Below are 144,179 nucleotides of genomic sequence, written 5' to 3' on the forward strand. Positions count from 1 at the left end.
CCCACCAACCGAGGCTCATCAGCTGGGCAGGTATCAAGGGGACCCCTCTGCTGGAGTTGCAGACAGTATGGCCATATCGCCAGAGAGTGTAAGGGGGAGGTGGAACCCGAGCCGGCTTTAAACTCCCGACCGCCGCAGTAACGGGGCGTCCTGTGGCGGTTCACCAACAATCAAGCCCCGTACATGATGAATGCGACCTATATGCTAGCAGCCCCGTTATGGAAGCTGAGCTGGAGGGCCAGAAGGTACGCTGCTTAGTTGATACTGGATCGGAGTGCACCCTGATGCCCCTGGAGTTCTTCGAGAGACACTTCGGACATATGATGGAGCCAGAGGATGGAAGTGTCATCCGGTTGATAGCTGCCAACAATGGTGCGATGGACGTACAAGGGATCGTCTGGATGCGGGTCCGGCTGTTTGGGCAAGACATTGGCAAAAAGGGGATCGTGCTGATAGACCATCCGTCCAGGAGAGGACTCGATGTGACGCTGGGCATGAACGTGCTGAGAGACCTAGATCATCACCTTTATGCAAAGGAAGGACCTAAATACTGGCAGCGGGCCACCACACACCGGCCGACTCAGAAGGTCCTACAGCAGATGGTGAGGAGCTGTAGTTTGCAGAAGAGCACCATGGCAGGGCGCTCCATTGGATACGTGAAGGTGCCGCTGAGTGCCCCAATGAAGATTCCACCGCGACAGGAAAATATTGTGATGCTTCCGGTGGGGGCTGGACGACCATTAAATGGACTAGAGGTCTTGATAGAGCCTGCCCTGCAGGGAGAAACGCAGACCCGCCCTCTGGTAGCCCGAGCACTTGCCACTGTGAAGGATGGGTGTGTGCCTATACGCTGTCTCAACGTACTGGACAGTGAGTTGTTCGTGCCTGGGAATACCCTGCTGGCTGAAGTTCATGTGCCCGGGGGTGACATCCTTCGCCGGAAGAGCTTCACGTTGCAGCCTGATGGGAGGTCGTCTTGGACCTATGCTGTGAAGGTCCAGCAAAGGCAGCCTCCAACGACAGAGTGGAATGGCCAAGTGATCATGTCTCTGATGGGAGTAGATCGCCGGTCTCTGACCCCGGGACAACAGAAGCTTCTGGAGGACACTCTGTGGGAATTCCAGGAGGCGTTTTCAAGACACGATGAAGACTTCGGGTGTGCTACCGCCATTGAACACGAAATCCCCACTGGCGATGCTGCGCCTATTCGGGAGCGGTATAGGCAGATTCCCCCCAAGATGTATCAGGAGGTGAAAGAAATGGTGGCTAGCATGCTGGAGAATCAAGTGATCCAGGAGAGTAAGAGCCCATGGGCTGCTCCGGTGGTCTTGGTGCGGAAGAAAGACGGAAGTCTCCGTTTCTGCGTAGATTACCGGAAACTAAATGCTAAGACCGTCCGTGATGCATACCCCCTTCCACGGATTGAAGAGTCACTATCCTCCCTCGGTCATGCCAAGTATTTCTCAACGCTTGACTTGGCCAGTGGATATTGGCAAGTGCCAGTGGCCGAGAAGGACAAGGCCAAGACAGCGTTTATCTTACCCATGGGACTCTATGAGTTTAACAGAATGCCTTTCGGTCTGTCCAATGCCCCAGGGACATTTCAGCGGTTGATGGAGCTCTGTTTGGGTGACCTAAACTTTGAGTCGGTATTGATATATTTGGATGACGTTGTAGTGTTTGGGTCCTCATTTGAAGAACATCTCGAAAAGCTGCGGCAGGTCCTAGGGCGATTGCGTGATCATGGGCTAAAAATCAAGCCCAAGAAGTGTCAACTATTCCAGCAGCGAATAGAGTACTTGGGACATGTAGTCACTCCGGAAGGGGTACAACCTGCGCCCAGCAAGGTGGAGGCCGTCCAGAAGTGGCCCCAACCAAGAACCCTGCGTGAAGTACAAGCCTTTCTAGGGTTGGCCGGTTATTACAGGAGATTCATACCCAAGTTCTCTCATCGGGCTGGCCCCCTAAATGAACTACTGAGAGGCACAGCTGGTGGACCCAAGAATCGCCCCATTGAGTGGGGGCCACGACAGCAAGAAGCCTTTGAGGGGTTAAAGAAAGCTCTGACCAGTACCCCGATCCTGGCCTATGCACAGTTTGATAAGCCATTCCTGTTGTACACCGATGGAAGTCTACATGGTCTGGGAGCTGTGCTATCTCAAGTTCAAGATGGACGTGAGAGGGTGATTGCCTATGGCAGCCGGTCCTTAAGGGAGTCAGAGCGTAACCCCGACAACTACAGCTCCTTTAAGTTGGAGCTTTTGGCACTTGTATGGGCCATGACTGAAAGATTCACAGAGTATCTGACGGGTGCAGAAGTGATTGTGATGACGGACAATAACCCTTTAGCACACTTAGAGAACGCTAAGTTAGGTGCCCTTGAGCAGAGGTGGATGTCCCGCCTTTCCAAGTATCAATACCGTATCCAGTTCCGATCAGGGAGAGAGAATGGCAACGCTGATGCCCTCTCCCGAGTCCCTGTGGGGTTGCCAACCAAGAGTGGAGAGGAAGGGCTAGAAGACAGTGAAATCCCACACCTCGGCAGAATACCGCCATTCCAGAACATAACCCATTCAAGTGGGGTGGCTTCAGGGATGCCGATGGTGCTGGGGAAGACATTGGAAGATTGGGAAAGGGTTCAAAATAGCTGTCCGGACCTATGTAAAGTGAAAGAGTGGATCCGGACTAAGATCTGGCCACGGCCGAATGAGCGGGCTAGCTTAACCCAAGAGGGTCAGAAGTTACTGAGACAGTGGGATAAGCTGGTTGTCATCCAAGGACTCCTATGTCGGACCATATACATACAGTCAGAGCTGCAGCACCGGCAACAGATTGTCATCCCGATGTCATTGGGACCAGTAGCCGCTCAGGAAGCCCATGAGAGTGGGGCCCATTTTGGGAGTGCCAAAACGTACCAATGGCTCCAACGATTTGTGTATTGTCCAGATTTGGGAAAGATGGTGACCAAGGCATGTCTTCAATGTCGGTCCTGCGGGCTGAGTAAAAGTCCCGAACAACGTGCCCCTGTACAAACTATTCAAACATCTGCCCCCCTGCAAATTCTAATGATTGATTATGTACAGATTGGGTACTCTACCTCAGGACATTCTTACTGTTTGGTTATGACGGACCATTTTACAAAGTATGCAGTAGCTGTACCCACCAGAGATCAGACGGCTGAATCCGCTGCCGAAGCAGTCTGCAAACACTTTATACAAGTGTTTGGGTGTCCACAGAAAATCCATTCAGATCAGGGGGCGTGCTTTCAGGGGGCTTTGATGAGTGAATTGTATCAACTCTATGGGATCGAACGTTCTCGCACGACCCCATATCATCCACAGGGGAACGGGGCATGCGAGCGGTTCAACCGCACCTTGATACAGATGTTGCGGACGCTAGAGGATAGTCAAAAAGCTCGGTGGCCAGAGTATCTACCTGAACTGATGTGGGCCTATAACAATAGAGTACACAACACCACTGGTTACTCTCCACACATGTTGATGTTTGGGAGGGCAGGTCAAGAGATTGAGGATCTCCACATGCCAGATCCAATGCAGCCTCCTCCAAGGAGCACTACCGCATGGGCGCAAGAACACCGTCGCCGACTGAGAGCAGTACATAAGGTTGTGGGCGAACGCATGAGACAAATAGTACACCCCAACCCAGGGCCGGTGCAGAGGGATGAATACGCCCCAGGTGATCGTGTGATTGTCAGGGCCAAGAGGCCAACGGGAAAATTGGATGGGCGGTGGGAGGCGGTACCATATGTTGTGAAGCGAAAGGTAGACCCTGATATTCCAGTGTATGAGGTACAGCCAGTAGGGACTGGAGGACCCTCAAGGAACCTTCACCGTAACATGTTAAGACGCTGCAATTTTGAACACTCGGTGGCCGACGAGGTGGTACAGGCTCCTAGCATTGCTACCAGGGAAACCCCCTTAGACGATGAGTGGTGGGTTGTCCCTGCCCCAGCCGATCCAGGGAACCAAGTCGAGTCTAGTTTGCCGCCCAGGGAGGGAGTTGTACAACCTGCAGAACAGCCATCATTGGGTGTGCCGGGTGCCCCTGATTCTGTGACTCTGCGTAGGACAGCCAGGTCCAATGCTGGGGTACCCCCACAGCGCTATGCACAAGATGAGTTTATATGGGAAAGGTTGCCAGGGACGTCAACCTCTAGTGGGGTGGCATGTAAGAGGGTGAAACAGCCCCTGTGTAGTGAATGTGCAATGTGTAATTGAGTTGGTGTTTTCATAACCTGACATTTTGTTGTTTGACCACAAGAGGTCGCTGTTGCGAGATAACAAGTAAAAGGAAAAAGGCTGCATGCCCCTGGAAGATTGATGTGGAGACCCTGATCGTTGGAGGAAGGTTCTAGGAGCCATTTTGAGTCAGAGTGTGCTAGACTCTAGAGGAGAAGAGAGAGCTGTGGAGACATCACTGTGCAGAGAGAGTCCTTGGAGGGAGAAGCCACAGCAAGAATAGCTGAGGATTTGAGACTTTCAGAGTCTGTCCAGACACCATCCTAAGGAGAAGATTACTGTCAGAGACTTGGCTGAGAAGTGAGACTGTCAGTGAGACCGCATGCTGTCCGAGGAGCTCCTCTTCACCCTGATGCTAACAGAGACTAAAAGGTACCCAACAGAAGTAAGCGTGCACGCACCACACTGCAAGTTTTGCACCATATTGCTGGGACTGAGTAAAAAGCCTGTAGTTAGTTAGTTAGGTATAATCATCACCCCAGGCTGCAATACTGGTGAACTATCTACCTGTCTGGTAAAAGGACTAAGTCACAGAGGATTTCTACAGAGTTATATCTCCCAGAGAGGGACTTTTAAGGAAGTCTGGGAGCAACATTTAGTTTAACTTTACACTGTTTGGCTTGCAAGCTAACTAACCATTATACTTGCTTAGTTGTACTTGGTTTGGGGGGAATTTAGTAGTATTGTGATAAGATTGTAAACCCTGGTGTTACACCGCCGGATGCCTGTGTCACACACACTGAATTGTTCCTGTGTAATAGGGTAATAACAGGTAACAGGCAGCTGCATAGGCGCAGCTTGCAGGTAGGTAAAAGCTTGGAGTATATTGAAGGCCACACTAGTGGGCACCGTGCTGTATAACACCAGGGTCCCAGCCTCTAGGCTGTGTAAATGTAATACCTGGGAGTGTTCTTTTGGACAAAAGAGGTTATCTAAACTAAGTAAAACCCTATCTTGGTTAAATTGAATTGGACTCACTTCCTTTGTTCGTGACTTCGCTGTATCCTGGGGAGCCCACCTCGGTACACGGCTTACAACTGCACCAACTTGTCAAATTCAGCATCAAAATCCACATGGGCCACTCACTATTTTCTGCCTCCTATTCAGTTCCATGGGCATTATCAGGCAGAAGATAGCGAGTAATGCTTGTTTTTACGCTACATGAAAAAATCAGCTAAAAGAAAAATCCGCTACAGGCAAAAATCAGCGAGCCTCCCAATGAAATGAGTGGAGGCAGGTTATAGGTGGAATTTGGGGCTGAATTTGAGATAAAATCCTCCTCAAATTCGGTGCCAAATTCCTCTGTTAACATACCCTCAGACCTAGAAATTGGTTACCTAGAGTCCTAGGAGCCTTGACAGTGCCATTCACTATGTCTTAAGTCCATTTAAGCGCTGGTTCATAGCAAACTTATTTGGCCCATGAAAATCTTTAAACCAAACCATTCAAACCTGAAACTAAAAAAATCTTCAGAGGTTTGGCCATCTCTAGTGAAAAGTGAATAACAATGTAAAAAATGTGAAAAAATGTATTAGTTTGGTGTATTTACTAAGCAAAAGTCTTTTTTTTTTTTTTGTGGATGTAAAACAAAATTAAAAAAAAATCCATAAATAGCATCTGTCACACTTGTTTGTGTCATAAAATAGTCATGAGAAAATGAATGTAATTGGCCACATTAAAGCCACAGATCAAAAGAGTCAATGTAAATAGCACTTCAATGGTCAGAATATAGATTAATGTTAATTATTATACATTACTGAATTACATTCTCTTTGTGTCGTGTACATGTTGGTAAAATCAGGTGAACATTTTTCTTCTTTAGCCCCGGCTATCTTCTCTGCTATAATTATGTATCTTCCTCTTTAATACTCTAAAATAAGTAATCCTCTCTTTCTGCTTTATTACCAGCTCTGTTTTTATATTGAGCAATAAATTGTATTATATAGAGTTCACTTTATTCAGAGTATTTATTAAGCACATAACTAAACATTTATATAACCCTAGGAATACCACAGAGAGGAGGGTGACAAGAAATCATTATCAACAAACTCCAGTTGCTTTATACGCTAAGATTCAAAACATATACCGCAAGGTCCAGTTCTTACCAGACACTGTTAAATATGTAATATCATAGTTTTTGATACACATAGTATGATGGTTCCCAAGACTAATATTTGCATTGACAGCTCTCTTCTCTTCTGCAATTCTGCTAGCTTCCTAACAGCTGTACCTAATTGACCCTATATAAGGAACTAAAATCTTAAACCTATCTTCCTTGCTCCTACCCCTGCTCCTTCCTCTCCGATGCACTATGGAATAAACTGGATTACACCCACGATCATTTCTTGTACACTTTCTTTTCTTAGGATCACAGAAACATGGTTGACTACCTCAAACACTCCTTTCCATGCTGTGTACTCCTAGAATTCTCCAGCTCTCACATACTCCCCGACCCAACAACCAACCTGGTTGAGGTGCTGGCCTTTTTCTGTTTGACAGCTACTCCTTCACCCTAATCCAAACTCTACCTGCTCTTACCTTCCCTTCTTTTGAAGTGCACTCCGTCCACATTTACTCATCCTCCAACTTCCAGGTGTCCATTATATAGTGGCCACCAGAACATACCAGCTCCTTCATCGACTATTTCACCACCTGTCTCATGCACTTCCAATCCACTGATACCCCCCATCATTATGGATGAGTTCAATAAAAGTAAAACAAATACAGGTATTTGAAGTGTAAAGAAGCAAGAACTCCATAAACAGCGGGCACATGTATATGTGACATACAAGGGGAGAAAGCAGAGCAAAATAGGGACAAAAAACCAGAAGGTAACTTTTCAAGCTCCTGGCCCCCATTTAAAATCTTTAATAGATTAATAAAATATTTCCATGCAGTATGTATAATACTAGTATTTTTTTATGTGATAGAAGAATTTTTGGTCCTAGCCTCATTAGGCATCAGCATGGAGTATTACTGTATCCTCTATACGTTTGATAACTACAGCCCTGAGAGTGGGTTCACATCTGTGCCCGGTCTCCGATTTAGCCAATCCTTCCGGTATCTGTGTTGTGCCCCACAAAACTGAACAGGAGACGGAAATCAGGCGGTCAGCTTTCAAACTCATTCACTCAAATGAGTTTGCAGAGGTCACCATCCGTGTGCGTCTTCTGCTTGTCCGCGGGGAAACCGTTTTTTTTTTTAGCCAGACACAAAGTCGGACATGCAGGACTTTGTGTACGATTAAAAATAAACGGTTTCCTCACAGAAGACGGGGCAAGGGAGGTCATCTCTGCAAACTCAATTAAGTGAATCGATTTGAAAGCTGACCGCCAGGTTTCCATCTCCTGTCCAGTTTCATGGGGCAGAAGATGGAAACTGGACGGATTGGCTAAACTGGAGACCGGGCGCAGATGTGAACCCGTCCTGACTCTGCCTACTGTAACATCTGAGCTCTCTGATTTCAGCAAAACCGCAGAATTCTGAATTCTGTTCTATCTGTATATGGAGGTGCAAACAGAACTCAACATACTATATAGTCAGTTCAAAATAATTAAAGTAGGGCTTTAATATTTTATCTAGAATTGCAGTATAATTTTTGTTGAAACATCGAGTGTTCCATTAATTTTTTGACTTAGTCTTCATTGGCACCAACCCTTAAATTCTTGGTGATAAATGATACTACACTTTTACGTCAAGTTAACAGTTGCTGAATAACCTATAAGTATGCAGGGAAGCAAAGTCTAGTAATTACAGCCCATGCACGATGCGTTGTTATGTGAGCCAAATACCCGCTTATCCAGGGTGTATTTATTTTCTTGGCACTATTTTATGGCATGGATTTATTTCTTATATTTGCTGCTATTTCAGTAGACTCCTGAATTGTATTTCCCATCAGGTTTATATCTAAAAATTAACCTTTGGAGTTATTAAAGACCTGTGACTGGTGAGTTACCAGCACATTTTATGCACCAATGAATAGATACAAGTTTATGTTATAACAAAATTTCAAGCCACCATCTAGATAATTGTCAGGCCATATGTTTGTCCTGTTACATCTGTTACTTCTGCTGAACTTTGATTCAAATACACAACCAAGAGGACGGCTAAACCAGTTTTTTCTTGCTCCATTTAAACTCCATTTCATTTTCACTACTATGCTATTAGGCTTAATGTGGAACATGAGGTTAGAAATATCATCCCGCATGCCCCTTGGCAACTTGTATTAATGCCTACAGCCAGCAACATTTAGGCATTAAATGTTCTCTTACACCGATGCATGCTGTAATCTGTAAACGGATCTCCAAAATACAATTTAGAAAGGATCCAAGAAAAAAAGACACATTGCTTTTTTTTAGCAGGAACCATAAACATTATCATGGCTTTACAAGATATCTTGTAATATTTTACAAAAGCAAATTTATCGCTGGAGAATTTTTCAAATTTGATATCAATGGGACAAATGTAAAAAATGTCAATGAGAAACAGAATAGTGCGAAGCTTTAGAATTGTGCCTCTTGAGCTGAACGAGATCAATAAATGATGAGAGCAGGATAAAAAAGAAAAAAAAAACGTGAAACAGACTAGATAATCGGCATTCAGCAAATTCTTTCTCAATGTGAGCCCAATGAAGCATAGCACTAATTGAATAAAAGGTTAACCATCAAAATAGCTTAAAGTGGAAAAAATGGGTGATTTCCTGAACACAAGTTATTCATTTAGGGCAAGAAAAACATTATGCGTATAAAAATACAATAACCTTTTCAAAAATTCCAGGGAGGGGGGTCATTTATGTCATGTGTGATATGCAAAAAGGCCTAAGAACGCAGACATGGTGCTTACCACTCTATGCACCTGACATCAAATGCCATTCACTTTGTGCACTGCACTATAGTATATTCCTAATAAATATAATAACTCAAGCATTAAGACAACCAAGTCTGCATTACTAAGATAGAGGAAAAATTGCATAAGCAGCAAATTAAACAGTAAAGACAGATGACAACCTAAAATTGAAGTGACTGATGAAATTCCATCAAAAATGTTATCATCTGCTATACATATGGACGATACAAATTTGGTATCGAATTAGAAAATAGAATTTATAGATAATTTGTATAACTTATAATTATAGTTTATGCTCAAATATATAAAACACTACTGTAGTCTTGTAAAAAGATAAACAGTGATAGAAAATGATCTTGTCACAATATCTACTGTATGTGGTTAGAAAGTTTGAAAATGATAACTTCTAGTAGGTTTTTGCACAAAAAAAGTGACTTTTACTCTATTTCCACTGTTCTCGTAAGGAAAGTGGTGAGAGAAAGGGGTCTTTACTGGCTGACAATTCTACCATTATTTGCACCACAAAACTTGTATAAATAAAACCTAGGAAAGCTAGGGGACAGTGAAGATTTCAGCATCTGACATGGGATTCACCAAAGATGAGCTACAATTATTATAATCCACAGTCTTGGCCATAAGTGGCAGCCCTGAAATTTTTCCAGAAAATGAAGTATTTCTCCGAAAAAAAATTACCTGTATATACTCGAGTATAAGCCGACCCGAATATAAGCCGAGGCCCTTAATTTTACCTCAAAAAACTGGGAAAACTTATTAACTCAAGTATAAGCCGAGGGGGGGAAATGCAACAGCCACTGGAAAATTTCAAAAATTAAAATGGTCGGAGTTTTTGGGTGCAGTAGATGCTGGGTGCAGGGGATGGGGAGGGGGTGTTTTGGTTGTCTGTCTGCCCCTTCCCTGAGCTTGAGGACTGGGTTTTTTCCCCTCACTTGGAATTCAGCCTGGCTGAATATAGGGTATCTGCGGTGCTCCTATTAACCCCTTCCCAACGGAATAGGAGCACTGCACATACCCTATATTCAGCCTGGCTGTAGTCAGGCTGAATTCCAAGTGGGGGAAAAAAAAACAATCTCAGGGAAGGGGAAGTTGGACAACTTTTTTTCCCGCTACCGCGTTTACCGTACAGGAAAAATATTTTTATAGATTTGTAGAGCTGGTGTTTTCGGACACAGGGATACCTAATGTGTATGTGTTTCACAGTATTAACAGTATTAGATATTCATTATATGTGTTTTAGGGAAAGGGGTAGGATTTTAATTTTTAATACTTTATTTTTTTATTTTTTACTTTTTTTTGGAATTCATTAGACCCTCTAGGGGTCTTGAACCCCAGGGTCTGATCACTAATGCAATGCCAAAATCGTCATTTCTCATGTCCAGGGCCACTATGGCACATAATACCATGTGCAGGGGCCGCTATGAGGCATAATACTGTGTACAGAGCCACTATGGAACATAATACTGTGAGCAGGGGCCACTATGGGATAAAATACTGTGTACAGGAGCCACTATGGGGCGTAATACTGTGTGCAGGTGCCACTATGGGACATAATACTGTGTGCAGGTGCCACTATGGGACATAATACCATGTGCAGGTGCCTCTATGGGACATAATACCATGTGCAGGTGCCTCTATGGGACATAATACCATGTGCAGGTGCCTCTATGGGACATAATACCATGTGCAGGGGCTGCTATTGGACATTATACTGTGTACAGGGGCAGCTATGGGACATAATACTGTGTGCAGGGGCCACTATGGGGTATAATACTGTGTGCAGGGGCCACTATGGGGCAAAATACTGTGTACAGGAGCCACTATGGGGCATAATACTGTGTGCAGGGGCCACTATGGGACATAATACTGTGTGCAGGTGCCTCTATGAGACATAATTCCATGTGCAGGGGCTGCTATTGGATATTATACTGTGTACAGGTGCAGCTATGGGACATAATACTGTGTGCAGGTGCCTCTATGAAACATAATACCATGTGCAGGGGCTGCTATTGGACAGTATACTGCGTACAGGGGCAGCTATGGGACATAATACTGTGTGCAGAGTCCACCATGGGACATAATAATGTGTGCAGGGTACACTATTGGACATTATACTGAGTAAAGGGGCAGCTTTGGGACATAATATTGTGTGCAGGGTCCACTATGAGGCATAATACTGTGTGCAGGGGCCACTATGGGACATAATACCATGTGCAGGGGTCACTAGAGGACATAATACCGTGTGCAGGGGCTGCTATTGGACAAAATACTGTGTGCTGGGGCCACTATGGGGACATAATACCGTGTGCAGGGGCCTCTATGAGACATAATACCATGTGCAGGGGCTGCTATTGGATATTATACTGTGTACAGGGGCAGCTATGGGACATAATTCTGTGTGCGGGGTCCACTATGGGACAAAACACTGTGTACAGGGGCCACTATGGGGCATAATACTGTGTGCAGGGGCCACTAAGGGGCATAATAGTGCAATTTTTCAATTTTTGTGTAAAATTATGTACAATGCCATTTTTTCCTCAGGTTTTTTTTTTTGCGCTGTTCCAATACTCACAATGGAAATAAACATGTGTAATTGCAATAGTTTTCTGGGAGAAATACTTCATTTTCTGGAAAAATTTTAGGAGTGCCCACACTTACAGCCATGACTGCAGATATATACATATATGTATGTTTAAATTCTAGACATAGGGACTTGTGAAATAGCAGCTTAGCTATGCTGTATATCTTCCTTATGGGAAAGTTATAACCAGGGCAATATTTCTCATTTTAATTATTATTCTGAGTTGTAATATAATTTAGTAGATGATAAAAACAGCCTTCCCAAACAATTGATGCACATTGAAGTTTTACTGTTTTCTGCAGTGAATCATGGCTTTGTGCTTTGATCTACAGAACTTGCGGAAGGGACTGCACAGGTTACATAACCCCATGTGTGCAGGTACTATTGAAAGACTTACAGAAATAAGATCATAAGGCCAAATCTGTGCAGGCCCTCAAGCAAATGAGAAGAGTAGAAAGGAGGCAAAGTGTAAGCTGTTGGGTAAGTATGAAGGCTTTGGTTTGGATTCTGTATTGCTTTCTATGATCTATAGCATAACGTTGGCAGATGGAACTACATTTTCAATGTGACAGTTTTCACTGGCTGAAAATGCTACCGATGTTAAAAATGAGAACACTGCCTCTCTTCATTAATTTTCCTTCAGTCAGCAACCAAAATCAAACCACTGTAATGGAAGTTATCAAGAGGTTTCCATGGTAAAACATAGATAATTTAGTAATATAAGCACTTGACTGCTGTTGGCAAGATGGAGATTGATTTTGTAATGCTGCAACGCTATTTATCTCCTCCAAGCAATATCTAGAAGACTACAAGTAGTCTGCCATTTGATACTTTGATGATCCTGTCCCTGGATAGAATTTGATCCCCATGGTCATACTAACAGGATGCTATTTATGAAGTGTGTGGCACTGGAAGCAGGGGAATTAAAATACCGAATCCACATAAAACCGGAGCACGGTAAAGGGATGTTTGAAATACTCTTGAAGAATGACTAAATAGACCGCTCATGAATGTTTCAGTAATCTACAATGCTAAACATTGCTATTTTCTCTCAAATTGTCTCTTTCAAGTAAGTCGGCACTCTTTCTGTTTCTGTAGTTTTATTTTGAAACTGCATATGTATGTGCATATTTTACACATAAAATAACTATTATGCATGCCTCCTTTCAAATGTATTTCATCAGCATAGAAACAAAGCGTGTCTGTTGCAAGGCCAGAGATGTGCTGTGGTTGCAGAATGTGTACAGACAAGAGTTAGAAGCCTCTAAGGAGTCGTAATTTCTAATGCCAGAGACTATGGCATTAACCCTTCATGCACATTTGAACCAGCCGCCGACACCGCTAAGGTTTGGGTCATTATGTATGTAGGAAATCTTACTGCTTCTCTAGACATCACCTTAATTATGTTTGCGCCAAACTTCGAAGAGATGTTATGTCAATCAATCTGCAATATCTTATCTGTAAAAGTCATGTATGCTGAAGATGTCAAAGATCCATGCTGTTTGGGCATCCATAAAAAAGCATTGCATAAATATTAACTTCAAGACAGTCTGTTCTTTTGTTCTCAAATTCACAAAGATAATCATAAAACTTGTTGAATTCATTTGTTTCTAGATCATCAAAAGATTCCAGGATGCTGAAGGTGACCGTATTGAACTGGTTATTTACTCAGTAAAAAGCTTTAAGTTTATTTTATAGTTTGGCTTCCATATTCACGTATTTTACAACTATGGCTATTATACCTTGTTGCTGTTGTTGTATTATTAGATATATAAGTGTATATATGGTCTATGTGCGGAAGTTATATTAAATTTCCTTTGTGGACTATCTGCTTCTATTATACCTTTATACTTACTTATACCAGGTATAAATGACATGCTGCGATTGGGAAAAACTCTTGCGTTTTGGAAATCGCAGCATTTCCACTGTGGATTTTTTTTTTCTGCAATGTAGATTAGGCAGAATCCCATCCACTTAGCAGATACTGCGTTTTCGCAACGTGGGGCCCTGGCCTGTTCTTCAAAATAGAGTTGTAACTTGAACCACCTTGGTCTCAATGGAGAATCTTTAATGGGGCCCCTGCTTTATGCCATTTAAAATAGTCATATATATTATGTGGCACAGGGACTTTCGGGCCCCCCTCAAGTTCCAGGGCCTGGTAGATACCGCTACCTCTGTACCCCCTACAGCTGTGACCCTGCTTCAAAATCCTCATCCCTGATGAAAAGGAAACCCAATGTCTAGACAAATATTCATAGCCTTAATCTTTGCCATATCTGTCTAAGAACAGCATATTATTTATTGGAACACTTTTGCGCTCTGACTGTGCCATGTTAAAAAAAAAATAACATTAAAAACAGGACTTTAAGATTCCTTTTTGTGAACCATATTTTCCAAGAAAACTGATCTACTATATTTTATTGTTGGGAGTAATCCTATTGGCAGTAATCCTAAAGTCTATTCATACATGGAATTACATATGTACCAGTTGCTCACTACCAATAGACATAAGTATATGTGTATGGATTTATCATAAATGTTATGTTCTGTACAAAAGGAAATAGAAGTATCACATGGAGATGTAAAAGAAATGAAGTGAAATAACTTGATAAGGTAAAATTATACATTAATTCTACAGATATAACCACTCTAGAAATATTCATGTGGATTGTGAGAAATCATTAGATTATGATATTGTGAATTCATTATTCACTAAGTGGTTGTGAAGATTTCATTATCAAATACGGATCATTCAGTTCAAATGTCTAAACAATCCGGTGTCAGCATTAATCAAAATGTATGAGCGGAATTTGCCTGTAATGTTAAGTGGATAAAAAGATCAACACAAAGCAAATGTCCTGACATTTTACATGTCAAACAGCATTAAATATTGATATCCATGTATATTTAATATTCTGCACAGCAGGTAGAACGTTCTCAAGGATATATAGTGCACTGATTAAAAAGTCTACTTATGAATGTAAAATAGCAGATTGAATAGTAGTTAGATAAATTGAGATATCAGATTCTGGACAAACAGACAAATAGGTAGCAGACAGTTAGGAGTATTATAAAATGCCCCTTCCTCCAGCACCATTGTGCTCTATCGTCAGTAAATATACTATACATGTAAGAAAGTCAGCTCTATGTGTGACGCTTTACCATAAAATGGGGTCCCACATGATGGTGTAGTGAAGGCACATGGCAGGAAAGTTGGATTTAACTTTACCCCAACAGATAGTTTAGCATGTACTTGATAATATACTTGTCCTTGTGTAAAGACATTGAGAGGGATTTAATAGGAGACCAGCATTTGTCATGCCGGTTTTCATCTATTCCCTGCTGGCATCATATCTATCAAAATTAAGAGGCACATGCTTCAAAATAATTTTCTTGGCTGGTCATTGTGCCAGAAGCTGAAATCTAAATTTAGGGTGAGGCCCCATGTTACGAAACAGCATTTTACAGTACCAACAAAGTTAAGGAAATTTCATTAATCTCCTCCACACATCATGAAAAAAATAGAGCTGAAGAAAAAAAATTTGTACGTGAGCCCTAATCCAGATTTCAGCTATTACTTGAGACAGTTTTCTGGTGCAAATTAACTTAAAGAGGACCTTTCATGTCCTCATCGATGTGTGGTATTATATACCACTAGAAAGACAACAGTGCGTTGAATTCGGTGTACTGTCAGATTTCCCAGTACGCGCCCCAGTGCTGGAGATATCAGTGCCATTAACTTCAGGCACTGATCTCTTCCCATTGTCAGAAGGGCAGGCATTATAGCTCAGTGTCATGGCTGGGTTGTGAGGAACAACCCACTTCCCCCCAACAGTACTCTTCCATAGACTTGGACTTGTTCCTCATAGCCCAACAATGACACTAGGCTGTAAGGCCAGTCCTTCTTACAGTAGGGAGATATTAATGGCACTGATATCTCCAGGATCAGGGTGCACAACAGAAAAGTCGACATTGCAAGGAATTCAGCACACTGTTGGCGTTCTAGAGGTATACAATACTACACATTGATGAGCATGTTAAAGGCCCTCCTTAAATGCCACAAGTGTGGAGTAAATACAGCCATGCACTAAAAATTGCCACTTTTGTCATGCATCATGAGCAAAATGTATCATAGATTCCTTGCCTGACTAGAGAAAGGGCTGGTATTAGAGACATGTATCATGAGTAGAGATGAGCGAGTAGTATTCGATCGAGTAGGTATTCGATCGAATACTACGGTATTCGAAATACTCGTACTCGATCGAGTACCACTCGCTATTCGAATGGAAAAGTTCAATGCAGAACCAGCATTGATTGGCCGAATGCTATACAGTCGGCCAATCAACGCTGGTTCTTCTCCTACCTTTAGAAGTCTTCTCCATGCAGCTTCCCCGTGGCGTCTTCCGACTCTGAATTCACTCTGCCAGGCATCGGGCCTGGGCAGAGCCGACTGCGCATGTCCACTTGTAGTGCGGGCATGCGCAGTCGGCTCTGCCCAGTCCCGATGCCTGGCAGAGTGAATTCAGAGCCGGAAAATGCCGTGGGGACGCTGCATGGAGAAGACTTCTCAGAGGATATTCGATATTTGATTTGAGTAGTCGAATATTGAGGGGCTACTCGAAACAAATATCGAATCTCTAACATTTTACTGTTTGCTCATCTCTAATCATGAGCCAAAACTGTTTTGATCACCATTTTGTAGCAACAAAATATTTCCCTTCTTTGCTATAGTTAAATTCACTGTGTTATCGGCATGGATAATTTAAGGTTATACAAGGTACATATTGTGGGAAAAGACTGAACAGTGACCTGGCGGTGGTACTAGTGACATCAACTTGGGTAATACAGTCATGGTCATAAGTGTTGGCACTACTGAAATATTTCTAGAAAATGAAGTATTTCTCCCAGACAGTTATTGCAATTACACATATTTTGTGTTACAGATTTTTATCTTTGTGTGTATTGGAATAATACAGAAGAACAGGGAAAAAAAGCAAATTGGACATGATTTCACACAAAACTCCAAAAATGGGCCAGACAAAATAGTTGCCACTTTTTCAAAACTTTGTGTAAGTAACTTTGTTTCAGGCATGCAATGCTCATTCAAACTAAATCCTTCTGGTACAATGTCTTGTGGATAGATGAGACCAAGATTAGAGCTTTTTGGTAAAGCATATCATTCTACCAAATGAGGCCTACAATGAAGTGAATACAGTACCAAAAGTCAAATATGGTGGAGGTTCAAAGATGCTTTGGGCTTGTTTTGCTTCCTTTGGCACTGTGTGCCTTGACTGTGTACATGGTATCATGAAATCTGAAGATTATCAAACAGTTTAGTGTCTCAATGTAGGGCCCAATATTAGAAAGCTGTGTTTGAATCCTAACTCATGGATATTCCAGCAAGATAATGACCCCAAACATACTTCAAAAGCCCCCAGAAATGGATGGACACAAAGCACTATAGAATTCTGAAGTGTCCAATAATAAGTCCGTATCTAAATCCCATTGTACACCTGTGGAGAGATCTTAAAATTGATATGGAAGAAGGCACCCTTCAAATATCAGAGACTTGGAACAGTTTATAAAAGTAGAATGATCTAAAATTCCAATTGACAAGTGTTGGATGTTGTTGATGGTTATAGAAAGCGATTTATTACAGTTATTTTTTCCAAAAGTTATGTAACCAAGTATTAAAGAAGTTGTACAGGCTAAATAACATTTTCTCATTAGGATGGGGAAAGTGAAAAAAATAAAAAAATACTCACCGGTCCCCGATGCCCCAGTATCCTTCCATGGTGGTCTGATCTGGTCGACTGCCTTCTTGTTCATGAAATTCTCACCAACTGTGACGTTCCAGGTTCCCTCCCACTGAGGCTGCTGATTGGCCTTAGTGGTCATGTGACTGCTGAAGCCAATCCGCAACCTCAGTGGCCCAGGAAGGGAACATGGGACATCATAGGTACTAATGTCCACGGTTTCCTTCTTGAGGCCACTGATTAGCCTCAGTGGTCACATGGGACGGATACTTCTAATGGAAGACAACAATGGAACTGCAGGACCAGACCGTGCGGGGAGGCAAGAGAGCAGCGAGGACAGGTTAGTATGGTTTTATATTATTTTTTTCAACTTCCCTGGCCTAATTAATAAAACTAATTTTAGGCCGGACAACCCCTTTAAGTTTAAGGAGCTAATATTTTTTTCCAGCCATTTTTGGAGTTTTGAGTGAATTCAGAATATAATATAATTACTTTTGGCTTTTTTCTAAATTTTTTAGTTTTGTTCCAATACATGCAATGGAAATAAACATGTGTATAACAAAACACATCCAATGGCAATAATTTTCTTGGAGAAATACTTCATTTTCTGCAAAATTTCAGGGGTGCAAACACTTACGGCCATGACTGTATATCCCTGCAGTTACTTGTTTTGAAAGTGGATTTCAATTAGATTTGCACAGCACTCTGACATAACCATGGTTGTATTGCACAGAGGACTCCAGGTTCACATATAATAGATCAATGTCCCTGTCATGCCTCACGTTGTTCTTCCACTTTACACAATATGTCAATAATTTGACTGTAAGGTTTAATTTGGGATACAATACCTTGATTTGCCTTAACTATGGTAATTTCTATGATTCTTTATATAAGTGAAGGAACTAAGAGAGGAAAACTACTAATGCATTTGAAGTTTGATGTTAAAAACTTTTGAGATTATTGATGATGATGAAATAGATCATAAATGAAATGAGTTGTCCTTTCAAGACAATCTCTGTCCATATGTCCATATTTTGGGGGGCCCAAAGTCACATGTTAATTCCTGTCTCCTTGTAGGACAAGGTGCAGAAAGAATAATAAGTGCTTTAAAACAAGTATATCATTTTTGGGAGGCAAGTTGGACTAGAACGCTAGTGCATATTCAATCGTAAATCTGCCTCGGTATGTTTATGTGACTTGGTCACATAAATATTATTATTATTATATTTATTTATATAGCACCATTAATCCCATGGTGCTTCACATTTGGGGGTTTACATACAATACACAAAATATAAAGGTAGATATAATACTAACAATGACCGACTAGCACAGTGGGGTAGAGGGCCCTGCCCGCGAGGGCTTACAATCTATGAGGGAAGGGGGTAGAGACAGAAGGAGAGGGGGAGACAGTTCAGATGGTGGTGTGGTAATAGTGTTATTGGAGGTTGTAGGCCTTCCTGAATAGGTGAGTCTTCAGGGCCTTCTTGAAGCCTGTGATTGTGGGGGTCAGTCTTATGTGTCTTGGTAAGGAGTTCCAGAGTATGGGGGATGCACGGGAGAAATCTTGGAGATTGGTGATGGGGCCACACGGTGGCTCAGTGGTTAGCACTGCAGCCTTGCAGCGCTGGAGTCCTGGTGTTCAAATCCCGCCATGGGCAAAAAAACATCTGCAAGGAGTTTGTATGTTCTCCCCGTGTTTGCATGGATTTCCATCCCATATTCCAAAAAAAGACATACTGTTAGGGAAAAATGTACATTGTGAGCTCTATGTGGGGCTCACAATCTACATTTAAAAAAAAAAAAAAAAAAAAATCTTGGAGATGGTTGTGTGAGGAGTGGATGAGAGCAGAGCAGAGTAGGAGGTCATTGGAGGACCTGAGGTTGCGTGTGGGCAGGTAGCGGGAGATTAGTTCGGAGATATATGGAGGGGACAGGTTGTGGATCGCTTTGAATGTTAACGTTAGTAGCTTGAACCCAATTCACTGGGCTATGGGTAGCCAGTGGAGGGACTGGCAAAGGGGAGCAGCCGATGAAGATTGGGGGGTGAGGTGGATTAAATGAGCAGTGCAGTTTAAGGTGGACTGGAGGGGGCGAGGGTGCTAGCTGGCAACCATGGAGAAGGGTGTTGCAGTAATCTAAACGGAAGATTATGAGGGCCTGGATGAGCATCTTAGTGGTTTCAGGGGTGAGGAAGGAGAGGATTCGATGGATGTTCTTCAGTTGGAGGCGGCAGGAAGTGTTGAGGGTTTGAACGTGTGACTTGAAGGATAGGTCGAAATCCAGGGTTACCCCAAGGCAAGCATGATGTTCTGTTTTCTTCATCTTTATCTTGTTTCTCCACCGTCACTGATGAAAAACTCTCCACCCTAATTTCAAAGTCCTACTTCACCTCCGGCGCGCTTGATCCATCCAGTTCCATCTCATCCCCAAACTCACTGAAGTCTTTACTCCTACCCTAAACCATCTCTTCAATCTATCCTTAACCAGAGGATCCTTTCCTTTTGCCTTCAAACACGCTACCATCAACACCTATACTTAAGAAACCATCCCTCGACCCGTCCTCTCCAGCCATCTATCACCCCACCTCACTGCTCCTGTATGTCTCAAAATTTCTCGAAATGCCCACTTCAAACTATCATCCTATCTCTCGTCCATTGTACTCTTTGACAGGCTTCAGTCAGGCTTCAGACAGGCCAATTGGTCACTGATAGTTTTGTATTTGTTTTGTGTATTTTGTGTATTGTAAGTAAACCCTAAAATATACAGCAACATTGAATTAATGGTGATATATATATGTGGCTGTTTACGTGAAAAGGGCCCAGATCGTCGATACTAATTATAGAGAAAATAGTCCAAAACATATTTGGGTAAAAAAATCACAATTTTGTTTTATGGAAAAATTTTATTTAAAAAATATGTCAATTGTGCTTTCAATAAAAATTTTTTTGCTGTTTCGGACAATGTTACACCATAACCGTTACAATGATACCAAGAACTCCATATCGACAATGTGGGCCCTTTCCACATAAACAGCCACATATATATATATATATATATATATATATATATATATATATATATATATATATGTGAATAAAAAATATTTAGCATGATACAGAAAGGAAAGCCAGATTTCATATGTAACTCATCTCCACTTGAAGCTTGATTCATAACTAGTAGAGATGAGCGAACACTAAAATGTTCGAGGTTCGAAATTCGATTCGAACAGCCGCTCAATGTTCGTGTGTTCGAACGGGTTTCGAACCCCATTATAGTCTATGGGGAACAGATACTCGTTAAGGGGGAAACCCAAATCCGTGTCTGGAGGGTCACCAAGTCCACTATGACACCCCAGGAAATGATGCCAACACCTCTGGAATCACACTGGGACAGCAGGGGAAGCATGTCTGGGGGCATCTAACACACCAAAGACCCTCTATTACCCCAACATCACAGCCTAACAACTACACACTTTACACACTCAATACCACCTCTCTGACAGTAGGAAAACACCTTGAAACATGTGTATTTGGCACTTGCAGTGAGGAGAGCTTGTCACCAGCAGTGAATTTGGCCCTTGTAGTAAGTTGAGGTTGGCACCAACATTTGTTTTGAAAATCAGGGTGGATTGAGCCTCTAACCAGCAGAGTTTGGGCAAATTCATGGTGGAGGGAGCCTCTAAAAACCCCAGTTTGGACCAATTCATGGTGGAGGGAGACTCTAAAAACCCCAGTTTGGACCAATTCATGGTGGAGGGAGCCTCTAAAAACCCCAGTTTGGACCAATTCATGGTGGAGGGAGCCTCTAACCAGCCCAGTTTGGGCAAATTCATGGTGGAGGGAGCCTCTAACCAGCCCAGTTTGGACCAATTAATGGTGGAGGGAGCCTCTAACCAGCCCAGTTTGGACCAATTAATGGTGGAGGGAGCCTCTAACCACCCCAGTTTGGACCAATTCATGGTGGAGGGAGCCTCTAACCAGCCCAGTTTGGACCAATTCATGGTGGAGGGAGCCTCTAAAAAACCCAGTTTGGACCAATTCATGGTGGAGGGAGCCTCTAAACAGCCCAGTTTGGGCAAATTCATGGTGGAGGGAGCCTCTAACCACCCCAGTTTGGACCAATTCATGGTGGAGGGAGCCTCTAAACAGCCAAGTTTGGACCAATTCATGGTGAAGGGAGCCTCTAAAAACCCGTTTGGACCAATTCATGGTGGAGGGAGCCTCTAACCAGCCCAGTTTGGGCAAATTCATGGTGGAGGGAGCCTCTAAACAGCCCAGTTTGGGCAAATTCATGGTGGAGGGAGCCTCTAACCAGCCCAGTTTGGACCAATTCATGGTGGAGGGAGCCTCTAACCAGCCCAGTTTGGGCAAATTCATGGTGGAGGGAGCCTCTAAACAGCCCAGTTTGGGCAAATTCATGGTGGAGGGAGCCTCTAACCAGCCCAGTTTGGACCAATTCATGGTGGAGGGAGCCTCTAACCAGCCCAGTTTGGGCAAATTCATGGTGGAGGGAGCCTCTAAACAGCCCAGTTTGGGCAAATTCATGGTGGAGGGAGCCTCTAACCAGCCCAGTTTGGACCAATTAATGGTGGAGGGAGCCTCCAAATAGCCAAGTTTTGGGAAATTCATGGTGGAGGGAGCCTCTAACCAGCCCAGTTTGGACCAATTCATGGTGGAGGGAGCCTCTAACCAGCCCAGTTTGGACCAATTCATGGTGGAGGGAGCCTCTAAACAGCCCAGTTTGGGCAAATTCATGGTGGAGGGAGCCTCTAAAAAACCCAGTTTGGACCAATTCATGGTGGAGGGAGCCTCTAATTAGCCCAGTTTGGACCAATTAATTGTGGAGGGAGCCTCTAACCAGCCCAGTTTGGACCAATTAATGGTGGAGGGAGCCTCTAACCACCCCAGTTTGGGCAAATTCATGGTGGAGGGAGCCTCTAACCAGCCCAGTTTGGACCAATTAATGGTGGAGGGAGCCTCTAAACAGCCAAGTTTTGGGAAATTCATGGTGGAGGGAGCCTCTAACCAGCCCAGTTTGGACCAATTCATGGTGGAGGGAGCCTCTAAACAGCCCAGTTTGGGCAAATTCATGGTGGAGGGAGCCTCTAACCAGCCAAGTTTGGACCAATTCATGGTGAAGGGAGCCTCTAAAAACCCGTTTGGACCAATTCATGGTGGAGGGAGCCTCTAACCAGCCCAGTTTGGGCAAATTCATGGTGGAGGGAGCCTCTAAACAGCCCAGTTTGGGCAAATTCATGGTGGAGGGAGCCTCTAACCAGCCCAGTTTGGACCAATTCATGGTGGAGGGAGCCTCTAACCAGCCCAGTTTGGGCAAATTCATGGTGGAGGGAGCCTCTAAACAGCCCAGTTTGGGCAAATTCATGGTGGAGGGAGCCTCTAACCAGCCCAGTTTGGACCAATTAATGGTGGAGGGAGCCTCTAACCAGCCCAGTTTGGGCAAATTCATGGTGGAGGGAGCCTCTAAACAGCCCAGTTTGGGCAAATTCATGGTGGAGGGAGCCTCTAACCAGCCCAGTTTGGACCAATTCATGGTGGAGGGAGCCTCTAACCAGCCCAGTTTGGGCAAATTCATGGTGGAGGGAGCCTCTAAACAGCCCAGTTTGGGCAAATTCATGGTGGAGGGAGCCTCTAACCAGCCCAGTTTGGACCAATTAATGGTGGAGGGAGCCTCTAAACAGCCAAGTTTTGGGAAATTCATGGTGGAGGGAGCCTCTAACCAGCCCAGTTTGGACCAATTCATGGTGGAGGGAGCCTCTAAACAGCCCAGTTTGGGCAAATTCATGGTGGAGGGAGCCTCTAAACAGCCAAGTTTGGACCAATTCATGGTGAAGGGAGCCTCTAAAAACCCGTTTGGACCAATTCATGGTGGAGGGAGCCTCTAACCAGCCCAGTTTGGGCAAATTCATGGTGGAGGGAGCCTCTAAACAGCCCAGTTTGGGCAAATTCATGGTGGAGGGAGCCTCTAACCAGCCCAGTTTGGACCAATTCATGGTGGAGGGAGCCTCTAACCAGCCCAGTTTGGGCAAATTCATGGTGGAGGGAGCCTCTAAACAGCCCAGTTTGGGCAAATTCATGGTGGAGGGAGCCTCTAACCAGCCCAGTTTGGACCAATTAATGGTGGAGGGAGCCTCTAAACAGCCAAGTTTTGGGAAATTCATGGTGGAGGGAGCCTCTAACCAGCCCAGTTTGGACCAATTCATGGTGGAGGGAGCCTCTAACCAGCCCAGTTTGGACCAATTCATGGTGGAGGGAGCCTCTAAACAGCCCAGTTTGGGCAAATTCATGGTGGAGGGAGCCTCTAAAAAACCCAGTTTGGACCAATTCATGGTGGAGGGAGCCTCTAATTAGCCCAGTTTGGACCAATTAATTGTGGAGGGAGCCTCTAACCAGCCCAGTTTGGACCAATTAATGGTGGAGGGAGCCTCTAACCACCCCAGTTTGGGCAAATTCATGGTGGAGGGAGCCTCTAACCAGCCCAGTTTGGACCAATTAATGGTGGATGGAGCCTCTAAACAGCCAAGTTTTGGGAAATTCATGGTGGAGGGAGCCTCTAACCAGCCCAGTTTGGACCAATTCATGGTGGAGGGAGCCTCTAAACAGCCCAGTTTGGGCAAATTCATGGTGGAGGGAGCCTCTAAAAAACCCAGTTTGGACCAATTCATGGTGGAGGGAGCCTCTAATTAGCCCAGTTTGGACCAATTAATTGTGGAGGGAGCCTCTAACCAGCCCAGTTTGGACCAATTCATGGTGGAGGGAGCCTCTAAACAGCCCAGTTTGGGCAAATTCATGGTGGAGGGAGCCTCTAACCAGCCCAGTTTGGACCAATTCATGGTGGAGGGAGCCTCTAACCAGCCCAGTTTGGGCAAATTCATGGTGGAGGGAGCCTCTAACCAGCCCAGTTTGGACCAATTAATGGTGGAGGGAGCCTCTAAACAGCCAAGTTTTGGGAAATTCATGGTGGAGGGAGCCTCTAACCAGCCCAGTTTGGACCAATTCATGGTGGAGGGAGCCTCTAAACAGCCCAGTTTGGGCAAATTCATGGTGGAGGGAGCCTCTAAACAGCCAAGTTTGGACCAATTCATGGTGAAGGGAGCCTCTAAAAACCCGTTTGGACCAATTCATGGTGGAGGGAGCCTCTAACCAGCCCAGTTTGGGCAAATTCATGGTGGAGGGAGCCTCTAAACAGCCCAGTTTGGGCAAATTCATGGTGGAGGGAGCCTCTAACCAGCCCAGTTTGGACCAATTCATGGTGGAGGGAGCCTCTAACCAGCCCAGTTTGGGCAAATTCATGGTGGAGGGAGCCTCTAAACAGCCCAGTTTGGGCAAATTCATGGTGGAGGGAGCCTCTAACCAGCCCAGTTTGGACCAATTAATGGTGGAGGGAGCCTCTAAACAGCCAAGTTTTGGGAAATTCATGGTGGAGGGAGCCTCTAACCAGCCCAGTTTGGACCAATTCATGGTGGAGGGAGCCTCTAACCAGCCCAGTTTGGACCAATTCATGGTGGAGGGAGCCTCTAAACAGCCCAGTTTGGGCAAATTCATGGTGGAGGGAGCCTCTAAAAAACCCAGTTTGGACCAATTCATGGTGGAGGGAGCCTCTAATTAGCCCAGTTTGGACCAATTAATTGTGGAGGGAGCCTCTAACCAGCCCAGTTTGGACCAATTAATGGTGGAGGGAGCCTCTAACCACCCCAGTTTGGGCAAATTCATGGTGGAGGGAGCCTCTAACCAGCCCAGTTTGGACCAATTAATGGTGGAGGGAGCCTCTAAACAGCCAAGTTTTGGGAAATTCATGGTGGAGGGAGCCTCTAACCAGCCCAGTTTGGACCAATTCATGGTGGAGGGAGCCTCTAAACAGCCCAGTTTGGGCAAATTCATGGTGGAGGGAGCCTCTAAAAAACCCAGTTTGGACCAATTCATGGTGGAGGGAGCCTCTAATTAGCCCAGTTTGGACCAATTAATTGTGGAGGGAGCCTCTAACCAGCCCAGTTTGGGCAAATTCATGGTGGAGGGAGCCTCTAACCAGCCCAGTTTGGACCAATTCATGGTGGAGGGAGCCTCTAACCAGCCCAGTTTGGACCAATTCATGGTGGAGGGAGCCTCTAAAAAACCCAGTTTGGACCAATTCATGGTGGAGGGAGCCTCTAAACAGCCCAGTTTGGGCAAATTCATGGTGGAAGGAGCCTCTAACCAGCAGAGTTGTGGGAAAGCAGGGTGGAGGGAGCCTCTAACCAGCAGAGTTGGTGGAAATCAGGGTGGAGGGAGCCTCTAACCAGCAGAGTTGGGGGAAATCATGTTGGAGGGAGCCTAGTATTAGCAGAATTGTGCAACGCTTATGGTGGATGAGTATGAGGATGCGGAGGAATTGGAGAGGTTGAGTACAGACATGGAGTTTCATGTTGGGGTGCTTTACACAGGTGGGCACAAAAATGAAGGCTCTATCCAGTGGTGGTTCATTTTTATCAAAGTGAGCCGGTCGGCACTCTCAGCTGACAGACGGGTGCGCTTGTCAGTGATGATGCCACCGGCTGCACTGAACACCCTCTCAGATAGGACGCTGGCGGCAGGACAGGACAGCACCTCCAAGGCATATAGGGCAAGTTCAAGCCACAGGTCCAACTTCGACACCCAATACGTGTAGGGCGCAGAGGGGTCGGAGAGGACAGGGCTGTGGTCGGAAAGGTATTCCCGCAACATGCGCCTATACTTCTCACGCCTGGTGACACTAGGACCCTCCGTGGCGGCACTTTGGCGAGGGGGTGCCATCAAGGTGTCCCAGACCTTAGACAGTGTGCCCCTCGTTTGTGTGGACCGGTGAGAACTTGGTTGCCTACTGGAGGAACTGCCCTCCCTGCCGCCAACGTCACATGCTGGAAACATCTCCATCATATTCTGCACCAATTGCCTGTGGCAAGCATTGATGCGATTGGCCCTCCCCTCTACCGGAATAAAAGACGAGATGTTGTTTTTATACCGGGGGTCAAGGATAGCAAAGATCCAGTACTGGTTGTCCTCCATGATTTTGACAATACGCTTGTCGGTTGTAAAGCACCCCAACATGAACTCAGCCATGTCTGCCACAGTGTTAGTTGGCATGACTCCTCTGGCCCCACCGGAAAGTTCAATCTCCATTTCCTCCTCATCCTCCATGTCTACCCATCCGCGCTGCAACAATGGGACGATTCGAAGTTGCCCGGAAGCCTCCTGTATCACCATCACATCATCGGACAACTCTTCTTCCTCCTCCTCCTCCTCCTCCTCCTCCATTAAACGCAGTGAAGCGGACAGATGTGTGGACCTACTCTCCAGCTGTGACGGATCGGATGCTATCCCTAACTCCTCTGTGTGATCTGAGTTATCCCTGATGTCAATCAGGGATTCTCTCAGAACACACAAGAGCGGGATTGTAAGGCTCACCATCGCATCCTCAGAGCTCACCCTCCTTGTGGACTCCTCAAAGACCCGTAGGATGTCACAAAGGTCTCTCATCCATGGCCACTCATGGATGTGAAACTGAGGCAGCTGACTTTGTGGCACCCTAGGGTTTTGTAGCTGGTATTCCATCAAAGGTCTCTGCTGCTCAACCACTCTATTCAACATCTGAAACGTTGAGTTCCAGCGTGTGGGGACGTCGCACAAAAGCCGGTGTTGTGGCACATGCAGGCGTTGCTGGAGAGATTTTAAGCTAGCAGCGGCTACTGTCGACTTGCGAAAGTGGGCGCACATGCGCCGCACTTTCACCAGTAGCTCTGGAACATTGGGGTAGCTCTTTAGGAAACGTTGCACCACTAGGTTGAAGACGTGGGCCAGGCATGGAACATGTTGGAGTCCGGCAAGCTCCAGAGCTGCTACCAGGTTCCGGCCGTTATCACAAACGACCATGCCTGGGCCCAGGTGCAGCGGCTCAAACCATATTGCCGTCTCATCGAGGAGGGCATCCCTCACCTCGGAGGCAGTGTGCTGTCTGTCCCCCAAGCTGATCAGCTTCAGCACAGCCTGCTGACGTCTACCAACGCCAGTGCTGCAACGTTTCCAACTCGTAGCTGGGGTCAATCTAACAGCGGAGGAGGAGGCGGTGGCGGAGGAGGAGGCGGTGGCGGAGGAGGAGGCGGTAGAGGAGGAGGAGGAGGGGGGTGTTCTTCTCGTGTCCCTGCCAGGAATGTTAGGCGGGGAGACGAGGTACACCGGGCCAGTTTGGGAAGCAGTCCCAGCCTCAACTACATTCACCCAGTGTGCCGTCAGTGAAATGTAGCGTCCCTGTCCGCATGCACTTGTCCACGCGTCGGTGGTCAAGTGGACCTTTGTGCAAAGCGCGGAACTAAGGGCCCGCCTGATGTTGAGTGACACGTGCTGGTGCAAGGCGGGGACGGCACACCGGGAGAAGTAGTGACGGCTAGGGACGGCATAGCGAGGTGCCGCAGTTGCCATCAGGTCCAGGAAGGCGGGAGTTTCAACAAGCCGGAACGCCAACATCTCCTGGGCCAGCAGTTTAGCGATGTTGGCGTTCAAGGCTTGCGCGTGTGGGTGGTTAGCAGTGTATTTCTGCCGCCGCTCCAATGTCTGAGAGATGGTGGGTTGTTGTAAAGAAACGCCTGATGGTGCCTTTGATGGTGCAGGAGAAGGAGATAAGACAGGACCAGGGGAGGATGAGGTAGAAGTCAACAAAGTGGCGGAGGCAGATGAAGTGGTGTCCTGGCTCGTCCTCTGGAGTGCATCGCCAGCACAGTCAGCAGTGGCAGTGGCAGAGGCAGAGGCAGTGGCAGTGGCGTGAACGGCAGGCGGCCTTTGTCCTGCCGTTGCTGCCTGCCACTGATTCCAGTGCTTGGATTCCAAATGACGGCGCATTGAAGTGGTGGACAGGTTGCTCTTCTCAGAGCCCCTAATCAATTTCGAGAGGCAAATTGTGCAGACAACACTATATCTGTCCTCGGCGCATTCCTTGAAAAAACTCCACACCTTCGAGAAACGTGCCCTCGAGGTGGGAGTTTTTCGGGGCTGGGTACGAACTGGAACATCTTGGGAGATTCCGGGTGTGGCCTGGCTTCGCCTAAGCTGCTGACCTCTGCCTCTGCCTCTAGCTACCCTTTTTGGTGCTGCACCTGCCTCAACATCCACACTACTTTCCCCGCTTGACATCCCCCCTGTCCAGGTCGGGTCAGTGTCCTCATCATCCACCACTTCCTCTTCCAACTCCTGTCTCATCTCCTCCTCCCGCACAATGCGCCGGTCAACTGGATGCCCTGACGGCAACTGCGTCACATCATCGTCGATGAGGGTGGGTTGCTGGTCATCCACCACCAAATCGAACGGAGATGGAGGAGACTCTAGTGTTTGAGCATCTGGACACAGATGCTCCTCTGTTAGGTTCGTGGAATCGTGACGTGGAGAGGCAGGTTGAGGGACAATGAAAGGAGCGGAGAACAGCTCTGGGGAGCAGGGACAGTTTGGGTTATTGTTCTGTAAAGCTTCGGAATTTTGGGAGGAAGGAAGACAAGACTGTTGGGTAATAGGAGGAGAGGAGGCAGAGTCTGACTGGCTGCTGGACAATGTGCTGTAAGCGTTCTCTGACAGCCATTGCAAGACCTGTTCCTGGTTCTCGGGCCTACTAAGGTTTGTACCCTGCAGTTTAGTTAATGTGGCAAGCAACCCTGGCACTGTGGAGTGGCGCAATGCTTGCTGCCCCACAGGAGTAGGCACGGGACGCCCTGTGGCTTCACTGCTACCTTGCTCCCCAGAACCATTCCCCCGACCTCGCCCACGGCCTCGTCCACGTCCCTTTCCGGGAGCCTTGCGCATTTTGAATTCCTAGTTAGAAATTGGCACTGTATACCAGTAGTAAAAATTGTGGGTGCACGTAACCCCAATATATTCTTTGAATTCCCAGTCAGAAACTGGCACTATATGGCAGTAGCAAGAAATGAGGGTATTTGTATTCCCAATATACTCTTTGAATTCCCAGTCAGACAATGGCACTGTATACCAGTAGTAAAAATTGTGGGTGCACGTAACCCCAATATATTCTTTGAATTCCCAGTCAGAAACTGGCACTATATGGCAGTAGCAAGAAATGAGGGTATTTGTATTCCCAATATACTCTTTGAATTCCCAGTCAGACAATGGCACTGTATACCAGTAGTAAAAATTGTGGGTGCACGTAACCCCAATATATTCTTTGAATTCCCAGTCAGAAACTGGCACTATATGGCAGTAGCAAGAAATGAGGGTATTTGTATTCCCAATATACTCTTTGAATTCCCAGTCAGACAATGGCACTGTATACCAGTAGTAAAAATTGTGGGTGCACGTAACCCCAATATATTCTTTGAATTCCCAGTCAGAAACTGGCACTATATGGCAGTAGCAAGAAATGAGGGTATTTGTATTCCCAATATACTCTTTGAATTCCCAGTCAGACAATGGCACTGTATACCAGTAGTAAAAATTGTGGGTGCACGTAACCCCAATATATTCTTTGAATTCCCAGTCAGAAACTGGCACTATATGGCAGTAGCAAGAAATGAGGGTATTTGTATTCCCAATATACTCTTTGAATTCCCAGTCAGACAATGGCACTGTATACCAGTAGTAAAAATTGTGGGTGCACGTAACCCCAATATATTCTTTGAATTCCCAGTCAGAAACTGGCACTATATGGCAGTAGCAAGAAATGAGGGTATTTGTATTCCCAATATACTCTTTGAATTCCCAGTCAGACAATGGCACTGTATACCAGTAGTAAAAATTGTGGGTGCACGTAACCCCAATATATTCTTTGAATTCCCAGTCAGAAACTGGCACTATATGGCAGTAGCAAGAAATGAGGGTATTTGTATTCCCAATATACTCTTTGAATTCCCAGTCAGACAATGGCACTGTATACCAGTAGTAAAAATTGTGGGTGCACGTAACCCCAATATATTCTTTGAATTCCCAGTCAGAAACTGGCACTATATGGCAGTAGCAAGAAATGAGGGTATTTGTATTCCCAATATACTCTTTGAATTCCCAGTCAGACAATGGCACTGTATACCAGTAGTAAAAATTGTGGGTGCACGTAACCCCAATATATTCTTTGAATTCCCAGTCAGAAACTGGCACTATATGGCAGTAGCAAGAAATGAGGGTATTTGTATTCCCAATATACTCTTTGAATTCCCAGTCAGACAATGGCACTGTATACCAGTAGTAAAAATTGTGGGTGCACGTAACCCCAATATATTCTTTGAATTCCCAGTCAGAAACTGGCACTATATGGCAGTAGCAAGAAATGAGGGTATTTGTATTCCCAATATACTCTTTGAATTCCCAGTCAGACAATGGCACTGTATACCAGTAGTAAAAATTGTGGGTGCACGTAACCCCAATATATTCTTTGAATTCCCAGTCAGAAACTGGCACTATATGGCAGTAGCAAGAAATGAGGGTATTTGTATTCCCAATATACTCTTTGAATTCCCAGTCAGACAATGGCACTGTATACCAGTAGTAAAAATTGTGGGTGCACGTAACCCCAATATATTCTTTGAATTCCCAGTCAGAAACTGGCACTATATGGCAGTAGCAAGAAATGAGGGTATTTGTATTCCCAATATACTCTTTGAATTCCCAGTCAGACAATGGCACTGTATACCAGTAGTAAAAATTGTGGGTGCACGTAACCCCAATATATTCTTTGAATTCCCAGTCAGAAACTGGCACTATATGGCAGTAGCAAGAAATGAGGGTATTTGTATTCCCAATATACTCTTTGAATTCCCAGTCAGACAATGGCACTGTATACCAGTAGTAAAAATTGTGGGTGCACGTAACCCCAATATATTCTTTGAATTCCCAGTCAGAAACTGGCACTATATGGCAGTAGCAAGAAATGAGGGTATTTGTATTCCCAATATACTCTTTGAATTCCCAGTCAGACAATGGCACTGTATACCAGTAGTAAAAATTGTGGGTGCACGTAACCCCAATATATTCTTTGAATTCCCAGTCAGAAACTGGCACTATATGGCAGTAGCAAGAAATGAGGGTATTTGTATTCCCAATATACTCTTTGAATTCCCAGTCAGACAATGGCACTGTATACCAGTAGTAAAAATTGTGGGTGCACGTAACCCCAATATATTCTTTGAATTCCCAGTCAGAAACTGGCACTATATGGCAGTAGCAAGAAATGAGGGTATTTGTATTCCCAATATACTCTTTGAATTCCCAGTCAGACAATGGCACTGTATACCAGTAGTAAAAATTGTGGGTGCACGTAACCCCAATATATTCTTTGAATTCCCAGTCAGAAACTGGCACTATATGGCAGTAGCAAGAAATGAGGGTATTTGTATTCCCAATATACTCTTTGAATTCCCAGTCAGACAATGGCACTGTATACCAGTAGTAAAAATTGTGGGTGCACGTAACCCCAATATATTCTTTGAATTCCCAGTCAGAAACTGGCACTATATGGCAGTAGCAAGAAATGAGGGTATTTGTATTCCCAATATACTCTTTGAATTCCCAGTCAGACAATGGCACTGTATACCAGTAGTAAAAATTGTGGGTGCACGTAACCCCAATATATTCTTTGAATTCCCAGTCAGAAACTGGCACTATATGGCAGTAGCAAGAAATGAGGGTATTTGTATTCCCAATATACTCTTTGAATTCCCAGTCAGACAATGGCACTGTATACCAGTAGTAAAAATTGTGGGTGCACGTAACCCCAATATATTCTTTGAATTCCCAGTCAGAAACTGGCACTATATGGCAGTAGCAAGAAATGAGGGTATTTGTATTCCCAATATACTCTTTGAATTCCCAGTCAGACAATGGCACTGTATACCAGTAGTAAAAATTGTGGGTGCACGTAACCCCAATATATTCTTTGAATTCCCAGTCAGAAACTGGCACTATATGGCAGTAGCAAGAAATGAGGGTATTTGTATTCCCAATATACTCTTTGAATTCCCAGTCAGACAATGGCACTGTATACCAGTAGTAAAAATTGTGGGTGCACGTAACCCCAATATATTCTTTGAATTCCCAGTCAGAAACTGGCACTATATGGCAGTAGCAAGAAATGAGGGTATTTGTATTCCCAATATACTCTTTGAATTCCCAGTCAGACAATGGCACTGTATACCAGTAGTAAAAATTGTGGGTGCACGTAACCCCAATATATTCTTTGAATTACCAGTCAGAAACTGGCACTATATGGCAGTAGCAAGAAATGAGGGTATTTATAACCCCAATATATTCTTTGAATTCCCAGTCAGACAATGGCACTGTATACCAGTAGTAAAAATTGTGGGTGCACGTAACCCCAATATATTCTTTGAATTCCCAGTCAGAAACTGGCACTATATGGCAGTAGCAAGAAATGAGGGTATTTGTATTCCCAATATACTCTTTGAATTCCCAGTCAGACAATGGCACTGTATACCAGTAGTAAAAATTGTGGGTGCACGTAACCCCAATATATTCTTTGAATTCCCAGTCAGAAACTGGCACTATATGGCAGTAGCAAGAAATGAGGGTATTTGTATTCCCAATATACTCTTTGAATTCCCAGTCAGACAATGGCACTGTATACCAGTAGTAAAAATTGTGGGTGCACGTAACCCCAATATATTCTTTGAATTCCCAGTCAGAAACTGGCACTATATGGCAGTAGCAAGAAATGAGGGTATTTGTATTCCCAATATACTCTTTGAATTCCCAGTCAGACAATGGCACTGTATACCAGTAGTAAAAATTGTGGGTGCACGTAACCCCAATATATTCTTTGAATTCCCAGTCAGAAACTGGCACTATATGGCAGTAGCAAGAAATGAGGGTATTTGTATTCCCAATATACTCTTTGAATTCCCAGTCAGACAATGGCACTGTATACCAGTAGTAAAAATTGTGGGTGCACGTAACCCCAATATATTCTTTGAATTCCCAGTCAGAAACTGGCACTATATGGCAGTAGCAAGAAATGAGGGTATTTGTATTCCCAATATACTCTTTGAATTCCCAGTCAGACAATGGCACTGTATACCAGTAGTAAAAATTGTGGGTGCACGTAACCCCAATATATTCTTTGAATTACCAGTCAGAAACTGGCACTATATGGCAGTAGCAAGAAATGAGGGTATTTATAACCCCAATATATTCTTTGAATTCCCAGTCAGACAATGGCACTGTATACCAGTAGTAAAAATTGTGGGTGCACGTAACCCCAATATATTCTTTGAATTCCCAGTCAGAAACTGGCACTATATGGCAGTAGCAAGAAATGAGGGTATTTGTATTCCCAATATACTCTTTGAATTCCCAGTCAGACAATGGCACTGTATACCAGTAGTAAAAATTGTGGGTGCACGTAACCCCAATATATTCTTTGAATTCCCAGTCAGAAACTGGCACTATATGGCAGTAGCAAGAAATGAGGGTATTTGTATTCCCAATATACTCTTTGAATTCCCAGTCAGACAATGGCACTGTATACCAGTAGTAAAAATTGTGGGTGCACGTAACCCCAATATATTCTTTGAATTACCAGTCAGAAACTGGCACTATATGGCAGTAGCAAGAAATGAGGGTATTTGTATTCCCAATATACTCTTTGAATTCCCAGTCAGACAATGGCACTGTATACCAGTAGTAAAAATTGTGGGTGCACGTAACCCCAATATATTCTTTGAATTCCCAGTCAGAAACTGGCACTATATGGCAGTAGCAAGAAATGAGGGTATTTGTATTCCCAATATACTCTTTGAATTCCCAGTCAGACAATGGCACTGTATACCAGTAGTAAAAATTGTGGGTGCACGTAACCCCAATATATTCTTTGAATTCCCAGTCAGAAACTGGCACTATATGGCAGTAGCAAGAAATGAGGGTATTTGTATTCCCAATATACTCTTTGAATTCCCAGTCAGACAATGGCACTGTATACCAGTAGTAAAAATTGTGGGTGCACGTAACCCCAATATATTCTTTGAATTACCAGTCAGAAACTGGCACTATATGGCAGTAGCAAGAAATGAGGGTATTTATAACCCCAATATATTCTTTGAATTCCCAGTCAGACAATGGCACTGTATACCAGTAGTAAAAATTGTGGGTGCACGTAACCCCAATATATTCTTTGAATTCCCAGTCAGAAACTGGCACTATATGGCAGTAGCAAGAAATGAGGGTATTTGTATTCCCAATATACTCTTTGAATTCCCAGTCAGACAATGGCACTGTATACCAGTAGTAAAAATTGTGGGTGCACGTAACCCCAATATATTCTTTGAATTCCCAGTCAGAAACTGGCACTATATGGCAGTAGCAAGAAATGAGGGTATTTGTATTCCCAATATACTCTTTGAATTCCCAGTCAGACAATGGCACTGTATACCAGTAGTAAAAATTGTGGGTGCACGTAACCCCAATATATTCTTTGAATTACCAGTCAGAAACTGGCACTATATGGCAGTAGCAAGAAATGAGGGTATTTGTATTCCCAATATACTCTTTGAATTCCCAGTCAGACAATGGCACTGTATACCAGTAGTAAAAATTGTGGGTGCACGTAACCCCAATATATTCTTTGAATTCCCAGTCAGAAACTGGCACTATATGGCAGTAGCAAGAAATGAGGGTATTTGTATTCCCAATATACTCTTTGAATTCCCAGTCAGACAATGGCACTGTATACCAGTAGTAAAAATTGTGGGTGCACGTAACCCCAATATATTCTTTGAATTCCCAGTCAGAAACTGGCACTATATGGCAGTAGCAAGAAATGAGGGTATTTGTATTCCCAATATACTCTTTGAATTCCCAGTCAGACAATGGCACTGTATACCAGTAGTAAAAATTGTGGGTGCACGTAACCCCAATATATTCTTTGAATTCCCAGTCAGAAACTGGCACTATATGGCAGTAGCAAGAAATGAGGGTATTTGTATTCCCAATATACTCTTTGAATTCCCAGTCAGACAATGGCACTGTATACCAGTAGTAAAAATTGTGGGTGCACGTAACCCCAATATATTCTTTGAATTACCAGTCAGAAACTGGCACTATATGGCAGTAGCAAGAAATGAGGGTATTTATAACCCCAATATATTCTTTGAATTCCCAGTCAGACAATGGCACTGTATACCAGTAGTAAAAATTGTGGGTGCACGTAACCCCAATATATTCTTTGAATTCCCAGTCAGACACTGGCACTATATGGCAGTAGCAAGAAATGAGGGTATTTGTATTCCCAATATACTCTTTGAATTCCCAGTCAGACAATGGCACTGTATACCAGTAGTAAAAATTGTGGGTGCACGTAACCCCAATATATTCTTTGAATTCCCAGTCAGAAACTGGCACTATATGGCAGTAGCAAGAAATGAGGGTATTTGTATTCCCAATATACTCTTTGAATTCCCAGTCAGACAATGGCACTGTATACCAGTAGTAAAAATTGTGGGTGCACGTAACCCCAATATATTCTTTGAATTACCAGTCAGAAACTGGCACTATATGGCAGTAGCAAGAAATGAGGGTATTTGTATTCCCAATATACTCTTTGAATTCCCAGTCAGACAATGGCACTGTATACCAGTAGTAAAAATTGTGGGTGCACGTAACCCCAATATATTCTTTGAATTCCCAGTCAGAAACTGGCACTATATGGCAGTAGCAAGAAATGAGGGTATTTGTATTCCCAATATACTCTTTGAATTCCCAGTCAGACAATGGCACTGTATACCAGTAGTAAAAATTGTGGGTGCACGTAACCCCAATATATTCTTTGAATTCCCAGTCAGAAACTGGCACTATATGGCAGTAGCAAGAAATGAGGGTATTTGTATTCCCAATATACTCTTTGAATTCCCAGTCAGACAATGGCACTGTATACCAGTAGTAAAAATTGTGGGTGCACGTAACCCCAATATATTCTTTGAATTCCCAGTCAGAAACTGGCACTATATGGCAGTAGCAAGAAATGAGGGTATTTGTATTCCCAATATACTCTTTGAATTCCCAGTCAGACAATGGCACTGTATACCAGTAGTAAAAATTGTGGGTGCACGTAACCCCAATATATTCTTTGAATTACCAGTCAGAAACTGGCACTATATGGCAGTAGCAAGAAATGAGGGTATTTATAACCCCAATATATTCTTTGAATTCCCAGTCAGACAATGGCACTGTATACCAGTAGTAAAAATTGTGGGTGCACGTAACCCCAATATATTCTTTGAATTCCCAGTCAGAAACTGGCACTATATGGCAGTAGCAAGAAATGAGGGTATTTGTATTCCCAATATACTCTTTGAATTCCCAGTCAGACAATGGCACTGTATACCAGTAGTAAAAATTGTGGGTGCACGTAACCCCAATATATTCTTTGAATTCCCAGTCAGACACTGGCACTATATGGCAGTAGCAAGAAATGAGGGTATTTGTATTCCCAATATATTCTTTGAATTCCCAGTCAGACAATGGCACTGTATACCAGTAGTAAAAATTGTGGGTGTATATAGCCCCAATTCTATTGCTAGGGGACTTGCAGGGTATTTCTGGGGTGAAGGTGGGGGGGCACACCGTTGGAACGGGTATCGGGGTATATATCGGGTATACGGGAATACACTGACAGTGTATTCCATTCAGGATCCTGGGAAAGCTGGGTTGCGGCGATTGAGCCCGTCAGTGCCACGTTACACTGACAAGCTTCTCCCTGGAATTTAGCTCTTACAAGAGCTGTTGGTTGTCTTCTCCTTCCTATCCTAGCCTGTCCCTGCCTACCCAGAATCTAAGCCCTAGCTAGCTGGACGGAAACCTCCGTCCTCGGTGAATTGCAAGCTCAGAATGACGCGAAGCTGGGCGTCGCTGTTCTTTTAAATTAGAGGTCACATGTTTTCGGCAGCCAATGGGTTTTGCCTACTTTTTTCAACGTCACCGGTGTCGTAGTTCCTGTCCCACCTACCCTGCGCTGTTATTGGAGCAAAAAAGGCGCCAGGGAAGGTGGGAGGGGAATCGAGTAATGGCGCACTTTACCACGCGGTGTTCGATTCGATTCGAACATGCCGAACAGCCTAATATCCGATCGAACATGAGTTCGATAGAACACTGTTCGCTCATCTCTAATAACTAGAGATGAGCGAACAGTGTTCTATCGAACACATGTTCGATCGGATATCAGGGTGTTCGCCATGTTCGAATCGAATCGAACACCGCGTGGTAAAGTGCGCCAAAATTCGATTCCCCTCCCACCTTCCCTGGCGCCTTTTTTGCACCAATAACAGCGCAGGGGAGGTGGGACAGGAACTACGACACCGGGGGAATTGAAAAAAATTGGAAAAAGTCATTGGCTGCCGAAATCAGGTGACCTCCATTTTAGACGAATAGTGGATTTCAAATCCGGGTCATATGAGAATGTGAACTTTGTGACTATGAGACAGGGATAGCTGTACAGGCAGGGATAGCTAGGGATAACCTTTATTTAGGGGGGGAGTGTTATTAAAAATAACTTTTTGGGGCTCTATCGGGTGTGTAATTGTGATTTTTGTGAGATAAACTTTTTCCCATAGGGATGCATTGGCCAGCGCTGATTGGCCGAATTCCGTACTTTGGCCAATCAGCGCTGGCTCTGCTGGAGGAGGCGGAGTCTAAGATCGCTCCACACCAGTCTCCATTCTGGTCCGACCATACACCGGTGGAGTAGTTGAGCTAAGCACACAGATTCAGCTCTGCTTCAATCAGCGCTGGCCAATGCATTCTATTAGCTTGATGAAGCAGAGTGTGCACAAGGGTTCAAGCGCACCCTTGGCTCTGATGTAGCAGAGCCGAGGCTGCACAAGGGTTCAAGCGCACCCTCGGCTCTGATGTAGCAGAGCCGAGGGTGCACAAGGGTTCAAGTGCACCCTCGGCTCTGCTACATCAGAGCCGAGGGTGCGCTTGAACCCTTGTGCACACTCTGCTTCATCAAGCTAATAGAATGCATTGGTCAGCGCTGATTGAAGCAGAGCTGAATCTGTGTGCTTAGCTCAACTACTCCACCGGTGTAGTTGAGCTAAACACACACATTCAGCACTGCTTCATCACGCCAATAGAATGCATTGGCCAGCACTGATTGGCCAGAGTACGGAATTCGGCCAATCAGCGCTGGCTCTGCTGGAGGAGGCGGAGTCTAAGGTCGGACCAGAATGGAGACTGGTGTGGAGCGATCTTAGACTCCGCCTCCTCCAGCAGAGCCAGCGCTGATTGGTCGAGTTCCGTACTCTGGCCAATCAGCGCTGGCCAATGCATTCTATTAGCGTGAACTGAGTTTGCACAGGGGTTCTAGTGCACCCTCGGCTCTGCTACATCAGATTGCTACATCTGATGTAGCAGTGCCGAGTGTGCATCAGATGTGTAGTTGAGCAGAACTGGCTCAGCACTGCTAAGTCTCTGCATTCGCATAGGAATGCATTGGCCAGCCTTCGGCCAATCAGCGCTGGCTCTGCCGGAGGAGGTGGAGTCTAAGGTCGGACCTGAATGGAGACTGGTGTGGAGCGATCTTAGACTCCGCCTCCTCCAGCAGAGCCAGCGCTGACTGGTCGAGTTCCGTACTCTGGCCAATCAGCACTGGCCAATGCATTTCTATGGGGAAAAGTTAGCTTGCGAAAATCGCAAACTGACAGGGATTTCCATGAAATAAAGTGACTTTTATGCCCCCAGACATGCTTCCCCTGCTGTCCCAGTGTCATTCCAGGGTGTTGGTATCATTTCCTGGGGTGTCATAGTGGACTTGGTGACCCTCCAGACACGGATTTGGGTTTCCCCCTTAACGAGTATATGTTCCCCATAGACTATAATGGGGTTCGAAACCCGTTCGAACACTCGAACAGTGAGCGGCTGTTCGAATCGAATTTCGAACCTCGAACATTTTAGTGTTCGCTCATCTCTATTCATAACATCTTGAGGTATGTGTATACAACATGTTCAGCTAGACACCTTATGGTCACATAAGTGGAAACCTGCCATCTGATCCCCCTCCTCCCTATCTACAAAGAGAGTTCCCTTCCTCTCCAACAACAAAGAGATTCTAGAGATGAGAAACCAACTATTGAATGAGATGTACAAGTGCCCACACTCATAGGTTTCTATAACTCCTTTGATTTCATTGAAGAGGTAGTTATTAATTCACCCTCAACTTTCTTTAGAAATATCTAGAATCATTATTACATGACATAGATTGACATAGACCTGCTGGACCTGCATCATTGTGACTCTTCATAGATTTCCCGGAAAATATGATATGTGAAACCACTAAATCCAATAACTTAAAAGACTACTAAGACAAATACAGAAAGACATCTCCATTGACTTAAAGAGGTTCTCTGGGCAAACAATTATTTTTAAAATAGGCCAAGGAAGGTGAAAAAATTAAATATATATTCTCCTGTCCTGGGTGCTCCAGGGTCCTCCTAGTAAGGTTTGATCCTGCAGCCCGGCTGCTTTCTTCTTCTGGAATTTCGGGAAGACTGTGATGTTTCAGTTCCCTCTCACTGAGGCAGCTGATTATTCTGGAAGACAACAATGTAGCTGCAGGACCAGACCCCACAGTGAGACGCCGAAGCACCGGGGAAAGGTATGTTTTGTTTTTGTTTTCTTACTGCCTCTGGCATTTTAAAATAATAATTTGGGTGTCCATTTTTGTCTGAACAACCCCTTTAAGTCAATTTTGGAATTGTCAAAGTATATATTCAGTATATCAAACTGGAATAAAAGATCTATGGATAAGTAGTAGAGATGAGCGAGTACTGTTCGGATCAGCCGATCCGAACAGCACGCACGCATTGAAATGAATGGAAGCACCTGGTACTTCTGCTTTGACGCCGTCCGGCCGCATAACCCCCCGCGTGCCGGCTACGTCCATTCATTTCAATGCGTGCGTGCTGTTCGGATTGGCTGATCCGAACAGTACTCGCTCATCTCTAATAAGTAGTAAACACCCTAACAGGCAAACACAGGTTGTGTTTTATTATTTTGGCTGAAGTCTAGCATATTACAAAATCTGTATGACTATTAGCACTAATGAGAAGAGAGATGAAATATTTTGCTGCAAGCGATTTGTAAAAAAAAAAAACATGATAATGGACGATTTAATTTAATCATTTTCTGGATATGTCTGACACATATGACAGTAATGAATAAAAACATGACATGTTTTGGAAATAGTAACATACTGTAGTGTTGACAGAGACGTCACTTACTGTCACCGAGTGTACAATGAGCACTACAGTACTACCAAGTACAAATTGGATTAATGAGAATTTAGTTTGAGTGATTAGTATAGCATAGTACTGAGACATTCTATGAAACAGTACCTTCACTTAAAATCATCAGAAAAATAGAGATGAAAATTGGACACATTGCTATAATGATATCTTTAATGACTTACTAATAAATACTAATGGTTTGCAAATCATTTTTCTACAAATTGAAATCTCTTTACCACTCCATTAAATCATTAGTTAATCTAAGGCATCTATGTATTGTTATGTTTGGATCTGTATACAGTGACCTACCTAGCTACTATAGAGATTGGATACATGAGTACAATGGGGCAGATGTGTAGCTTTGAGCTTCTGCGCCTCAATGTAATACTATATCTATAATAGCCACCACCTTCCATATGCCATTTATAATACTAGTGTTAAAGGGTGTTTGGAGCCCCCTCAGGCACAGGTTCCAGGTGTAACTACTATTTCTGTATACCTGCAATGTGGTCAATTGGAGCAGGGGGCAAGTACTAAATTGATTTATCAGTAAGAGTGTTCACTGTATACAGATTTAAAGAGCACCCACTGAATTCAAAACTCTTGGTATAAATCCATATACAATTATCTTCCCCTAGTAGTACGAAGTCATGATCATATACTTTATGAAGACAGAAAAATATGGCTCTCTAATGCTACTCTCAGTACCAAATAAATTAGCCAAGAAATTTAAAGCTGAAGTTAGAATGGTGGAAATCGAGGAACGTTTATGAACACTGGCAATTCCCATCAAGAGTTACTGTACATGCACCTCATTTATTAAAAGGTTTGTGTTCATTTCTATAAATATAATTTTATATATATATATATATATATATATATTAGCTGGTACCCGCGACTTCATCTGCGGTGATTGTAGAAGTGGGTATATACAAGCGCGGGTAAGGTTTTCGTAGTGTGTATAAGGTATGGGATATGAAATGTAAGTTTGTATCTTGTTTTTGCTGTAATTCAGAGAATACGTGAGACTTTTGTGTTGAAGTTAATTTGTATTTCAGCTGCTATACGGTGTTGTGAGAAACTTTACATAGTGACTTTGGGACAGAAGTATTTGAAGTTAACCCTTTCCCGCCGATGGCATTTTTTGATTTTCGTTTTTGACTCCCCTCCTTCTAAACCCCATAACTTTTTTATTTCTCCGCTACCAGAGTCATATGAGGTCTTAATTTTTCTTCATGATGCCACCATTATTTATTCTATATAATGTACTGGGAAGCAGGGAAAAAATTCGGAATGGGGTGGATTTGAAGAAAAAATGCAGTTCTGCGACTTTCTTACGGGCTTTGGTTTTACGGCGTTCACTGTGCAACCAAAATGACATGTCCCCTGTATTCTGCGTTTCGTTACGATGCCGGGGATACCAAATTTATATGGTTTTATTTACATTTTGACCCCTTAAAAAAAGGCAAAACTGTGTTAAAAATGTTTTTTTTGAAAAGTCGCCATATTCCGACAGCCGTAACTTTTTTATACCTGCGTGTACGGGGATGTATAGGGCGTCTTTTTTTGCGGGACCGGGTGTACTTTGTAGTTCTACCATTTTCGGGAAATGTTATTGCTTTGATCACTTTTTATTTAAATTTTTATCAGAATCAAAACAGTGAAAAAATGGCGGTTTGGCACTTTTGACCATTTTTCCCACTACGGCGTTTACTGAACAGGAAAAATATTTGTATAGCTTTGTAGAGCGGGCGATTTCGGACGCGGGGATACCTAACATGTATGTGTTTCACAGTTTTTAACTACTTTTATATGTGTTCTAGGGAAAGGGGGGTGATTTGAATTTTTAATCCTTTTTATTTGTTTTTATATTTTTTTTTACTTTTTTTTAAACTTTTTTTTTGCATTTATTAGACCTCCTAGGGGTATTGACATGGGTGGGTGGTGTCGCGGATTGTCAGAGCGGTGGGGGTCAGCAAACATGGCTGCTCCAGAGCGTTAAAGAGAGCCTCCTGGAGTATCGTTAAGGTGAGGGGCAAAGTGGTAAAGTATATGTATATGTGATTGTGTGGGGTTAGGGGCGAGGCTGTAGAGGGCAATATGAATTTTGTGGCTTGCTATGGTCCAAAGTGTGTGAGATTGCAGAGATGGTGATGTGAGTTTGGGTTTTGTGGGGGTCCTGGCACAAACGTATGTGCGCTATTGTGATGAAAAGTAGCCTATTGCGCAATCGGGTGTATTAACTATGTTTGTGGAAACTTTCAGCCAAATCGGTCGAGCGGGTTTTGCGTGATTGAGGAACAAATATCCAAACATCCAAACATCCAAACACACAAACTCACAAACTTTCACATTTATAATATTAATAGGATATATGGTTAAATAGTAAGTGCACAGAAAAAGAAAAAGAAATAAGTTGAATCTATTGTAGCTGTGAACTTCAGCTGAATTTCATTGACCAATTTGGCATAGAATGAATAGATTCTTTCCCAATCATTTCCTGGTCATCAGTCTGCATCAACTTTTTGATTTTCTACTGGTAAAAAATAGAGATGAGCGAACAGTGTTCTATCGAACTCATGTTCGATCGGATATTAGGCTGTTCGGCATGTTCGAATCGAATCGAACACCGCGTGGTAAAGTGCGCCATTACTCGATTACCCGAGTAATGGCGCACAATGGGACAGGAACTACGACACCGGTGACGTTGAGAAAAGTAGGCAAAACCCATTGGCTGCCGAAAACATGTGACCTCTAATTTAAAAGAACAGCGCCGCCCAGGTTCGCGTCATTCTGAGCTTGCAATTCACCGAGGACGGAGGTTTCCGTCCAGCTAGCTAGGGCTTAGATTCTGGGTAGGCAGGGACAGGCTAGGATAGGAAGGAGAAGACAACCACAACAGCTCTTGTAAGAGCTAAATTCCAGGGAGAAGCTTGTCAGTGTAACGTGGCACTGACGGGCTCAATCGCCGCAACCCAGCTTTCCCAGGATCCTGAATGGAATACACTGTCAGTGTATTCCCGTATACCCGATATATACCCCCGATACCCGTTCCAACGGTGTGCCCCCCCACCTTCACCCCAGAAATACCCTGCAAGTCCCCTAGCAATAGAATTGGGGCTATATACACCCACTATTTTTGCTACTGCCATATAGTGCCATTGTCTGACTGGGAATTCAAAGAATATATTGGGGTTACGTGCACCCACAATTTTTACTACTGGTATACAGTGCCAGTTTCTGACTGGGAATTCAAAGAATATATTGGGGTTATAAATACCCTCATTTCTTGCTACTGCCATATAGTGCCAGTTTCTGACTGGTAATTCAAAGAATATATTGGGGTTATAAATACCCTCATTTCTTGCTACTGGTATATAGTGCCATTGTCTGACTGGGAATTCAAAGAATATATTGGGGTTACGTGCACCCACAATTTTTACTACTGGTATACAGTGCCAGTTTCTGACTGGGAATTCAAAGAATATATTGGGGTTACAAATACCCTCATTTCTTGCTACTGCCATATAGTGCCAGTTTCTGACTGGTAATTCAAAGAATATATTGGGGTTATAAATACCCTCATTTCTTGCTACTGCCATATAGTGCCAGTTTCTGACTGGGAATTCAAAGAATATATTGGGGTTACGTGCACCCACAATTTTTACTACTGGTATACAGTGCCATTGTCTGACTGGGAATTCAAAGAATATATTGGGGTTATAAATACCCTCATTTCTTGCTACTGGTATATAGTGCCATTGTCTGACTGGGAATTCAAAGAATATATTGGGGTTACGTGCACCCACAATTTTTACTACTGGTATACAGTGCCAGTTTCTGACTGGGAATTCAAAGAATATATTGGGGTTACAAATACCCTCATTTCTTGCTACTGCCATATAGTGCCAGTTTCTGACTGGTAATTCAAAGAATATATTGGGGTTACGTGCACCCACAATTTTTACTACTGGTATACAGTGCCATTGTCTGACTGGGAATTCAAAGAATATATTGGGGTTATAAATACCCTCATTTCTTGCTACTGCCATATAGTGCCAGTTTCTGACTGGGAATTCAAAGAATATATTGGGGTTACGTGCACCCACAATTTTTACTACTGGTATACAGTGCCATTGTCTGACTGGGAATTCAAAGAATATATTGGGGTTATAAATACCCTCATTTCTTGCTACTGGTATATAGTGCCATTGTCTGACTGGGAATTCAAAGAATATATTGGGGTTACGTGCACCCACAATTTTTACTACTGGTATACAGTGCCAGTTTCTGACTGGGAATTCAAAGAATATATTGGGGTTACAAATACCCTCATTTCTTGCTACTGCCATATAGTGCCAGTTTCTGACTGGGAATTCAAAGAATATATTGGGGTTACGTGCACCCACAATTTTTACTACTGGTATACAGTGCCATTGTCTGACTGGGAATTCAAAGAATATATTGGGGTTATAAATACCCTCATTTCTTGCTACTGCCATATAGTGCCAGTTTCTGACTGGGAATTCAAAGAATATATTGGGGTTACGTGCACCCACAATTTTTACTACTGGTATACAGTGCCATTGTCTGACTGGGAATTCAAAGAATATATTGGGGTTATAAATACCCTCATTTCTTGCTACTGGTATATAGTGCCATTGTCTGACTGGGAATTCAAAGAATATATTGGGGTTACGTGCACCCACAATTTTTACTACTGGTATACAGTGCCAGTTTCTGACTGGGAATTCAAAGAATATATTGGGGTTACAAATACCCTCATTTCTTGCTACTGCCATATAGTGCCAGTTTCTGACTGGTAATTCAAAGAATATATTGGGGTTACGTGCACCCACAATTTTTACTACTGGTATACAGTGCCAGTTTCTGACTGGGAATTCAAAGAATATATTGGGGTTACAAATACCCTCATTTCTTGCTACTGCCATATAGTGCCAGTTTCTGACTGGTAATTCAAAGAATATATTGGGGTTATAAATACCCTCATTTCTTGCTACTGGTATATAGTGCCATTGTCTGACTGGGAATTCAAAGAATATATTGGGGTTACGTGCACCCACAATTTTTACTACTGGTATACAGTGCCAGTTTCTGACTGGGAATTCAAAGAATATATTGGGGTTACAAATACCCTCATTTCTTGCTACTGCCATATAGTGCCAGTTTCTGACTGGTAATTCAAAGAATATATTGGGGTTACAAATACCCTCATTTCTTGCTACTGCCATATAGTGCCAGTTTCTGACTGGTAATTCAAAGAATATATTGGGGTTACGTGCACCCACAATTTTTACTACTGGTATACAGTGCCATTGTCTGACTGGGAATTCAAAGAATATATTGGGGTTATAAATACCCTCATTTCTTGCTACTGGTATATAGTGCCATTGTCTGACTGGGAATTCAAAGAATATATTGGGGTTACGTGCACCCACAATTTTTACTACTGGTATACAGTGCCAGTTTCTGACTGGGAATTCAAAGAATATATTGGGGTTACAAATACCCTCATTTCTTGCTACTGCCATATAGTGCCAGTTTCTGACTGGTAATTCAAAGAATATATTGGGGTTACGTGCACCCACAATTTTTACTACTGGTATACAGTGCCATTGTCTGACTGGGAATTCAAAGAATATATTGGGGTTATAAATACCCTCATTTCTTGCTACTGCCATATAGTGCCAGTTTCTGACTGGTAATTCAAAGAATATATTGGGGTTATAAATACCCTCATTTCTTGCTACTGGTATATATAGTGCCATTGTCTGACTGGGAATTCAAAGAATATATTGGGGTTACGTGCACCCACAATTTTTACTACTGGTATACAGTGCCAGTTTCTGACTGGGAATTCAAAGAATATATTGGGGTTACAAATACCCTCATTTCTTGCTACTGCCATATAGTGCCAGTTTCTGACTGGTAATTCAAAGAATATATTGGGGATACGTGCACCCACAATTTTTACTACTGGTATACAGTGCCATTGTCTGACTGGGAATTCAAAGAATATATTGGGGTTATAAATACCCTCATTTCTTGCTACTGCCATATAGTGCCAGTTTCTGACTGGGAATTCAAAGAATATATTGGGGTTATAAATACCCTCATTTCTTGCTACTGGTATATAGTGCCATTGTCTGACTGGGAATTCAAAGAATATATTGGGGTTACGTGCACCCACAATTTTTGCTACTGGTATATAGTGCCAATTTCTAACTGGGAATTCAAAATGCGCAAGGCTCCCGGAAAGGGACGTGGACGAGGCCGTGGGCGAGGTCGGGGGAATGGTTCTGGGGAGCAAGGTAGCAGTGAAGCCACAGGGCGTCCCGTGCCTACTCCTGTGGGGCAGCAAGCATTGCGCCACTCCACAGTGCCAGGGTTGCTTGCCACATTAACTAAACTGCAGGGTACAAACCTTAGTAGGCCCGAGAACCAGGAACAGGTCTTGCAATGGCTGTCAGAGAACGCTTACAGCACATTGTCCAGCAGCCAGTCAGACTCTGCCTCCTCTCCTCCTATTACCCAACAGTCTTGTCCTCCTTCCTCCCAAAATTCCCAAGCTTCACAGAACAATAACCCCAACTGTCCCTGCTCCCCAGAGCTGTTCTCCGCTCCTTTCATTGTCCCTCAACCTGCCTCTCCACATCACGATTCCACGAACCTAACAGAGGAGCATCTGTGTCCAGATGCTCAAACACTAGAGTCTCCTCCATCTCCGTTCGATTTGGTGGTGGATGACCAGCAACCCACCCTCATCGACGATGATGTGACGCAGTTGCCGTCAGGGCATCCAGTTGACCGGTGCATTGTGCGGGAGGAGGAGATGAGACAGGAGTTGGAAGAGGAAGTGGTGGATGATGAGGACACTGACCCGACCTGGACAGGGGGGATGTCAAGCGGGGAAAGTAGTGTGGATGTTGAGGCAAGTGCAGCACCAAAAAGGGTAGCTAGAGGCAGAGGCAGAGGTCAGCAGCTTAGGCGAAGCCAGGCCACACCCGGAATCTCCCAAGATGTTCCAGTTCGTACCCAGCCCCGAAAAACTCCCACCTCGAGGGCACGTTTCTCGAAGGTGTGGAGTTTTTTCAAGGAATGCGCCGAGGACAGATATAGTGTTGTCTGCACAATTTGCCTCTCGAAATTGATTAGGGGCTCTGAGAAGAGCAACCTGTCCACCACTTCAATGCGCCGTCATTTGGAATCCAAGCACTGGAATCAGTGGCAGGCAGCAACGGCAGGACAAAGGCCGCCTGCCGTTCACGCCACTGCCACTGCCTCTGCCTCTGCCACTGCCACTGCTGACTGTGCTGGCGATGCACTCCAGAGGACGAGCCAGGACACCACTTCATCTGCCTCCGCCACTTTGTTGACTTCTCCCTCATCCTCCCCTGTTCCTGTCTTATCTCCTTCTCCTGCACCATCAAAGGCACCATCAGGCGCTTCTTTACAACAACCCACCATCTCTCAGACATTGGAGCGGCGGCAGAAATACACTGCTAACCACCCACACGCGCAAGCCTTGAACGCCAACATCGCTAAACTGCTGGCCCAGGAGATGTTGGCGTTCCGGCTTGTTGAAACTCCCGCCTTCCTGGACCTGATGGCAACTGCGGCACCTCGCTATGCCGTCCCTATCCGTCACTACTTCTCCCGGTGTGCCGTCCCCGCCTTGCACCAGCACGTGTCACTCAACATCAGGCGGGCCCTTAGTTCCGCGCTTTGCACAAAGGTCCACTTGACCACCGACGCGTGGACAAGTGCATGCGGACAGGGACGCTACATTTCACTGACGGCACACTGGGTGAATGTAGTTGAGGCTGGGACTGCTTCCCAAACTGGCCCGGTGTACCTCGTCTCCCCGCCTAACATTCCTGGCAGGGACACGAGAAGAACACCCCCCTCCTCCTCCTCCTCTACCGCCTCCTCCTCCGCCACCCGCCTCCTCCTCCGCCACCGCCTCCTCCTCCGCTGTTAGATTGACCCCAGCTACGAGTTGGAAACGTTGCAGCACTGGCGTTGGTAGACGTCAGCAGGCTGTGCTGAAGCTGATCAGCTTGGGGGACAGACAGCACACTGCCTCCGAGGTGAGGGATGCCCTCCTCGATGAGACGGCAATATGGTTTGAGCCGCTGCACCTGGGCCCAGGCATGGTCGTTTGTGATAACGGCCGGAACCTGGTAGCAGCTCTGGAGCTTGCCGGACTCCAACATGTTCCATGCCTGGCCCACGTCTTCAACCTAGTGGTGCAACGTTTCCTAAAGAGCTACCCCAATGTTCCAGAGCTACTGATGAAAGTGCGGCGCATGTGCGCCCACTTTCGCAAGTCGACAGTAGCCGCTGCTAGCTTAAAATCTCTCCAGCAACGCCTGCATGTGCCACAACACCGGCTTTTGTGCGACGTCCCCACACGCTGGAACTCAACGTTTCAGATGTTGAATAGAGTGGTTGAGCAGCAGAGACCTTTGATGGAATACCAGCTACAAAACCCTAGGGTGCCACAAAGTCAGCTGCCTCAGTTTCTCATCCATGAGTGGCCATGGATGAGAGACCTTTGTGACATCCTACGGGTGTTTGAGGAGTCCACAAGGAGGGTGAGCTCTGAGGATGCGATGGTGAGCCTTACAATCCCGCTCTTGTGTGTTCTGAGAGAATCCCTGATTGACATCAGGGATAACTCAGATCACACAGAGGAGTCAGGGATAGCATCCGATCCGTCACAGCTGGAGAGTAGGTCCACACATCTGTCCGCTTCATCGCGTTTAATGGAGGATGAGGAGGAGGAGGAGGAGGAGGAGGAAGAAGAGTTGTCCGATGATGTGATGGTGATACAGGAGGCTTCCGGGCAACTTCGAATCGTCCCATTGTTGCAGCGCGGATGGGTAGACATGGAGGATGAGGAGGAAATGGAGATTGAACTTTCCGGTGGGGCCAGAGGAGTCATGCCAACTAACACTGTGGCAGACATGGCTGAGTTCATGTTGGGGTGCTTTACAACCGACAAGCGTATTGTCAAAATCATGGAGGACAACCAGTACTGGATCTTTGCTATCCTTGACCCCCGGTATAAAAACAACATCTCGTCTTTTATTCCGGTAGAGGGGAGGGCCAATCGCATCAATGCTTGCCACAGGCAATTGGTGCAGAATATGATGGAGATGTTTCCAGCATGTGACGTTGGCGGCAGGGAGGACAGTTCCTCCAGTAGGCGACCAAGTTCTCACCGGTCCACACAAACGAGGGGCACACTGTCTAAGGTCTGGGACACCTTGATGGCACCCCCTCGCCAAAGTGCCGCCACAGAGGGTCCTAGTGTCACCAGGCGTGAGAAGTATAGGCGCATGTTGCGGGAATACCTTTCCGACCACAGCCCTGTCCTCTCCGACCCCTCTGCGCCCTACACGTATTGGGTGTCGAAGTTGGACCTGTGGCTTGAACTTGCCCTATATGCCTTGGAGGTGCTGTCCTGTCCTGCCGCCAGCGTCCTATCTGAGAGGGTGTTCAGTGCAGCCGGTGGCATCATCACTGACAAGCGCACCCGTCTGTCAGCTGAGAGTGCCGACCGGCTCACTTTGATAAAAATGAACCACCACTGGATAGAGCCTTCATTTTTGTGCCCACCTGTGTAAAGCACCCCAACATGAAACTCCATGTCTGTACTCAACCTCTCCAATTCCTCCGCATCCTCATACTCATCCACCATAAGCGTTGCACAATTCTGCTAATACTAGGCTCCCTCCAACATGATTTCCCCCAACTCTGCTGGTTAGAGGCTCCCTCCACCCTGATTTCCACCAACTCTGCTGGTTAGAGGCTCCCTCCACCCTGCTTTCCCACAACTCTGCTGGTTAGAGGCTCCCTCCACCATGAATTTGCCCAAACTGGGCTGGTTAGAGGCTCCCTCCACCATGAATTGGTCCAAACTGGGGTTTTTAGAGGCTCCCTCCACCATGAATTTGCCAAAACTGGGCTGTTTAGAGGCTCCCTCCACCATGAATTGGTCCAAATTGGGGGTTTTAGAGGCTCCCTCCACCATGAATTTGCCCAAACTGGGCTGGTTAGAGGCTCCCTCCACCATGAATTGGTCCAAACTGGGCTGGTTAGAGGCTCCCTCCACCATGAATTGGTCCAAATTGGGGTTTTTAGAGGCTCCCTCCACCATGAATTGGTCCAAACTGGGCTGTTTAGAGGCTCCCTCCACCATGAATTGGTCCAAACTGGGGTTTTTAGAGGCTCCCTCCACCATGAATTGGTCCAAACTGGGCTGGTTAGAGGCTCCCTCCACCATGAATTGGTCCAAACTGGGCTGGTTAGAGGCTCCCTCCACCATGAATTGGTCCAAACTGGGTTTTTTAGAGGCTCCCTCCACCATGAATTGGTCCAAACTGGGGTTTTTAGAGGCTCCCTCCACCATGAATTGGTCCAAACTGGGGTTTTTAGAGGCTCCCTCCACCATGAATTGGTCCAAACTGGGGTTTTTAGAGGCTCCCTCCACCATGAATTTGCCCAAACTGGGCTGTTTAGAGGCTCCCTCCACCATGAATTGGTCCAAACTGGGTTTTTTAGAGGCTCCCTCCACCATGAATTGGTCCAAACTGGGGTTTTTAGAGGCTCCCTCCACCATGAATTGGTCCAAACTGGGGTTTTTAGAGGCTCCCTCCACCATGAATTTGCCCAAACTGGGCTGTTTAGAGGCTCCCTCCACCATGAATTGGTCCAAACTGGGTTTTTTAGAGGCTCCCTCCACCATGAATTGGTCCAAACTGGGGTTTTTAGAGGCTCCCTCCACCATGAATTGGTCCAAACTGGGGTTTTTAGAGGCTCCCTCCACCATGAATTTGCCCAAACTGGGCTGTTTAGAGGCTCCCTCCACCATGAATTGGTCCAAATTGGGGTTTTTAGAGGCTCCCTCCACCATGAATTGGTCCAAACTGGGGTTTTTAGAAGCTCCCTCCACCATGAATTTGCCCAAACTGGGCTGTTTAGAGGCTCCCTCCAGCATGAATTGGTCCAAACTGGGGTTTTTAGAGGCTCCCTCCACCATGAATTGGTCCAAACTGGGGTTTTTAGAGGCTCCCTCCACCATGAATTGGTCCAAACTGGGGTTTTTAGAGGCTCCCTCCACCATGTATTGGTCCAAACTGGGCTGGTTAGAGGCTCCCTCCACCATGAATTTGCCCAAACTGGGCTGTTTAGAGGCTCCCTCCACCATGAATTGGTCCAAACTGGGCTGGTTAGAGGCTCCCTCCACCATGAATTGGTCCAAACTGGGTTTTTTAGAGGCTCCCTCCACCATGAATTGGTCCAAACTGGGGTTTTTAGAGGCTCCCTCCACCATGAATTGGTCCAAACTGGGGTTTTTAGAGGCTCCCTCCACCATGAATTTGCCCAAACTGGGCTGTTTAGAGGCTCCCTCCACCATGAATTGGTCCAAACTGGGTTTTTTAGAGGCTCCCTCCACCATGAATTGGTCCAAACTGGGGTTTTTAGAGGCTCCCTCCACCATGAATTGGTCCAAACTGGGCTGGTTAGAGGCTCCCTCCACCATGAATTGGTCCAAACTGGGCTGGTTAGAGGCTCCCTCCACCATGAATTGGTCCAAACTGGGTTTTTTAGAGGCTCCCTCCACCATGAATTGGTCCAAACTGGGGTTTTTAGAGGCTCCCTCCACCATGAATTGGTCCAAACTGGGGTTTTTAGAGGCTCCCTCCACCATGAATTGGTCCAAACTGGGGTTTTTAGAGGCTCCCTCCACCATGAATTTGCCCAAACTGGGCTGTTTAGAGGCTCCCTCCACCATGAATTGGTCCAAACTGGGTTTTTTAGAGGCTCCCTCCACCATGAATTGGTCCAAACTGGGGTTTTTAGAGGCTCCCTCCACCATGAATTGGTCCAAACTGGGGTTTTTAGAGGCTCCCTCCACCATGAATTTGCCCAAACTGGGCTGTTTAGAGGCTCCCTCCACCATGAATTGGTCCAAACTGGGTTTTTTAGAGGCTCCCTCCACCATGAATTGGTCCAAACTGGGGTTTTTAGAGGCTCCCTCCACCATGAATTGGTCCAAACTGGGGTTTTTAGAGGCTTCCTCCACCATGAATTTGCCCAAACTGGGCTGTTTAGAGGCTCCCTCCACCATGAATTGGTCCAAATTGGGGTTTTTAGAGGCTCCCTCCACCATGAATTGGTCCAAACTGGGGTTTTTAGAAGCTCCCTCCACCATGAATTTGCCCAAACTGGGCTGTTTAGAGGCTCCCTCCAGCATGAATTGGTCCAAACTGGGGTTTTTAGAGGCTCCCTCCACCATGAATTGGTCCAAACTGGGGTTTTTAGAGGCTCCCTCCACCATGAATTGGTCCAAACTGGGGTTTTTAGAGGCTCCCTCCACCATGTATTGGTCCAAACTGGGCTGGTTAGAGGCTCCCTCCACCATGAATTTGCCCAAACTGGGCTGTTTAGAGGCTCCCTCCACCATGAATTGGTCCAAACTGGGCTGGTTAGAGGCTCCCTCCACCATGAATTGGTCCAAACTGGGTTTTTTAGAGGCTCCCTCCACCATGAATTGGTCCAAACTGGGGTTTTTAGAGGCTCCCTCCACCATGAATTGGTCCAAACTGGGGTTTTTAGAGGCTCCCTCCACCATGAATTTGCCCAAACTGGGCTGTTTAGAGGCTCCCTCCACCATGAATTGGTCCAAACTGGGTTTTTTAGAGGCTCCCTCCACCATGAATTGGTCCAAACTGGGGTTTTTAGAGTCTCCCTCCACCATGAATTGGTCCAAACTGGGGTTTTTAGAGGCTCCCTCCACCATGAATTTGCCCAAACTGGGCTGTTTAGAGGCTCCCTCCACCATGAATTGGTCCAAACTGGGGTTTTTAGAGGCTCCCTCCACCATGAATTGGTCCAAACTGGGCTGGTTAGAGGCTCCCTCCACCATGAATTTGCCCAAACTGGGCTGTTTAGAGGCTCCCTCCACCATGAATTGGTCCAAACGGGGGTTTTTAGAGGCTCCCTCCACCATGAATTTGCCCAAACTGGGCTGGTTAGAGGCTCCCTCCACCATGAATTTGCCCAAACTGGGCTGTTTAGAGGCTCCCTCCACCATGAATTGGTCCAAACTGGGCTGTTTAGAGGCTCCCTCCACCATGAATTGGTCCAAACTGGGTTTTTTAGAGGCTCCCTCCACCATGAATTGGTCCAAACTGGGGTTTTTAGAGGCTCCCTCCACCATGAATTGGTCCAAACTGGGGTTTTTAGAGGCTCCCTCCACCATGAATTTGCCCAAACTCTGCTGGTTAGAGGCTCAATCCACCCTGATTTTCAAAACAAATGTTGGTGCCAACCTCAACTTACTACAAGGGCCAAATTCACTGCTGGTGACAAGCTCTCCTCACTGCAAGTGCCAAATACACATGTTTCAAGGTGTTTTCCTACTGTCAGAGAGGTGGTATTGAGTGTGTAAAGTGTGTAGTTGTTAGGCTGTGATGTTGGGGTAATAGAGGGTCTTTGGTGTGTTAGATGCCCCCAGACATGCTTCCCCTGCTGTCCCAGTGTCATTCCAGAGGTGTTGGCATCATTTCCTGTGGTGTCATAGTGGACTTGGTGACCCTCCAGACACGAATTTGGGTTTCCCCCTTAACGAGTATATGTTCCCCATAGACTATAATGGGGTTCGAAACCCGTTCGAACACACGAACAGTGAGCGGCTGTTCGATTCGATTTTCGAACCTCGAACATTTTAGTGTTCGCTCATCTCTAGTAAAAAACTGATAAATGTCTTATTTTCTCCAGTGCACTAGCAACATCAGCCTAACATTGCTTATATTTTGTTGGTACTAGTACTACAGAGCAGGGAGAGACCAATTACAAAAGGAAAATATGGTTAGCCCCCATTCACAAACAGTTAAATTAATACAGCTGTGTGATGGCTATTAAAAAAAGAACAGCCATCACACAACCGATATTCACTGTTATGTGAATATAGCATTACAAGTGTAGGGAAAGGATAGGGAGGAATTTAAAGAAGAATGTGTGGTGGTTGCAATGTCATTAACAGCAAGAATATTAATACACATTGCACCACTCACTGCCATTATAGAGTTGTTCATTACTCATGCCTGTGTTTTCAAGGTGGAACAAAACAAGCCTTTTGCAGTGCAATACAGCAAAAAATAGTGAATTCTCAGCCACTAATATTTGCAGTTATATTTTCTAACACCTTTTTAAAGGCCTTTATTATAAACTGTTCTTTCAAAGCATAACGGCCATTTTTCAGTACTAGTATGCCAAAGAAAACCGAATTCTTATCCAGTAATATCTGCAATCATCTTTTTAAAGGCATTTAGTAATGGGAAAATAAATCAGGTGCTTATTAGCAGCTTTGTTCAAAGTATACAATTACAGGCCATTTCTCAATACAGTAGTGGCAAAAATCAATAATTCTTAGCTACTACTCTCTGCCTTTATTACACTTTTTTTTAAAAAAAAAGGTGTTCATTAGTGGGGAAACAGATAAGGGACACATTAGCCATTGTGTTCAGAGTATACAATTACAGGCCATTTCTCAATACAGTAGTTGCAAAAATCAATAAATCTTAGCCACTGCATACAGTTCTTCAAAATAACATACAGTGTTGTCCAAAACTATTGGCACCCCTGCAATTCTGTCAGATAATACGGTTTCTTCCAGAAAAAGATTGCAAGCACAAACTCTTTGGTATTAATATCTTCATTTATTTTGCTTGCAATGAAAAAAAAGTCAAATCATTGATCATTTTACACAAAACTCCAAAAATGGGCCAGACAAAAGTATTGGCACCCTCAGCCTAATACTTGGTAGCACAACCTTTAGACAAAATAACTGCGAACAACAGCTTCCGGTAACCATCAATGAGTTTCTTACAATGCTCTGCTGGAATTTTAGACCATTCTTCTTTGGCAAACTGCTCCAGGTCCCTGAGATGTGAAGGGGACCTTCTCCAAACTGCCATTTTGAGATCTCTCCACAGGTGTTCTATGGGATTCAGGCCTGGACTCGTTGCTGGCCACTTTAGAAGTCTCCAGTGCTTTTTTCTCAAACCATTTTCTAGTGCTTTTTGAAGTGTGTTTTGGGTCATTGTCCTGCTGGAAGACCCATGACCTCTGAGGGAGACCCAGCTTTCTCACACTGGACCCTACATTATGCTGCAAAATTTGTTGGTAGTCTTCAGACTTCATAATACCATGCACACGGTCAAGCAGTTCAGTGCCAGAGGCAGCAAAGCAACCCCAAAACATCAGGGAACCTCCGCCATGTTTGACTGTAGGGACCGTGTTCTTTTCTTTGAAGGCCTCATTTTTTTTCCCTGTAAACTCTATGTTGATGCCTTTTCCCAAAAAGCTCTACTTTTGTCTCATCTGACCAGAGAACATTCTTCCAAAACGTTTTTAGCTTTCTCAGGTAAGTTTTGGCAAACTCCAGCCTGGCTTTTTTATGTCTCTGGGTAAGAAATTGGGTCTTCCTGGGTATCCTACCATGCAGTCCCTTTTCATTCAGACACCAACGGATAGTACGGTTTGACACTGTTGTACCATCGGACTGCAGGGCAGCTTGAACTTGTTTGGATGTTAGTCGAGGTTCTTTATCCACCATCCACACAATCTTGCGTTGAAATCTCTCATCAATTTTTCTTTTCCGTCCACATCTAGGGAGGTTAGCCACAGTGCCATGGGCTTTAAACGTCTTGATGACACTGCGCACAGTAGACACAGGAGCATTCGGGTCTTTGGAGATGGACTTGTAGCCTTGAGATTGCTCATGCTTCCTCACAATTTTGCTTCTCAAGTCCTCAGACAGTTCTTTGGTCTTCTTTCTTTTCTCCATGTTCAATGTGGTACACACAAGGACACAGGACAGAGGTTGAGTCAACTTTAATCCATTTCAACTGGCTGCAAGTGTGATTTAGTTATTGCCACCACCTGTTAGGTGCCTCAGGTAAGTAACAGGTGCTGTTAGTTACACAAATTAGAGAAGCATCACATGATTTTTCAAACAGTGCCAATACTTTTGTCCACCCCCCTTTTTATGTTTGCTGTGGAATTATATCCAATTTGGCTTTTTGACAATTCTTTTTGTGGTTTTCCATTGAAGACAAATTAAATGAAGATAATAATACCAAAGAATTTGTGATTGCAATCATTTTCTGACAGAATTCTGACAGAATTGCAGGGGTGCCAATACTTTTGGCCAACACTGTAAGTCATGAGAATAAGATTCAACTTAGAAACGGAAGTGGGAACAACAGTAGTGCATAGCCACAGTATAGGGGGGAATAGCGTGAGTAAAGGGGCTTAGAGGGATGGGGGGGATTCCACACAGAGGGTAAAGTACACTAAAGTACTATAAAGTTCTATGACAGAGAATTGAACTAATAACAATAAACAAGGAAAGAAAACTGATACATATACTATCCACTAATAAATTATATCATTGCAGCCCAAGAGCAATAGTAATGCTCCCAAATGAAAAAGATTTTAAAGATTCAAAATCTTCATCAGAGGTATTAATAAGTGCAACTGGATATAGGATATTCATCCACCCCCATAGTCCATTGACACCAGCGCCGCACCTCCCATGAGGCGACCTGAAGCGACCGCTTCAGGCGGTGCTATGCCGGGGCCCCGGGGGAGGGCGGCATTTTTGCTGACCTAAGCCAGTCCAGGACAAGCTGTGGATTGGGGCGGCCCTGTGGACGCAGCACTGCTCCAGCGGCCGCCCCTCACACTCAGGCAGAGAGCAGGTCCTCTCCCTGCCTGCTAACGACGCTCGCTCTGCCCCACTCCCTCGGCTCCTCCCCACCCCCTCCGCTCGGCCCTGCCCCCTCTGCTCGGCCCCGCCCCCTAGGTTCACCTCTGATTGACACTAGTGGCATAACTAAAGTCTTGTTGGCTTCGGTGCATTATTTTGTCCGGGGTCCCCTACCTCATCCATACAGGGAATTCTTGATAGTGATGATTATGGGTGCTAAAGAGTTTAAGTAAACTTAGTGTGGTTAGGTTAATATGTGGGTCTCCTTGGCTTATGGGCCAGATGGAAACTGCAATCTCAATACTGATGCCAGTGCTTATGGGCTTGCTAAGGCTCCTGGGCCCCGGAGTGAACGCACCCTCTGCATCCAATAAGTTACACCCCTGATCGTCATTAACCCTTTTGCTGCCAGGCACGTACACTGTACGTGCTCCCAAGGTGGCACTTCAGTAGCGGAGGATGTAGTTAGTATGTCCTCCCTACTAATGCCGATATCTCTGGACTGCATCAACATATCTTGATGCTTTAAAATGCATTTTAAAGAAGAGACTCTCATCTTTAAAATGATACCAGGGACTTGATGATTTTACTTACAATCTTGGAACGATTCACTGTTGAAAACACTATTTGGCATTGAGATCCAACTGCAGATCTCAATTCCCGACAGCGTTTCAAGAGTGAATTGCTCCAAAACTGTACATCCAATCATCGAGTTCTTAATATAATTTTAAAGATGTGATTCTCCTCTTTAAAATACAATTGAAAGCATCAAGATATGTTGATGCAGTCCAAAGATATAGAGCTCCAAAGTGTCCCACCCTCCTGTCTAAGCAAGCAATTTGCGATCTAACAAGAAAGGAAGAGGGACACGGAGCAGTGCAGCAGAGAGAGAGAGACAGTGAAACATACTGACTCTCTGCATAACTTGTTTGTGACAGCAGGAGGGGGGTGGCAGGGACTCTATTGTCCCTATTAACCCTTCTCCTGCCAATCAGAGCGTATACTATACATTTGTCTCTGATTGTCACATACAGTTATAATGTAATTCCCCCCTGAGCTTTACTAGTGGGGTATTCTTATGTTATACCTCCTGAACATAACCAGGAAGTTTGTTGGCGCTGTGACCCAGATGTTTACCATTGTCCAGGTCGCAGAGCCAAAAAAAAAAAAGTCGCACCAAACACTTACACAACATATACATAAAGTCACAAATAAAGTTTACATTTCACCCAATCCCTGTCCTGTCTATACCTGAGCTTTCTAGAGTAAAATACGTCTCTAGTGATATCCGTTACACGCTAAAATAATAGTAATAACGATTATCACTAGAGATGAACGCATAGATTACTAAAATTATTATAGGGGGATGGAAAATAACATTTTTATGTAAAGTCCTATTTAATTTGCATGCACAAAATGGGATGGCGCATTTCTGAGATTTTGGCGATTCTTTAACACCCGCCCCTGTAAATATATACATGTGTGGTATGTATGAACTCCTCACATATTGCAGTTTTATGGACAGTACATTATGTTTGCAGAAAGGGATTTCTTGAGCCGCACTTTAGTGGCAAATTTGAATTTTTGCGCAATTTTTGCTAGCAATCTCTGTTGAATGAAGGTGGTTGTATATATAAACTATTAAATTGTGTTTTTATATACGGTATGCTGTATACTCTGAAAAAAGTTAGATTTTGGTATCACAGTCACAGTTTGGTAGGTGCAGTATAGCTTTTTAACATATTAGTGAACAACAGCAAAAATCCTGCTTGTCTTCTGTATTCGTGTTTTTGGGAGTCCGAGCTCTTGTTGTAGTTGATGTTTGCGGTACATATAGTATATATACACATTGTATACACCATAAGCTATTATTTTAAAAGTATTTTGTATATGAATGTGAGATTGAACATGAGTTTTAGGTGCAAATATGTGTTTTAGCGTATTTTTTAAAAAAATTATTTGTGTTGGTCGCAAAGTTGCATGAAGGTGGATGTGGCTATCGATGACCCATTAAGACATTTGTAATCTTCAGGTTGTCTACTTTCAAAAAATATATAGGGTTTAGGGGTTCACTTACTTTTCATGGTGTGTAATCCCTACATTTTATTGGATGATACTTTTTTAACATTTCCAGCTTCAAAGCAGAATTTTGTTCCTTCCAGTTCTAGCGATTTTCTGAAGACACGTGCATGCGGGTTCAGGCCATAGTGATATGTATGAACTCTGCACATGTTGAACTCTTATTTTTAGGAGGTTTGGTGCATTTAATTTTTTGTTTGGTTTCCGCTTTTAACAACTAATATACATTTATTTGCATTTTTTCATAAAGCATTCACTTTAAATCAAAATTGCATGAAGGTGCCTGTTCATATACAGTACCAAGTGGCATTCTGACAATGCTGCAGGTGTCTACTTTAAGAAAATATATAGGTATGGGGGGGTTGGATGCTTTTTTAATGTTGCAATTTAGGTTTGATTTGTCCATCTCAAAACTGTGAAAATTGCTCTTGCTACTGGAGGTGCAAAATTTCCAGTGACCCTTGGCAGCGAAAAGGTTAATACATGGCCATGAAATGTAGGGGTTGAACACCAGATCACATCATCAGGAGAATGCCCAATCAAAAGGTGGCAAGTATCTGTGACACTGTGACACAGGGCAAGAAAAGTAATTTTTGGAGGTCTCACCATACACACACACACACACACACACACACACACACACACACACACACATATAAACAATGCCAGTTAAGGGTGGGGGCTGTTGGATTTCCCATTGCCTATGCCATCTGTGGTTGTCATGGGCAATGTGATTTAAAGGGGTGCATCCTAATGTTTCTTTAGCATAAAATTTGTGTTTCTGTCCATGCTAATGTAGAGAAAAGAAAGTTTCCAAGTATTTTTCCACTTTCATAGAGGTTCTATTGAGTTTGAAAAGTGTTTAGTTGATAGGCTGTGATAGTGGGGTAATACTGGGACTTGGCCATGTTAGATGCCCCCAGTCATGCTTCCCCTGCTGTCCCAGTTGCATTCCTGAGGTGTTGGCATCATTTCCTGGGGTGTCATTGTGGACTTGGTGACTCTCCTTAGTCGAATTGTGGTTTCCCCTGAAATGAGCATTTTTTCCCCATAGACTATAATGGGATTTGATATTCGGTCGAATAGTCGAATATTGAGGGTCTACTCTAAACGAATATCGAATATTTCACTACTCATCACTGTCATTATGGATGATTAGGAGTCCTGCATTGGCAGGCTAGGTTGCCCACCCTATTCATTCTATCAGTGTTTACCCTTCATCCTTATTGCCATTTATTAATCAAGTAATGGCTTATATAATCCTGTCATTATACAATTCCTTTTTTATAGTATCTGAGGATATTGTTCAACCATTGAATTCATTTGGAGTTTGAGAAAGAGCTTGTGGGTTGAAGGGCAGTGCTATCTTCCCTGCCTGTACCTCAGCTGCAAGAATCATCTCTTTGTGTTTATATCACTTTAGTGCACGGAGACATTTACAATAAGGATCTAGGAACTTTATTAGTCTTACTAATCCAACCTTCCAGCAAGGTGGGATAGTGCCATACTGTGCTCTCATTGCATAGTGGGTCTGAGATTAATTGCATCACCATCACCTCCTCCATGCTATGCCATATATCCTGTACTTCTGTTTGTTCGTGGTGTAGTATCAATGGTAGCAGGTTAACTAGTCCAGTCTGGAAGAGGACAGCAATAAATACACGTGTCTTACTAAGATCTGAAAGATTCTGCAATGTTCCTTTAATCCAGATGTAGGGGTTTTAAACCGTATAGAGGCCTTCTGGACAGGGCTCAGCAATTCAAGTTTAGCCCAAGTTGGCTATTGGTGGGTTGACTACATGTAATCACCTTTTTATCTGTATAGCATGATAGTATGTACAGACATCAGATAGTCCAAAACTTCAGAATTGCTTATGCATAACCACTCTATCATATGCTATTCTGTGGCATTTACCTCTCTATAGAAAATATAGAAAAAGTTAATGTACCCCCTTAAAGAAAGATCCAGGGAGGTCCAATAGACACTATCCAGACTTTTTCTTTAAAAAAAAAAAAAAAAAAAATTCAATAAAAGCTGCATCCAGATTACTAGCTGTTGTTAATTGGGAATAGTTTGCAACTAAACTTTTTTTTTTTTTCAACAGGTAAAGAACAGAAGAAAAGAAGGGATTTGGGGAATACAAATATTAGCAAAGTCACAGTCATATGATGGAATGACAAAATGCAGCATATTCACATTACATTGTACCATATGTGCTGATGCAGACTCAGGGGGTGTACTGTGAGAGAGGGCCAAGTCGGTTGCAAGGTGGGTCTCCCATTTGGGCTATATAATCAGACCTTAGCGCCCATTTAGAGTGAAAACTGGGGTACCTATGGCCTTTACATACCAGCATCTTTTCCAAAGTTTAGGTCATATTAACATGTTGTATGAGTTCTGCCACTGTCAAGCAGAGCACACTTTTCCATTGGCACATAATCATAGCTCTGGTGGCTAGAATGATTTGTCCCCGGACAACCTCCATGTCCCTTGAAAGAATAGCATCCAGAAGACAAAGTGCCTGATCTGGAGACAGCGGGATATTGACACCTGCCAAAGAAGTCATGAATCGAAAGGTGGCCATTCAAAAAGCAAGCACTGGGGAACAGTCTCAGCCCATATGCAAGAGAGTACCCAACTCACAACAATTCCTCCAACACAGGTAGAAGGGATCTTTATGGGATAGTTGAGTGGGAGTCCTATACCAATGAAGGGATATCTTACATGCTATCTCCCAGTGGGCAGCACCTCTCGAGATTCGCCTAATATATCCAATAGCCCTAACCACTCTGGGAGAGAAATATTCCTAGCGAGGTCAGATTCCCAGTACGTTAGGCAGAAGGGCTTAACTTGGTACAACAGGAGGGAAAGAAGTTTGTAAAAGGCCGAAGAGCCACCTTTAGTAGGAACCGATGGTCGCCATAGTCTGAGAGCCAGTCTAGGACAAATAGGGGCTAAGATATCTTGGGATTGAAGGAGGTGTCTGATCTGTAGGTATTTGCATAAGCTTTCCCGCAGAATCTGAAGTTCCTCCATCAATCTAGAGAAAGACTTTATTTGGCCCTCTGAGCACTGCTGATTAATCATTTGAAGACCAGAGTCTGACCACCTTCTCAAGTTTTACATGGGGCAATAATGAGGACAGGTAACAAACAGGGAGCTCTGATGTGGAGGCTAAGTCCTCCGTGGGGACATGTAGGAAAAGGTATCACCATAGCCAGACAGAAGCTTTCATACTCAACAGAGGAAGCTAGGAGTGGGGCAGGCATTGTGGCTTGCAGCATAAAAGGCTTATAGGCAAAATACCCATCGAGGACTCTTCAATTTCCCCCCAATGGTAACTAGTGGATCCATCCCACCAAATGCTTAATTGCTCCAGTATTGTTGCCATGTAGTACTTCTTTACATCCAGAGTACCAGCCCCTCCTCCAAACCAGTGTCTAGTCACAACCTGAAGGCGAACCCTCATCTCTTCCCTTCCCTGCAACTGAACTGTTTTTGTTCTTGTGTTGGCTCGTTTTTTCACTCTATTCTGTTAATTCCAAGCAGATACAAAGGCGTTTCCCTCCTGCAGTGGAAGTGCATACAATTAAGAGTTAATAAAGGAGAACAAGGAATGAGGAAACCAAGTTCTTTAGTACACAGGAGACAAGATAAAAACAGCTCCACACATTTCCATTGCTGAGGATACGTTTTTGCATTTCAAGATGCTATTTGCAATTGAACATGTACTGCATTATGAGGGCCAGTCTCTCCTCTTCCTGTACAAGACCACTGCTTTTAAATTGAAATAAAAATTAGAGATGAGCGAACACTAAAATGTTCGAGGTTCGAAATTCGATTCGAACAGCCGCTCAATGTTCGTGTGTTCGAATGGGTTTCGAACCCCATTATAGTCTATGGGGAACAGATACTCGTTAAGGGGGAAACCCAAATCCGTGTCTGGAGGGTCACCAAGTCCACTATGACACCCCAGGAAATGATGCCAACACCTCTGGAATGACACTGGGACAGCAGGGGAAGCATGTCTGGGGGCATCTAACACACCAAAGACCCTCTATTACCCCAACATCACAGCCTAACAACTACACACTTTACACACTCAATACCACATCTCTGACAGTAGGAAAACACCTTGAAACATGTGTATTTGGCACTTGCAGTGAGGAGAGCTTGTCACCAGCAGTGAATTTGGCCCTTGTAGTAAGTTGAGGTTGGCACCAACATTTGTTTTGAAAATCAGGGTGGATTGAGCCTCTAACCAGCAGAGTTTGGGCAAATTCATGGTGGAGGGAGCCTCTAAACACCCCAGTTTGGGCAAATTCATGGTGGAGGGAGCCTCTAAAAACCCCAGTTTGGACCAATTCATGGTGGAGGGAGCCTCTAACCAGCCCAGTGTGGGCAAATTCATGGTGGAGGGAGCCTCTAAAAACCCCAGTTTGGACCAATTCATGGTGGAGGGAGCCTCTAACCAGCCCAGTTTGGGCAAATTCATGGTGGAGGGAGCCTCTAACCAGCAGAGTTGTGGGAAAGCAGGGTGGAGGGAGCCTCTAACCAGCAGAGTTGGTGGAAATCAGGGTGGAGGGAGCCTCTAACCAGCAGAGTTGGGGGAAATCATGTTGGAGGGAGCCTAGTATTAGCAGAATTGTGCAACGCTTATGGTGGATGAGTATGAGGATGCGGAGGAATTGGAGAGGTTGAGTACAGACATGGAGTTTCATGTTGGGGTGCTTTACACAGGTGGGCACAAAAATGAAGGCTCTATCCAGTGGTGGTTCATTTTTATCAAAGTGAGCCGGTCGGCACTCTCAGCTGACAGACGGGTGCGCTTGTCAGTGATGATGCCACCGGCTGCACTGAACACCCTCTCAGATAGGACGCTGGCGGCAGGACAGGACAGCACCTCCAAGGCATATAGGGCAAGTTCAAGCCACAGGTCCAACTTCGACACCCAATACGTGTAGGGCGCAGAGGGGTCGGAGAGGACAGGGCTGTGGTCGGAAAGGTATTCCCGCAACATGCGCCTATACTTCTCACGCCTGGTGACACTAGGACCCTCCGTGGCGGCACTTTGGCGAGGGGGTGCCATCAAGGTGTCCCAGACCTTAGACAGTGTGCCCCTCGTTTGTGTGGACCGGTGAGAACTTGGTTGCCTACTGGAGGAACTGCCCTCCCTGCCGCCAACGTCACATGCTGGAAACATCTCCATCATATTCTGCACCAATTGCCTGTGGCAAGCATTGATGCGATTGGCCCTCCCCTCTACCGGAATAAAAGACGAGATGTTGTTTTTATACCGGGGGTCAAGGATAGCAAAGATCCAGTACTGGTTGTCCTCCATGATTTTGACAATACGCTTGTCGGTTGTAAAGCACCCCAACATGAACTCAGCCATGTCTGCCACAGTGTTAGTTGGCATGACTCCTCTGGCCCCACCGGAAAGTTCAATCTCCATTTCCTCCTCATCCTCCATGTCTACCCATCCGCGCTGCAACAATGGGACGATTCGAAGTTGCCCGGAAGCCTCCTGTATCACCATCACATCATCGGACAACTCTTCTTCCTCCTCCTCCTCCTCCTCCATTAAACGCAGTGAAGCGGACAGATGTGTGGACCTACTCTCCAGCTGTGACGGATCGGATGCTATCCCTAACTCCTCTGTGTGATCTGAGTTATCCCTGATGTCAATCAGGGATTCTCTCAGAACACACAAGAGCGGGATTGTAAGGCTCACCATCGCATCCTCAGAGCTCACCCTCCTTGTGGACTCCTCAAAGACCCGTAGGATGTCACAAAGGTCTCTCATCCATGGCCACTCATGGATGTGAAACTGAGGCAGCTGACTTTGTGGCACCCTAGGGTTTTGTAGCTGGTATTCCATCAAAGGTCTCTGCTGCTCAACCACTCTATTCAACATCTGAAACGTTGAGTTCCAGCGTGTGGGGACGTCGCACAAAAGCCGGTGTTGTGGCACATGCAGGCGTTGCTGGAGAGATTTTAAGCTAGCAGCGGCTACTGTCGACTTGCGAAAGTGGGCGCACATGCGCCGCACTTTCACCAGTAGCTCTGGAACATTGGGGTAGCTCTTTAGGAAACGTTGCACCACTAGGTTGAAGACGTGGGCCAGGCATGGAACATGTTGGAGTCCGGCAAGCTCCAGAGCTGCTACCAGGTTCCGGCCGTTATCACAAACGACCATGCCTGGGCCCAGGTGCAGCGGCTCAAACCATATTGCCGTCTCATCGAGGAGGGCATCCCTCACCTCGGAGGCAGTGTGCTGTCTGTCCCCCAAGCTGATCAGCTTCAGCACAGCCTGCTGACGTCTACCAACGCCAGTGCTGCAACGTTTCCAACTCGTAGCTGGGGTCAATCTAATAGCGGAGGAGGAGGCGGTGGCGGAGGAGGAGGCGGTAGAGGAGGAGGAGGAGGGGGGTGTTCTTCTCGTGTCCCTGCCAGGAATGTTAGGCGGGGAGACGAGGTACACCGGGCCAGTTTGGGAAGCAGTCCCAGCCTCAACTACATTCACCCAGTGTGCCGTCAGTGAAATGTAGCGTCCCTGTCCGCATGCACTTGTCCACGCGTCGGTGGTCAAGTGGACCTTTGTGCAAAGCGCGGAACTAAGGGCCCGCCTGATGTTGAGTGACATGTGCTGGTGCAAGGCGGGGACGGCACACCGGGAGAAGTAGTGACGGCTAGGGACGGCATAGCGAGGTGCCGCAGTTGCCATCAGGTCCAGGAAGGCGGGAGTTTCAACAAGCCGGAACGCCAACATCTCCTGGGCCAGCAGTTTAGCGATGTTGGCGTTCAAGGCTTGCGCGTGTGGGTGGTTAGCAGTGTATTTCTGCCGCCGCTCCAATGTCTGAGAGATGGTGGGTTGTTGTAAAGAAACGCCTGATGGTGCCTTTGATGGTGCAGGAGAAGGAGATAAGACAGGACCAGGGGAGGATGAGGTAGAAGTCAACAAAGTGGCGGAGGCAGATGAAGTGGTGTCCTGGCTCGTCCTCTGGAGTGCATCGCCAGCACAGTCAGCAGTGGCAGTGGCAGAGGCAGAGGCAGTGGCAGAGGCAGTGGCAGTGGCGTGAACGGCAGGCGGCCTTTGTCCTGCCGTTGCTGCCTGCCACTGATTCCAGTGCTTGGATTCCAAATGACGGCGCATTGAAGTGGTGGACAGGTTGCTCTTCTCAGAGCCCCTAATCAATTTCGAGAGGCAAATTGTGCAGACAACACTATATCTGTCCTCGGCGCATTCCTTGAAAAAACTCCACACCTTCGAGAAACGTGCCCTTGAGGTGGGAGTTTTTCGGGGCTGGGTACGAACTGGAACATCTTGGGAGATTCCGGGTGTGGCCTGGCTTCGCCTAAGCTGCTGACCTCTGCCTCTGCCTCTAGCTACCCTTTTTGGTGCTGCACCTGCCTCAACATCCACACTACTTTCCCCGCTTGACATCCCCCCTGTCCAGGTCGGGTCAGTGTCCTCATCATCCACCACTTCCTCTTCCAACTCCTGTCTCATCTCCTCCTCCCGCACAATGCGCCGGTCAACTGGATGCCCTGACGGCAACTGCGTCACATCATCGTCGATGAGGGTGGGTTGCTGGTCATCCACCACCAAATCGAACGGAGATGGAGGAGACTCTAGTGTTTGAGCATCTGGACACAGATGCTCCTCTGTTAGGTTCGTGGAATCGTGACGTGGAGAGGCAGGTTGAGGGACAATGAAAGGAGCGGAGAACAGCTCTGGGGAGCAGGGACAGTTTGGGTTATTGTTCTATAAAGCTTCGGAATTTTGGGAGGAAGGAAGACAAGACTGTTGGGTAATAGGAGGAGAGGAGGCAGAGTCTGACTGGCTGCTGGACAATGTGCTGTAAGCGTTCTCTGACAGCCATTGCAAGACCTGTTCCTGGTTCTCGGGCCTACTAAGGTTTGTACCCTGCAGTTTAGTTAATGTGGCAAGCAACCCTGGCACTGTGGAGTGGCGCAATGCTTGCTGCCCCACAGGAGTAGGCACGGGACGCCCTGTGGCTTCACTGCTACCTTGCTCCCCAGAACCATTCCCCCGACCTCGCCCACGGCCTCGTCCACGTCCCTTTCCGGGAGCCTTGCGCATTTTGAATTCCTAGTTAGAAATTGGCACTGTATACCAGTAGTAAAAATTGTGGGTGCACGTAACCCCAATATATTCTTTGAATTACCAGTCAGAAACTGGCACTATATGGCAGTAGCAAGAAATGAGGATATTTGTATTCCCAATATATTCTTTGAATTCCCAGTCAGACAATGGCACTGTATACCAGTAGTAAAAATTGTGGGTGCACGTAACCCCAATATATTCTTTGAATTCCCAGTCAGACACTGGCACTATATGGCAGTAGCAAGAAATGAGGGTATTTGTATTCCCAATATATTCTTTGGAATCCCAGTCAGACAATGGCACTGTATACCAGTAGTAAAAATTGTGGGTGCACGTAACCCCAATATATTCTTTGAATTACCAGTCAGAAACTGGCACTATATGGCAGTAGCAAGAAATGAGGGTATTTGTATTCCCAATATATTCTTTGAATTCCCAGTCAGACAATGGCACTGTATACCAGTAGTAAAAATTGTGGGTGCACGTAACCACAATATATTCTTTGAATTACCAGTCAGAAACTGGCACTATATGGCAGTAGCAAGAAATGAGGGTATTTATAACCCCAATATATTCTTTGAATTCCCAGTCAGACAATGGCACTGTATACCAGTAGTAAAAATTGTGGGTGCACGTAACCCCAATATATTCTTTGAATTCCCAGTCAGACACTGGCACTATATGGCAGTAGCAAGAAATGAGGGTATTTGTATTCCCAATATATTCTTTGAATTCCCAGTCAGACAGTGGCACTGTATACCAGTAGTAAAAATTGTGGGTGCACGTAACCCCAATATATTCTTTGAATTACCAGTCAGACACTGGCACTATATGGCAGTAGCAAGAAATGAGGGTATTTATAACCCCAATATATTCTTTGAATTCCCAGTCAGACAATGGCACTGTATACCAGTAGTAAAAATTGTGGGTGCACGTAACCCCAATATATTCTTTGAATTACCAGTCAGAAACTGGCACTATATGGCAGTAGCAAGAAATGAGGGTATTTGTATTCCCAATATATTCTTTGAATTCCCAGTCAGACAATGGCACTGTATACCAGTAGTAAAAATTGTGGGTGCACGTAACCCCAATATATTCTTTGAATTCTCAGTCAGACACTGGCACTATATGGCAGTAGCAAGAAATGAGGGTATTTGTATTCCCAATATATTCTTTGAATTCCCAGTCAGACAATGGCACTGTATACCAGTAGTAAAAATTGTGGGTGCACGTAACCCCAATATATTCTTTGAATTACCAGTCAGAAACTGGCACTATATGGCAGTAGCAAGAAATGAGGGTATTTATAACCCCAATATATTCTTTGAATTCCCAGTCAGACAATGGCACTGTATACCAGTAGTAAAAATTGTGGGTGCACGTAACCCCAATATATTCTTTGAATTCCCAGTCAGACACTGGCACTATATGGCAGTAGCAAGAAATGAGGGTATTTGTATTCCCAATATATTCTTTGAATTCCCAGTCAGACAATTGCACTGTATACCAGTAGTAAAAATTGTGGGTGCACGTAACCCCAATATATTCTTTGAATTACCAGTCAGAAACTGGCACTATATGGCAGTAGCAAGAAATGAGGGTATTTGTATTCCCAATATATTCTTTGAATTCCCAGTCAGACAATGGCACTGTATACCAGTAGTAAAAATTGTGGGTGCACGTAACCCCAATATATTCTTTGAATTCCCAGTCAGACACTGGCACTATATGGCAGTAGCAAGAAATGAGGGTATTTGTATTCCCAATATATTCTTTGAATTCCCAGTCAGACAATGGCACTGTATACCAGTAGTAAAAATTGTGGGTGCACGTAACCCCAATATATTCTTTGAATTACCAGTCAGAAACTGGCACTATATGGCAGTAGCAAGAAATGAGGGTATTTGTATTCCCAATATATTCTTTGAATTCCCAGTCAGACAATGGCACTGTATACCAGTAGTAAAAATTGTGGGTGCACGTAACCCCAATATATTCTTTGAATTCCCAGTCAGACACTGGCACTATATGGCAGTAGCAAGAAATGAGGGTATTTGTATTCCCAATATATTCTTTGAATTCCCAGTCAGACAATGGCACTGTATACCAGTAGTAAAAATTGTGGGTGCACGTAACCCCAATATATTCTTTGAATTACCAGTCAGAAACTGGCACTATATGGCAGTAGCAAGAAATGAGGGTATTTGTATTCCCAATATATTCTTTGAATTCCCAGTCAGACAATGGCACTGTATACCAGTAGTAAAAATTGTGGGTGCACGTAACCCCAATATATTCTTTGAATTCCCAGTCAGACACTGGCACTATATGGCAGTAGCAAGAAATGAGGGTATTTGTATTCCCAATATATTCTTTGAATTCCCAGTCAGACAATGGCACTGTATACCAGTAGTAAAAATTGTGGGTGCACGTAACCCCAATATATTCTTTGAATTACCAGTCAGAAACTGGCACTATATGGCAGTAGCAAGAAATGAGGGTATTTGTATTCCCAATATATTCTTTGAATTCCCAGTCAGACAATGGCACTGTATACCAGTAGTAAAAATTGTGGGTGCACGTAACCCCAATATATTCTTTGAATTCCCAGTCAGAAACTGGCACTATATGGCAGTAGCAAGAAATGAGGGTATTTGTATTCCCAATATATTCTTTGAATTCCCAGTCAGACAATGGCACTGTATACCAGTAGTAAAAATTGTGGGTGCACGTAACCACAATATATTCTTTGAATTACCAGTCAGAAACTGGCACTATATGGCAGTAGCAAGAAATGAGGGTATTTATAACCCCAATATATTCTTTGAATTCCCAGTCAGACAATGGCACTGTATACCAGTAGTAAAAATTGTGGGTGCACGTAACCCCAATATATTCTTTGAATTCCCAGTCAGACACTGGCACTATATGGCAGTAGCAAGAAATGAGGGTATTTGTATTCCCAATATATTCTTTGAATTCCCAGTCAGACAATGGCACTGTATACCAGTAGTAAAAATTGTGGGTGCACGTAACCACAATATATTCTTTGAATTACCAGTCAGAAACTGGCACTATATGGCAGTAGCAAGAAATGAGGGTATTTATAACCCCAATATATTCTTTGAATTCCCAGTCAGACAATGGCACTGTATACCAGTAGTAAAAATTGTGGGTGCACGTAACCCCAATATATTCTTTGAATTCCCAGTCAGACACTGGCACTATATGGCAGTAGCAAGAAATGAGGGTATTTGTATTCCCAATATATTCTTTGAATTCCCAGTCAGACAATGGCACTGTATACCAGTAGTAAAAATTGTGGGTGCACGTAACCCCAATATATTCTTTGAATTACCAGTCAGAAACTGGCACTATATGGCAGTAGCAAGAAATGAGGGTATTTGTATTCCCAATATATTCTTTGAATTCCCAGTCAGACAATGGCACTGTATACCAGTAGTAAAAATTGTGGGTGCACGTAACCACAATATATTCTTTGAATTACCAGTCAGAAACTGGCACTATATGGCAGTAGCAAGAAATGAGGGTATTTATAACCCCAATATATTCTTTGAATTCCCAGTCAGACAATGGCACTGTATACCAGTAGTAAAAATTGTGGGTGCACGTAACCCCAATATATTCTTTGAATTCCCAGTCAGACACTGGCACTATATGGCAGTAGCAAGAAATGAGGGTATTTGTATTCCCAATATATTCTTTGAATTCCCAGTCAGACAATGGCACTGTATACCAGTAGTAAAAATTGTGGGTGCACGTAACCCCAATATATTCTTTGAATTCCCAGTCAGACACTGGCACTATATGGCAGTAGCAAGAAATGAGGGTATTTGTATTCCCAATATATTCTTTGAATTCCCAGTCAGACAATGGCACTGTATACCAGTAGTAAAAATTGTGGGTGCACGTAACCCCAATATATTCTTTGAATTCCCAGTCAGACACTGGCACTATATGGCAGTAGCAAGAAATGAGGGTATTTGTATTCCCAATATATTCTTTGAATTCCCAGTCAGACAATGGCACTGTATACCAGTAGTAAAAATTGTGGGTGCACGTAACCCCAATATATTCTTTGAATTCCCAGTCAGACACTGGCACTATATGGCAGTAGCAAGAAATGAGGGTATTTGTATTCCCAATATATTCTTTGAATTCCCAGTCAGACAATGGCACTGTATACCAGTAGTAAAAATTGTGGGTGCACGTAACCCCAATATATTCTTTGAATTACCAGTCAGACACTGGCACTATATGGCAGTAGCAAGAAATGAGGGTATTTATAACCCCAATATATTCTTTGAATTCCCAGTCAGACAATGGCACTGTATACCAGTAGTAAAAATTGTGGGTGCACGTAACCCCAATATATTCTTTGAATTACCAGTCAGAAACTGGCACTATATGGCAGTAGCAAGAAATGAGGGTATTTGTATTCCCAATATATTCTTTGAATTCCCAGTCAGACAATGGCACTGTATACCAGTAGTAAAAATTGTGGGTGCACGTAACCCCAATATATTCTTTGAATTCCCAGTCAGACACTGGCACTATATGGCAGTAGCAAGAAATGAGGGTATTTGTATTCCCAATATATTCTTTGAATTCCCAGTCAGACAATGGCACTGTATACCAGTAGTAAAAATTGTGGGTGCACGTAACCCCAATATATTCTTTGAATTACCAGTCAGAAACTGGCACTATATGGCAGTAGCAAGAAATGAGGGTATTTATAACCCCAATATATTCTTTGAATTCCCAGTCAGACAATGGCACTGTATACCAGTAGTAAAAATTGTGGGTGCACGTAACCCCAATATATTCTTTGAATTTCCAGTCAGACACTGGCACTATATGGCAGTAGCAAGAAATGAGGGTATTTGTATTCCCAATATATTCTTTGAATTCCCAGTCAGACAATGGCACTGTATACCAGTAGTAAAAATTGTGGGTGCACGTAACCCCAATATATTCTTTGAATTACCAGTCAGAAACTGGCACTATATGGCAGTAGCAAGAAATGAGGGTATTTGTATTCCCAATATATTCTTTGAATTCCCAGTCAGACAATGGCACTTTATACCAGTAGTAAAAATTGTGGGTGCACGTAACCCCAATATATTCTTTGAATTACCAGTCAGAAACTGGCACTATATGGCAGTAGCAAGAAATGAGGGTATTTGTATTCCCAATATATTCTTTGAATTCCCAGTCAGACAATGGCACTGTATACCAGTAGTAAAAATTGTGGGTGCACGTAACCACAATATATTCTTTGAATTACCAGTCAGAAACTGGCACTATATGGCAGTAGCAAGAAATGAGGGTATTTATAACCCCAATATATTCTTTGAATTCCCAGTCAGACAATGGCACTGTATACCAGTAGTAAAAATTGTGGGTGCACGTAACCCCAATATATTCTTTGAATTCCCAGTCAGACACTGGCACTATATGGCAGTAGCAAGAAATGAGGGTATTTGTATTCCCAATATATTCTTTGAATTCCCAGTCAGACAATGGCACTGTATACCAGTAGTAAAAATTGTGGGTGCACGTAACCCCAATATATTCTTTGAATTACCAGTCAGAAACTGGCACTATATGGCAGTAGCAAGAAATGAGGGTATTTGTATTCCCAATATATTCTTTGAATTCCCAGTCAGACAATGGCACTGTATACCAGTAGTAAAAATTGTGGGTGCACGTAACCCCAATATATTCTTTGAATTCCCAGTCAGACACTGGCACTATATGGCAGTAGCAAGAAATGAGGGTATTTGTATTCCCAATATATTCTTTGAATTCCCAGTCAGACAATGGCACTGTATACCAGTAGTAAAAATTGTGGGTGCACGTAACCCCAATATATTCTTTGAATTACCAGTCAGACACTGGCACTATATGGCAGTAGCAAGAAATGAGGGTATTTATAACCCCAATATATTCTTTGAATTCCCAGTCAGACAATGGCACTGTATACCAGTAGTAAAAATTGTGGGTGCACGTAACCACAATATATTCTTTGAATTACCAGTCAGAAACTGGCACTATATGGCAGTAGCAAGAAATGAGGGTATTTATAACCCCAATATATTCTTTGAATTCCCAGTCAGACAATGGCACTGTATACCAGTAGTAAAAATTGTGGGTGCACGTAACCCCAATATATTCTTTGAATTCCCAGTCAGACACTGGCACTATATGGCAGTAGCAAGAAATGAGGGTATTTGTATTCCCAATATATTCTTTGAATTCCCAGTCAGACAATGGCACTGTATACCAGTAGTAAAAATTGTGGGTGCACGTAACCCCAGTATATTCTTTGAATTCCCAGTCAGACACTGGCACTATATGGCAGTAGCAAGAAATGAGGGTATTTGTATTCCCAATATATTCTTTGAATTCCCAGTCAGACAATGGCACTGTATACCAGTAGTAAAAATTGTGGGTGCACGTAACCCCAATATATTCTTTGAATTCCCAGTCAGACACTGGCACTATATGGCAGTAGCAAGAAATGAGGGTATTTGTATTCCCAATATATTCTTTGAATTCCCAGTCAGACAATGGCACTGTATACCAGTAGTAAAAATTGTGGGTGCACGTAACCCCAATATATTCTTTGAATTCCCAGTCAGACACTGGCACTATATGGCAGTAGCAAGAAATGAGGGTATTTATAACCCCAATATATTCTTTGAATTCCCAGTCAGACAATGGCACTGTATACCAGTAGTAAAAATTTTGGGTGCACGTAACCCCAATATATTCTTTGAATTCCCAGTCAGACACTGGCACTATATGGCAGTAGCAAGAAATGAGGGTATTTGTATTCCCAATATATTCTTTGAATTCCCAGTCAGACAATGGCACTGTATACCAGTAGTAAAAATTGTGGGTGCACGTAACCCCAATATATTCTTTGAATTACCAGTCAGAAACTGGCACTATATGGCAGTAGCAAGAAATGAGGGTATTTATAACCCCAATATATTCTTTGAATTCCCAGTCAGACAATGGCACTGTATACCAGTAGTAAAAATTGTGGGTGTATATAGCCCCAATTCTATTGCTAGGGGACTTGCAGGGTATTTCTGGGGTGAAGGTGGGGGGGCACACCGTTGGAACGGGTATCGGGGTATATATCGGGTATACGGGAATACACTGACAGTGTATTCCATTCAGGATCCTGGGAAAGCTGGGTTGCGGCGATTGAGCCCGTCAGTGCCACGTTACACTGACAAGCTTCTCCCTGGAATTTAGCTCTTACAAGAGCTGTTGGTTGTCTTCTCCTTCCTATCCTAGCCTGTCCCTGCCTACCCAGAATCTAAGCCCTAGCTAGCTGGACGGAAACCTCCGTCCTCGGTGAATTGCAAGCTCAGAATGACGCGAACCTGGGCGGCGCTGTTCTTTTAAATTAGAGGTCACATGTTTTCGGCAGCCAATGGGTTTTGCCTACTTTTCTCAACGTCACCGGTGTCGTAGTTCCTGTCCCACCTACCCTGCGCTGTTATTGGAGCAAAAAAGGCGCCAGGGAAGGTGGGAGGGGAATCGAGTAATGGCGCACTTTACCACGCGGTGTTCGATTCGATTCGAACATGCCGAACAGCCTAATATCCGATCGAACATGAGTTCGATAGAACACTGTTCGCTCATCTCTAATAAAAATCCCTTATATAGAAATCTGAAATGGATACAAATTCCTCTAAAGCAAATCTTTAAAAACACAGCTCCAAACTGAAACATACACAAATCAAAAGGTATTTTTTCATTTATTTTTTCTTAAGCAAATGTTTCAATCAATGCTTTTCCTTGCCTGTAGTAAAATATATTATTCCTGTAATGGGATTATTTAGAAAATGTTGCGAAATCAACACAGAAATATCAAATGTTGTAAATATTAAAGACAGTTTATGGAAATTTGTTACTTGTGGGTACAAAACTCTTGCTGTTTGCAAAGCAGCGCAGCTTGTAGAAATCTGGCAAGAATAAAGGTGTAACAGGACGCAGAGTTGCAGCTAGGTTTCTTCATCTGGGGGAAGAGGTTGAGATTGCTGCTCTATCTTCTGTGTACTGAATTTACAGCATCCTCATGATTTATGAAATACCATGAGGTCTTATAAATCATGGTAATATTCACACAGCCAGCAATAGATCCATATTTTACAGATATAAAACAAATTGACGCCTGAGTGATGTCTGTTAAAAACAGATGAATGGGTTGGGTCAAAGAAAAAGATGGTTCCATTAAAAACATATGCAAAATGGCCATCAAAAACAGACATGAAACAGATGTAAAATGGTAGTTAAAATGAACATGTGCAGCTAGTTTTTTTTTTTTTTACGGGAGCTAGATCTGTATAGAATGGCACAGTTGTATGAATAAAGCTTGACTCTTTAATTCAGTCCCCCTTTTTCCATGAAATAAGTGAAGCCAATGTTCAGCACCAAATTATTCATTCCAAACATAATATAATATGCTTATCTGGCTCATGTAATAATAGTATAGCAGTCCAACTGTTGCTGTGTACAATACACAATAAACAGTAGAGATGTGCGAACTGACTTATACTGAGCCGAGGTTGTTCCAAATATATATATATATATATATATATATATATATATATATATTAAACAAAACTGAACAAATGGAGCTTTGTGTGAGGTGAACTAAAATGGATGTTGCAATGTACTCTGGGGTCTCCTCAGACTCCAGAGTATAATAGGTGGAGGTGAAAAAAATTACTGCCGACCCCAGACACATGACATCACCTCAAGGGGGCGGAGAAAGAGCACTAGACATTGTGAGGAGACCTAAAAGATTTCAGAAGGTGAGTTTCAATGTTTTTGTTTATTATTTTTTACACCTCCCGGCCTCCACCTATACTCTGGGTCTGAATAATGTAACTTTTACATAACCTCTGCTATGTTTGATTTAGAGAATTAGACATTTTAGAAGCCCTGAGAGTGTTAAACACTATGCTTTAAGCCATTTTAAGGTGCATTTCATTCTAAACTTGATGGACCTCAAAAAAATCTTGGACCTGAGCCACCCGAACCAAAAATAAAACAAATCCTGTTCACCCATCTTTGATAAACAGATGAAGTCTTTATAAGAAACAGTGTTAAGCAGACCAAGGCAATCACCATGTTAACACAAATGTAATTTTGGGTCCAATATGTTGTAACAAAACTTATGAGCTATGTGAACTCTCATGACTACATTCGTACTTTCGCTAGGTGGGTATGTTGGTTAAAGAAATTCACCGGGGAGGTTTTCTACACATTTCAAGTGGGTTATATTGTAGATGAACCACAGGTTTCGGGGCCGGTTCTGACCCTATGTCATGTTCTCAGAACCAGTATCTGGTCCCTGAGTTGCTCCACCTACTCCACTCACAGGCACTTACCTGTATTATGGAAGCTGGCTTTACTATTATGATGTTTTCAGGTAACCCCATAATACTGGTAGCTATCTAAGAAAATGGGAGAGTAGAGATGAGGCAAAGTGATTTGAGCCAGGTTCTGGTTCCAATCACAGAAACCTATAATAGAACCCAGGGAAATAAGCAATCGATCTAGCAATGACTTATCCAACAAGAATAATAGATTGGACATTCACGTTTCTAGAATCTGTTGGACATGAATAATGGATTTTTGTGAGTGAATTCCATTCCGGCATGAACCAGACAAATAGATTGCTTAATAGGTGGGTGGGTGGGTAGATAGATAGATAGGTAGATAGATAGATAGATAGATAGATAGATAGATAGATAGATAGATAGATAGATAGATAGATAGATAGATAGAAGTCCATTACATGTCTTCTAATGGCTGATTAGCTGAGGTTCTTAGTCAGCGGTTATCGTGACAGACGATTGTTAAAAGTGTCACTTTTTTCCAATGTAAGAAATGAACAATAATTCATCTAATATGGCTGCAGCCTCTTATCATGAATAATTTAGTTGTCCATTTCACTCTGAAAGAACTGCATATCCTACTACACAATTGTTTTGCCATTGTACCTGAAAATTATTTAGGATTTATCTTGTTTTCTTTTACAATATGTCATTTTTCCCAATTTCAATTTTCTTAATCTGATTGTCCTTTTTATGAGCTGTTAAATCCCTTTCTTCCAAACTCCAGCATTTTAAACACATGCGTCTAACTTTCAATTGTTGGCTTCCGGAGAAAAGCTTCTTTCATATCAATAGATATTTCATGTTCTTTCATCATGTCCATACATTGAGATAATAAAATAGAATCATTTGAAAAGGACCAATAGTTTATTTGAAGGTCTAATAATATTAGAATTATAATAATGTATATATATTTATGTATTATGTAAATGTGGGTCCTTCAGAGTAGGCTGGTAGCTAGGTCAATCAGACAGAGGCAAGGATTTCAGCTCTCAGTTGTAGCTTTATTGGTAGCAGTTCACACAGTCCACCAGTATATAAATCAAAGTAGCTTTCTTCAACAAGAAGGTAAAAAAAATAAATAAATAACATAAACAGTTCTTACTTCAGGATGCAAAGAAGGTAAGTCTCCAAGGTTTTCTCACCAATATGCAAGGTGATTCTTCCTCCACACACACAGGGCAGTGTGCACACAGCTTTCTCATGCAAGACACACCCACTTCCCTTGGTTAGCCTCAGCTCTTTAACCCTTTCCCAACATCCGCCGTACTAGTACGGTGCATGCAGGTGTGTAACTATGGCAGCCGCCCGGCTCCCAGGTGTTTACTGCTTTACGCAGTAGACAACTGGCATTAATGTCTCCGATCAGTCCCCAGACCGATCAGAGGCATTAACTCTTCCGGCACCTCGGTCAAAGCTGACCGAGGCGCCATTTTCCCGGCTGCGCGTGAGCATCGCCATTTTCCTGGTGATCGCCGACACCTAGAGTAAGCTCCAGGGCCGACGTCATGTTACTAAGACAGCCGGGAGCCTTGTGAAGGCTCCCCGGCTTGTGATTACATTGCTTTTATAGCAGGCTATGCTACATAGCCTGAAATTGAAGTGCCGATATTTTGCAATGCATTGCAATGCATTAGCATTGTAATGCATTGCATTAGTGATCAGACCCCCTGGGGTTCAAGACCCCTAAGAGGTCTAATAAATGAAAAAATATATATAAAAAAAAAATTTAAGAAGTATTAAAAATCCAAATCCCCCCTTTCCCTAGAACACATATAAAAGTAGTTAAATACTGTGAAACACATACATGTTAGGTATCCCCGTGTTCGAAATCGCCCGCTCTACAAATCTATAAAAATATTTTTCCTATACGGTAAACGCCGTAGCAGTAAAAATAGTCAAAAGTGCCAAACCGCTGTTTTTTCACTGTTTTGATTCTGATAAAAATTTTAATAAAAAGTGATCAAAGCAATAGTATTTCCCGAAAATGGTATAACTAATAAGTACATCTGGCCCTGCAAAAAAAGACGCCCCATGCATCCCTGTACATGGACGTATAAAAAATTACGGCTGTCAGAATATGGCGACTTTTAGAAAAAAGATTTTTTAACACAGTTTTGGATTTTTTTTAAGGGGTTAAAATATAAATAAAACCATATAAATTTGGTATCCCTGGAATCATACCGAAACACAGAATCCAGGGGACATGTCATTTTGGCTGCACAGTGAATGCCGTAAAACCAAAGCCCGTAAGAGAGTGGCAGAAATGCATTTTTTTCTTCAAATCCACCCCATTCTAAAAAATTTTCCAGCTTTCCAGTACATTATACATCATTTTCTTCATTATCATGAAGAAAAATTTGTCCTGCAAAGATTGACCTCATATGGCTCTGGGAGTGGATAAATAAAAAAGTTATGGGGTTTAGAAGGAAGGGAGTCAAAAACAAAAAAAGGAAAATCAAAAAATGCCATTGGCGGGAAAGGGTTAATAGCTGATCCCTTGGGTCACCTACCAAACCAGGACTGGAGTATAGGCCTGGGTCTACAACAACTCCTAAATCCTGGACCTATACTCCAGCCAGTCACCGTGTAGATACCAGCCACCTCAGTGGAAGGTACCTGCCATCTACAACTTTTCCATCTATATAGAAGAAAAAAGAAAGCTTAAAGCTCACCACCTTCCTTTGGCTTGTCGATTTCAAGTAACCTGGGTGCACGATCCAAACCTCCGACTAAGGCTTGTGTATAGGTACAAACGAAATGAATTGATAGAAGGATCCGCTCTACCAGGAATATTTCTTTAAAAAATAACTTTTAATCCATGATGATTAAAAAACACTCCATAGACAGGAACAATAGTGCAAAAGTAGGAAAAAGTGATTAAAACCGCATAGGTTTCATTGTGGCTTTTCCATCTTCCTGTCTACAATATATCTATCTATCTATATATATATATATATATATATATATGTGTGTGTGTGTGTGTGTACACGAGCAATACATAGACACAACACACCTTCGATAACAACATATTTTACCCCATTACAGCCATGACAAAGGACTATATATGTGTAACCTATACAGTAATGTGATGGAGAAAGAATACAAGAATACAATGTTTGATTCCAAAATGTCTCAATCCTGGGAAAGGCAACTTCATTAGGAACTTTCATGGGTTTTAATATGGCTGTGCAATAGCTGTTAAGAAAAAACGGCCATCACATAGTCATTTTTCAGTGTCACGTGCCAAAAACGGACTGAACGGAACGATCATGTGAATAAGGCCTTAGAGGACACTTTTCCAAATGCAGTACCATCTCTATTTTGATGTATATGTATAACACTTAGAATTATGATATTCTATTAAAAACAAAAGGTGAGAAACAAATCGCAGTAGTCTTTATTGTCATAATGGCAGTACGAGCAGGAGGACTAGCTTTTGCTTGGGTGTTTATAGGGGATCAAAGTCCATATGATTTAGTTTGGTGTGCATTCACACTATTTTTGTAGCACATTTTCGATCATGACAGATTCATTGACGCATCCAATTCATTTTTATGTCACTCAAACTAATGCCGGAGTTTATTCATTTGCATCAGTCTCCATCAGTTCCTGCATGATCATTTTTCCACAGGCTCTGTTGTGATCCAATTTATTCCTTAAAAAGGTTAATTGGTGACAGAGAACAATTCCATTTATCATCAGCTTTAAGAACAAATAGACTTTGCCTCAAAATTCTGCCAGCTCAGTCTGGGCCTCATGTACAAGATAGACATATGTGGATGGAGCCTGTACAGAGATACACGGAGTTACAATTCCTAGTGTATAAGGGTATGTTCGCTCACAGATTTTTACAGGCAGATTTTGACATGGAATCCGCCTCAAAATCTGCCTGTAAAAAGGCCTACCATTAATTTCAATGGGAGTCCCTCACTTTTTTTCCCGCTAACGATTTTTTTCAGCTAACTGGAAAAAGAAGCGACATGCCCTATCTTCCTCTGGATTCCACGGCTGAGTCAGCTGCGGGGTCCGCAGCTCGAGACCCTCTCCGGATTAAGCCCATTCATTCGGGCCTAATCAGGAGCGGGTTGCTGCGACGGGATGCCGATGTATTGTATCAGCATCCCAGTGCGGCTAACTGCGTGGGACAGTCATATCTTTTGTGAACAAACCCTAAGGCTACCTTCATACATCATTTTCCATGGTGCATTTTGATACAAATAACACCATTAAAAAATTATGCCTTTTTTTTTTTTTTTTTTTTGCATTTTTTTTTAATTCACACAGCATTTTTCCTTTGTTTTTGCACATTAAAATCAAAGGAAATTGGCTGAAAAAAAAGGCAAAGAAAATCCACAAAAAAGGCAAAGAAAATCTAAAAAAAAACACCATTGGATGCAGCGTTTTTTCTTGTTAAAAAAAAAAACGCTGTTAAAATCACAAAAAAAAAAATGTTTATGTGAAACCTTAGCCTGAGACTACATGTTACAAAAAATCTACTTTTATTTTTCCAATTTTTTTAGCCAAAGTCTGGAGTCAATTTAGCATAAGGGAGAAATATAAGAACTTCCTTTATGTTTCCCATTAGAAAATATCAATTTTTCACAGCAATTTAGCACCCAAGTGGTGCCCATTTTCATAAATCCCTAATGCCAGGTTCACACTAACTTATATGTTCCGTCTGGAAGGAGTCCGCATGAGGACCCTCCCGGACAGAATACAAGTGCAACTGCAACCATTATAGTCTATGGGGTCCATGTGCTTGCCGCACACTACTCGCACGAATGATTCGTGCAACTTGTGAATAGTAGAAACAAGCCTCTGTGGGGGAGGGTTTACATATGGACCGCAGGGTGTGGAAGGGTGACAGGGTCCTAGTTATGGGTTCTGTTATGTCTGCATACATGTGAATGAGATTTGTTTCGTTCACTTTTCTGACCACAGTACACATGATACACATTTGTCACCAGAGATTTGCTAGTTTCTAATCTGTTGTATGCATGTTTCATGGGAACTCATCCTCACAATACAAAAATTGCTTTAATAAATAGCAAAAAAAAAATAAAAATTGTGTCTTATCATATATTAAGAGTATCTTCATGTGCAAGACTGCAAAGACGAAAACTCACACCTAGGCACCATACAAAAACCCTCCCATAAAAAAAGTTGTATACAAGAGTTAAACATTAGGTGGACGATGGTCGGTCACAGCCTTATTAATATTTTAATTACTTTAAAACGTAATTGAACAAATGGTGACGTAACATACGTCATAACTTATAAACACTAGTGTTGAGCGAATAGTATTCGTCGAATACCTCGCTCCCATAGGAATGCGTGTTAATGGCCATCAAATATTCACTGTGCTTAACCCCTTGGTGTTCGGCCACATACACACATTCCTATGGGAGTGATGTATTCGACTAATAGTTTAGAATACTATTCGCTCAACACTAATAAACACATACGTCATCTGATGTTAAGCAATCAGGTAAAGGTACAACGGGGTGCGCCAGCCACTGGACTGCCAGTGGGCACATCCACCTTCAATCCAGTCCCCTCATCTTCCAGGAACTGCCAACTTGAATGAAATCAACTCAGAACTAAAAAGAAAAATAAAATCAGAACAAAACAACCTACAATGTACAAGCACAGGAAAAAGGGGAGGGAGAGCGGGAACCTTGCTGAGCAGGACCCGGACAGAGGTGGGGAGGGGGAGGCACTTGTGATAGGGCTCAGGTAGATCACAGTATACACCAACATGAGGAAAGGTATCCTCCCTTGCACAGAAGGAAGTGCCCGATCACCTGACTGCACTTGGGGGAGGGGTAACAGCTCTAGGCTAAGAGCAAATTAAGCTCTACAGTCCATGGGACTTTCTTAGGGGGCATTCACACAGAGTAACGCCGGGCGTATATTACAGCCGTACACGCCGGCGTTACGGCAGACTGCCGAACACTTCCCATTCACTTCAATGGGAGCGCTCATAACAGCGGCGTTTACGAGCGCTCCCATTGAAGTGAATGGGAAGTGTTCGGCAGCCTGCCGTAGCGCCGGCGTGTACAGATGTAATACACACCAGGCGTTACTCCGTGTGGTCCATTTTACGGACGTAAAATTACGAACGTAAAAATACAGGTGTATTTTACTATAGAACTCAATGGAAACGTCTTTTTACGGCCGTAAAAATTAGCACAAAATAAGCACAAAAAACGCCTCGCGTTACTCCGTGTTAATGGACCCTTAGGCTGACTTCACACGGAGTAATGCTCCATGTAAAAATACATGTGAGAAATGTAGTTAGCCATTGAGTTCAATGGCTTACGCGCGTATTTTTGAGCGCTCAAAAATACGCACGTAAGCCATTGAACTCAATGGCTAACTACATTTTACACGTGTATTTTTACACATGTAAAATGGACAGAATACACGGAGTGTAAACTCCGTGTGAAGGGGCCCTAAAGCTAAAACGTGACCGAGCTGCACTGTGACTCCTTCACTCATTTTAGTGAATGGCGTAGCATTGCGACCAAACTCACTAAAATGAGTGAAGGGTCACAGTGTGGCATGTTAATCTTTGCAGCCAAAACTGCCTTGTGGTCCTTATTGAAGCCTTATTGATATGCTGTAAATCACTCTGTGCTGCAGATGTTTATGTAGCATGTGGATGGTACTTGTTTAAATCTTCTGCAATTTCACCCAGTAAGCCCTCGTTCACATTTGCGTTGGTATTCCATCTGGGGGAGACCGCATGAGGACCCCCCCCCCCCCAAACAGAATACCAAACGCAATTGAAAGCGTTGTGCTGTAAAAGCACATGGACTCCATAGACTATAATGGGGTCCGTGTGCTTGCTGCATCATGCGGACAGGAAAGGCCGGGTAGCATGCACACGGACCCAATTATAGTCTATGGGGTCCGTGTGCTTTTACAGAACAGCGCTTTGAATTGCATTTGGTATTCCATTTGGGGGGGTCCTCATGCGGACTCCCCCGGACAGAATACCAACGCAGATGTGAACAGGGCAAAAGTTTTACCCTGGCCTCACAATACAAAAATTCAAACAGACTTGTGTACAAACAGACTTGTCAAACAGACTTGTGTACATTCAGTCTTTTTATCCTACCATTATTTTACAAGTGTATCTGTTAGCATTTTTTATTCTGTTACATTTGAAATATACAGCACACTTTCGTACAATAGTATTTCATCATTGTTTTCACGCATAATATATAAAGCTAAGTGAAGCCTCCGGGTTTTGACCCTGATACAAAATACTGATCAAACCACATGTGACAGCAATGAAGAACAGGTTTTTATTTTCAATCTAAAGTGCAGGAAACTGTTCTATGTGAACAAAGCTTTAACCAGCATTTCATTTGTGGGATATTTTTGTGTGAGTGGATAGTGATTTACATGAAGCAGACAGTTTCAGTCTACAGAAAATGTCAAGATGAATATAAGGGAATAACCACTGTCAGCCACTGTCCATATTGCGAAGATGAAGCGTTTTGACCGTATAAGTATAACAGAGGCTGAAACTCTGTGTATTTGTGAAAAACACTGTGGAAAAAAACACAATAAATTTCCACTACAGTCTTTTCTGCAGGTTTTTTAGTTTTGGTCACTATGTACAGCAGTAGCCTGAAGGAGATTTGTTGCAAATTTCTCCCATTGTTTTGCAAAGGAGAGAACCCAAACAGACAAAATTTGCATGTGTATTCACAGTAAATTTCATGCGTTCTCTGCAATGGAAGGTATTTTCTGTGTGTGCGTATGGCCCTAATGACAACAAGTAAAGGTGGTTGAGTTAAAGAGGACTTTTCATGCCCTCATAGATATGCAGTATTATATATCTCTTTAATTTTTAATAATAATTTGCTCAAACTATTTTTGGTTGATTCACTGGTAACACAGAGTAGAGGACTTATATACTTATATACTGATGCATAAATTGTTGCATTTTCCACTGCGTTTTTCATTTCATCTCTCCGTTCCCCATATAAGACTGTAGACAAAATCTTTCCACAGGTAAAATTAACATGCTGCGTTTTTCATGCATGTGTGCTTTTAGGCTGAGGGCTTGTGCACACAGAGTTAACGAGAGCGTATTTTAGCATACAATACACAGGTATAGAATGCACGTGTAAAAATAAAACTCCCATTGACTTCAATTAAATATTTTACATGTGTAAAAAAACGCGCCACGTGTAAAAGATTTACTTGAAGTCAATGGGAGTGTTATTTTTACACGTGTATTCTATACATGTGAATTATGCTAAAATACGCTCGCGTTGACTCCGTGTGCATGAGCCCTAAGTCCCCATGGGACGTCCCACAGCAATAAAGCGCTGCGGGAAAAACCATACTTTCTGTTACAATTATATCTATGGGGAAACCGCCGGCATTTCTGTAGATAATTGACATGCTGCGATTTCCAAAACTGTGCCGGTTTTGGAAACTGCGGCGTATCCGCACAGTGTTTTTTACCGCAAAGTGGACGTGGGATTTGCTCAAATCCTATCCTCTTTGCCTGTACTGTGAAACGCTGCGATTTTTCCCATGGCGTTTCCACCACGGGCAAATCTCAGTATTTCCAGCCTGTGGGACCCCGGCCTTAAACAGCTTTTCTGCAGCATTTTTTTTTCCAAAGTGTGTGGATTAAATTAAAGAAAGGTCACTGACATTACTGGGACATTACAATGCAGTGTTTTTTCCTTTGCATTTCCGCATTTGTAATACAAATTGATGTAGATACTTTACATTTTAACTCGTTATCAAAAAAATCACAATGTTTCAACCAATTTTTTTGATCATTTTTATCCACAGTCATGTTATTGAGACCTAAGTGATTCTTTTCTGTTCACCAGAATACTTGGATGCAGGCTAAGGCCCCACGTTGTGAAAAACACAGGTTTTTTTTGTTGCATATTTTATTGTTTTTTTTGAGCCAAAGTCAGAAGTGGAATGAGCAGAAGGCAGAAGTATAAAAATTCACTATATATTTCCCATAAATAGCCATTTTTGGCATTGGCTCAAACAACTGCAGCAAAATCTACAACAAAAAAGCTGCGTTTCTGCTATGTGGAGCCTTAGAGGCATTTTTTAAGCATACATAATTAAGTTTCCTTGTGCACAAGAGGCTGGGAGGAGTTAGGCTAGAAGAAGTTGTAAAGATATGTTAATACCACACTGAAAGGACTTACTTTGGGGAGTGGTTTCACATGGAATCTTAAGTACTAGGCTGTCTGCAAAAGGTGATGTTTAGTCTTGGTCAAGCACCTGAATCCTTTCTGCAGTAACAAAGTTGATCACGAACTTGGAATTGACTAACCAAACTTGGAAGAAATGCATTTTATAAGGTAAGTATTTTCCAAATGTGTATAAGTATTTATTCCTAGTTTGTATATATTTAGGCCAAGCAGGGTTTGTAGCCAAGGTATCAGGAGGATATTATGTTCTGTTGTAACTGTAACTCTATTGTTTAATGTATTGAATTTACAACCCCTTGTTTTATGACTCATGGACATCGATACATCGTGGGCTGAGTAGCTTAGATTAGGGTCACTTCACTAGACAGTATTTTGTATTAGTATTTGTAAGTGAAAACCAGGATTGGGTTCCCATTATTTTTTTTTTCTGACCCTGGGTTCACACTGGCGTTTGGGTCTCCGTTATCAGGTTTCCGTCTTCTACATGCATGTCATGCGGAATCTAGCCGTGAGAGCAGGTGAGCGTTTTCTGCTCTCTGCGGCGAAGCAGTTTTTTTTAAAACCGGACACAGAGTACTGCATGTCCGACTCTGTGTCCGGTTAAAAAAAAAAAACAACAAAAAAACCCGTTTTTGCCGCATAGAGCATATAACGCTCACCGGCGCTCACAGCCGGACACTTTTCAAACCCATTCAAATGAATGGGTTTGAAAGATGCCGGAAAGTTTCCGTCTCCTGCCCTGATTTTGAGGAGGAAACGGAAACCTGCAGAATGGAATCCCGGGTGCAGATGTGAACAAGCCCTTAGTAGGTTCCACTCCACCTTACAAATACTGGTGCAAGACATTGACTGTGGGAAAGGGATCTCTTCACTTTATGCTACTATTCCCATTAGTTTTAGGCCTTGTATCAAAAATGGCTATGAGGAATCTGTAAAACAAGCATGGGGCAAAAAAAAAAAAAAAAATCCAGGTTTTCTTAGCATTTATGTGAATGTTGCTTTCATTTCTATTCCAACTTGTGGTTAAGAACTGTCCCATTAGTAAACCTTGTGCAGTTACATGAATGGATGCTGTTTGCAGCAGAAGCACTCACACATTATTATTGTTGCAGGTTCCTGGTCTGCTTCATTGTGTCTGCACAGTACTTCATCACACTTACCTACAGTAAGTAACATGTTTATCATATATGCCCCTGTACGCACTAGTTTCATGCAAGTCTTTTTGTTGTTCTTTATGAGTTGTTAAATTCCAACCAATTAGAAATCTATGTAAACCTATCCTTGTGGTTCTGGTTAAAGGGATTATACCACTAAAACACTTTTTTTTTCTAGTTACCACGTCGGAATAGCCTTTAAAAAGACTATTCGTCTCTTACCTGTGGAAGTGCTCTCCGCCGCACCGTTCGTTCAAAATACCGGTTTGTACCGGTATGCTAATGAGTTCTCTCGCAGCGATGGGGGCGTCCCCATCGCAGGAGCAGCGATGGGGGCGTCCCCATTGCAGCTCGAAAACTTACCGCAGCGCCGCCTCTCTGGTCTTTGGTGTCCTCCCCTTGCTTCTTCAGCGTACTGTCGGACGCCTGCGCAGTACGCTCTGTTCGACGAAGATTGCATGCGCGAAATTGCGATCCCAGCCATAGTGCGGGCACCGAACTTTCGCGCATGCGCAGTACGTTCGGCAATCTTCGCCGAACAGAGAGCATACTGCGCAGGCGTCCGACAGACGCTGAAGAGGCAAGGGGAGGACACTGAAGACCGGAGAGGCGGCGCTGCGGTGAGTTTTCGAGCTGCAATGGGGACGCCCCCATCGCTGCGAGAGAACTCCTTAGCATACCGGTACAAACCGGTATTTTGAACGAACAGCGCGGCGGAGAGCACTTCCACAGGTAAGTGACGAATAGCCTTTTTAAAGGCTATTCCGACGTGGTAACTAGAAAAAAAAAGTGTTTTAGTGGTAGAATCCCTTTAACCACTCTGAATGACTAGGTTTACTTTGTGCAATGGACCCTCACTGTACCTATGCATACCTCCCAACTTTTAAAGGACAGAAAGAGGGAGAAATTGTGGGCAGAATGCAGAAAATTTAGCTCCACCCACTTCTTAATTGACTCCTCATCCATTTCTCATTGGGTACACCCTCACCCCACATCTCTCCCCTCACAGTACACCCAAGCACCCCACATCTCACCCCCCACACAGTACACACTACAACCCACTTCTCTCCCCCTCACAGTACACACAAGCACCCCAAAGTACACCCATGCACCTCACATCTCTCCCCCACAGTACACACTGCACCCCACATCTCTCCCTCCACAGTACACCCATGCATTCCACATTTCTCCCCCCACCCACAGTCAACCTTGCACCCCACAGTACACCCTGAACCCAATTTCTCCCCCTGACAAACAATAAACCATGCACCCCACATCTCTCCCTCACACAGTACCTTACACCCCACGTCTCCCCCACACACAGTCTACCTTGCACCCTACATCTCTCCCCCCACACACACAGTCCACCCTGCACCCCACATCTCCCCCATACACAGTCCATCCTGCATCTCACATGTCCACCCTGCAACCTTTTAACTGTTATAAGAGTGGGTGGTGATCGGGGGAAAGCTTGTTAATAAGCAAAACACTTCAGGGGCATAGTGGGACATGCGGTAAGCCGTGTGGGACCATGGGACAGCAGTCTAAAATTGGGACTGTACCGTGGAAGGCGGGACGGTTGGGAGTTGTGCCTGTGATCTATGTGGAGCAGGGCCAGCATACCCAGGGAAGTGCCAGGGCCCCATGCTCCTGAAGGGGCCCACTCGGTTGCCGGGTGCTCACACTTACAATTTGCCTCTTAGTTGACCATGCAAACACCAGTATGCAGTTAAAACTGCCTGCATAGGCTGCTGAGACTTCCCAAGACTTGTTTCTCGATGCACGCTGCTTCTCTTGTTGTTCCCCTCCATATCTGGCCCTACCCCTATGAAGAATCTGCGATCACAAGAAGTCTGTGACAGTGATGACTGTGAGTACGTGCTACAGGCTATAAAATGGTGAATAGAGTATATGGTGGCATTGCGGTATGAATGAGTAAATCTAGCCCCAGCCCCATGGTCATGAGTTTGAGGAAGAGATGATCTCACTAACTGTTCAGAGCTGCCCTGCTCCCTTCACCTGCTACCTAACTGTGTGCTGTGAGATGACAAGTGAGTGAGGCCCTGAGTGGCAGCAGCAGCAGCATCATCACCATTTTACTCGTATACAGCCAGTGCTATGTCTCCTCAGTCCTCACTGTGCTTGCTGCTGCTGCTGCTAGTGTACCCTCTCCTCTATCTCATCTCCCCAGTTTTTGCAAAAACCAGGTCAGGGTAAGCTCACACAGAGTTTTTGGGTCATGATTTTGAGGCCGTATCCGCCTCAAAATCCTGACCAAAAAGATGGCTCCCACTGAAATCAATGGGAGCCGGTCAGTTCTTTTTTCTGAAAAGAAGCGACATGCTCATTCTTCAGGCCGATTCGTCTCACAATTCAGCCTGAAGACACTCCCGACTAGGCCCATGCATTGGGCCTAACCTGGAACGGAGTGCCCGACTGGATGCTGGTGCACTGCACTGGCACTGCACCGAAATTGACAGTTGTTCCAAAAATGGAACACACACTCACACCAGGTATAAACAGCCGTTAAGGCTAAAGCGCCATGCTGTTTTGTTTTTTGTTTTAGTTTTTTCCAGCACTTGCTGTGGTTTTTTTGAGCCAAAGTCAGGAGTGAATTGAGCAGAAGAAGGAAGTATAAAAGTTTCCTTTACGCTGGGTTCACACTATCGCTGCTGTCCGCCCCGTGGTTTCCATCGTAAACCCCAGGGAAACTGGACAGGGGATGGCTTGCCAGTGGTCAGCTTTAAAGGTGACCGCCAGTGTCTATATGCGGCCTCTCTGCCTGAAAACCGGTTTTTGTTTTGCACGGACACAAAGTCCTGCATGTAGGACAGAGGCATAGCCCAGAGGACGTGAAAGGTCCTCTTTAATGCTCCTTTCCCACCAGTGGCGTAACTAGGAATGGCGAGGCCCCGTGGCGAACTTTTGACATGGCCCCCCCGACCGACACCAACGCCGAAGACCTCGACTGACCCCTTCCTACGCATTCCTGCGTGCTCTATTATCCCCCATAGTGGCCCCTCCACACAGTATTATCCCCCATAGTGGCCCTTGCACACAGTATTATGCCCCATAGTGGCCCCTGCACACAGTATTATGTCCCACTGTGGACACCCATAAACAATTATTATACTCTGGGGTCTTTTCAGACCCCAGAGTATAATAATCGGAGAGCAAGGGGGAGAAAAACATTAAAAAAAAACACTGTTACTCACCCATCTCCCAGCTCCTCCGCTGTCGGCCTCCGAAGTAGTCCATCTTCAATGATGTCAGACGTCACATGACGCGGGACGCGTCATCAATGGGAGGCTTTTTAACCCATAGATTTCAATGTGTAGCACGCTTAAGCTGGCACACATTGAAGTCAATGGGATCTGTTTTGAGCGCTCACACTCTAACACGTGTATACGTGTCTGAATGCGCGGCGCCTTACTCCGTGGGAACGAAGCCTTAAAGTGATGAAAAATAAGGGATATACTAATGGAAAACTGACAGTTGCATCTGTTTTTAATATCCATTTATTTGATTGTTGTATGGATGTAGCCCTAGAGTGACAGCATACCATATTTTACTTTTATTTGTAGAGAATCCTACAGCAAGACCTATGAATCTGTGCCCAAGTACAGTACATGCACTTCTATGGAATCCTTATCACAGTTTAGGATATATTCACATGGGCCATGTCGTGTTTTTTTTTTTTTTTTTTTTTTTTGTTTTTTTTTTTTTTTTTTAGTTTATGCCTATTTTTCTTTTTTTAACAGGCAGGAAATGTGAAGGATTATTTTGCCATCAAAGGAATTCTTCAAAATTAAACCTCAGCTCTTACATTGACCTGCTTGTAGTCAACTCGACTACTGCGAGTCCAACCACACCTGTGAACAAAATACCTTTCCAGGGTATCATTAAAAGTAAGTGCTCCTGACTATGAGTTTGGGTGGGATGTTATGTTCAGTATTACAGTTTAGCATATAATATGTGTTACGGTTATACATACAATATTATTTCAAGTAAGGATGCATTTGCAATGGTAATGAGGAGTAAACAATTGTTTTGCATTCATATATGCTTGTTGAAGTCTGACCAGAAGTGAAAAAGATTAGATTGTAACGCTGTGTCCATCAGTATGGATCCTAGGTCTGATACCCTGTCATAACCAGAATTTATATAAATTCAATATGTGAAATACTTGATTTAGGGTCTTATTGCAGTCACAATATTTATGGGAAAGGTAAATCTAATGTGATTGGTTGCAGTACTGACTGAGAAATCTGATTTTAATGAGCCATAAATCAGGGCTGTAGGGTTGGCCTATGTTCCCGAAATATAAATAATTTTCTGAATATTAATGAAGCTCTATTGTAAATCAGAAGCAAAGAAATTTCAGAAAACGAAAAACTGAGCTCATGCTGTGCCTTGTTTAAAAAAAAACAAAAAAACAAAAAAAAACCTATCCCTTTATTTCTAAGCTCTTTTCTGTTTCTTCCCAAAAGGTCACCAATTAAACAAGAAATGTTGTTATAATGGAGGATCTTGTTTTCTGGGAAGATTTTGCCTCTGTCCTTATGAGTACACTGGACGTCTCTGTGAATATGAGAAGTGGCCTCGGTAAGTAGTTATGTTGTGTCTGGGCATATGCAAATGGCATTGGGTGCGGGGAAGTGTGGAGAATTAGGGGTCAGTTGTCATTGCAAGAACTTCTCAGAAATTCTGCAGTTTACACTAAAGACATCTTGTTTAATTATTAATTTTCTTATTAGAAAACTTATCCCACAAAGTACTATTGTGGCATTGCCATGTAGTAAATGAAATCCGTATTCTAAACTGACACATAATAAGCCCTAGAGATAACATTAATGTTTAAGGTATTACAAAATGTTTTCAAAAAGCTAAAATAGAGGATTTTTTTTTATTTTTTTTATAGCAATTGTCCAAATGGCATACTCAACGGACAGTGGGTAGTCCGTGGCTGTTCCTTATGTAGATGCTTCTCAGGAGAACTTCACTGTTTGGCACCTCAAGTAGGATGTGGTAAGTACAAAATTCCTTCTCTTTGTGTGTAAAATAAATATTAATGTGAAATCTATTTTATTCAGGCAGATTAGTAGCAAGAAATCTCTTAAAGCGGAGAGGATCAATTCTCAAAATGACTAGCCAATTGGTGGAAAATAGATTTATACCTTATATACACGCTCCATAGGGTCATTTTAAACAGTGCGTGTCCTTTTGGCCCTAGACTTGTCCAGTGTACCTCTATACAAAAAGTCTACCTATTGCACTATGTAGAATCCAGTAATAAATAAATCTGTTTATAAAAAGATCTCATGATCACTTCTCTTCCTCAAGATGGTTGACACGTCAGAAACCTCCAATAAGTTCTCACTCCAACACACTGAATTTGGTTCAAAAGTAACCTCAGCCAGCTTTAGGCTGGGTTCACACAGTTTTTTTGGACCGGATTTTGAGGCGGAGGCCGTCTCCAGAATCCGGTCAAAAAAAAGGCTAGCCACGACTGGATGTGAGTGCAGTGCACAGGCATCCAGTCGCGGCAATCCGCTCCAGATTAGGCCCAAATGAACGGGCCTAGTCGGGAGGGAGTGTTTGCGCCGCAGACTCTGTGGCTGATTCAACCGTGGAATCAGTGTCAAGAAAGGGCGTGTTGCTTCTTTTTTCCATGAGTGGAAACAAACAACTCGCAGAAAAAGGAACCCATTGAATTCAATGGGAGGCTTTGTTTTTTTTTTTAAGCCAGATTCTGACGTGGATTTCCGTTTTACAGCAAAACAGCATGTACAAAATAGTCAGAAGCCAGACGGCTGAGGATTTAACACATTCAGTGTCCTTCACTATGAGACTCTAGGCCTACTACCCAGTATCGTCACAAACACAGTGGCTCTCACAAACTCTCATATTTCTGGCTCCCACAGGCCCTGGCACAGTCGGACATCCCCTGACAGGGAGCATTATGGGAAGGGTTGTCACCTTACTTGTACAGCCCTCACATTTAGCCACTGAATAACCTTGCTAACAACCCACTTGTCTGCAAATACAATGAAACACCCAACTTTTGAGACCTTCCCTTCCACCCAGCTTTCTCAGGATGAAATATACATTTTTCTGTATCTTCAATGGCACAAACATGCTATTCCAGTAATCTTACTGCCAGTGTGTGTATATAGTATAGAAATTGTTAATGCTGCTTCACTTGAAGTGATTTAGCAGTATAAGGGTGCATTCACACTGAGTAAACGCTAGCTTATTTTGTAGAGTAAAATTACACTTGTAAATTTTGCTATCCCATTGACTTCAATGATATTTTTTTACAAGTGTAAAAATACGCCTGTAAAAATACGCCTGTAAAATGTCATTGAAGTCAATGGGATAGCAAAATTTACAAGTGTAATTTTACTCTACAAAATAAGCTAGCGTTTACTCAGTGTGAATGCACCCTAATACTGCAGTAGTTTTTGCCCTGTCATACAGTGTATGTATCTTAAATATGTGTTCCCATACAAGCATACCATTGGTTGCAAGTAAAGAAGCCATATGTAGATTTAATATGGGAAGTATTGCTTTTGACGATTTGCATCAATTGATAAAAATCAAATTATGTCCGTAAAGTAAAACAGAAAAGACTGTGCCAATAAGGGAATTGCCCTCAAGGTGCACAGTGGCCACCCTATCCACACCTTGAGGAAGGAAACAAAAGTCCACCAGTTTCTTGCCGCATATAGGAGGAGTTTTACCTATTTCCATAGTTATCATAAAATTGCAGTTTGCCAGTGGCAGTCATTAAGGCTAAAGCCTCAGCGTTTTCGTAGGTATAATTGACATGCTGTGATTTACAAGAACACATTGGTTTTTGGATATTTTTCTGCAGTGTGTGGTAGGGATTAGCCATAATCCAATCCACTTTGCAGGTACTGTAAAAAGTGGTGTTTTTTTGCCGCAGCAGAATTGATGTTTTCGCAACATGGGGTCCCTAGCCTTGAAGGGCTTTGGCGATGAGAAAATCATGACATTGTTTTCTTTCTTATACACTTTCTTTCAGACTGCTGTAACTGTGGTATATTACAGCTTCATCCTGTTTCTCTTTTGGCAAGAAGTTTCGTTTTTCCTCTAGACTCCTTCCTGTATGTTAGCAGAGGCCCTGCAATAACGCAATAGAATCTGTTTTTATAACAGAGACATGGGCCACTATTCATACTGGCAGATATACAGGTTATGATGTTTTTGGAACCTGCATTTTTATCACTGTCTGAACTAGGGTTGAGCCGATCTTGAGATTTCAGGATCGATTTTTTTTAAAATCCGATTTCCGATCATTTTCCATTCGAACCCGATCTCGATCCTAATGCAAGTCAATGGGATTTTTTTTTTTTCTAAGATCGTTTTAAAAGCTATAAAAAGTTACCAAAAAATACATACAAGTTCTTAGAATGCATAGAAAGGGCAAGGGAACACTTAAATGGCCATGAAACATTGTTTTTTAATCACTTTGTGAGTAAGACGAGGCACTCGCCACATAATAAGCCATGGCTGAAGTTCACGAGTAGATAGTATCTATCTACTCTTCTGTTTTGTCCCTGCTGTGCCGTATACTGGACTCTGCTACATCTCCATTACTGTACATTATAGTAGTAGTAGTAGTAGTAGTTAACATTGCTAGCTTTTCCCACAATGCTTGGCCAGTAGCCAAGCATTGTGGGAAATAACCTCAGACCTCGATCCCGCCAGAAAAGATCAGGATCAGAATTCCGATCATGAAATTTGCTCTATTGCCGATCAGAATCCAAACTTTCCTGAACCACTTACAGCTAGTCTTGTTTTACATCATGTTTGTCATTTATGTGCATATGATATTTGCAATTTAATTTTTTTTTTCTTTTTTAGAAGAAGAACAGCAAGATGACATGACTTCTGTAGGGACAAAGTTACATCATTGCTGTGTACCTATACTTGGATTGACACTAGTGATTATTTTACTGCTATTTTAAGTTTTTTATTTATAGATACACTTTTTGTATCCTGAACTTTTAAAGACTTTTAGATTTGCAAATGAGACTTGGCTTTATAGAATTTGCCTAAAACTCTGATGAATACTTGAAAATCACAATGGAAATATAACTAGTCCCCCCCCATCCCTTATCCTGACTACTGGAAAATGGATCAATTTGTCCATGTTTACCAGAAAACTCAACAAACTGAGTCTACGGTGTCCATTGCTGCAGCCATTCACATAATGATATTGACATTCATCACTGGGGTCCAGGAGAGAGAAGCTGGGGCGGGCACTGGGGAATAATGAAATGACAATACTGTTAATTTTAAAAAAAACCAAACAACTTTTTGCAGACAGTTATAAAGTTATAAGCTGGACAAACTCTTTATTTCTCTGAGGCTGCATTATCTTGGCATTGTGATTATGTAATTGTTTTACTTATATCCTTAGGAACAACAACAAATACCATAACTTAATAGTTTGCTAAATTGCAACCTAATATGTGCTGCAGATAAACATTATATCTAGTTACTTTACAATATTAGTTGATTTTTTATTTTAATTTTAATGTATATATTTTAAACTCTGATAGCATATCATTGAAGCATTGCACCATCCTTCATTTGCCAACCTGAATGGTCTCTATATTGGAAACTCCCACAAATTCTAAATATATTTATTTGACCCAGAAAATGTAAATATATTTGTTTTTCCTTCTTTGCAGAGGAAAAAAAGCAGACTGTGAAACATTTTTTTTTTTTTTTTAATGTTCATATTTCACCATGCTTTATTCTAAATGCATTCCAGTTTCTATGTTTAGATCAGTAGCAATAATTTTTTCACTTGTCTGACAAGTGCCACTTAGCGAGGTGACGTGGCAAGCAAGTGCTTATTAGAATGTATGAAAACTGGTATAGTACATGTCACGTACTGGGGTCTTAGTTCTGATTGTAAGAACCACCAATCTAACAATTCGTACTGTGTTATCCCAGTATTTTATGGCTCAGATGAGAATACACATGCCACGGGGTCCTTATAGAATCAGTTGAACATCGCTTCTAATAAGACCCATAGAAGTAAACAGGAATGCTACTCTGTTCCCATAACTCTTTGAGTTAAGCAAATGGAGGAGCACTCTGCAGACTTTCTGTGAAAAGTGATGTGGAAAATTTTCAGCGGAAACACATTGCATCTTTTCCTGCAGCCCTTTTTCACTCTGGCTTGCTACATGGGGTCTTGGCCTTAAAGAGGACTTTTCACCACTCCAAGCCTGTGCAGCTTTCTGCCCGATGTTATAGGCGCTGCTGCACAGACTCTGGTGCACTTTGAATTATCTCCCTAGTCCCCCCTCGTTTTGGAGCTGTGAGCCCCGTTAATTCTGGCGCCCTGTATGTTAATTAGCCGTTCAGTGTCAGAAGGGCATTTCTGACTATAAAGAAAAGAGCTACGTCAGTCTGACACTGTCCAATTAGCAGTGGACAGTGTCGGAGCTGCTTCTGCTGTGTGCTCTCGTGAGTTCTCGGGAGATCAGGCAGTCCTCTCTTCACAGGCCTGCACAGAAGACCCGGAGAAGTGATCCAGGCCATGTATTGAAGTGGATGAAGGAGAACTTCACTGACATTGCTACAGGTAAGTAAAGAAACCCTTAAGCAATGAGCATAAGTGCCCTGTACACCCTGTGGACCTAGGTCTTGCCCCTATACAACGAGCATTAACCCCTATAGCCACTAGGCAATGCTTATTGCCTAGGGGCTATAGGGGTTAATGCTCATTGCCTAGGGGCTATAGGGGTTAATGCTCGTTGTATAGGGGCTAGATCTAGGTCCACAGGGTGTACAGGGCACTTCTGCTCATTGCTTAGGGGTTTCTTTACTTACCTGTAGCAATGTCGGTGAAGTTATCTTTCAACCACTTCATTGCACAGCCTGGATCGCTTCTCCGGGTCTTCTGTGCAGCCCTGTGAAGAGAGGACTGCCTGATCTCACGAGAACTCCCGAGAAAACGCAGCTGGAAGCAGCTCCGACACTGTCCACTGCTAATTGGACAGTGTCAGACTGACGTAGCTCTTGTTTTTATAGTCAGAAACGCCCTTCTGACTGTAAAGGTTTAATTAACATACAGGGCGCCAGAATTAACGGGGCTCAGAGCTCCAAAACGAGGGGGGCTAGGGAGATAATTCAAAGTGCACCAGAGTCTGTGCAGCTGCATCTATAACATGGGGCAGAAAGCTGCACAAGCTTGGAGTGGTGAAAGGTCCTCTTTAAAAACTGAGACTTGTATTGTGGAAATGTAGCTTTTTTTGTTGCAGATTTCATTGTGTTTTTGAACAAGAAGTGGATTGAGCAGAAGGTACAGGTATAAGACCTTCCTATAGGTTTCCCATTCCTTTTGTAGCCATTCTTGGTTTTGGCTCAAAAAGATCTACCAAAAAAGCGGTGTTTCCACAACTTGTGGCCTTAGCCCCTAAAAAGCTGCTGTTCTTGTTGCAGATTTTGCTGGATGTGTGCTGAAAAAGGAAAATATAAAGAAAGTTGTTATACTTCTCCATTCTACTAAACTTCTCCACTCCTAGCTTTGGCAAAAAAAAACCCCAGCAAATTCTGCAACAATAAAGCAGCTTTTCCGCAAAGTGGGACCTTAGCCTTAAAGTTGAGCTCACATAAGTGTGAATATAATTTTTCTACATCAGCTGAGCAGAAAAAAAAAAAAAGCTGTGACAGATCCCATGCGAAAGATAGAAACCAACGGTTCCATCGTGGTGGTGGTGGTGAAAATATGTGGAATGGAGGCTTACACACTAATATGAACTCTGCTTAAGTTAAAGCTATCTTTCTGTTTTATCAACTGTGATCTATCTTGTATGTTTAAGAGGTAGACTTCATCATGTAATGTGTGTTGTCATCTTACCTGTCTGCTGTAACTATCTTGCCATAACCCTTGATTATTGCTATTGATCAGAATCTTCTTCCTGTAATGCATGGACATGTGCCGCACTTTATTTTTAATTTTTTTTCTTGTGGACAAACCTATTAGGTGATGTGTACAGGTGTTTATAGCACCTTTCTTTTTAGGTAATTTTAACAATGATTCCTGCATTCAACTGAATCATAACACTGTTGCTGATCAATAAGAAAACTTGAGAAGCATTCACGCATGCTCCTAATGAAATAGTTACGTATATAATGTCTGATGGTAACAATGTTTTTTGTTTTTAGTGACTCCGCGCAATCTGTATGTTACAATACAATATGACATAGTTCTTAGGCTACTGAAATTGATATGACTGTCTGCGATCAGGAAAAAAAATAGTTCCACTCTTCTTGCTGGTTATGCCTTGCTTGTTTTCTTTTTATTGGGTTGAACTGCTACCAAACACAGACCAAGAACATGACATTTATTATGGTATTTATTTTTTTTCTTAACTGCTTTTTAATATTAGACCATTACTTAACTTGGAAGAAACAAGCCTCCACATTTACCTGTTCTACTTAAGCACAATGTTTATCAGTTTATAATCAGTGTATTTTTTTGCCTATTGTTGTTTATAGTGGCCTAGAATATAATAAATAAGAATTTGTGCTATCATTGATTTCCTGTTCTGTTTCCATTGTCCGATACCATAAAGGCATGTTCACAGCTATCAGGTTCCATTTGGAGCCCCTGTTGCAAATTGTGTCATAAATCACAAGCAAAAAATTTCTCCAAGCATTATTTTTGTATATCAAAATGATACACATTACTGAAATCCAACAGATTCCATTAAAATACATGGTTCCACGACAAGATGTTGTATCCATCACATAACTGATTCATACCGATCAGGATTTTAATTTTTTCTGTTCGAGAAGTGGAAATCCTGAAGGAAATGTGAACCCAGCCTTAAAAAAAATAATTACACAAATGTAGGAAAGTAAATGTTTTTAGACGGATTATTCCTATTGTTAATCTACAAGTAATTTGTTACTGGTTTACCCACAACCTGTTTGGCAACAAGTTAACAATAAATGTTTTAAGCCGGCTGCACACGACAGTACGAATATGCCGTCCATTCACGGCCGCTGGTTAGCACATATTCGTGTGCAACTGGCTTTAGGCTAAGGCCCCATGTAGCGAACCGCAGCCAAAAGGTGCTGCGGAAAAATGTGTTGCGGAATTTCGGCTTCCATTATACATGCTGCAATTGTAATCAGTGTTTCTGCTGCATGTATTTTTTTTTTTTTTTTTTTTTTTTTTTTTTTTTGCACTTTGTAGGGACTTTTGCCGCAGTATTTACACTATGTGGTGCCCTGGCCTTAAAATGTCATTGTAACTACCACTAGCAGAGATAAGTGGGCATGGAATTATGTCATAACCCTAAGCCAAGCCAATTATCAGGAACAAGTGTTTCTATAAAAGCATGTGCCCAATAATTGGCTCAAATATTGAACAGTCTTCTCCTCAAACACACTGGGTCATATTTAGAGTCCATTCAAACGGAGTAAACACGTGCTCATTTTGGCAAAATACACATGTAAAGAATACACATGTAAAAAAAAAAAAAAAAAAGTCACTGAAGTCAATGGAAGTCTTATTTTTACACGTGTATTCTTTAAACATATATTTTGCCAAAATGAGCGCGTGTTTACTCCGTGTGAATGGACCCTAAGGCTGCGTTCACACGGAGTTTTTTGGTCAGGTAGTTGGTCAGGAAACTGACTCAAATTCCTCCTCCAAAAAAACACCTCACCATACAATCCTATGGGTAACCAACGCAGTTGAAGGGTAATTTCAGATGGGATTTTTTTTGGACAAGAACCTACGGTGCAGGCCGCCTCAGGCTCTGGTCCAAAAATCGGGTAGCTGCGACTGAAAGCTTGTGCACTACACTGGCATCCAGCCCTGCACTCCACTCCAGATTAGGCCCAATGGGCCTAGTCTGGAGGAGGAAGTGTCTTCAGGTCGAAACGGCCAGAAGAATGAGCATCCCGCTTCTTTTTCCAGGAACCGGAGCAAGCCAGCTCCCGGAAAAAAACTCCTCAGCGGCTCTCATTGATTTCAATGGGAGCCATCTTTTTGGTCAGGATTTTGAGGTGAATTCAAACTCTGTGTGAACTTGCCAAAAGTAACATAAATGTCTCAGGATCCATTCACACAGTTTTTTTGGCGAGGAAAAAATCCGCTTCAGGAATTAGGAAATGGTTTTTTGAGGCTTATTTATTTATTTTTTTTATTTTTTTTCCTCTCCAGCACAGTGCATGGACCTAGAAAAAAAACACTAGTGCTTTTGCTAATTCCGTGGCCAAATCCATGAAGTAGATTTTCTGCCTCCAATTTACTGCGTTGATTTTTGCAGGTGGAATCCACCAGAAGGAAGTTGTTGGTTTTTTTTTTTTTGGTTTTTTTTCCCCCACGTGGATTCTGACATGGTTCCGGCGTCAAAATCCGTGCCAAAAAACTCCATGTGTATGGACCCTAACTATCTTATGCGCATCACGTTTTAAACACAAAGGGTGGGACTTAAGTGACAGCAATGTACTGTGCTGAAATGTTGTCACACCTTTTTGCTACAAACTAAGTGAACTAACAGGTGGAATAAGCTTAGACTAGAGAGTCTAAGGCAGGGGTGCTCACACTTTTTGAGCATGTGAGCTACTTTAGAAACTGACCAAGGGATAAGATCTACTACCCACTTCTTGGGGGTGGGATGGGGGCCTGGGCGGGCCAGGGGTGGGGCATGTGGGCGGGGCGGAGCGTGAGAGCAGGAGACAGCTCTCCGGTGTCTGCTTGTTCACAAAGCAGGCTCAGAATCATCTCCGGACATTGGCAGGCGGGGCCGCCACAGCCCTGACTGCGAACGAGTGCAAGGCCCCGGCTTGCCAGTGTCCGGAGATGATTCTCAGCCTGAGCTGTCAACAAGCAGACACCGATCCTGCGATTGACCCATACGTCCTTCGCGATCGACCGGTAGATTGCGAACGATGTATTGGGCACCTCTGGTCTAAGGCAAAGACTCCACATTGCAGAAAAGCTGCTATTTTTTTTTTTTTCTTAGTGAAGCCCAGGATGGTTACAAAAGGAATAGGAAATATAAAGGAAGCTCTTATTCTTCTACCTTTTCCTCAATCAACTTCTGACTTTAGCTCAAAAAACCGCAGCAAAATCTGCAAGAAAACCCAGCTTTTCCATAACAAGAGGCTTTAGCTTTAAGGACATGACTCCACATTGCGAAAAAACAGTGTTTTGGCTGTGGCTAAAAATGCTGTGTTTTTTCATTACCTGCAGAAAAAAAAAATCTTACTTTTTTTTTTTCTTTGGAAATCGCAGCAAGTTAGTTACACCTACAGAAACACTGGTGTTTTCCATATAGGTATAATAGAGGTAAACTCTGCAGTCTTTTTGTGAGAAACGCTGCAGAAAAAAACAATGTGTTTCTGTCACAGTTTTCTCTGTAATGTTTTTTTTTTGGCTGCGGCATGCATCTCTTTCCACTAAAATATTACTCAATGGACAAAAAACAAACAAACCAAAGGCTGTTATAGTCTTTATAATTGAAGGGTATCAGTGTATGACACACTTTATTTGTAAAAAATATGCAAATCTAGTCTCCTGGATGGAATTAGGAGAACAGAGTGCACTCTGTACACCACCCTATAGAGGGCAGCATCCTTAACATCATGAACGACTCAGTTATAAAGTCTTTTAATCATAATGTGAATTTAATTGCTAAATCAGTATTTCTGTCCCAAAAGGAACAGATTCCCAACTATGGACAGCGCTGTTTCGGCCTATTGGGCCATCCTCAGGGATACTGATTTAGCATGATGAGAGACTATAGACCAGGGTATGGGGGCACTCGTCCACATTAGGGAGAGTGTTCGCCTACATAGGCAGTACGGAGACTTACAAGTCTCTCACCATGCTAAATCAGTATCCCTACACTATGCTGAGGATGGCCCAATAGGCCGAAACAGCGCTGTCCATAGTTGGGAATCTGTTCCTTTTGGGACAGAAATACTGATTTAGCAATTAAATTCACATTATGATTAAAAGACTTTATAACTGAGTCGTTCATGATGTTAAGGATGCTGCTCTCTATAGGGTGGTGTACAGAGTGCACTCTGTTCTCCTAATTCCATCCAGGAGACTAGATTTGCATATTTTTTACCCATAATCCCTAGCGGAGCAGGAATGACTTGTAAGTCTCCGTACTGCCTATGTAGGCGAACACTCTCCCTAATGTGGACGAGTGCCCCCATACACTTTATTTGGTGGAATTGACAGCTGTATGTTGTCACAAAGATAATTTTGTTTTAGGTTTTTTGTTAATTATTGTTCCTACTATTTTCTCTATTTTAGCAACTATTGTCAGTCATAGCAAGTTGTCACAACCACATTCATTTTCATTTCCTGCAACACTGTCTTTTTTGGCCGTGCAATATGTTTTGGCCAAAGTGGATATTTAGCTGTAGCTTTAGTCACATCTATTAATCCTTTAGTGACCAGCCTCTTTTAGGCCAATATGACCGACTATATTTCCCCAGTCTTCCTGACTGCACCACAGTAGGATGGCCCCAGGACCTAATAGGGACAGAAAACAAAGTTTTAAAAAGGTTACTTCTTCCCTTCAGTACCCAGTGATTTCCTGTCACTATAGGGCAAGAACTGAAAAGTTATATAAGGGCATCTGGCTAGGAAACCTTCCACTGGGGTTTGCTTGTCTCTGGTCTGCCTTCCTCTGTCTGTGGATGTTCCACTCCCTCCACCGCCATAGTAATGCTGGGGGTCTTTATCATCACCTCTTCCCTAGTAGTTTGGTTTCTCCCATTTCTCATCTTCTCTGGATCTTTCTCTGCCGTTTTAGCTGTTGGTTCTTTAAACAATGGCAGAATAAGGGCCCGTTCCCATGGAGTAACGCTGAGCATGTAAACACATGTCAGAGTGAGCGCTTCAAAACAGAATCCCATTGACGTCAATGGGTTCTGTTTAACGCGCGGAACACATTGAGATCAATGGGTTAAAAAGACCCCCATTGATTTCAATGTGTAGCGCGTGTAAGACGGAACCCATTGAAGTAAATGGGATTCTGTTTTGAAGCGCTCACTTTGACACTTGTTTACATGTCAGATTGAACACAGCGTTACTCCGTGGGAATGGACCCTTGATGTGTTTATTTTTTTTTCTCTCACAAAAAATATCAGTTGTCTAGGGGCCACACAGTGGATCAGTGGTTAGCACTGCAGCCTTGCAGCGCTGGAGTCCTTGGTTCGAATTCCAACCAAGGCAAAAAAAAAAAAACATCTGCAAGGAGTTTGTATGTTCTCCCCGTGTTTGCGTGGATTTCCATCTCATACTCCAAAAAAGACATACTGATAGGGAAGAAAATGTACATTGTGAGCCCTATGTGGGGGTCACAATCTACATTAATAAATATATATATATATATATATATATATATATATATATATATCTCAGTTGTCCAGGATTAGAAATAATTGGACACAGAGTGGCAACAAATTTATAGTCAACTATCCCCGATCCTCAGTCTGGGTGACTTGTCTCCTGTCATCCCTCTTTCCCCAGCCACCTCTGGCTCTTCTATTTATACTGGAAAACCCCTTTACGCGATCTTTACACATTATATGAAAAGTGTGAAACTGCTAAATTTAGGTGGACAATCTATTATATAATTCACAAAATTTTCTAGAGAATATATGAGTGAAGACTTGTTGGTTGATAACTATTTATGTATGTTGCTTACTTGTGTAGCACCAGCATATTACACCGCACTTTTATAGACATTGTGTTTGCTGTCCCATATACAGCTCAAAATCTACATTCACTATCAGTATGTCTTTGGAGGAAACCCATAGAGAATGTACCAACTCCTTACAGATGTTGTCCGAGGCAGGCTTTAGCACATGTTCTGTTGTGATCATAGAGCCCTATTTGTCCCTTTGCAATGGTAGTAAAAGTGTATATTCCAAACCAGTTATGTAAAGGTTAATGAAAGAATGATGGCCATTGGGGCATGGTCTTTAGGATTCTGATGAAGTAAGGGGAAAATATAGCAGATCCGTGTGCATAAAAATAAAGTGTATGCTCATTAAAATGATGAAATATGCCTTGAATGTTGAGAGGGGGCTTACTAATGAGACTGGTAGACAAAGCAAAGAAAGGATCTGCGGCTAGACAGCTTGTGAAAGGGATATTTTAATATGTCCTATTTACTGAAGCGCTTTGATTGGAAGTTTTATTTCTATTTTATTCCTATTCTAACATGAACATTCCACAAGTGAAACAATCAGATGTTCTCCTGTAGATGCGTTTTTCCCTACATGTTCTCTGTTTTACTCCCACACAGATTGTACAAGTCATCTTGTATTAACACAAGTTCCATGATAAAATAACAGCTTCTTGCTTTTTTTTCTGAATTACTTTTGAAAACAATAGAAAGAATAAAGTTTCTCTTTGCAGAGCTGACACTTGACACAGATCACATAATGGAGCTGTATAGTTGTGCTTAAATGTATACAATACAAGCAATAACCTACATTTAGGCTGTATTCACACAGAGTAACGCCAGGCGTTTTTTGTGTGCTTTTTGCACATAGCGCCGCGTTAACGCCGCACTATTTTACGGTGGTGTTGACCGGCATTAACGCGGCGCTACGCGACGTTAACGCAGCGCTATGTGCAAAAAGCACACAAAAAACGCCTGGCGTTACTCTGTGTGAATACAGCCTTAAATGGGATTAAAATATGATCAATTTACCTCAGTATGCTTAATTTCCATAAGGCATTAGTGTTGGACGAAGGAAAAAGTTGTACACGTTGTGCTTTTATTTCCGTCCCAAAAACTGATGACTGATGGAAGGTACACTTCAGTTTTTTGCTAGAAACTGAAAGGTTTTGGTTACGTTAAAACAAATGACTAAAAGTTAAGACAAACCGAAGGTAAAGTTTGTGTCTGTGTTTGTGTGTGATCCTACAAGCAGATGTATAAAAAAAACTTTTAGATACATGGTACTTTTAGGCTGAAGCCCCATGTTGCGTTAACACCACAGCTCCCCCCCCCCCCCAAAAAAAAAAAAAAAAAAGCTGCGTTTAACAGCATCTACAAAGCATAAAAAAATCAGCAGTGGAAAAGCTATGTTTTTGGTATAGGTATAATGGGGCAGAAAGCCTGCAGCAGAAAACTCTTCAAAAATGCTATGAAAAAAGTTGCAGAAAAAACACGCCACAGTTATTTCTGCAGCATTTTTTTGCTGCGTTTTGCTACGTGGGGTCTTACCCTAATATCAGTTTGCATCAGCTTTTAAAAGGATCAGCAAATGAAAAGAAACTGATTTGATGAAAACTTATGCTCTATGTTCTAGCTTCACTCAGTATCACTGCCATATAATAATAACAAGACATGACAGAGAACTCTGGAAGAATATTTAGCAATAAGTAGTAGTACAATTCTTCTTAGGTACCAATAAACATCTTCCTCTGTGAGCAAGAGTCCTGACTTAGAGACACTCCATCTCTATTGTGCAAGCTGATGAGCGAACAGTGAAATATTCTATATTCGTTTCAAATAGCCCCTCAATATTCGACTATTCGAACGAATATTGAACCCCATTATAGTTTATGGGGAAAAAAGCTTTGTTTCAGGGGAAGCCACTCTTCGACTCAGGAGAGTCACCAAGTCCACTATTACACCCCAGGAAATGAGGACAACACCTCTGGAATGCAACTGGGACAGCAGGGGAAGCATGTCTGAGGACATCTAAGGGCTAGTTCACACGTAAAAACCTCCTGGCTTATTTTGGTCCTGAAAAAAACCGCTTCCTAATTAGGAAGCTTTTTTTTTACATTGCCAAGCTTTTTTTGGAGCTTTTTTTTGTAAAAACCGCTTCCAAAAAAAAACCAGGCTGTTTTCCCCTCCCATATGAGTGAATGGGCTGAAAAAACCGCTAGCGTTTTTTTTCCGCGCGGTTTTTTGCAAAAAACCGTGTCACTTATTTTTGCAAAAAAACGCGCGGAAAAAAAACGCGTGGTTTTTGCCTCCCATTCACTTCTATTGCTTTCTTCAGGCGGAAAACGCCTGAAGAAAGGTCATGTCGCTTCTTTTTTCTGCTAGCTGAAAAATAACTAGCAGAAAAAAAAAGCTAGAGGAAAAAAAAAGCTAGCGGAAAAAAAAGCTAGCTGTTCACATAGGGCTCCATTGTAAAGGGGCTGATTTTGAAGCGAAATCCGCTGTCAAAAAACTCCCCTTTGCCCATGTGTGAACTAGCCCTAACAAGCCCAAGTTCATGTATTACGCAACTAATAATGCGGGAGCTGACTTTTTCCTATAGGAATGCATTGACCAGCGTTGATTGGCCGAATGCCATACAGAGTACAGCATTCAGCCAATCAACGCTGGTTCTGCCGGAGGCTCGTCTGTGAGGAGGCGGAGTCTAAGATCGGTCCACAGCAGTCTCCATTGTGGTCCGATCTCAGGTATAGCAGAGTTGACACAGCTCTGCTACATCTCAGGTGTAGTGGAGCTGTGCACTCAACTCTGCTACACCTGAGATGTAGCAGAGCTGGCCTGCGCTGAGCTCTGCTACACTTGAGATGCAGCAGATCTGGCCATGCAGTGAGCTCTGCTACACCTGAGATGCAGCAGAGCTGGCCATGCGCTAAACTCTGCTACACCTGAGATGCAGCAGTGCTGGCTGTACGCTAAACTCTGCTACCCCTGAGATGCAGCAGAGCTGGCCGTGCACTCAATGCTGCTACATCTGAGATGTAGCAGTGCTGTGTTAACTCTGCTATACCTGAGATATAGCGGTGTAGCAGTCTCATATGAACCAAATCTGAAATCCACTCTTCGTATAAAGTGGAGGTCACCTGATTTAGCCAGCCAATTACTTTTTCTGATTTTTTTTCGATTGCCTACGTTGTCATAGTTCCTGTCCCACCTCCCCTGCACAAAAAAAGCGCCAGGGGAGGTGGGAAGGGATACAAATTTTTAGTGCGTTTTCCGCATGGTATTCGATTGGAATCGAATATCTTGAGTAGCCTGATATTCGATCGAATACCAATTCGATTGAACACCGTTCGCTCATCTCTAGTATTGAAGGCTAAGGCACAGTACTGCGCGCTTGCTGTCATGAAAAAGGAGGAGCCATTCCCTGCAGAAGAAAAACAGGAAGAAGACAGGTATAATAGGATGGGGGGGATTGAGTGAGTTGGGAAGGGCTAGTAGTGGGAGGAATAGCTAGGGAAACAGGAAGGGGGTGTTATTGTTATTATTATTATTATTATTATTAATTATTTATATATAGCACCATTAATCCCATGGTGCTTTACATTTGAGTGTTTACATGCAGTACACAGAATATACAGGTAGATATAATACTAACAATGACCGACCACTGGCACAGTGGGGTAGAGGACCCTGCCTGCGAGGGCTTATCATCTATGGGGGAAGGGGGATAGAGACAGAAGGAGAGGGGGAGACTGTTCAGATGGTGGTGTGGTAATAGTGTTATTGGAGTTTGTAGGCCTTCCTGAATAGGTGAGTCTTCAGGGCCTTCTTGAATCCTGTGATTGTGGGGGTCAGTCTTATGTATGTTGGTAAGGAGTTCCAGAGTATGGGGGATGCACAGGAGAAATCTTGGAGATGGTTGTGTGAAGAGCGGATAAGAACCGAAAGGAGTAGCAGTAGGAGACAGGGAAAGGGGAGGAGTGAGAGGGGGATAGTGTGAGAGCCTACAACTATCAGAACACATTGCATCAACTAAGACAGCAGGAAGCTACACTGAGTAAACAAATTCAGAAGATGCCAGGCGCTCCCAGAGAAACTCAGAAATCACACAAAACACTGCTAAAGGTATAATCACCAAACAAGTTGTAAGTCCAGCTCACCCTTTTCCAATATGTACAATGTTCGACCAACGAGCACGGAAACCTCTGTTGGATGCCAGGTCCAAAAATTGAAACAGTAGTGAATAAAATCCAGCTCTAGTTGTAGTCGAACAAATCACGTAGCGTGGTAGAGTAAAATATAACTTTTATTATATCAAAATAATAAAACCGTCACATAGTGACATGGGAGTCAATGTTACACAGCTACGCGTTTCAGGATTGCTCCCTTCTTCATGGCTTAACACAATCTATTGTTTCTCCTCCTTATAAAACACACCTGAATCACCGACTCCTCCCATACTCTTAACCCATTATTAACCTGTATACCAGTACCTCTACCACCTCCTATACATAGTAATCATATTCAATATATACAATGTACAATACATAATATACGTATCACATACATCGAATAAAGTGTCTTTAAAAAAAACAGCATTGAAACATCATACATATGCAATACTATTATTATATTAACACAATATTACAATGTGTATATATCGTTTCATCATTCCTCTTGCAAGCGTATTTACATAGAACCATCTCCCCTCATATACATATATATTGCTCAACAATCCAAATATAAAGCTGTACCTGCTTTTGCTAGATTTTCCCATCCAATATCGCCGAGCGGGTTCCTTACGTCTCTTCCTGTTGTCCTACTACCTCCTACTTCCTGTACACATATAATTGTTACTAAGCAACTTTCCACATGACCCTCATCACATGACCTATCACGTGTCCAACTTCTCACAGTGCGTAGAATTGTTGCTAAGCAACTTTCCACGTGACCCTCATCACATGACCTATCACGTGTTCAACTACTCATAGTGCATAGAATAGTCAGTCTTACCATCTATTACATAGTAACCATCATAAATGATAAATAATATCAGAACTCATAATACCATATTGTTGCTCATATATAAGATGTACCACCCACGGCCTAAAAGAGCCCATATATATATATATATATATTATCACGCAGTCATAAGCTTAGACTCATTAGGTAGAGACCACAAACTAATAGAAACCGACAGTTTATGCTATACTACAGTTATATGGCCAAACCCATTATCTAGCGTTCAACGGGTTTAATAAATATACGAGAGATCCGACCGGACATTAAGACCGGCCGGATGCCTCGTACGTAACTCCAGTATCCAAAAAGCTTCGCGCAACCCGTCTGGGTCTGGCCACCTTTTCTATTGCATAGAAAATTAAATTCGAAACATCTCCTCCATGAACATGGAAGAAGTGTTTCGAAACGTTAGAAGTTCTGTCACTTTCACTACTGCTTCCCTGTATATGTTCCGATATCCTAGTTTTAACCGCTCTGATTGAGCATCCCACATATAGTAATTGGCACTGGGTACATTCAATAACATAAACGATATGGTCCGTATTACAGTTCAGAAAACTGTTAATATTATACTCCTTTGTATGTGTTGAATTAAAGAACTTCTTAGTTTTATGACCATATTCACACATCGTACATCGTTTATTGCCGCATCTAAAAAAACCTTTTAGGTCTAACCATGTGTTGCTACATTGTTGACTAGACTCTATCAGCATACTCGGGGACACCATATCACCAATTGTTTTACCCCTACGAGCCACGCATTGAATTCCATTTTTAAGGATTTTCCTAGTTAGAGGGTCACATTCTAAGATTGGTAAGTTATGCCTAATTATTTTTGTTATGGCCGAGAATTGTTTACTGTAAGGAGTAGAGAACACTATTCTATCATTCACATTACTACAATGTTCAATCTTTTTCTCCTCTAGTAAAGATGAATGAGATTTCTTATCTACAATCCTCTTTGCCCTATCCAGAGACCATTTAGGGAAACCCCTAGCTTTCAATCTTGCGATAGTAATGTCACTCTGCATTTTATACTCCTGCTCAGATGAACATGCCCGTCGTGTTCGTACTAACTCACCCACTGGGATTGATCGTAATGTATGTTTAGGGTGGTGGCTTGATGCTTTCAGTAATGAATTTCCTGCGTTTGGCTTACGATAAATACTAGTTTCAATTTTATTAGTACTCACATCACCCCGAAGATTAACATCCAAAAATGCTATTTCTCTGTCGTGGTGGGAGGAAGTAAAAGTTATACCGATGTTATTAGAATTTATATACTTCAAAAATTCTGTCAATTCTGACTGACTACCCTTCCAAATTATTAACACATCATCGATATACCTGCCAAACCATTCGATGGAATTTCAAAATGGATTGACAGATGAAAATATACTTTGTTCCTCCCACCACGACAGAAAAAGATTGGCCAAAGACGGGAAAAGGGGGCCCCCATAGGGGCTCCCTTTATTTGCAAAAAATACTGCCCAGAAAAAACAAAAAAATTGTGCTGCAATAAAAATTTCGTCACGTCCAGCAGATATTCACATAGTATATCACAATATTGACTATACTTCTTTAGATGGTAAGATAGAGCTATAATAGCAAGATCATGTGAAATGTTGGAATATAACTGCTGGACGTCACATGTTACCCATAAATAATCTTTACACCATAGAACTTCCTGCAACATTTTTAACAATGATTTTGTGTCCCTTATGAAGCCAGGGATTCTATTCACCAATGGTTGAATTAAACCATCAAGCCACGAGCAAATATTCTCCCCCAATGACCCAATACCTGCCACTATTGGTCTCATAGGGGGCGGATACTGCTTCTTGTGGGTTTTCGGCAGGCCATGAAAGATGGCTGTAATAGGATTAGCAGGTATCAGAAATTTACCTTGTGTTTGAGAAAATATACCCAACCTAACTCCCTTTTCAACCAACTGTGTCAGAGAATCCATAAATATTTCTGTCGGATCACGATCTAACTTTCTGTATGTATTACAATCATTTAGAATATCAAAACATGCTTGTTTGTAATCCTCGACATTCATGATTACTATACGTCCATCCTTATCGGATTTCTTGATAACAATATCACTACGTTTACTCAAACTTAATAAGGCTCAATGTTCCTGAGCAGTAAAGTTTTTATTCATTGTATCCTTGTTTATTTCCCCCCTTAGGGTCTCGAGGTCCCTCTCTACGGACTGTTGAAAAAGTGCATAGGAGGGAGCCCGAGACCCCAAGGGGTAAAATGTAGGATTAGTTGTTTTAACACCTACTTGGTGGATGGAACCATCATTATATGGATCACTCTCCACCTGAAGATCCATCAAATCCAACAACATATTCTGCTCTTTAAACATCAGACCCAAAAATAAATTGTTCTCATTAGTATGCACATTACTCCCATCATTACACAACTCATTATTCATATCCTGTTCAAAAAAATGTCTCTTAATTGTTAACAGGCATATAAATTTGTTGATATCTAGAAGTGTATTAAAGAAGTTGAAATTGCACGTGGAAACAAAATTCAAACCATTTGCAAGCACCTTCATCTCAATATCACTAAATGAAAAGGAAGACAAGTTCAGCACATTATCATATATTTTCTCATTTAATCCAGGTATTGGTGTCTGTTCCCTCGGGTATGGTATCGGCGGTGTCTTGCGATGTCTCTTTCCCGCCCTCCGTCCCCGTTTTTTGATGAAGTCCTGAAAAACTCCCTGGTATTTTTCCTCTCAGGGTAAGGGGTTAGTGACCCTCCTACCAGACTCTCTGAGTTGTTGGTATCTGTGCTGACATTTTGTATAGAACTTGATGCATCTGATTCAAATTCAGAAGAACTGAATGACACTTTCCGTATAAAGTTATTCTTTTGTCGATCTTTCTTGAGTATAGATTTAGGCATGTCCTCTCTCACTTTGGTTTTCTTGGAATAGACATAGCCAGATGTATAGTCACTAGTGTCTCTCATAAACGTTTTCTTTTTTACACTCATAATCTGTTCTTCCGTTTTGTCCACTCCTGCTAAAGGTATATGGGTAACTTAACCCATTAATAGCACTAACAGACCTTTTAAAAAATAATAATAATTTTGGTCTGGAAAACCCCTTTAAGGATAAGCCATAAAACTCTAACTGCTTTAAACCTTCTTTTTTCTTGAGACTGTACCCCCCTACTGAAGTGAGATTGTAACTGTATAAACAGCTAAGTTTGATAAATATGATGTCCATTAGCTTGATGCCCACTATCCCATCCACATTTGAAGAATGGATTGAGTATTGTAAAAATGTAAAATGAGGCTTTTTGTGCAAATAAAACCCCAAAGCACAAAACCTTATTTTAGTGAAATATTTGTAATTAAATAACTTTATATTGAATTTACACAAAATTATAAATGTGCATATATATGGGTTTTTTTTTATTTTATCTAGAATTTATCTATAATGTGTATAGGTAAAAGGTTTATAAGTGAGGCAGGAATAACTTTGCAGATCTTAAAAAACAATAGTATCTTTAAACCAGCTTTCGTTTTTGATGATCTGTATAAATCACCTTCAAAGTGCTCACTAAACTCTGGCATAGAATCATATGACAGGGAATCTTGAAATATATCCAGGACAGATAATAATCAAGGACATCCACCGGCAGATCCACATTGACCTTCAGCTGACTCGTCCATACAAACAGTAACTAGTCGCTTCAGCGGAATAAAATACTGAATGGTTCTTCTGTTTGTAGAACCCTGTTCTTTGATACTGTCTTATCACTAGTAAGTGCAGACTTTTTAGAATTTTATTGAGAAATACGAGAAAAGAATAGACCAGAAAAGAAAAGAATTAACCTATCATTATAGGAGCTAAATCAATGATTCAATGACAAAAACAGCTGGGATATGACAATACGCTATAATGAAAGGAATGAGCGAATCCGCGCAGCGCCTGTGGACCTTTGAGCTAGTAATAATCATTATTTGCATATGACCTTAAATGCCTGTCAGCATGCCTGAGCATCATTTCTAAACTAAATGTAAAGTATTGTAGGGCAGTTTGTTCTTCTCGTGTTTACGTGGTTTCCTCTTAGTACTCTCATTTTCTCCCACACTTAGTTTGTAAGCCCTTTATGGGACAATGGCAACGTTTATAAAGTGCTACAGAATATATTGGCGCTATAGAAGTAACAAGAGAAAATAAAATCTGTTCCTCCAACTCTGAGAAATTCAGCAATTGCAATTGAATCTCCAAGTGCTACTTGGGGCATTCCCACAGATTCAAGTGCCTGGGCATCTGAGCGAAAACCCCAACTAGTTGAATTTCGCAACATTGGAGCAGATTATGATCACTTTTTTTTTTTTTTTTTAAAGGCTCCATATTCGTTTTCTTGCAAGTTTTGGCTTGAAAACTGTAAGTGCTATTATACTCTGGGATCTCTCCAGACTCCACAGTATTATAATTAGAAACCCTGGGGAGCAGCTGAAAAATAATAATAAAAAAAATAACACTCATCACCTTTTCTGTCACCACTGAGGTATCTGGTCTTCTTTCTCGGGCGTTGCCAGTGTCTTCTGGCCTGCTCTGTGATGTTAGGGGCATTGGCTCACCACTAAGGTCACGGATGGGGCTTCATTAGTAACATGGCAGGAGTTTAACAAAAGTACCATGATGTTGATGCACCCACGTGACTGATGAGGCCCAATCACAGCCTCAGTGGTGACCTGGGGCTACTGTTGTCATAGAGGAAAATGGAAGACGCTGGGGAAAGAAGTTCATATACAGTGGCAGAGGCCAGAGAGGTGATGAAAGGTGAGTATGTGTGTTTTTCTATTATTCCAAATCTGCCCTGAGCCTCCAGTTATTACACTCTGGGGTCTGAAAAGTCCCCTTGGTATAATAGTGATTTGTGGGTGGCAAACTCCAAAATATTTTTAATGAACTTGGTTTGTTACAAACCAGTTCACGTATCTCTAGTGCTGAAGATGACAGATTCCCTTTAAAAAGAACCTTTCACTACCACCACCAATTCAAGTTTGTAGTATCTGTGAATAGGCGCCACTTCAATGATTAAAGTGCAGTTTGGAATTTTTTCTCTAGCCTCTACCATTTCCGAATAACAAGTGTAGTTAGTTCTGAATTGCCATTTAGGCTCTGTAAGGCTGCTCTGTAATTCTGCAGAATTAGTGGAGCAGCAGCTATTAAAAGATGCAAAGAGTTGGAATTGTTGGAGGTGGTGAATGGTCCTCTTCAAAATATTGCATAATAGTAGACATATACTGTCCCACAACTAGATATGAGTGATCCAGTTTATTTCTAACCGGGCTCGTTATTCATTTTTGAAACATTCTACAGTTCAGTTAGTATGAGCTAACTAAAATGACATGTTACAATGCCTTGCGAAAGTATTCAGCTCCTTTGAACTTCTAAACTTTTTCACAAGGCACTGTATAAGCATGGAGTACAAGATCACATGACGAGATGGGCCCACTTGTAATACTTTGAAATCAGGCCTCGTGACAGGAGACAGCCAATCATGAGCGACTATAGGTCTAAGATAACTGATAACTGCAGTTTAAAGCCCAGACTGATGGACAGACACCAATCTAGTTAAAACCCATCCATGTCTTGTAAACCGCAATCTACTTCAGGCCTGCAGTTTACAAAACACAGAGACCAGACAAAACACGCCTGCTTCTCAGCACAGGCTGGCGCAATGCCTCCTGCATTGAGACGCAGATGTCCTATGCCTAAACCCTGCTCAAGAGGAGAAGAGGAGGCGGCAGAGGCAGCTCCATTCACCAGGATCACCGGTAGGTGAGTATAACTTTTTTTTTAGCACAGTTATGGATATTTTAATGGTATAAGGGGTTGTTAGGAAGGGGTAATATAAGGGAATACTCATTAGGGGGCATTATGATGATAGGGGATTCATTTATATAAGGGCTATTAGGGGGCATTATAAGGGGGAGGTAATTTATATAAGGGGTCATTAGGGGCACAGTATTTATGTTAGAGGGATCAGGAGCATAATATAAGGGAGCAATTCATTTATTTAGTATGGCGCTTGGCTTTATTAAGGCTAAGGCCCCAAATAGCGGGCTGCAGAAAAACAATGCTGCAGGAAAAACTGCAGCACAAACGAATCGTGGTTTTTCCTGCAGTGCTTTTCACAGAATGTCCACAGAGGTTTCCTCTGCAGACTTTCTTCTTTCATTATAACTACAGGGAAACCGCCAGAGTTTCCATACGTATAACTGACATGCTGTGATTTCCAAAACCGCAATGGTTTTGGAAATCGCAGCATGTCTGCTACATGTATTTTTCCAAAATATCTGGATAGAATTCTCTAAAATCCCATTCATTTTGCAAGAATTGTAAAATGCTCCATTTTTTCTGCAATCTTTACACAATGGTCACACCACAGCATTTACGCCACATGAGGCCCAGCCTTAGGCTAAGGCCCCATGTTGCGGAAACATTGTTTTTTTCATTACAGATCTTGTTGCGTTTTTTTGAGCCAAAGCCAAGATTGGATACGAAGGGAATCAGAAATATATAGGAAGCTCTTATACTTCTAACTTCTGCCACAAATCTAGTCCTGGCTTTGACTCAAAAAACTGCAACAAAAAAGCTGTGTTTCCTCCACATGATTACTGTGCTCGTTATAGTCACAGCACAATAATCAGACATCAGCCTGGTAACGAGCTATGCACCTTTGTGCTCATCACATGACCATGGACTGGATATCACATGACCATGGTCAGAATTTCATCGGTTAGAGGTATCAATATGAATGATAACAAGCAGAGATCTAGAAAACTGTGAGGAATTGATACAGAAAGTATGTTGGATAATTGTATATCTTTTATGAAAGTGGAAACCCCTTTAAGTAATGACTACCCAAATCTTAGTGATTGGGGAATGAATCATTGTTTTGTAATTCTTCTTATTTACTGTACATGAATGTTATATTGCATCTGTGGACGAGCCATTTAACATTTGGATCAAACTAGCAGTGAGTATATGTACGATACACAATTTAGTACCAAGTAATCTAAGCAAGTCCATGATTTGCTGCTTAAGACTTAAACTTTGAAACTTCTGTCCCTGACTTTTTGATGTGCAATAATCCAAGCCAAACTTTTTAACTATACACTCAGTGGTTAAGGCATGATTTGTTCAGAGTAAGCAAGCTTCACCTGTGACACCTCAGCATGTCACCAAATCCACACCGCACAATTTATTAGGATGCCAAGTTCCCTATCTTAAAAAAGTAACACTGGCACACATAGACACTTTATCAAGAAACCAGCAGGGGTCAATGTAGCACACACTATACCATAGAAAAAACACTCTCAGTAGTGCAATTTTTATTGACCTGTTTTTAGTTTTGAAGGATATGATAAATAATCCACACAACCAACATACCCGATTATTTTTTTATTAGTATTATTATTATTACTATTATTTTCAGTATTATTTACAAAAAAAAATACCTGTACAAGACATGTGAAATGACTGAATGAAGTTATCATTCCCATGGTATCGCCATAACTATTTATGGCATTTTAGAGACACAACATAAAATAACATACAGTATGTTGCGTCTATGTAATAAACATGCATTATATCTCAGGTCTGACTACTAATTTCCGAGCGCTATTAATTCTTACTAATTATCTGATTTCTTTTAGATGATCCTTTCTGAGAGCTTTGATGAAAGATTAAAGTCATTCATTACATTCCCAACATGCTATTCAATGATATCCTTCATATATGATGATTTATTCTTGGCTAAGAAATAAATTGATTTACTGTAATGGGTTTACTTTTTACAAAGGGAATCCATATGTAGCAATTTGTGGTAAATACACTGTACTAAACTACCAACATGACAACCTACATCCGTTGGGGCCACCCCTCCATTTACATGCTTAACTTCACTAAATTTGGTGGATACGAGTCCAGTAACTCTTCTATAATGTACTTGTATAACAATCACTTAGAGATGAATCCGCAACACTTGTCCGTTGTATTTAAAAAATTTCTTCTTTAATTCAGTTCATTAAAACCATACAAACTCCATACAAAAGATTAGAAAAACAAATAGTACAAAAAAAGACAACATAAAAACCGCTGTCAGTGCCACATGACTGCTGCTGACGCGTTTCAAGACCCACTTGGTCTCTTAGTCATAGCTCTTTTCGTGTCTCTTCTATAATGTGTTTTGGTCCATGCCCAATGATGTGACTTCATTGGATGTCTTAAGACATGCTTGGTACAACAGAGAGCAGGCCATAGGTGGAGTGTCCCAATGCCCCTTAAAGGGGCTCTATCAGCAAAATCATGCTGATAGAGCCCCACATATGCGTGAATAGCCTTTAAAAAGTAGCATGCGGCTTCTACTACGGCTACTGCGCAGGCGCCCAGGCCATTTTTTTATATCAGTGTCAGTTCGCGAGCGCCGGAGGAGGACGGGACCGGAGGACATCGGAGGAAGAAGAGGCGTGGATGAAGAGGAAGACATGCGTAAGTAGATCACATTCTTTTTTAGGGTTTTATTTTAAAACGGGGGGAGTAGTTTAATATAACATTTACGGTGCCTGAATAGCCTTTTTAAAGGCTATTCATGCATTTGTGGGGCTCTATCAGCAGGATTTTGCTGATAGAGCCCCTTTAACGACATCAAGCCATTGGAGAAGAAGTGTGTTAGAGCAGAGGTGTGTTAGGTCACCGCTGGTTGTAGGTAAGTACAGAGAAGCAGATTTTTTTTTAAACTTTGGGGGACCAGATAGTATGTCATTACTTGCGGGGTGGCAGTGGACAATATCTATGGGTAGAACTAATATGTATGTTTATAGGGGCAGCAGACTGTATATACAGTCCTATGAAAAAGTTTGGGCACCCCTATTAATCTTAATCATTTTTAGTTCTAAATATTTTGGTGTTTGCAACAGCCATTTCAGTTTGATATATCTAATAACTGATGGACACAGTAATATTTCAGGATTGAAATGAGGTTTATTGTACTAACAGAAAATGTGCAATATGCATTAAACCAAAATTTGACCGGTGCAAAAATATGGGCACCTCAACAGAAAAGTGACATTAATATTTAGTACATCCTCCTTTTGCAAAGATAACAGCCTCTAGTCGCTTCCTGTAGCTTTTAATCAGTTCCTGGATCCTGGATGAAGGTATTTTGGACCATTTCTTTCTACAAAACAATTCAAGTTCAGTTAAGTTAGATGGTCGCCGAACATGGACAGCCCGCTCTCAAATGATCTGAAAACAAAGATTGTTCAACATAGTTGTTCAGGGGAAGGATACAAAACGTTGTCTCAGAGATTTAACCTGTCAGTTTCCACTGTGAGGAACATAGTAAGGAAATGGAAGACCACAGGGACAGTTCTTGTTAAGCCCAGAAGTGGCAGGCCAAGAAAAATATCAGAAAGGCAGAGAAGAAGAATGGTGAGAACAGTCAAGGACAATCCACAGACCACCTCCAAAGAGCTGCAGCATCATCTTGCTGCAGATGGTGTCACTGTGCATCGGTCAACTATACAGCGCACTTTGCACAAATAGAAGCTGTATGGGAGAGTGATGAGAAAGAAGCCGTTTCTGCACGTACGCCACAAATAGAGTTGCCTGAGGTATGAAAAAGCACATTTGGACAAGGCAGCTTCATTTTGGAAACAAAAATTGAGTTGTTTGGTTATAAAAAAAGGCGTTATGCATGGCGTCCAAAAAGAAACAGCATTCCAAGAAAAACACATGCTACCCACTGTAAAATTTGGTGGAGGTTCCATCATGCTTTGGGGCTGTGTGGCCAATGCCGGCATCGGGAATCTTGTTAAAGTTGAGGGTCGCATGGATTCCACTCAGTATCAGCAGATTCTTGAGAATAATGTTCAAGAATCAGTGACGAAGTTGAAGTTACGCCGGGGATGGATATTTCAGCAAGACAATGATCCAAAACACTGCTCCAAATCAACTCAGGCATTCATGCAGAGGAACAATTACAATGTTCTGGAATGGCCATCCCAGTCCCCAGACCTGAATATCATTGAACATCTGTGGGATGATTTGAAGCGGGCTGTCCATGCTCGGCGACCATCAAACTTAACTGAACTTGAATTGTTTGTCCAAAATACCTTTATCCAGGATCCAGGAACTGATTAAAAGCTACAGGAAGTGACTAGAGGCTGTTATCTTTGCAAAAGGAGGATGTACTAAACATTAATGTCACTTTTCTGTTGAGGTGCCCATACTTTTGCACCGGTCAAATTTTGGTTTAATGCATATTGCGCATTTTCTGTTAGTACAATAAACCTCATTTCAATCCTGAAATATTACTGTGTCCATCAGTTATTAGATATATCAAACTGAAATGGCTGTTGCAAATACCAAAATATTTAGAACTAAAAATGATTAAGATTAATAGGGGTGCCCAAACTTTTTCATAGGACTGTAAGGGCAGAACCAGTGTATATGTCTTTGGGGGGGGGGACTATAATTCTATGTGGCATCATACTGTATATAAGAGCAGAGCCACTATGAATGTCTAAAGGACACTATAATTGTATGAGGACAACTCACAAATTTCCAGTGGGTTTGAACCAAGTAGTATTATAGTAATGTAAAATTCTTATAGTAGTTTAAATAGCTGATTAAAGAGGACCTTTCACCACTTTTGGGCATATGCAGTGTTATATACTGCCAGAAAGCCGACAGTGCGCTGAGTTCAGCGCACTGTCGGTTTTCCCGATCTGTGCCCGGTGTAAAGAGCTTACGGTGCCGGTACCGTAGTGCTCTATGGTCAGAAGGGCGTTTCTGACCATTAGCCAGAGACATCCTTCTGCCTCGCGGCGCCTATCGCGCTGTACTGTGGAGCGGGGAGGAACGCCCCCTCCCTCTGCTCACACAGCTCGTCCATAGACGAGCATTATCAGGAGCGGGAGGGGGGAGTTCCTCCCCACTCCACAGCACAGCGTGTCGGCTTTCTGGCAGTATATAACACTGCATGTGCCCAAAAGTGGTGAAAGGTCCTCTTTAACAAAAATTTTGTATTGCATCGGCTTTAAAAGGAATGGATTCCCTCTACTTCAATTTTTCTTATATGCGTGGCCCATTTACCTGGCCAGGTTTGAGACTCTTGGTCTACGGTTTGAGCTTAAATAAGAATTATCATACATTTAACTAGAAATAAATGTGCCCTGCTTCACTACATGATACTGGAAATTTCTGTAACTGTTGGCGGTACCCTTATTTTCATCAGCAAGCATCACCCACCGAGATAGAGCCAAGGGTGACTATGGAGGGTTTCCTATCAGATAGGGTTGTTGGGCAGAGATATGGCCTGGAATAGTTAGATGCAGAAAGACTGTTGATATCTTAGGCTGGGTTCACACTACGGTCACTGTCCGCTCCGGGGGTTTCCTCCTAAACCCGGGGGAAACTGGAAAGAGGATGGCTTTCCGGCGGTCAGCTTTAAAACCCATTCATTTGCATGCAGGACTTTGTGTCCGTGCAAAAAAAAAAAAACGGTTTCCAGGCAGAGAGGCCGCATACGGACACTGGCGGTCACCTTTAGAAACTCATGCAAATGAATGGGTTTTAAAGCTGACCACTGGCAAGCCGTCCCCTGTCCAGTTTCCCCGGGGTTCATGATGGAAGCCTTGGGGCGGACAGTGACCGTAGTGTGAATAAAGCCTTAGTCACCCTTTACTGCTGATACCACTGACAGACTGGTGGAGTACTTATGTAACTGCAAATGTCTCTGACAGACATTTGCAGTGAAGATAGATGTTATAGATGAAAGAATTGTTTTTTAGGGAAGCAAAGTATGTTGTCATGTCAGATTATAAAAGCGATTGGGGTGGAGGATTAGTTAGAAGCTCCTGGGCCCCAGTTCTGAGTCTGAACAGCGCTTCCTCATCATCTACTATGTCCCATTTATAATAAAGGTGGCCGTAGGGCCTTCTTAAAGAAGCAGGGCCCAGGTGAACTGCTACTTCTGTAACCTAGAAGCTACATCATGACTGCAGCATGTTTACAAGCACAAATGTTATGTTACAAATGCAGTTCAAATTTATTGTCATTTCCTTCCAACAAACTAGTTGACACTTTAGCTTATTTTACCAGACAAGTAACATTTTTTTTTATGTATTTTTGAACAATAATGTTACTGGCTGTTTCTTCTGAAAATCACAGACAAACAAAAAAAAAAGTTTGAAATGAAATTTTGATTTTTCTGCCAACTTTGACATTGAAGGTGAGCGAGAAATTCATGTAATAGGCTACATTCGGAAAACAACTTGGAAAAGCATTTTCACCTGGCCGGCTTCATCAGTTCTTTCAGCGTTTCTCTATGTCCCGCCACAGAAAATGCTGTATAAAATGAAATGATATTTCTATCAGTTTACTTCTCTGACTCGCCAGTAGAATTGTAAGTAGCAACAATGGGTAAATAATAAAGCACAACATCTAATCTGCACAACCACATATAGCATTCAATATTGATTACAAGTTAGGGATTCTTGGATTAGATATTTAGGTACTTGAGCCAGCATCAGCATCGTGTAGTTACTATGAGCTGTGGTATATTGGCAGATTGGCCCATAGGTACATTTTACAGCATTTTCTAGTTTAACCCTGTGTAACATGTGGGGTAAGCTTTTAGATCAAATCTGAAAAACAAGTAAGGGTTGGTTCACACTAGCGCTTGTATTCCGTCCGCAAGGAGTCCACACGGAGACCCCCCCCCCCCCCCCGAACGGAATACCAACGCTAATGCAAGCAATGTGCAGTTAAGCAAACAGAGCCCATAGGCTATAATGGCTCCGCGTGCTTGCCGCGCACTGCCCGCACAATTCATTTGTGCGGGCAGTGCGCGGCAAGCACACGGAGCCCATTATAGTCTATGGGCTCCATGTGCTTTGCAAGCACATCGCTTGCAATTGTGATTGCATTCCGTCTGGGGGGGTCTCCATGCAGACTCCTTGCGGACGGAATACAAGCGCTAGTGTGAACCAACCCTAAGCAGTCTGTTTTGATGAAAGTCTTAAAGAATGGGGACAAAGTAGTGTGCACCAAGCATTGGCATAATCTGAAGCATCTGGACTGCAAAATCTGTAGGTAGCCCCTACCTACCGTATGTTATGTAGAATATAGGTATAATTTATGTAGCACAGTGATTTTTGATTCCCTCTCAGAGTCCAAGGCCAGGTAGTGGCTACCACCACTGCATCACCTATGATAACACCCTTGGCAGCAATGCTAACCAGAACCCTGCAGTTTTGTACTACTTGTGCCTACTCCATAAGCTGCCATTTGGTGTTCCCTATGGTTTGGTATTATAGAATTAATATGGTGTCCAGTAGAATTTGACACAACTTTTCTGACAACCACACTATTTGGCTCTGTATTAAATTGAAGTCATACATAATAGCCTTCAACTGGCACCATAATACAGTTCCATATGACTGGGTTTGTTGGGAAATGTAATAGGAATTAAAGAGCTCTAATGATCTGTATATGATTAATAAAGTACAGTAGGGCCTTATTTATTGTACATTGTTCACCAGATGGCCTAAGAGATTTACTATAATTTTTTTTTTCATTTTTAAGTACAGGCTATGAATTACTCATTTATAGAGCCACCTTTAGCATGAATGACTTGAAGTAACAGTTTTCTGTATGGCTTTATCAGTCTCTCACATTGTTCTGGAGGAATTGTAGCCACTCTTTTTCACAAAATTGTTTTAGTTCATTGAAACTTATGGGCATTCATGCTCTCCAACTACAGCATTTCAATTGGGTTGTGCTCTGTTGTATAGATGGCCTCACATCTGACTCTAGAATACTTTTATATACAGAGGAGTTCATAGTGAGCACAATGACAGCGATAGGCTGAGGTCTTGTGCGTTCAAAACAAGCCCAAATCATCACCCCTATACCACTAAGCTTGACCATTGCTATGTAATATTTCTGTAGGAATGCTGTGCTTGGTTTTCACCAGATATGGCGCTGTGCATTATGGCCAGACATCTCCACTTTGGTCTCATGTGTCTGGAATTCTTATGGTTTGTTCAGATGCACATTTGTTCTTTTTACAAAAAAGAGGCTTTCTCTTGGCAACCCTTCCAAACAAGCCATTCAGTGTTTTGTCTAATTGTACTGTCATGAACTTGACATTTAACCTGCTGAATGAAGCCTATAGAGTCCTAGGTGCAGCTCTTGGGGGAGGGGGGGAGCAATTTTGCTGAGCATTGCACAATCTGACCTTGGGATGAATTTGCTGGGACATCCACTTTTGGGATGACAGTCAACTGTCTTGAATGTTTTTCACTTGTGAATAATATTTCTCATTGTAGAATAATGGAGTTCTGTTGGATGCAGGTTAATAGCGTTCACCAGGTGTATCACATTGGAATATGAAATGTTGTAATAAGCAGAACAACAAGCATTGTCCCAACTCCCCTCTCAACTTATCCTGTAAGTCCCATTGAGGTCTTGAGTTTCTCAAACTTGCCCTTGTGCAGTGGTCTGCAGATAATTCCAATAGTTGCTGTGATGTCTGGGTAAGTTGTGTCTGCTCGTCCGTAACTTTCATTATCCTTCAAACTTCAGATGGAATGGATCCATTGGAATCGATACACCTTTAGCTTCTGACATTCCAAACTGAATCAGAATTGTAGTGATTTTGGCACTTTCATGAGAAGAAAGCTCCCATCGTTTTCTGTCTGGATCGGGATTCCTAGATAATGTGTCACATTTCTAAAGTCCTTTGTTTCGAAACGTTGATTAAGATTTGGACCTTTTTAATCTCTGTCTCATCTTGATGTGCTATAATTATTTTATCCGCATTGAGGAGAATGTATTCCCTTTTTCCATCCACCCATCTTGTGTAAAAAAAAATGGATCAGCTTGACCTCTTGTAAGTCCTTCTTCCAACAGAACTTTGTTCATTTTAGTGTTCCATGCTTTTGCTGATTGTTTGAGGCCACAGAGAGATTTTTGCAACTTACAAACATGATTTTCCTTACCCTTGAGAATATAAACTTCTGTTGGGTCATATAGAACTCTTCTTCAATGTCACCATTTATTGAAGGTTTTGATATCTACATCTCTGGTGACCATTTTGTGTACAACAGCTATAACCATTAGAGTCCAGAATGTGGTCTGGTTGGCAGCTGGAAAAAAGAAGGCATCATAATCTGCATCATATTTTTGTAAATATCCCTTTCTGACTGATGTTGCTTTAAAGAGGACCTTTCATGGTTTGGGGCACAGGCAGTTCTATATACTGCTGGAAAGCCGACAGTGTGCTGAATTCAGTGTACTGTCGGCTTTCCCGATCTGTGCCCCAGGTAAAGACCTACCTGGTACCGTAGCTCTTTACAGTCAGAAGGGCGTTCCTGACAGTCAGTCAGGTACGTCTTTCTTCAAAGCAGCGCCTATCGCGCTATACAGTGTGAGCAGGGAGGAACACCCCCTCCCCTCCTCATAATACTCGTCTATGGACGATCACTGTGAGCAGAGGGAGGGGGCGTTCCTCCCCAGTCACACTGTACAGCGCGATAGGCGCTGCTTTGAAGAAGGACGTACCTGACTGTCAGGACGCCCTTCTGAATTCAGCGACTGTCGGCTTTCCAGCAGTATATAGAACTGCCTGTGCCCCAAACCATGAAAGGTTCTCTTTATATCTGAGCTCTAACTTCAGAATCATATTTGGTCTTAAAACCCATTTACATGAAATAGCTTTCTTGCCTTGTGGTAGCTTGGTAAGTTTCCAAGTTTGGAGTTGGTGAAGGGATTCAATTTCTGAATCATCTGCTTTAGTCTATTTCTGCTTTTCATGTATAGGTAATCATTGCATCCCTTCCCATGACTGTGGTTCTGACTATGGAAGCACTACAACCATGTAAGATAAGCACTGATCTGGGATGCCTTTATTTGATCTTGTTGATCTTGTAAATTGAGGTTGATCTGGTACTTGATCTGGAACTTCTGTTGTTTATTCAATAATTGAATAACGCTGATCACTGGAGTTTTCCATATAGGTATAAGGGGAGCAAAAAGTCTTCAGAGGAAAACTCCACAGTCTTTTCTGCAGAGTTCTTTTTCCTACGGACGCTACATGGGTCCTAAAATGGTTTGCATCTTATCACTTGTATATTCAGAAACTTCAGAAAGGTGTTCTTCAAGTTTCTCTGGAATTTCATCTGTGATGCAAAGTAAACAGACAACTGTATATCTTGAATAATCATAAATAGATGTGAGAAAATATCTTTCTTGGGGTGAGTGCACTCATTGATCCACAAACATTTGTGTATTAAGTCAAGTGGCTGCTCTTTCCTGGCACTACTTTTGGGAAATGTTTTTCTGGATATTTTCCCTTTAAGGCAGCTTGTACATTACATCATCTGATTGCATTGGTCTATTTTAACACCATTAGCCAGCTGTTCTTGTACTAGCTTTCTTATTACGGTACTTCTGGGTCTCTATGTGCAAGACGTCTGAGCCATGTGTGAACACAGTCCTTGTGCTGCTCATGTCTGACACTACAAACACTTTCTTTGCATTTTAGCTGATACAGTTCATCTGTGATTTTTTTTTTCCTTCTGCAAGTATACCCTTGTTTTGAGATGATGCAGCTGTCATTCTTAAATGTGACTTCATTCCCCTGTCCTGTCAGTTTCCTCACAGACAACAAATTACTTTCAAGACTAGGAACATATAACACATCCTATACTAGAATCTTCTGGCTTTGTATTGGGGAGATCTGAAAAGTGATGTAACCATGTCCAATTCCTTCCGAAATAATGTACTGACCGTTAGCTAAGATCACTTTCTCTGTCCTACTTTGATCAAGGTTAGTGAAGAAGTTTGTGTCATTGGTGATATGACAATGCATGGTTTGTGATATAAATATATATATATATATATATATATATATATATATATATATATATATATAATCCTATGAAAAAGTTTGGGCACCCCTATTAATCTTAATCATTTTTAGTTCTAAATATTTTGGTATTTGCAACAGCCATTTCAGTTTGATATATCTAATAACTAGAGATGAGCGAACACTAAAATGTTCGAGGTTCGAAATTCGATTCGAACAGCCGCTCACTGTTCGAGTGTTCGAATGGGTTTCGAACCCCATTATAGTCTATGGGGAACATAAACTCGTTAAGGGGGAAACCCAAATTCGTGTCTGGAGGGTCACCAAGTCCACTATGACACCCCAGGAAATGATACCAACACCCTGGAATGACACTGGGACAGCAGGGGAAGCATGTCTGGGGGCATAAAAGTCACTTTATTTCATGGAAATCCCTGTCAGTTTGCGATTTTCGCAAGCTAACTTTTCCCCATAGAAATGCATTGGCCAGTGCTGATTGGCCAGAGTACGGAACTCGACCAATCAGCGCTGGCTCTGCTGGAGGAGGCGGAGTCTAAGATCGCTCCACACCAGTCTCCATTCAGGTCCGACCTTAGACTCCGCCTCCTCCGGCAGAGCCAGCGCTGATTGGCCGAAGGCTGGCCAATGCATTCCTATGCGAATGCAGAGACTTAGCAGTGCTGAGTCAGTTTTGCTCAACTACACATCTGATGCACACTCGGCACTGCTACATCAGATGTAGCAATCTGATGTAGCAGAGCCGAGGGTGCACTAGAACCCCTGTGCAAACTCAGTTCACGCTAATAGAATGCATTGGCCAGCGCTGATTGGCCAATGCATTCTATTAGCCCGATGAAGTAGAGCTGAATGTGTGTGCTAAGCACACACATTCAGCACTGCTTCATCACGCCAATACAATGCATTAGCCAGTGCTGATTGGCCAGAGTACGGAATTCGGCCAATCAGCGCTGGCCAATGCATTCTATTAGCCCGATGAAGTAGAGCTGAATGTGTGTGCTAAGCACACACATTCAGCACTGCTTCATCACGCCAATACAATGCATTAGCCAGTGCTGATTGGCCAGAGTACGGAATTCGGCCAATCAGCACTGGCCAATGCATTCTATTAGCCCGATGAAGTAGAGCTGAATGTGTGTGCTAAGCACACACATTCAGCACTGCTTCATCACGCCAATACAATGCATTAGCCAGTGCTGATTGGCCAGAGTACGGAATTTGGCCAATCAGCGCTGGCCAATGCATTCTATTAGCCCGATGAAGTAGAGCTGAATGTGTGTGCTAAGCACACACATTCAGCACTGCTTCATCACGCCAATACAATGCATTAGCCAGTGCTGATTGGCCAGAGTACGGAATTCGGCCAATCAGCGCTGGCCAATGCATTCTATTAGCCCGATGAAGTAGAGCTGAATGTGTGTGCTAAGCACACACATTCAGCACTGCTTCATCACGCCAATACAATGCATTAGCCAGTGCTGATTGGCCAGAGTACGGAATTCGGCCAATCAGCGCTGGCTCTGCTGGAGGAGGCGGAGTCTAAGATCGCTCCACACCAGTCTCCATTCAGGTCCGACCTTAGACTCCGCCTCCTCCAGCAGAGCCAGCGCTGATTGGCCGAATTCCGTACTCTGGCCAATCAGCACTGGCTAATGCATTGTATTGGCGTGATGAAGCAGTGCTGAATGTGTGTGCTTAGTGCCGAGTGTGCATCAGATGTGTAGTTGAGCAAAACTGACTCAGCACTGCTAAGTCTCTGCATTCGCATAGGATGCACACACATTCAGCTCTACTTCATTAGGCTAATAGAATACATTGGCCAATCAGCGCTGACCAATGCATTCTATTAGCTTGATGAAGCAGAGTGTGCACAAGGGTTCAAGCGCACCCTCGGCTCTGATGTAGCAGAGCTGAGGGTGCACAAGGGTTCAAGTGCACCCTCGGCTCTCCTACATCAGAGCCGAGGGTGCGCTTGAACCCTTGTGCAGCCTCGGCTCTGCTACATCAGAGCCGAGGGTGCGCTTGAACCCTTGTGCACACTCTGCTTCATCAAGCTAATAGAATGCATTGGCCAGCACTGATTGGCCAGAGTACGGAATTCGGCCAATCAGCGCTGGCCAATGCATCCCTATGGGAAAAAGTTTATCTCACAAAAATCACAATTACACACCCGATAGAGCCCCAAAAAGTTATTTTTAATAACATTCCCCCCTAAATAAAGGTTATCCCTAGCTATCCCTGCCTGTACAGCTATCCCTGTCTCATAGTCACAAAGTTCACATTCTCATATGACCCGGATTTGAAATCCACTATTCGTCTAAAATGGAGGTCACCTGATTTCGGCAGCCAATGACTTTTTCCAATTTTTTTCAATGCCCCCGGTGTCGTAGTTCCTGTCCCACCTCCCCTGCGCTGTTATTGGTGCAAAAAAGGCGCCAGGGAAGGTGGGAGGGGAATCGAATTTTGGCGCACTTTACCACGCGGTGTTCGATTCGATTCGAACATGGCGAACACCCTGATATCCGATCGAACATGTGTTCGATAGAACACTGTTCGCTCATCTCTACTAATAACTGATGGACACAGTAATATTTCAGGATTGAAATGAGGTTTATTGTACTAACAGAAAATGTGCAATATGCATTAAACCAAAATTTGACCGGTGCAAAAGTATGGGCACCTCAACAGAAAAGTGACATTAATATTTAGTAGATCCTCCTTTTGCAAAGATAACAGCCTCTAGTCGCTTCCTGTAGCTTTTAATCAGTTCCTGGATCCTGGATAAAGGTATTTTGGACAAACAATTCAAGTTCAGTTAAGTTAGATGGTCGCCGAGCATGGACAGCCCGCTTCAAATCATCCCACAGATGTTCAATGATATTCAGGTCTGGGGACTGGGATGGCCATTCCAGAACATTGTAATTGTTCCTCTGCATGAATGCCTGAGTTGATTTGGAGCAGTGTTTTGGATCATTGTCTTGCTGAAATATCCATCCCCGGCGTAACTTCAACTTCGTCACTGATTCTTGAACATTATTCTCAAGAATCTGCTGATACTGAGTGGAATCCATGCGACCCTCAACTTTAACAAGATTCCCGGTGCCGGCATTGGCCACACAGCCCCAAAGCATGATGGAACCTCCACCAAATTTTACAGTGGGTAGCATGTGTTTTTCTTGGAATGCTGTTTCTTTTTGGACGCCATGCATAACGCCTTTTTTTATAACCAAACAACTCAATCTTTGTTTCCAAAATGAAGTTGGCTTCTCCAAATGTGCTTTTGCATATCTCAGGCAACTCTGTTTGTGGTGTGCTTGCAGAAACGGCTTCTTTCTCATCACTCTCCCATACAGCTTCTATTTGTGCAAAGTGCGCTGTATTGTTGACCGATGCACAATGACACCATCTGCAGCAAGATGATGCTGCAGCTCTTTGGAGGTGGTCTGTGGATTGTCCTTGACTGTTCTCACCATTCTTCTTCTCTGCCTTTCTGATATTTTTCTTGGCCTGCCACTTCTGGGCTTAACAAGAACTGTCCCTGTGGTCTTCCATATCCTTACTATGTTCCTCACAGTGGAAACTGACAGGTTAAATCTCTGAGACAACGTTTTGTATCCTTCCCCTGAACAACTATGTTGAACAATCTTTGTTTTCAAATCATTTGAGAGCGGGCTGTCCATGTTCGGCGACCATCTAACTTAACTGAACTTGAATTGTTTTGTAGAAAGAAATGGTCCAAAATACCTTCATCCAGGATCCAGGAACTGATTAAAAGCTACAGGAAGCGACTAGAGGCTGTTATCTTTGCAAAAGGAGGATGTACTAAATATTAATGTCACTTTTCTGTTGAGGTGCCCATATTTTTGCACCGGTCAAATTTTGGTTTAATGCATATTGCGCATTTTCTGTTAGTACAATAAACCTCATTTCAATCCTGAAATATTACTGTGTCCATCAGTTATTAGATATATCAAACTGAAATGGCTGTTGCAAACACCAAAATATTTAGAACTAAAAATGATTAAGATTAATAGGGGTGCCCAAACTTTTTCATAGGACTGTATAATTTGATATATATATATATATATATATATATATATATATATATATATATATATATATATATTAATAAAGTCAGCTTCAATACTTTTAACTCTTTGATGATCATTCTACCTTTTCAGCTCCAACCTCTGTGTTCAGCTTTCAGTTGAACTGTTTTCCTGCATACAAAGCATTGACATGTCTCCTTTAAATAAAATTTGCTTTTGACAAGATAAGGGGTCTTTAATGTATGGCGCTGCATGAGTAGAAGCCTATTACAGAAGCTTCAAGCTGAGAGTGACCTTTATCTTTCCTTTTTCACTCTTTTTGTCTTTACCTACAAAATCCTCTACTCAAGTACCTCTGCACTATAAATAACTAACAATTTGGCTGGAAAAAAAAACTTGCAGACTATTTCAAAGGTATCCTTTTTGTGTCGGTTGGTAGGCTTATAAGATGCCTGCATTTCCTGTATACATGTAAAAGGCTTTGTTACAGCCTAGGTACATTTTATCCCCCCCCCCCACATGAGTTGAGGGAAGCATGGACAATGAAAGGCAGACAAGTATGGAGGAGAAACTTGCATGAAATTGCAGTTTCTTTCTTTCAAAGGAAACCCTTTTTTGTGTCTATTGTTTATGCTTGGAAGATCCCTGCAGCCGGCAGACTAGAATTTTTTTTTCTTATGTACACATGGAAGGCTTTGTTACAGCAGATAGTATGGAGGAATAATCAGCACCCTTGTCTCCTTGCATGGTTTCATACTTCTTCAGGTGGATAGAACACATGATAGTGGTAAGAAGAAAGGAGGAGGGCTTGCGATGAAAGATGGTGCATATTGGGGCATATTGTGGTTTAAGGAACAATAGAGCTGATGAAAGAATATCAATCTATCAGCTGTGAGCGTAAAATCTTATTACATACCAAAGGAACTATAACATGTTATTGTGCATATGTACCCCACCTCTGCAAAAAGCTGATTCTGCCTGTTATATCTACATGCTGTGCCCCCTCCTCATGCCAACCAACCACAGTTAGTCTGTGTAATCAACATCACTTCAAACAGAAAACTAAATGATCCTGAAGTTTTTTTTATTTTCTTTTTAGTGGCTATGACTCCTAGTTTCTTTTCTATCTGCTATGAGCTTGTATGTGTTTTTTCTTGCTATATACTACTGTACTATCCATGATGCTGTAACACTCTGAATTTCCCCATGGTGAGACTATTAATGGATTATCTTATCTCATCTCATCTTCTGCTCTGGACACCTGACTATTAGATTCACTCTCTGTTATCTTCTTGAACTTATGTGCATGTTTTTTCTGACATATTCTAGAGCTACCCATATCCTGGGGGAGGGGCGGAGGGATTCATGTGACAGCCCCAGCGACATTTTCTGATCATCTGGTGACGATCCATTTCCCTATTTCTGGAAAAGGATCGTCACTACTACTCCACCCCTTTCCCCATCCACTCCATTATACTTACCATTCAGGCTTCTTCCGGGGAGAGGGCTCCTTCCTCTCTAATGATGCACTCTTCTCCACTGTACACCGCTGGTAATTTACTCCTACGGAGCTTCCACGCATGCTCAGTAGAGGTGGCTCATTGCTGCTGAGAAGGAAGCGTATGGGAGAAGTACAGAAGGAGGGACAGTATGCTTATTTCTCCAGCGAACTACACCAAAATGGTGCTCGGACATGCGCAGTACCATTCTGAATGGAGTGTCACTGCGCATGCCTGAGATTTGAACTGCAAGAGCGCAATCTTGGCAGCAGAATATCTGTGGAGGAGGAGGGCAGTCAGAGCACAAGCAGTAGAGGGGCGGGATGAAAGGTATGACGTGGAGGGGTGCTCGGAGGCCCTGGAGAACGCCCAGGGTGCTCTATGGGGTTCATGTCCATAAGCTATTATAGCGATTTATAATGAAACGGCGGGGTCAATTGAAAATGTAAAAGCAGTGGTAGAATATTCAGACGTGTTTAAACCACTTTCACCAATGATAGATTCCCTTTAATTTTTCGCACATTACTTTTTCAATTTGAATTTGAAAAATGTCATGGTTTAATTTACCTTGTGTTGCTCATCTCACCTAATTTTAAGAACTTTTTTGTTTTATTATGTCCTGATATGTTAAACCGTAAAATTCAAAGAGGTTGTACTTTGATTTTCTTATGACTATCATTAACATATTATGTCATTGAAATGGTAACATGTGAAAGATGGATAGAGCAGCATTTTCATATGTATAGTTGATTCATCCTGGGGAACAGCATTACAGTTTTATACAGTATATATGGCTTGTATTATGACCTGCCTGCTGCATAAAAAGGCAGAAATGACAAAGTACCCTTATAACAGCCAAAGGCAGATACTATAAAAGTACTGCTGTCAGGGGTTTTCAGAAAATTGCCTACAAGTAACCAGATCACAAACTGGTTACTCACCCATTAAATCTCCCAATCTTTAGCTCCACCGTTACAGTGATCCACGCTAGCCCTACACTAATAATATCACATACATTATTGAGATGACCACTGCAACCAATCAATGACCCCAGCAGTGATGCCTGCTTATATACAGAATGGGACTGCTAGGACCAGTGTTTGCTACAGTGTTGCAGGGCCAGAGGGGACCCTGGAGCAGTGGTAACGGAGCAGCAGGGAGCATGACAGCTAAGTAATGGTTATTTTTTATTTATGCTAATTCCTTCTTGTTTTTCTTAAAATAAGACAACCCCTTAAAGCTCCCATAGTAGGTGAAGACACAGTACCTATAACATAAACAGTACCCATAATATAAAACTATTGTACTCACAGTAACCCCAAAATAATGCCGCACTGAAAGTCTAAAAAATAAATGTCCCCTAAGCAATGTACCTGAAAGAGTATTGTGTACAATGTCTCATATGCCAGAATAACAATACTTAGCAGTGCCCCATTCTTTTGCCATGTAGTTGGTTTATCAATAACCATAGACATCTAACCTTTCTTAAATATTGGCACAGTTGGAGGAATCATCCCAACAACATGTATAACTTATTCTATTATAAGCACCTGTAAATGGAGACACTCAATAATATGCAAAAGGAATGTTTTGTTCGCCTAAGGTTCATTTAAAGAAAAAACTATTTCATAAGATATCCATAGCAGCTTATTCACTGGGCAATCTCTGTCCTTCAAGTGACTATTCAGATTGACTTCTGTACAGTCATGTTAACTTTCAGTGGTGAAATTGGACTTGTGTGTGCCTTTAAAATAGTGCCTGTCATTCAAGTTGTGCAGACAGAGGTGACACATGAGGTCACTCCCACATGATCCTAAGACATATAGCTGGGACACAGCGGGATCAGGCTCACATCTATCCATGCACATCTATTTCACAGAGTCAGCCAGCTACACAGCACAACTGTAAGAGCAATTCATTTGATTACAAAATACTATTATGATGATTATTATTACTATTATTATTACTTTATCAATGTCTTAGCCTCAAGCCTTATTCATTCTATTTCTGATGTATATTAGTATTAATATATTGATGTACCTGTTGTTTCTCCTCTCCCCATGTAATGACATTCAGCTTTATGATAATAAATGTTTTGTGCACCTATATTGCACTTTCTACCTTAAAAGCAATAAAGCTATAATTACTTAAGTTGTAATTTACCTTCCCAGCCCACGCCAGACAAGGCGTCTTCTATGATCTTTATGTTTACATGTTCTTTTAATTAGGTAAAGTCCAATACTGCAATGATGACAAATGAAGTGACAATTACAATGTGCATGTGCTGTGACTTTACACGCTTGTCTTAACATAATTGTTGCCTGAGGACATAACAGTGTGAATTGTTATAAATGTTCCTATATACCATTGTTAGCTGCAACTATATGTTTGTAAGGTGATTATTACTATGTTGATGTGCAGTGAATGGACAAGGCCCTTTGCTTGGATACGTAACAGTGGGCAGATGAGGTAGAAAGACAATATGATATACCAATAAAGCATATAATTTGTAAATATAGATCAGAAGAGAAGATTTTATAAGTCTGCATGTCTATATAATATATACTCAACATCTGCTACCCAGTTACATTGTAATCTGTATTATGTGTATTGATGGATGAAGATGGGTAGAAGTATACACTGTTAACTAGGCAGAACTCCATAGCTTTAGTACCAGCTGTGCATGGTATTACAGTTTAGTCCCCTTCACTTTAATAGGACTTAGCAGCAGTGAGCTGTAATACCAGGGATAGTCATTTCTAAAAGTACAGAGCTGTGAATAGTAAAGAATGAGAGGGACATAGCGCTCCTGAGGTGCTGAAGCCTTAAAAATAGCTGATCAGCAGGGGTGCAGGGAGTTGGATCCTCATCTATCCTGTAGTGATTAGGCTTGTAGGCTAATTGTATCTAGTAGGTTTTACATTGTAATGCACTGGATAACAGTTCTGAAATGTGTCACATTGTTAAAAATTGTACCCAGCAGTTTCTCCCTTGTATCATTTATAACAATGCTACTGATGGGGACGTATATACATTTATATATTTCTCCTGTATACTCCATGTCCTTTTTAACCAACTAAGCCTATATGTCATTTTGACCTGCTTTCAGTAGTTAATCAATATTCGTGTCTGGAACGATCATCATAACAAAATAATAAATGGGAATAAAAATGATTTAGATAAGATTAATTAATGGAGAAATAAATGTTAAATTGGTTATTGGTGACTTGACCTATCACATATCAAGATGGCTTCAACTGAGATAACTCCAACTATCATGTGAGGGGAATTTTCCTATTTGGGGGAGTGGTTATTAGATGCATATAAACTGAAAATGCTTATTCAAATGATTAATGTTTAATCATATGTACGCCCCATGTACGCCCACTGTAGTGGGTATAAAAAGGTTTGATGTACACAATATAGCTATGCTTCTACCCAGGTTCAATTTGCCTCTGTGTTGAATGCATCACTGACTCGAGTCTTTATCTTTAAATTTGACTATCATCCAATATATTTAAGTGGTCCCATTGAGACTACCCTGACACTACTACATGTAACAACTAACTTGATCCATATAACAGGGGTCATCAACTACAGTAGCCTTCTTATAATGTTTCTGTATCAGCAAATCTGCCTTATTTTACAGCAATAATTGGGGTAGACATATTATTGGTGCACAGGGGCTCCGAATATCAGGGAGTTCTATCACCTTAACAGCAACTTTTTATTGTCTCTTAGATTCTGGATAAATACCTTAGGTAAAGAAGTTCATGGTTAAGGAATAATTAGGGATTGTTAGACCAATATAGGAGGGTGCTCTATGAGATATTGCAAAAAAACAACCCATAACAGTTTTTGAACAGGGGCCCTCAGCTATCTCTGTATGCCTCTAAATGCAATGCATGCAGGGCAATACTGTGACCTGTGCGACCTTTGTCAAAGACAAAATCACCTTGTCATCCTAGCCTAAAAGTATATTCACACACAGCTTTGTTGAAAGAGTTTTATTCAGTTACATGGGGCTTGTAGAAATCCATGTGCTTACTGCAGAAAGAACCGATTTCAAATAAGTGGAACAGAATTTTGTTTCCCTAAATTTCAGCAACAATCATCCTTGTGTAAATATACCCTATAAAAGCAGTGAATATATATTGCTACATAATGAATATTCTAGGAAGCTGACAATCTTAGTGGAAGCTACAGTTCAATGCCACTCATATCAGGTTTCCTTGAAACAGATAAATCAATGGGGAAGAGTCATAAAGACCGGCATATTGTCTTAATGTCCCCTGGAACTGCAGGGTATGCACTTAATTCACATGATGAGTTAGGTGCATTTTCCATAAGTTTTGCCATAATTTATGCTACTTTTGTGGTGTATATAATGAGGAATGTGACATGGGTTTGCCCTGCCCATATCCCACTCTGACTCTGCTTTCCTTTGGAAAAGTAGTGAGGCTGGTGCAAAAACGCCCCTAAGTGATGTTAAATAGTCACCACGTCATCAATTTGATGGCCGACGTAACCAAAATGGGCACAGAACAGCTGACTTTGCATGTTCCATTGCCATTTTGCAGTGGTCTCTTACTTGCGTGGTCAGCTGTTCTATCGGCCATTTCGCGGTGATCTCGTGTAAGAAGAGGAGTAAAGAGGAGGAGACACATCAGGATCAGAAGACATAGGCGGCACTGGATTGGATAACAATACTGTGCTCTGAGCAGAGAGGGAACGCCCTCTGTACTTTCTGAGTACAATTAGTATAAAGAAGAAATGAAGAAAAATTCAAAATCGGCGGCGCGGACCTTCAAAATAATTGTAAGACATGAATCGCCTTTATAAAGGCTAGTCCTATGTGCTTTTAGTTTAAATCCCTTTTAGCAAAATTAAAGATGTAGAAGTACAAACCATACATAGCATTTACTTCTACCTATACAGAAGCTGTGTGAACTGAGGTTAATAGTCCTCAGAACTCTTATCATTTAGAAAAGTTTAAGACAGTGATTACAATATAATTAAGGCATGCCTTGCAAATGTAGTGTTTGCTATATTATTACCAGAACAAAAAGGATGCTAAAACAAAAAAGGCTATTTGAGGTTAAACATCATTGGCTTGAGGCTAAGATATGCCATTGGCATCCAGTCTGTGACCTTCATCATTCACAAGAATATATTGGCAGTAGAACTAGAAAAGGATCTTATTACTGTACCTTGTCTTCTGGTTTTTTGGACAGTCACATGGTGGACCATTGAATTTAATATTCTGACCATGTGGTCTCCAGAGAAAGCCAAGCGTAGCCAACAAGACCCCAAGTGAAATGTCTAGCCTAGCGTCTCTGCCACTTTCTTCTACTTTTATTGCCAAGGTTCACATTAGCAGCACTTCTGAAGACCAAAAGAGACAGAGAAAGAGACAGTTATAATGTTACTCATCAGGTACACACACGGCAGCTTATCATGATAAGTTACTTGAAGTAATGCATACACTTAAAGTGGTTGTCCCATGAAAAGCATCCTATCTATACTGCTAGTTTATGTGGATTTAAGGCTTTTCCTAAACACATTGCTTTATCAAAACTGCTTTGTTTGGCCGCTATCTTAATTTATTCACTTCATTGTTGACACTTCGTTTCTATGGCTACTGGACTTATCTGCTCATTTCCCAAGTGACGTAGCTGCCTGCTCTCAGGGGGGAGGGAAGGGCTGACAAGCAATGGAGCTCCTCAGATAGGGGAGCGGGGAGATGAGAGCTCCGGGATTACTGTGCTGTCTATCTTCAGCTTTTCCACTTATCAGCCGGTTTAACTGAATTTGGCTGATAAGGGCTGAGATAAGGAGTCCTTACCTCTGTATGTAATGCAAGCTGACTCAAATCCAACTCTGCTACATCAGTTTCCACATCAACTTTATACTGTGGTAATGCATGTACAACCAATCCCTCATTACAGACTGCAAACATAGCAGATAGCAGAGCAAGTGAAACCCCGCCCACCAATGTGCTGGGAAACCCAGGAAGTGAAGAGAACACAGAGCCCTGCAGGCTGCAGAACAAGAGTTATAGGAATACCCCTTTAAAGGCCAGGGCCCCACGTGGCATGAGCAGCCAAATTGTAGCGGGAATGCCACAGAAAAAAAAAATGCAGTGTTTTACAGTCACTGCAAAGTGGATGGGATTCATTTTGGAAAAATATGTGCAGTGGATACGCTGCGATTTCCAAAACCATTGTGATTTTGGAAATCGCAGCATGTCAATTATACCTATGGAAACACTGGCGGTTTCCCTATAGGTATAATTGAAGCAGAAAATCTGCAGAGGAAAAATTGCTGGAAACTAAGAATGCTTTCAATAATAGAAGTATTAATAGTTTATCTTTGACAATTAACAAAATTAATCGGCGAATGTGATTTTTAGTTGCAAAATCACACCACAAAATATATGACATTTAAACTGGCGTAGGGCACTTGATTACTCATTATGTGCAACATATTTTCATGTGGCACAATAGAAAACCTGGCATAAGGCTGACGTATTTAAAACTGTCTAAGGGGGCATTCACACAGAGTAACGCCGAGCGTGTATCACAGCCGTACACGCTGGCGTTACGGCAGACTGCCAAACATTTCCCATTCACTTCAATGGGAGCGCTCGTAGCAGCGGCGTTTACGAGCGCTCCGACTGAAGTGAATGGGAAGTGTTCACCAGTCTGCCGTAACGCCGGCGTGTACGGCTGTGATACACGCCCGGCGTTACTCCGTGTGAATGCCCCCTAATACTGAGACACTTTTAGCGTATAACCCAAAAGGATGGTCACACCAAATAATGATTTGATTTTTATTTTGTTCATTCAATAAATTGACAAAAACAAACTATTAACACTTCTGTTTTTGAAAACTTTCTTAGTTTGCAACATTTTTTCCATAAATGCATATAACTTTTGCACAACATTGTAGTTGTTAATTCTTGCACAGAAGATGGTGATGTCTGTAGACACAGCTTGTCTGAGAGACAGTGGGGCCCAATTTTATGGTATACCTCAGAGCCTAAGGTTTAATTGATCCCCTGCTGGCTGTTGTTAATGTTCCATTACGAGCTTTACAATCTCTGGATCTACACCGCCGTACATGACTGATTTTCATTTCTGCATTCTTGTGTGCACAAGAAGACGCAATCTATAAGTAGACACTTATTGATAATAGGTAGAGATGAGCGAGTACTGTTCGGATCAGCCGATCCGAACAGCACGCTCGCATAGAAATGAATGGACGTAGCCGGCACGCGGGGGCGTTAAGCGGCCGGCCGCCGTCAAAGCGGAAGTACCAGGTGCATCCATTCATTTCTATGGAGCGTGCTGTTCGGATCGGCTGATCCGAACGGTACTCGCTCATCTCTAATAATAGGTTCTTTATTTGATAGATATACTTGTTCACATGACTATTAAAATTCATTGAGTTTAAAGTGTGCCACCATACGTTCATGGACTTGGATCCTGTCGCTCTTGCCAATGGGGGATGTAGCTATTAAGCGCCATAATTTCACACTTTTTCAATGTCTGATTTAAACCCCTAAATCCCAGACTTTACTTCTAGTTTCTAACGTCTAACTTCTTACATTAGTATTAGTAGAGTTCTAAATGCTTGAAAGAAAAAAATGAGAGGTCAGGACATGCGTGTTTTTATAAATGCTCCCATAAAAAAGATTTGCTCTGCAGAGAATTGGTTAGTGATAACTCATGATAAAATATGTATTGTGTTCATTAGTGCTTGCTAGTTTTATAAGAATTATAGCTTCTCAGTGGCAAATGCAAATGGATCAGATGTTAAATCTTACTGGGTGAGTCTGGAAATATCCCTGAGCTGGTAATTAACACTTTGGACTTCAGAAAGAGTATCACATAATTCAACCCACCAAGGACCAGAGTCTGGAATTCATACTCATTACCGCCCCAGACAGAACATAGCTGAAGATTACATAACATGACTGTGCGGATGTTACTTATGTAACCCTTTACTGTAGCAGTGCTAGAAAACAGAATTAGATCACAGATACATTTTAGAACCTATTAATGTGAAAGAGTGAATATGGAGACGCTTTGATGATTTAGGGAACTGTATTACCAGCAATACAGAATAGTATTTGTCACCTGAATTTGTCTCTTCACTTTTCTGTCCTGCTAATATAGCAAAGCAATATGAGAGAATTGAAATTCAATGGCAACACTTGCAGGATACAAAGAAGGTTTCCAGACAGGTCACCAGTTTTATGCCTGGTTCACATCTGCGTTCGCTATTCTGTTCCGGGAGTCCGCATGGGGACCCCTGGAAGGAAATACTGAAGACATTGATAATCAGAGAGCTTATGAAAGCACACAGACCCCATAGACTACAATATGGTCCGTTTGTTTTCCGAGTGGAGTCTGCACGAGTCATGTGGAGAGGAAAATACTTCATGAACTACTTTCCTCTATGCATAACTCGTGCGGATAGAGCGCGGAAAATACACGGACCCCTTATATTCTATGAGGTCCATGTGCTTTCATAAGCTCTCCTCTTGTTAATGCGTTAGGTATTCCATCCAGGGGTCCTGATGCGGACTCCCCGAACAGAATACCGAACGCAGATGAGAACCAGGCCTTAGATCGGTAGGGGGTCTGATGTCTGGCTCCTTCACCAATCAACTGTTCATAGAGGCTACAGTGTTCAGATGAGTGATGTGTTCTCTTCATTGCTTACCGAGTACAGTGCCTGTGTATAACAGATGTGCCTGAATAGGACTGAGGCCTGGTTCACATCTGCATTTGGTGGAGTCCGCTTGGGAACACATTAAAAAGCGGTGAGCAATGAAAGCACACGGACCCCATAGATTAAAATGGGGTCCATGTGTTTTCTGCACGGTGTCAGCACAAATTATACAGAGAGAAAAGTACTTCTTGAAGTACTTTCCTCTCTACATGACTTGTGCGGACACCGTATGGAAAACATCCGGACCCCATTAAAGTCTATGGGGTCCGTATGCTTTCATAAGCTCACAGTTTGTCAATGCATTTGGTATTCCATTCGGGGGGTCCCCAAGTGGACTCCCCGAACGGAATACCAAATGCAGATGCGAACCAGGCCTAAGCTACAAGCAGGCCATGTGACGTCACTTGACCTGTGAAGTGGAAGCAAACTCACCTTAGCCGCGATGTTGTTGGTTTTTTTTTCTGAATTTAGTGGCCAAATTTTGCCACAATTTTGATTTCACCTTGTAGCATCTTAAGCCAATACGAGACATTCCTTTCTCACTAAGCCATGCTCTTTTGTTGGACAAAACAAAAGAAATATCTAAAACATGTAATAAATGTTATCTAGCCCTTGGCAATTGACAAGAACTTTCCTCCCACTTGAAATGCAGAAGAGATTTGGATTATAACTCCTTAAAGACAAAGACATTTTACATGTTGGAATTTACATTTCTTACTCCCTGTCTTCCAAAAGCCATAATGTTCTCATTTTTCCATACAAAGTGTCGTATGAGGGCTTATTTCTTGCACGAGAAATTGTACTTTATAATGATACGACTGAATACACACACATAATCCCTAAACGGTCATACCTGCTGAAAAGTAAGTTTATCAGAAATACACTTTATTTACACATAAACTTAAAAAAAGAGGCCGGCTTTTCATTTTACAAGTTTACCTCGCTAAGTACGGGTTTAAATAGCCAGGTATGTTTATTGCAGATCTAACATTTCAACGTATAGGATTTTATTGCAAACAGTATACAAAAGTCATTACTTAAGAAGATAAATAAAATAGGAGTAAAACTCATAAATGTCTCTGATTTGCTAAAGTCAGCGACTATAAAAACGTCCTGTATATTTACAGTCAAGTGACCAGACAACTGGCGACAAGCGTAAATATGATTTACATGGGACTATTTCATGAGCTCAGGAGACACGACTCCCCAGCTGCCATGTCACAGAAGGCACATTTCCAGACATTTTATTCTATACTTTACATTAAACGTTGAATACGGTTAGGATTTAGGATGTGATCTTTTATGGTAACATTTTCAACAACCTTGGCTCAGTGTTTGCCTGCCAGGTCATTAAAAGCACTGACGGCCCTATTAGTACTGGGTAATGTTGCAGTTGAGGCTGTTAGTAGAAAGGGCATATTGCTTTATATTCACAGCTCTGACGGATAACCAATCTATTTCACAGCCCTTTTGTTTTGCAGTACACAGCCTTTTATATTGTGGAGTCAGGAAAGCAAATGAAATCACACAACATCATTTTTATACTCTGCTATTATATTTCTGAGTATTAAGTGATCTCTTAATCAACGCTGGAACAATTCTGCAGATAGACAATGAACGATGAGGATTTGCTTACCTGCTTTACCTGGTGTCCTATTAGCGGTATAGCATAGATACAATGTAAGGAAGTATGAATTATGTGCATATAGCTATGAGACAGAAATACTGACATGATCAAGGATAGATGATCGGAGTGATTGTATTTAGCAGGCAGCTCCGGAGTATCCAGAGTATAAGTGACATTTATAAAACTTGTTTAATTACTAAATTGTTGATGCTTGTTAATAATTTAAAGGTACCTTAACCCATGTTCTTTTCCATTTTACTTCCCTGATGTACAGTAAATAATACTGCATTATTACAAAGGAAAATTGTTGTTTTTTAATAGGACCTGTTACCAGGTCTAAAAATGCAAAGATACATATCTGATAAGCGCTTTTACCCAGAGCATTTTGGTGCTTTGTTTATCATTTCTGCCATTCCAAAGATATAAGTCCTTTAAGTGTTGATGGAAATTAGGCTATACTAGCCAAGTGGGTGGTAAGAGTGAGGTTTCTCTGAGGGTGGGATCTCTGTGTCCTACATGCCATAACCACTAACAGGGCTTATATGTTTGTAATTTGGAATCTATTTGAACAAACAAAACACCAAAATGCTTGGGATGGAGTGTGTCAATGGCTGTTCAGACCTGGTGGCAGATGCGCTTTACTTATATAGAGGGCAGCAGGAATACCGTCACTAGGACGTATGCATCAGATATATACAATGAGGACCAAATCCACAACTCCTTAGTATTTGAGTGTGGGAAAAGAACTGCGCTTACCCAGATGTCTTCATAAGAAGCCTTTATTGTTACCAGAACACACAACGCATTTCGTCATTTTGTCACGTGTACAATTTTGCTTACACCAAAATTGAGAAAGGAGCAATCTGTAGCTCTGAAACACATCGTGTTTTCTGGTATCAATAAAGGCTTCTTCTGAAGACAACTGGGTAAGTGCAGTTCCTTTCCCACACCCAAATACTAAGGAGTTGTAGATTTGGTCCTCATTGTATACATCTGATGCATACGTCTTTGTGAGGGTATTCCTGCTGCTGCCCTCCATATGATGTCTAAACTTATGAATCTGAACTCCAAAGAGTTGTGACTCAAACACAACCCCATAAGGGGAGCAACATTCTTTACAAAACCTTTAATCCATCCTAATTGGCAGTAATACATTATAGGTTGCGCGGTGCTGCCTTTTTCCATTTCTATTAGCATTAAGTAAGGTGAGGTCACAGTAGCTGCGCAGAGGACTTTTTTATCTGCTCCTTTAAGTATGAAAACAACAGACCCCATTGTAATCAATGGGGTCTGCCAGCGTCCACGATAACTGCTGTTCTAGTGTTCCAGCTCTACATCATCATGTACTTTTCTAAAGGGCCAGAAAATAAATTTTTTCATGGGCATGCGTTGTTTTAATGTAGTATTGTCCAACCAGTTGTAGTAATAAATATCTAAAGCTGGTCTAACACATTAGATGTATATCGGCTGAACCTAACAATTACACCAACCAGATAATGTGTAGAGGGGCCTCTTGACCCCAAAACAGCAGATGTCAGGGAAAGGAAGTATCAGTCAGTTGGATTTTAATATCTATCATATCCTTTTGTTCACAGGATATAAGCAGAAGACAAAGAAGTCTGGGTGTGGGTCTCTCCCTTCTCCCAGTTTAGTACATATGCATAGCTTAGATGAACTGAGCATTTATGTGTATGAGAAAGTCAGGTGAAAGATATTAGCTGTGTTCTGAATGAGAACTTCACCAGTAGTATTTGGCTGCCTTTACGGTCAGGATATGATGAGGAAGGTATGTGGATTTTTTCAGACCAGACACCGCCCATTATTTTTTGATAGATTTTATTATATAACTAAATATTGGATGAGAAACAAGCTTATAAACATATAATGCATAACATGTTCTAAAGCAGAGATTCTCAAACTTATTTTGTCTACCGTCCACTTTGAGAGTCAATTATTTTCTAGCGCCCCCTAAAATTTTTAACTGTACCACATCTTAAAAATCACAATCGCAGTTATTTCTCTAATTTAATGATAACGGCCAT

General features: G+C 42.6%; 1 protein-coding gene and 1 long non-coding RNA gene across 2 annotated transcripts in view; both read left to right on the forward strand.

Moving 5' to 3' along the window:
• Positions 1-12,623: 12,623 nt before the first annotated feature.
• Positions 12,624-96,040, forward strand: LOC142208952 (cryptic protein-like). Its single transcript, XM_075277849.1, has 6 exons — positions 12,624-12,769; positions 87,499-87,551; positions 91,302-91,448; positions 92,031-92,145; positions 92,462-92,568; positions 95,431-96,040. The coding sequence occupies exons 1-6, from the start codon at positions 12,729-12,731 to the stop codon at positions 95,532-95,534; spliced, it is 567 nt and encodes a 188-aa protein (XP_075133950.1). The 5' UTR covers positions 12,624-12,728; the 3' UTR covers positions 95,535-96,040.
• A 37,575-nt stretch (positions 96,041-133,615) lies between these two features.
• Positions 133,616-144,179, forward strand: part of LOC142194333 (uncharacterized) — a 12,667-nt gene continuing 2,103 nt past the window's right edge. The window contains exon 1 of the long non-coding RNA XR_012715030.1: positions 133,616-133,675. This is a non-coding gene — a long non-coding RNA (uncharacterized LOC142194333). The remainder of the gene's footprint in view (positions 133,676-144,179) is intronic.

This window comes from Leptodactylus fuscus, chromosome 1 (genome assembly GCF_031893055.1).
Source record: "Leptodactylus fuscus isolate aLepFus1 chromosome 1, aLepFus1.hap2, whole genome shotgun sequence".
In the NCBI taxonomy this organism is placed as follows: domain Eukaryota; kingdom Metazoa; phylum Chordata; class Amphibia; order Anura; family Leptodactylidae; genus Leptodactylus; species Leptodactylus fuscus.

Bases quoted from the DNA above. Each gene is read 5' to 3' on its own strand.
- LOC142208952 (XM_075277849.1), top strand. From the start codon at position 12,729: ATGCTAAACATTGCTATTTTCTCTCAAATTGTCTCTTTCAA. The intron at 91,449-92,030 runs GTAAGTGCTCCT...TCTTCCCAAAAG, and splicing joins TTTCCAGGGTATCATTAAAA to GTCACCAATTAAACAAGAAA. The intron at 92,146-92,461 runs GTAAGTAGTTAT...TTTTTTTTATAG, and splicing joins GAATATGAGAAGTGGCCTCG to CAATTGTCCAAATGGCATAC.